The sequence below is a fragment of the Dendrobates tinctorius genome, unplaced genomic scaffold (assembly GCF_039654945.1).
Source record: "Dendrobates tinctorius isolate UK_male_01 unplaced genomic scaffold, ASM3965494v1 ptg000151l, whole genome shotgun sequence".
NCBI lineage: Eukaryota > Metazoa > Chordata > Amphibia > Anura > Dendrobatidae > Dendrobates > Dendrobates tinctorius.
Window position 1 is genome coordinate 24108621 of NW_027361818.1, and position 144179 is coordinate 24252799.

Sequence of the window (144179 nt, forward strand, 5' to 3'; positions counted from 1 at the left end):
GGGAGGGGGAAGGCCTCCTGTGTGTTTGGCTCCAGAACGAGCCTGAGCACATGAGTACAGGACACTGCCCCAGCCTGTGTGCCCACAGGCCTGACCGAGTAGAGCCCTGCTATGGACAATGTTACTTTATTTTGACTGATCTAAAGGCTGTTTATTTTTTGTTTGTACTTCTTGGTTTATGAAGCACTACAATGACAGGAACTTTTAAAGGAATGAGCCACCTGGTTTTCTTCCGGTCGCACCCAAGTGAGTAAAACCCTACAACGCATTGTCATTTGTGGCAGTTATGTGTACCTGGCTGCAGACGTAACGCAAATTTTTTTTTTTTCATTTTTTATGCTTCTAAATGTGAAAAAGCTTGCTATATTACATGTTGTCATTTTGTGTTGGTGATATGAACCTGTCTGCAGACCTAATGCGCTTTAAAAAAAATTATATTTTTTTTACTGTTACCAAATGTGAAACAGCATGTTGTATCCCACATTGTAATTTTTTGGCCGTGATATGAAACTGTCTGCAGAAGTAGTGCGCATTAAAAAAAATATAATGCCATATCCCATGATGTCATGGTGTGGTGGTGATATGAATTTGTCTGCAGACCTAATGTGCGTTATAAAATGATAATTATTTCGTTTTGCTGAATGTGATACACCCCACCATATCCCACATTGTCATTCTGTGGCTGCGATATGAACCTGTCTGCAGACCTAATGCGCTTTAAAAAAAATTATATTTTTTTTACTGTTACCAAATGTGAAACAGCATGTTGTATCCCACATTGTAATTTTTTGGCCGTGATATGAAACTGTCTGCAGAAGTAGTGCGCATTAAAAAAAATATAATGCCATATCCCATGATGTCATGGTGTGGTGGTGATATGAATTTGTCTGCAGACCTAATGTGCGTTATAAAATGATAATTATTTCGTTTTGCTGAATGTGATACACCCCACCATATCCCACATTGTCATTCTGTGGCTGCGATATGAACCTGTCTGCAGACCTATGGTGCTTTAAAAATATACTTATCTAATTTTTTCTTTTGCTGAATGTCATGCAGCCCAATGTATCCCACGTTGTCATTTTGTGGCGGTCATATGAACCTGTCTGCTAACCTAATGAGCATTAAAAAAAATATAATTTTTTCTGTTGCTGAATGTGATACAGTCCGCCATATCACACGTTGTAATTTTATAGCGGTGATATGACGCTGTCTGCAGATCTCAAAAACATTAACCCCTTCCCATCCTGTGACGCCATGTAGGCATCATGAAAGTCGGTGCCAAACCGACCTGCAATGCCTATGTGGCGTCATGGGGAGATTGGGTTCCTGCGGGTCAGGTGACCGGGGTCAATAAAAGGTCACCCGATCAGCAGGTACAGGAAGAATTGTACTTCACCCCAGGTGGGGTGGCTTTGCACACCCCATGGCTACGATCGCTCTGATTGGCTGCTGAAAGTGAAACAGCCAATCAGAGCAATTGTAATAATTCGCCAATGAAACTTGTTGAAATATTACAATCCAGCCATGGATGATGCTGTAATATCTTCGGCCATGGCTGGAGACTGAGATATGACCCTCCCACCAACTGACGGGGTGATCTGCCCCCGCCACCAACTGATGATGGCGGTCTGCTGCCATCAGTATTTGATCCTCTCCCCTCTTCTCCTCTCTGCTCCTCGCCTTCCGATTCCCCCTTCCCCCGGTACCTCCCGAGTCCCGTTACCTCCCAGTGGTGTCCATCCGTCTTTTCCCATGGCTGCTGCTATCTTCCAAAATGGCGGGCACATGCGCAGTGCACCGGCAGGCTCATTCATTCATTCCAGGTACATTTTGATCACTGTGATAGACCCTATCACAGTGATCAAAATAAAAAAAGGAAATAAACCCCCTCTATATCACCCCCATAGATAGGGAAAATATTGAAATAAAAACAATATATTCATTTTTATTTTTCTATTAGGGTTAGAGTTTGAATTAGGGTTAGGGTTGGGATTAGGGTTAGGGTTGGAATTAGGGTTAGGGATGGAATTAGGGTTGGGGTTGGAATTAGGGTTAGGGTTGGAATTAGAGTTAGGGTTGGAATTAGGGTTAAGATTAGGGATAGGGGTGTGTTGGGGTTAGTGTGGGGATTAGGGTTAGACTTGTGGTTAGGGTTATGGTTAAGGTTAGGGTTGTGTTGGGGTTAGTGTTGTGGTTAGGGTTAGGAGTGTGTTGGGGTTTGGGTTGAGTTAGAATTGTGGGGTTAGGCACATCAGGGGGTATACAAACGCGACTTGGCGCCACCATTGATTCCAGCCAATTTTGGGTTCAAAAAGTCAAACAGTGCTCCCTCCCTTCCGAGCCTTGACGTGTGCCCAAACAGTGGTTTACCCCAACATTTGGGGTGTCAGCATACTCAGGAAAAATAGCACAACAACTTTGAGGGTCTAATTTCTCCTGCTACCCTTGGGAAAATAAAAAATAGCGGGCTAATAAATGATTTTTGTGTAAAAAAAAATAATTTTTTATTTTCATGGCTCTACGTTATAAACTTCTGTAATGCACTTGGGGGATCAAAGTGCTGATTACACATCTAGATAAGTTCCTTGGGAGGTCTAGTTTCCAAAATGGGGTCACTTGTGGGAGGTTTCTACTGTTTAAGCACATCAGAGGCTCTGCAAACTTAACATGATGCCTACAGACCATTCCATCAAAGTCGACATTTCAAAATGTCACTACATCCTTTCTGAGCCCCAACGTATGCCCAAACAGTGCCCCCCCCACATATGGGGTACCAGCATACTCAGGGCAAACTGGACAACAACTTTTGGGGTCCAAAAATTATGGGCTAAAAAATTATTTTTTGACGGCTCTGCGTTATAAACTTCTGCGAAGCACTTGGGGGCTCAAAGTACTCACCACAAATCTAGATAAGCTCTTTGGGGGGTCTAGTTTCCAAAATGGGGTCACTTGTGGGGGAGCTCCATGGTTTAGGCACACAGGCTCTTCACACGCGACATGGCGTCCGCTAACGATTGTAGCTAATTTTCCATTCAAAAAGTCAAATGGCGCTCTTTCCCTTCCAAACCATGCCGTGCGCCCAAACCGTGGTTTATGACAACATATGAGGTATCGGTGTACTCAGGAGAAACTGCCCAACAAATTTTAGGATCCATTTTATCCTGTTGCCCATGTGAAATTGAAAAAGTTGAGGCTAAAACAAAATTTTTACTGATCAATTTATGAAGCACCTGGGGGTCCAAAGTGCTCATTATGTATCTAGATAAGTTCCTTAGGGGGTCTAGTTTCCAAAATGGGGTCATATGTGGGGCAGCTCCAAAGTTTAGGCACCCAGGGACTCTCCAAATGCAACATGGTGTCCGCTAACGATTGGAGCTAATTTTCCATTCAAAAAGTCAAATGGTGCTCCTTCCCTTTCGAGCCCTGCTGTACGTCCAAACAGTGATTCTCTCCAACATACAGTATGGGGTTTCAGCGTACTCAGGACAAATTGGACAACAACTTTTGGGGTCCACTTTCTCCTTTTGCCCTTGGGAAAATAAAAAAAAATTAGTTCTAAAATATCATTTTTGTGACTAAAAAGTGAAATGTTCATATTTTCCTTCCATGTTGCTTCTGTTGCTGTGAAACACCTGAAGGGTTAATAAACTTCTTGAATGTGGTTTTGATCAGCATGAGGGGTGCAGTTTTTAGACTGGTGTCACTTTTGGGTATTTTCAGCCATATAGGCCCTTCAAACTGACTTCAAATGTGAGGTGGTCCCTAAAAAAGATGGTTTTGTAAATTTTGTTGTAAAAATGAGAAATCGCTGGTCAACTTTTAACTCTTATAACTTCCTAACAAAAAAATTTGTTTCCAAAATTGTGCTGATGTAAAGTAGACATGTGGAAAATGATATTTACTAACTATTTTGTGTCACATAACTCTCTGGTTTAACAGAATAAAAATTCAAAATTTGAAAACTGCAAAATTTAAACTTTTTTTGCCAAATTTCCGATTTTTTTCACAAATAAACGCAAAAATTATGGACCTAAGTTTATCACTAACATGAAGCCCAAATTGTCACGAAAAAACAATCTCCGAATCCGTTGAAGCATTCCTGAGTTATAACCTCATAAAGGGACTGGTCAGAATTGCAAAAAATGGCCAGGTCATTAAGGTCGAAATAGGCTGGGACATGAAGGGGTTAAATATATTTTTTCTGTTGATAAACAACCTTTTCTTTCACTGGCATTAAAACTGTTCTGTGTGCAAAGCTGCACATTAAAATTAATATTTTTTTTTTTTTTTGCAAAAGTGATTCAGCAGCCCAGATTTGAGTTTGAAATTGTTTTTGACCTATCTATACATATATAAAACTGAATGTATGTATGTATGTATGTATCATCAACCAATCACGAAGCACCTTTCATTTCTTCAGAGCTGTTCAAAAGATGCTGAGCTGGGATTGGTTGCTATGAACAACAGTTTTCCTTGCAACCAATCATTAAGCATCTCTAATTTTACGAGAGCTGGTTAAAAGAAGCTGAGCTGTGATTTGTTGCTATGAGCAAGTTTTCCCACTTGACAACACCTCAGTAGACACTGACATGGTGGGAGAAATCTAGCATCCCTGGGAGCACAAGCTCCCAGCCATTGTCTGCCCCCCTGAAAGGAGCAAAGAGAACATGACAGAAATGAATCCCCCCTCCCCTGCCCATATGCCCATCACACATCCTCCATCCTATAGGCACATCTTCCTTCTAAAAGGGATCATTGGTCTGGAAGTCAGAGCAAATCCATCCAGGGCTTTGGTTTTGACCCCAGGCCTCTGATAAAGGGATCCCTGGTATGGAAGTTAGGGCCATTCCACTCAGCTTTGTGGTTCTGACCACAGGGTCTCTTAAAGGGATCATTGATATGGAAGTTAGGGCAAATCCACTCTGCGCTTTGGTCCTTACTCCAAGCTCTCTTAAAGGGATCTCCTGCAAGGAAATTAGAGCAAATCCCTCAGCGCTTTGATTCTGACCCCAGGGTTCTATTAAAGGGATCATTGGTATGCAAGTCAGGGAAAATCCACTCAGTGCTCTGGTTCTGACCCAAGGCCCCTCTTAAAGGGATCATTGGTATGGAAGTGAGGGCAAATCCACTCTGCACTTTGGTACTCACCCCAGGCCTCTCTTAAAGGGATCTCCGGTATGGAAGTGAGGGCAAATCCACTCTGTGCTTTGGTACTGACCTCAGGCCTCTCTTAAAGGGATCTCCATTATGGAAGTTAGGGTAAATCCTTCAACGCTCTGATTCTCACCTCAGGCTTCTATTAAAGGGATCATTGGTATGGAAGTCAGGGCAAATCCACTCAGCGCTCTGGTTCTGACGCCAGACCTCTCTTAAAGGGATCCCCGGTATGGAAGTTAGGACCATTCCACTCAGCGCTCTGGTTCTGACCCCAGGCTGGTGGGACGATGTGGGATATTAGGGGTAGTAGTCCGGTGGCTCTGGCTGATGGGATGATGTGGAATATTAAGGGTAGTAGTCCGGTGGCTCTGGCTGACGGGATGATGTGGGATATTAGTGGTAGTAGTCCGGTGGCTCTGGCTGATGGGATGATGTGGGATATTAGGGGTAGTAGTCCGGTGGCTCTGGCTGACGGGATGATGTGGGATATTAGTGGTAGTAGTCCGGTGGCTCTGGCTGATGGGATGATGTGGAATATTAAGTGTAGTAGTCCGGTGGCTCTGGCTGATGGGATGATGTGGGATATTAGGGGGAGTTGTCTGGTGGCTCTGGCTGACGGGATGATGTGGGATATTAGGGGTAGTAGTCCGGTGGCTCTGGCTGACGGGATGATGTGGGATATTAGGGGGAGTTGTCTGGTGGCTCTGGCTGACGGGATGATGTGGGATATTAGGGGTAGTAGTCCGGTGGCTCTGGCTGACGGGATGATGTGGGATATTAGGGGTAGTAGTCCGGTGGCTCTGGCTGATGGGATGATGTGGGATATTAGGTGGAGTTGTCCGGTGGCTCTGGCTGATGGGATGATGTGGGATATTATAGTGAATGTGACTATGCAGAGTGGGCGGGGCTCTTCACTCAGCTTTATATATATATATATATATAGATATAATCATTATAATTTGTTATAACTAACCGTAATTAGTTACTATGCCCAGGCAGCGCCGGGCTCTTCAGCTAGGCTTCTATATTAAAAAGATCTTTGGCATCCAATTTCTCATGGACATCTTTTATGCCGAGTTTGAGACGTGCATCTGTTATACCTATCTTCTGACGAGCATCAAACGCTTTCTGGTAATTGGTGTTGGGTAAATGAGCAATCGTCGTAGGATGGATCCTGGATCTCGTACCTCCCATAGCCACCCTATTATTGATCCTATTTACCGATCACATTCCTGCCGTTTATCACGGTCCTTTTCCTGTTCAGTTCATGCAATGAGATGTTGGCCATATTTCTTCAAGAAACTTGCATTTTGCCAGCAGCAACTGTAGGAAAGAGGGCGTTCTATTGCCACAGACAATCTTCTAGATTATACCCGTCTCATTCATGCTAAAAATATTTTTTTATGTTAATAATGTGATAAAGAAGGGGAGATCTCAGTCTGAAATTGTTTTCAGCCTATCTTCTAGATTATTTGCATTCTTGTCATCAAATTTCTCACTGCCATGTTTTATGCCTGGTTTCAGATGGACATCTGTTACACCTATCTTCTGATGAGCATCAAACGCACTCTGGTAGTTGGTGCTAGGTAAATGAGTAGTCGTTGCAGACTGGATACTGGATCTCGAACCTCCCTGTTATTGATCCTGTTGTCCGATCCCATTCCCGCCATTGTCATGGCCCTTTTCCTGATCAGTTTATGTATCGACACGTCTGTCATATTTCTGCAGCAAACCTGCAACTTTCCAGCAGCAAATGTAGGAAATTGGATGTTCAATTGCAGTGGACAATCTTCTAGATTATACAGGCCTCATCCACACTTAAAATATTTTTTTTTTGACATTACTAACATGAATCAGAAGGGGAGATCTCAGTTTGAAATTGTTTTGAGCATCTAGTGTATGTTATACAGGTCTCATCGACAGGCCAAAACAAATTCTTCTGCCACAAATGTAATACATCTCACTTTGAAATAGTTTGTAGCGTCTAGTTTATGTTATAGGCCTCATCAACAGGCCCGAAAATGTTTTCTGTTACTAACGTAATACAGTACTGAACATCTCCCGTACAAATTGTTTGGAACATGTAGTCAATATTATACAGGCCTCATCCACAGTAAAAGAGCACAAAAAAAAAACCTGGCTACTAATGTCACACAGTAGGGGACATTACACTTTGAAAATTTTTGGAGCAGATCTTCTTTGTCATACCGTCCTCATTCACACTGAAACAATTCTTTCTTATGTGTGTAACTTGATTCATCACCTTCTAATTTTGTGCTGCTGAAATTCAGCTGTGTGCAGAGGTTGTGCAGAGTAAAAAATCTAATTTTTAGTTGATGATAGTGTGTTCCTAGCACACTCTCTGAGCAACATGATGGAAGAAAGTGAGATCATGGTGGAAGGGGAATTAGGCGTGGTATTGAAATGTATGTGGAGTAGATGTTAATGTTTCTAGCAGTCGTGAATCGATAATGGGACGTCCTATCCAAAGACAACTTACAACTCCTGTTGCTGGATGTTGCAGTTTTTAATGTGCTGTATGGTTCTAGCATAAATGCCATTTCTGATATCTTTAGTGGGACTTATGTGCCTGCTGTTGCTGCTGCTGCTGGAGATGTTAACACTAATTTGTGGAAATAAGAACAGTCCTTGTTGGGTGTCCATCTGCTGGATTAGCTGTAGTGAAAGACGTGTGGGTCTCTTTTATAATATTTCTACTGTGATAAAATTGATGCCACTTTCTTGGTGTCTGCTACTAATTTTTTTTTGTAAATGTGAACACTCCGGGTTGGGTGTCCATCTGCTGGGTTGGGTGTAGTGAAAGGCCTGTCGGTCCCTACTAGACTATTTCTTCTGTGGTGAAATTGATGTCACTTTGTTGGTGTCTGCAAATAAGTTTTTTGTAAATGTGTAGATTCTGCATTGGGTTTCCTTCATGTGTGTTGCCAGTAACAGTAGACCTCCGATAGCGGCAGTCCTCTACTGTCCATATATTTTTCTGACAATTGTAATCTACAAAACTGATATGTGTGCAACCTGAGTGTGGCTAAGAATCACTTTCAAATTTTTTGGGGGCTTTATCACTTATAAAGCGCCAGTAATTCAACATTCGCTCTACAGACATTTACAGAAACTACTGGCACTGTCACCATTGGGACTCCCAATCTAAATTTACTATCTGTATGTCTTTGTACTAGGAGTAAACCCTCGCAAACACTGGTAGGACATACAAACCTCTGCAAGACTGCTAATGTTTTTGCATTGACAACTGAACTTTTCTGTGGTTGGAAGGTTATTACTGTGATGCAAACTATGTGCCTCAATACTGTGTTGGGAAAAACCACTATCAAGATTGTCTTTCAGCATGTTTTGATACTGCACAATGGGCGCGTTCCTTTCCAAGGTGGGAAACAACTGGCAAAATTTACTTTTGTATTGTGGATAGAACACACTGGCAACTCAGTAGTCAGCACCAGTGATGAGCGAGTTTACTTGTTGCTTGGGTTTTCCTGAGCATGCTCTGCTGTCCTCCAAGTATTTTGGCATGCTCAGAGATTTAATTTCTGTCAACGCAGCTGCTTAATTTGTGACTGCTGGGCAGCCTGAATATATGTGAGGATTCCCTAACAAACAGGCATTCCTCACATGTATTCAGCCTGTCCAGCAGGCACAGATCATGCAGCTGCATCGACCCCATTCCCAAAAATGAGAAAATCAGAAATGTAATCAATCTATCTTATCTATCTCCGGCTAATGTATAAGTTACATAACACTTTTACTTTACTTTATAAAGTTTAAGTGAACACAAAACCCCTAAATAATTTCTCTCTGGGTGTACTCTCGGTAGACTGTTGTGCTGCAGAGCGCTCTCTATAGACCTCCGGGGTCTGTACAATGAGAGCATAAATGATCCTGCTCTCTTCACACTGTACTTCTCAGGATATCACTTCACCTGATATGAACATGAACTTCTCTGTCAAAGAACATTCACAAAGTCTCCCGTCCACTCTCGGGGTGAGGTATTCCTCAGTTTTTCTGCTTTTCCCTTCTAGAAAATTCCAGTTATTTTTCCATCATCATACACTAAATAGGAAAGTTGAACTAATTCCACCGATCTCAATGACATATGATCTTCATGGCTTTTAATACAGCAACCAATCTTCTGTTAGCTATTTCTTCCTCTAAAATCATGCTGGAACATGAATATTTTTTATGTAAGCACATAAAAAAAGTTTTTTCTTTGTACATTTTTTTAAACTATTGAATTATTGTTAACCGTAGATGAATTGATAGATGTAACCGGTGAGGGAAGAATGTTCTTTTAGTAACATCACCTTATTGACCTTCAGAAGACTTTTCATTTGGCAACATGATTCTCCAGGTCAGTACCCAAAAAAAAAGCTGAACCTTGTAAAAAAAAGTAGGTTTCTTTGCTATTTTTCTGTTAATCGCGGTTTTGCATTTTGAGTTGTACTTTTTATTGGTATTTTGGAGAACATGTTGTTTTATCACTTTGTATTGCATTTTTGGAGTAGGTGAGGCAACACAAGGAACGTCAATTCCGCAATTTTAACTTTCTTTTTTCTTTACATTATTTACTGTTTTAAATCATAAATGTGTTAATTATTCTTTTCTTAGTGTTTCACTTTAGAGGTGAAATTGGGGGGTGGATTAAAGATTAAAACTTTTATGCACTTTTTTCATATTGCTTTCAATTTACTTTTAGTCTCTCTAAATACTGCAATACTTCAAATCTGCAGAAGAAAGCACAAATAATGATCTTCTGGAATTCCCGGCCACAAGTAGGTTCCCAGTAGCAGCATATTGGCAGCGAGTGTGGTCTTCAGTAAAGGCCCCGTCACACACAGCGAGATCGCTAGCGAGATCGCTGATGCTGTGATGCATCAGCGATCTCGCTGTGTGTGACACACATCAGTGACCGGCCCCCCCGCCGGGTATCGCTGACAATGCAGCAATGTCCTGGGTCGGTTTTTGATCATTAGTCTCTCACTGGCCAGCACGCATCGCTGCGGGTGGAAGCGGGAGCCAACGATCAGCGAGCTCCCAGCGCTGTAAGTAGATGCTGGGAGCTGGTGTCTAAGGCTAGTTTCACACTAGCGTTTTGGTGCGTAGCGACGGCCTGCGCACTGCCGCCGCTAAGCTCTGCCCCCTGCAACGCCCCGCCGGTAGCTCCGCCCATCGGCGCATGACGCTGCATGCGCCCTGCGTCCCCTATCTTTATCACAGGGGGCACAGGCCGTGCGCAGTATGCGTTTGGCGGCGCATGCGTCCTTTTGACGGTGCGCCGACCTGCGCCAAACGCAACCTGCTGCAATTTGGTTGCGTCGGCGCACCGTCAAAAAGGCGCATGCGCCGCCAAACGCATACTGTGCACGGCCTGCGTCCCCTGTGATAAAGATAGAGGACGCAGCGTCATGCGCCGGTGGGCGGAGCAACCGGAAGGGGTGCGGCAGGGGGCGGGGCTTAGCGGCGGCCGTGCGCAGGCCGTCGCTGCGCACCAAAACGCTAGTGTGAAACTAGCCTAAGGTAAATATCGATAACTAAGCACAAGCTGTCACTTAGTTACCCGTTGTGTACCTTTGATACCTGCGTGCTGGCGCTGGGAGCTGGTATTTTAGGTACACAGCGGGTAACTAAGCGTGCGCGTCACTTAGTTGCCCGCTGTGTACCTTAGATATCTGCGTGCTCGCGCAGGAAGCTGGTAACCAAGGTACACAGCGGGTAGCTAAGTGACACGCGCACTTAGTTACCCGCTGTGTACCTAAGGGCCCTGTCACACATAGCTATCTCGCTAGTGAGATCGCTGCTGAGTCACAAGTTTTGTGACACAACAGCGATCTCACCAGCAAGATCGCTGTGTGTGACAGCGATCAGCGACCGGCCGATCGATGCAAGAAACCTCTGGACATTTTTTTTGTCGCTGATCTCCCGCTGGCCAGCATGCATCGCTGTGTGTGACAGGCGGGAGACCAGCGATCAGCTGGTAACTAGTGTACACATCGGGTATCCAAGGGACGCGCATCCCTTGGATACCCAATGTGTACGTTAGTTACCAGCGAGTTACAGGTGCCACCGCCGCCTCACGCTGGGGACCAGGAGCCCGTGGAGTGTGTACCTTAAGTTTGCTGCCGCCGCACGCTGGGGACCAGAAGGCAGCAGGACGCTGCCAGGAGAGGAAGGGGATGCAGGCGCGCCCTCTGCTGGTGGAGGACTGGAACAGCAGGCACACTTGTCCTCTGCTCCCGGGCTCACTCCTCACCTCGCGTCGGCGTGCTGATTGCTGGTTATGCTGTCTGTGTGACAGCTCACCAGCGATCACATAGCGACTTACCAGCGATCCTGACACGTTGATATCGTTGTCGCGATCGCTGGTAAGTCGCTATGTGTGACTCCACCTTAAGATAACCAGCTCCCAGCACCAACATGCAGGTATCGAAGGTACACAGCGGGTAACTAAGTGACGCGCAAGCTTAGTTACCCGATCTTTACCTTGGATACCAGCGTCCTCGCTGGTCCTGATCACTGGTGAGTCTGCCTGTTTGGCAGCTCACCAGCGATCATGTAACAAGGCACCAGCGATCCTGACAAGGTCGTATCGTTGTCGGGATCGCTGGTGAATTGTTTAGTGTGACGGGGCCTTAAGAAATCCATGGACATCCAATGATCTTATCATGGGGGAGAGAGGTGGTAAACACTGGAATTAAAGACTCAGCACGATTTTTTGTTTTCAAAGATTGAGGGAGTCATTACGTGTTTAAACAGTTTCTTGTGATAGAGGCATACTGTATGTCAGCTGTATGACACAGCCAGCACTTGCACTGGTGAAGCTGCATACACTACACCCTTCATAGGACGTACTATTACATACCGGTTAATGTATTAATCATAGTAAAATAAGGGCAGAACAAGGCTTTGTGACACCTAAAATATGGGGAAAATTACTTTTATTTTTATTGACAAAGTTTCTTCAAAAATTCAATGTTGACCAAGAAGACCCTTAAAGTTCAAGCCTTCTGAAATTCAACCTGGCATGCTGCATATCAGCTGTTGGGTGAAATCCTGGCTGATGATCATACCTAATCAGTGCTTGTAGCTTATCATAATTTCTGGGAGGGTTTTCGTCTACTTTCTTTTTGAGAATTTACCATATATTAGGCTACTTTCACACATCAGGTTTTCGGCGTCATGCGCGATCCGGCGTCGTCCCGGAATGCCGGATCCGGCAAATGTTTTGTAAAACCTGATGTGCCGGATCCGGTTTTCTGCCGGATCCGTCTTGTTCTTGACAGACAAAACCGGATCCGTCTCATCCGGTTCATCCGTTTTTCTCTCCGTTTTTCGACGGATTTCGCCGGATCTGGTTTTTAAAATTGACCCTTGTGGCCTTCCGAACGGGATTGGCTACTGGAAAACTATATATAGCATGTTCCTACAGCCCTTCTTTGACAGGTTGTAGAGGAGAAAGTGCAGGTTGGAGAGAAGAGCAAGTTACTGGCGAAGATGGATGTTGTCATTGGAAATATTACCACTAGAAGTTCTGTGACGGTTTCAGTAATGAGGGACAATTTTGCACTATACTTTATGTCACCTCAAGGCAGAGTACACTGGCAGGATGACAGAGTGTGAAAGATTTGTGCCCTAACCAAACTTGTGTACCTTCTGGACCAACAGTATATACCTTTGCCAACCAAAGTTGGCTATCTTGTCATGGTCTTACTATTTTTAGCTTTAGGCCACAGGTGTGTACCTGGTTGTGTTTTATGCAAAGTATTTCACCTTTTAACAAAAGTTGTGTACATTGTTAGGAAATCACCAACAATAAACACAACTTTTCAGGTGAAATACTTTGCTTCAAACACAACCAGGAACACAACTGTGGCAAAAAGCTAAAATTTACCCACAGTTATACCTGGTTTTGAATACCTTTTTACCTTTTAAATACCCTGTATTTAACCTTTTTTTTAAACATATTTCGCCGCAGAAAGAAATGACAGACAACCAGTGTAAACAATAATTTAACTTTTATTTAAAATATTTTTTTTTGTGTAAACTGTTTTTAAAGTTAAAAAAACTTTTTTAATAAAGGTTTGAAACCAACCAAATGGGCATTTTTATTACAAAGAAAACATTATAACTCGGTGTAGTGTGGGGTGGAAATACTGCTGGAGGGGCTGCGGGACACTTCGACAATGGGAGTGTGGAGAGAGGACTGGGATCGTGGTGGGGAAGGAACAGTTAGAGGTGATGGTGTGGAAAAAGCTACAGAATGGGTGGACATGTGGGAGGCAGAAGAGGTGGTGGGCGGTGGAGTGGAGGGTTGGGCAGGGACTGTAGGAGCAGATGATGTTGATGGAAAGTTGTATGGGGAAGGAGTTTGGTACGGGGAAGGAGTTTGGTACGGGGAAGGAGTTTGGTACGGGGCAGGTTGCTGGAAGTGGGGAGATGTCTGGTACTGGGGAGGTTGCTGGTACTGGGAAGGTTGCTGGTACTGGTGAGGTTGCTGGTATGTAATAGGAGGGGGAGGATGGAAAGTGGCTGGAGGGGGTGCAGATGTAATAGGAGGGGGAGGATGGAAAGTGGCTGGAGGGGGTGCAGATGTAATAGGAGGGGGAGGATGGAAAGTGGCTGGAGGGGGTGCAGGTGGAGGAACTACAGTGGTGGGAGGTGGAGGTTGGGAGGTAACCTGCTGTAGAGCACCGTGGCACGAATGCATTACATGCATCTGCTGGGTAGGAGATAGTGTTGCCATGCGCTCCACAACAGACCTGAAAAAGGTGTGGTTTGGCGAAGATCTTGCTTCTGAATGCATGGTTTGCAGAAGTGTCTTCACCTCCAGAATGCTGGAGTTGATCTGCTGAAAGCCTGCGGAGATTTGCTCTGACAAGACTTTTAGACAGTTCTGGAAAGATGCATTCAGATGCAAGAACTCTGGCGCATAACTCTTTTCCTGACCCCTCTGCCGCTGCCGCCCAGTACCTGCAGGTGTACTAGAGGTGGCAGGGGCAGAAGGGTGGGGTAAAGGGAAAGCGATCTCCTCACCAGCAGCTTCATGTAATGTAGGCGGCCACGATGCTCCTGTGCTGGTGGATGGGACAGATGGGTCGAATGTGTGGGAAGGCTGGGAAGGTGCAGATGTACCGGGGCGGTCGAAGTGTCCCTCGGTGCCGGTCTCCTCAGGGATCGCCTCAGAAGGGTCCAATCGTGCAGGCTCCCGAGTGCTGCTCACCGTGCTGTGGAATAAAGAGAAAAAAAAACAATTAAAATACTGACATGGTATGGCCCTGGCTGAAAAAAAAAGTTACATCTAACATTTTTTTTCACATGTGGTGTGTAATATTTACCTTCTAGTGACCATTGTTTCCCGGAGGAACGACAGGGCTTGTGCGTACTTGTACTTGCTCCTGCGTCCTCCAGATCCACTCGGGGCCCGCATCTCTTTATTGAACTCCTTCTTGAAACGATCCCTCACAGACCGCCACCGATTCACAATTCTGTTCCCTGAAACGAGAAAGGAGTGGTTAGTATACAACATCAGTGTTTCCCAAACTCCAGTCCTCATGGTCCCCAGGGGTCATGTTTTCAGGATTTCCATAGTAAATAGAAATCCTGAACACATGATCCGTGGGGACCACGAGGACTGGAGTTCGGGAAACACTGGTTTACATCAAGCAACCGGTACTGTATATACTTACGCTCTTTAATCTGGGCCCGAACATCGAGGTCCTCCCAGCGGCCCACAAGGAGCGAACAGATTTCCTCCCAGAGTCGTCGGGTAACGATAAGGTCAGCGTGGCGGCGGTCAGCCATATTCCAGAGCGGCTCCCTTTCTCTGACGAGATCGATGAGGTGGTCCACATCGAGTCCTCCATCCTCACCGTCAGAGTCGGGAGCACGCTGTGAAGGCTGTTAAAGAAAAAGACAAAAATAACATAATTAGCCTCCACAAAAGAAATGAAATAAAAAGTGCAAAAAAACAAAGCAAAAATATTTATACTTACACGCTGGTGACCGCCGCGTTACTGTCGCCGACGACCCTGGGAGGCACTGCGAGGACCTCTTGGCCGAGCACCAGATTGGGAAGACTAGAGAAGAAAACAAAAAATGTTATGTCTTTGGATGTAGGCATTTGTTTGCTGTGTGTGGTCTGCAGAACATTGTTTTCTATGTGTTGTGTGTAGTGTGATGTTGTGTTTCTGCGTTTGATGCAAAAAACTTACCAATTGTGAGCCCACTCCAGGTGTCTGTCCACCCCTTCCTTCTTCTTCTGGGAGCTCCTCTTCATCTTGTGAATCCTGTTTTGAAATAAAAGGCAATGAATAGACATATATTACAGAGATGATGGATTTTGGAAATAAAAACTTACCGTCAAACGCTGACGATGCGAGGGAGGGCTCCCAGAAGATGATGTGCTGTCTTCCTGGTGGCCACACTCCATGCCTGTGGGTGGTGTTCCAGCTGCTGCCATTGCTGCTGCTGCTGCATCTATTGGGCGGCTGTTGAATAAAGAGAAACAAAGGGCAAATGAATATCTTGATATTCAATAGCCCTAGTTTGGAGGAATGGGGGATTTGATAATTACCGTCTCTCATCTGCTGCTGGCCTCCCCTCCTCAGCATGTTCCATTTGCTGCTCCATTTGGGGTGGTGGTGGTGCGGATGGTGCTGCAGTGGTCTCCTGCCTTCTCCTGCTGCGCTTGGTTGCTTTCTTGGGTGGCATGTTGGGTGTGGCTGTGGGTCCCACTGTCTTGCTTTTATATATGTCTTGTGGGCAGAGCTACTGAGCATGCTCAGACCAAAAAAAACGGATCCGGCCACCGGATCCGGCTTTCGCCGGATCAGGCGCATTGTGGCGCTCATAGGCTTTCATTGTGTGAAAAAGACGGACGCGCCGGATCCGGCGTGTCCGGCTTTTTCGCCGGAGACAAAAAACGTTACAGTAGCCGTTTTTTCCAGACGCCGGATCGCGACACATTGCCGGATCCGGCAAAAACCGGATGAAACGCAAGGCCATCCGGCGCCAACCGGCGCAAATGCAAGTCAATGGGGGGGAAACCGGATCCGGCATTGCATTTCGCCGGATCCGGTTTCTGTCAAAAGCGCCGGATCGCGCCTGACAGCGAAAACCTGATGTGTGAAAGAGGCCTTATAAAAGAAATTGTGATCTGGGAAATCTCCTGGTCATTGACTCAAAATTGCAATATTTTGTTCGCCGAAACATTTTATCACTTTTGTCGTTTGACATGGTCTCCATCATGCAGGAAAAATATTGTTCATCATTACGTTGCACCTGGACTATTGGGACAAGTTACTGTTGGAGGGTGTTTAGATATCATTCTTGATCCATGGCAGTGTTCTTAGGCAAAATTCTTGAGTGAGCCCCATTTCTTGGATGAAAAGCCATTACATATGAATGATCTCATGATGCTTTACTGATGACAAACACAGGACTTATGGTAGTGTTCATTTTATCTTCCATAGACTATAATTCTTCCAGATGTCCCAACCAGTCTGAAAAGGACTTCATCAGAAAAAATTAACTTTACCTCAGACTTCTGCAATTTTGCTCTCCGATCCCCATACTTCTTACAGAATGTCCGTCTTTCCTTGATGTCTTTTTCCAGAGAGAAGAGACTTCGTTGTTGCCCTTTCTGAAACTAGATCAGCTCTAAAATCCTTTGCTTCTCTGTGTGTAGATGCATTGACACCTGTCTGCTGCTTTCCTTGGCCCATTTCTTACTGATGTTGAACTGGTTCTGTAGCAGAGCCCAATTTAGGAGAAAGTTCTAGTACATATTGAACTTCTCGGGTGTCCTGAAGCCTTCTTCACAGCAATTGAACCACTCTCCTTGAAGTTCTTGATGTTCCGATAAATAGTTGGTTTAGGGACAATCTTACAAACAGCAATGCCTTTGCCTATAAAGCTCTTTTGATGAAAAGCTATAATGACTGCAAATATGTACTTGCAGTAACCATAGTCAACAGAAGAAGACATTGAATTCAAGCATTAGCTCCCTTTTAACCCCTTTCCGACATTGGGTGTAATAGAACGCTTTGTTGGACACTCTATCTTTGATGTGGGCTCCAGCGGTGAGCCCACATCTTTCCTGGCACGTCAGCTGTTTTGAACAGCTGACATGGGCCCAGAACAAGAGCGGCTGGAATCGCGATCCATCCGCTAATATTAACCTTTCAAGTGCCGCTGTCTAACTATGACAGCTGCATTTAACATGCGCTTCCGGCAATCACGTCAGAAATCTGCCCATCGGTGACCCCCATCAAGTGATTGCAGGTCACCGTTGGGTTGGCATGACAACTAAAGGTCTCCTGCAGACCTCTATAGTTGTCACTGCTGGCTTCCTATGAGCACCGCTTGGTGGTCAGTGCTCATAGCAAGTGAGTAAGTCTGCTACATACAGGCGATCCCTCGGAGACTATTGAAGAATGCCAAAATTTAAAAAAAAAAGTTTAAAAAATGAAAAAAAAAATATATATATAAAAGTTCAAATCACCCCCTTTACGCACCATTCAAAATAAAGCAATGAAAAGATCAAACATACACATATTTGGTATCACTGCATTCAGAATTGCCTGATCGATCCAATAAAAAGGATTACGCTTTTTTGATTGCCACGACATTGCAATAACGGGCGATTAAAGATCATATGTGCATTAAAATGATATGATCAAATAGTCAGCTCGGCACGCAAAAAAAAGCCCTCCCCCAACCCGAGATAACGAGAAATTGAGCCGTTATGAGTATTGGAAAATAGCGCTTTTATTTAAGTTTTGATTTCTTTTCACGACTCAAAAAAAAACCTAGACATGTTTGGTGTCTATGAACTTGTAATGACCTGGAGAATCATAATGGCAGGTCAGTTGTAGCAATTAGTGAACATAGTGAAAAATCAAAGTAAAAAGCAACTGTGAGATTGCACATTTTTTTGCAATTTCATCGCACTTTGAATTTTTTCCCATTTTCTAGTACATGATGTTTTAAAACATATCGTCACTTAAAAAACAAGCACTCATGTGGCTATATTGACTGAAAAATAAAAAAGTTATCGCTCTGGGAAGAAGGGGAAAAAAATGAAACCACATAAACGAAAATACCTCCAGTCAAGAAGGGGTTAAAGCAAGAAGTCTGCAATTCAATCAGCGTGTCAGAGCATTATCAGATGCCTTATCCTTGTTAAATGGGTTGTCCATTACTAGCACCCCCCCTTCTCACGCTGAATATTTTCCCCATTAATGTAAAAACACCTGTACGCACCTCGCTGCCGGTGCCGTTCCAGCAGTGTTGGCACTCGTGTTACCGGGGCTCACGTGAGATTATGAGCCCTGCGTACAATCAGCTCTTGATTTGCAGTCCTCACCTTCAGACATATAACTAACCAGCAGGAGGTGAGAGCTACGGATGGCCGCTCACTTCTGTTGATACATGTGAAAGCGGGACAGTGACAGCAGTGCCGATCGGGCCCAGGGTTCACATCTCATAACAACCTCACATGAGAAAATCGCTGACATTACTGTATGTCAGGGGGAATTTGTGGTAGGACTGAAAATCAATAAGTATTTTTTTTAAATGAAGCTTTCATTGCAAGGAATGACCAAACATTTTGTGTGCAATTTATTTCATTTTTTTTGTAATCCAGAGCCAATACAAATTGCCAATATAAAAGCTGAAGCAGCAAACTTTGTAAAAAAACTATTGCTTTGTTAGTGCAATATTTTGGGGGTCTTGACTGATTTATTGAGCTATTAGTTTTATTAGCTTTTTTTTATACACCTGATGAAGGCCCTTCTAAAGTAGAAACGTGCTCTGATTTTATAATAACTTTAATCCCTATTTAAACTTTTCATGCTTATTTAATTATCGCAAGCATGTACACATCTTTAGCACTCATGTTTTTTAAGTGAATTTAATTAGACAAATACAATGTGTCATCACCATTCTGGACATCACCCGAAGGAGTGGTTCACATTTGACATCAGTTTGGGGATTCATTCCACAAGATGGGAGCACTATTTAGATTCAGCACAAAATGTCTGCTGTGCTCACTGCCTCAGCTTTCATACAAGTTCCCATAGTTCCTTCTTATTTGCTGCAATATACCATGTAATGGAATAAACCTACAAATAAGCAGGAGGAACACAAAGAAAAAACACAGTATGACAAATGTGCAAAATTACTCGGCTATAAAAAATATATATAACAGTAGATAGCAAGTGCTAGCAAAAAGATGATAACAAATACAGGGTATTTAGCTGATATGTTTTTTGCAAAAAATGTATACTAAGCCACTCCTCCACGTCATGGTATACCCTTCAGAGCAGTCCTAACCAATGTATTTAAAACCTGATCATGTGAACAATACCTATATGAGCAGGATTCAGAAAGGCGCTGCCCGATGTGGGCACGCTGTGCAAGACGGCTCTTTTTAATCAAATAATCAGGAGGGTATAGGCCAAATAATCAAAAAAGGCAAATCTTTATCAAATAACATTCATAGTAAAAAAAATAGGGAAAAAGGTGAGCACAATGAATATACTCCACTAAGGCAGCCCACACATGACCCGATACTGTTAATTCTGTGACTGAAATAATCATACAAAATAGAGTAGTAATTTACCTCTAAAGCAAGTTAAATTGAAACACAAAGAGACGACACAAAGTCCATAAAGTGAAAAATGTGCTACTACCCCCTCCCACCAAAAAAATGTCAAGACTAGAGCCGGTCTAGTGGTCAATAAGAAACTGTTAGAGCTGTAACATGAAGAATGTCAGAAACTAATTAAATGGTCTCCTGCAAAGAACGGTCTGACAGACTGATACAGTAAGGTAAAGGTAAATCCAGGTATCGAGGGTAACCATCCTGGAATGTCTCCTTGTATTTCCACCCAAGTTTCTCCCTCACATGCTTACCCTTGATAAGTGACTCTGCAACAATTTACCTTTTTGTGTCCTGTCTATGAAAATTCCTTATAAGTTAAACAGAATTTGATTGGCATTATATTGATTTCCTCATCTCTAATATTTATACTGGTTCTATCAATTATGTTTCTTTTATATAGTTCTTCACATGGTTATCTTTAGGTTCTGTCGTGTCTATGGTTCTATCATGCTGATTTACGTCTGTGATATCCGTTTACTGAATGTCTCGTTATCACATTTTTGTGGTTCCAACCTCTTTGCATCAGTATCCGATGGTGCTAGTAATCTATTTACATACAGTGCTTTTCTTCATATTTTGACTGTATATCTGTGGAACGTTTTTCGACTCATGATTCCTCGATCTCTTCAGTACTTTAGACTTCTAGTATAGTATTCTGAATTTGTTGAGTTGACTGAAATTAAAGTAATTGTCGTCTTGTTTTCATAAATTTATTTTGTGTATTATTGTTCATTTATTATTATGTTCATTATTTTAGGAGAAGAACCAGACATGGGTAACCGAGGTTCTACTTTTGGGATTCCAGAAGCTTCAAGTTTTTCGATTAGTTTTTTTCCTCTTTCTGGTTTTGATCTACAGTTTGACAATATGTGGAAACCTCTTGATCATCACTCTTGTGTCCTTCTCCAAGATCCTTCAAACTCCCATGTATTTCTTTCTTATGCAGCTCTCCATATCAGACCTCCTGCTTACCACAACCATTGTCCCCAACATGTTATACATCATCCTCAATAAACAGCAAGTCATGAGCTTTGTAAACTGCTTAATCCAGTTTTATTTCTTTGGCGTCTCAGAATGCTCTGAATGTCTCCATCTAACTGTAATGTCCTATGACCGATACTTGGCCATTTGTTCTCCATTGCGTTACTCTACTGCAATGAACCCTGTTTTTTGTCTCAATCTTGTTTCATGTTCTTGGATTCTGAGCTTGTTTGTAATGTGGATGGAAGTGATAACCATCAGCATGTTGCGGTTTTGTGGATTTAACATTATTGGCCATTTTTTTTGTGATCTATTTCCTCTTCTAGAACTTTCTTGTTCAAATACTTTGATGGTTCAGGTAGAAATTATTTTGCTTAGTATCCCAGTACTTGTTTTACCATTTGCTTTCATTATAGCGACTTATATTTTCATTATTTCTTCTATCTTAAAGATTTCTCCTATCAATGATAGACAAAAAGTTTTCTCCACTTGTAGCTCCCACCTGACTGTGGTCTCTCTCTTTTATGGGACATTGTTCAGCTCTTACGTTCTCCCAACCAGAGGTCAATCAGTAAATGTGAATAAGGTCACCGCGCTGCTGTACACGGTGATTACTCCTTTAATTAATCCCATCATTTACAGCTTAAGGAATAAAGAGATGAAGGCTGCATTAGACAAGTTTTTGTCACAATTTATATGTTAGTTGAATTCTGGTATAAAGATAAAAAAATGATGGCATCTATGATGAACTTTATCCTTTTGATAATTCATTTATAATACACTAGAATATAAATTAATGATACAAGTTAATTTAATGAAATACAGAAAAAGGTAATAAAGCCTCAGTTTCTACTAGCTAAACACTGCAAAATAATAAACATTTCACTCTAAATAATAAAAAACTATGTGTTAAACTTTCTTGTCAAATTCAAATAAATGGTTAATATTGTGATTTTTAAGTTTCTTCTATACAGTACTGTTTCATTCAAAATTCTGGAAGACTGTCACATACAAAGGTGGCGCATGTGGTTCATAGACCCTCGGTGCCATGGGGTCGACCTTGCCTAGGAGGGGCACAGCTAAGTGGCTACCTGATGCTTGCTGGAGCTCTTGATTGTGGAGTGAGGCTTGACATGCAGGTTACCACCAGGTTACACCCGTAGGCAGTTTCCGTTACTGCTACTGCAGACCCCAGGGGTCAGGTTCACAGACACGAACTTGACTCGGGCTCTTTTCAGACTACTCCTCTGGCAGGATGTATACTAATAAAGAGTCACAAACAGGCTTGGATTTGGAGACTAACATAACAGTCCAAACAACATGAAGTACTGGGAAAGGTACATGTTCAGACACACAGGTCTGGGAATTGGTCTGGGAATTGGTTTAGGTTCCGCCAGAGTGGCTGCATAGTTGAGGGACTGGCCGCAAAAGGACCAGAGTTTAGGGCTCAGGACCTGGCCTCTCAAGGACCAGGGATTCAGTTTAAGGACTGGCCGCACAAGGTTCAGTGGTTTGGGTTCAGGACCTGGCCGCACATTGACCAGGGATTTAGGTTCAGGATAGGCCGCACAAGGTTCAGTTGTTCGGCTTCAGGACCTGGCCGCACATTGACCAGGGATTTAGGTTCAGGATAGGCCGCACAAAGTTCAGTGGTTCGGGTTCAGGACCTGGCCGCACATTGACAAGGGATTTAGGTTCAGGATAGGCCGCACAAGGTTCAGTGGTTCGGGTTCAGGACCTGGCAGCACATTGACCAGGGTTTTGGGTTCAGATCCTGGCTGCACATGGACTAGTGATTTTGATTCAGGATTGGCCACACAAAATTCAGTGGTTTGGGTTCAGGACCTGGCCGCACAGTGACCAGGGGTTGGGTTCAGGGCCTGGCCGCACAAGGACAAGGGGTTCAGGGAAAGACTGTATGGGAAATAACACAAAGGAACAAACTACCAAAATTGCACCAAAAACAGATTGGCAATTAATTCATAATGTCACAAAAGAGCCGAAAATAACTAAAGAACTGCAGGACTTGCCTCAATTAAGGTCAACTCATACGAATCTACAATCAAAATTTAATGGGCAATAATTGAACAGTTACAAGGCACAAACCACTGATGACCTAAAAGAACACAAAGATTCATTTCAAGAGATGATGGAATGCTTTGAAATTCCCATTTAACAGGTTACCTTTATTTTACATTAAATTCACAATGAATAAATTTGCGGTGAATCACAATCCTGCAAAGACGCCAACTTCTCTGAAAAGTTGTGTGTAAATTCTGAGGTCTCCTAGGACTATATCCAACTCCTTTTATGCTCTTTAACGCAAACACAAACTTCACAATGTCGTAATGTCAACATAGAAAAAAAATAGCAACCAGTAGTGTCCAAAATATTACGGGCTGGCGGAACGCACCAAATAATAATAAGATGGTAATAAGGTGCGTTCGCAGCCTGGGGTCTACTGTGCAGAGATGTTAACTACAGCTCGGTAATGGCGGACACTAAATGGCGGTATCACACTGAACACACGTGGGTTAAACGCCACCCAGTGTGTAGTAGCAGCGGGATCTGTTGCTTCACAGAGCCACGCCACCGCGTAACACAGATGCCGTACCCTGTTGACTGTTACAGGGCACGGCTGAGTCAGCGCTAGTGTTCGGTCACTAGACTCTGCCCCAAGGAAACAAGGAAGTCTCTAGACCCAGTAAGCGCACGGTGCTGCACCTGCGAAAGCCGCTAATAGACACTGGATACTGTAGAGTGCAGACCAAGTGCACAGTGATGTACAGGCAAAGTCACTACTTAGTGCTGAAGCTAGGCCCTGACTCCTACCTGCAATCAGCCTAGGCACTAACTGGCAAGGCTGATCAACACATGCGTACCAAGTGTAGGGATTTTATAATGAGTCAGTCACCAGAGACATTCATTCATACGTGCATACAACACTCACTCCACATGGTCTATATTAGTGCGCGGCTGTGCGATCCTTTTACAACCGAAGCCTTCCAGGACCTTGCTGATGGCCGAATCCGAGCTGCTTGAGGACCTGAGCATGTAACCTCCGACCTCCAATGAGAGGTCGTCTCACGGGCATGCTCAGATGAGGAAAAGCAGGACTTATTCCCAGGAGCGTCTGTTCGCCGCTGACTAATGCTGGATGCTGTAGTTGAACCTGGGGCATCAGCAGCAACCAGATGCATAGCATTAGCCTGACCAAGACGCTGGAACCGACATCTCTGCTGAGCAGGAACCTCTGCGGCTGAAGAAGAATGGGAGATTGCAGAAGACATGGCTTCAGATTCACACCTGTGCAGCGGCCGGAGCTTGACGCCCAACAACAGCCCAATTAGTAACACAGTTCATTGGAGATATTAATGTTTTTTAAAATAGAAAAATGATTTATAAATGATCCATGTTTTGATCAAGAAAACCGCACTTTGCTGAACAGTGCATGAACCTGGTGCGACTGAGATGTATGATGGTCCATATATTCCATTCGCTTACCAGAGGCAAATGATTCAAATTGTGGCCTGCATTTGATGATGGTTCTTCTGGAGTAAACAGATTTTCAGCCTTGATATGGGTATTTTATTCCTTTAAACTGCTGTTTCTTTTGTCATTGCCACGTTTTCTTTTACCATACATTTTATACAACAATATAAGTAACTTTTAACAATCTTTATAACCATAATTATGTAGTAAGAAATTCTAGGTACCTAGGTACATGTATCATCATTCTGCAGAATATGAGCTGCATTCAGTTGTTAAATTGGGCTAGTAGCCAAGTGTGTAAAAACAGACAAGAAATGTTAAATGTCTATATTATTTTTCGATTTTTAAGGAAAATAACCCCTCCCAAAAAATGACAAAATAAATAATGCCGTTCAGTGGAGTGTTGTATTGGTGTAGTGTTAGGATGTAAAATTTAAAAACAAGGAAAAACTTATCCAACACAAGACCATCAGGGAGATTGCATATGTGTTTGTCCATTATTAATGAATACAGTTTGTAGATTCAAATTGAGATAAAGAATGACTTATACAAAAAGTTGTACTTTGGTCTCATGTGACCAACAGTGCTACCACGGTTGCCACTGTGACTGGGATATATATAAACACCCTTCTCACCCCACTGGGGGTGGTCTTTGTTGTCCTTTCTCATTCTTGGGTACTCAACCAGAGGCCTGGGAGTTTGAGGGTTCTTCTCAGGTCCTTAGTTGTTCCCATTATTGCTCTTTTCTGGACAGAGAGCTCAGATGTTGCTTCTGGGATCTGTTGTAGCCATTCTTCCAACTTAGGGGTCACTGCTCCAAGTGCTTCTATCACCACTGGAATCACTGTTGCCTTCACCTTCCACATCTTCTCCAGTTCTCCTTTGAGGCCCTGGTATTTCTCCAGCTTCTCATATTCCTTCTTTCTGATGTTGCTGTTACTTGGCACTGCCAAATCTACTATTATTATTGCTGTCTTCTGATCCTTGTATTCTATGACAATGTCTAGCTGGTTAGCCAACACCTGCTTATACATCTGGATCTTTAAGTCCCACAGGATTTTAGCCCTTTCATTTTCCACCTCTTTTTCTGGGGTTTCCCACCTGGACTTAGGGGCACTTAGCCCATATGCTGCGCAGATGTTCCTGCATACAATTCCCGCTACTTGGTTGTGGCATTCAGTATACGCTGTTCCTGAACTATGTTGGATAGTTTCTGAGGTTTCTTTGCATAGTCTGCACTTTGGTTCTTGTCTTGTGTGGTTAGATTCCTGCTTCTATGGATCTGGTACTTAGTGCTTGCTCTTGTGCTGCTATGATTAGTGACTCTGTGCTGTCTCGGAGTCCAGCTTTCTCCAGCCATTGGTAGGATTCTTCCATGTCAGCCACCTCCATTATTGTCATGGGCAGCCTAGGTAACTTTAGGCTGAAACCCCGGGGCCCCTGCGGTGTCCCTCAGACTTGGGGAAACCCTGTCTGTCCCTCAACCCAGGGTTTACACTGAAGGTGTGCCTGCCTGGGCCTTCACCCTGTCCTTGTCTCCTGTCCAGCCCTAAGCTGAACCCACCCCCCTCCACCCAGTGAGGAGATCAAACACCAGACCCCACAAATGCGTATGGACAGGGATAAAGGAAATGCACCACACCGCGTACACACAGGGGAATACAATAATGTGCAAGGGCAACCAAATAATACAACACAGGGAGGCAAAATGGCAACAACGGAATATACTATACCAGAAACAGTATGCTCCTTAGACCACCACTCCAGACTGGTATCGCTAGCACAAGGCAAGAGCTATAGTCGGCGACGCCCATAGTCACGCAGGACAATTTAAAGACAGAGGGCATGGCTAAGACCTCAGCCAGAATGACAACCTGGTTAACCCAATCCAACCCGGATCAGAAGACAAACCAGCGCCACTGAGAACAAAGTGGTAGGATGGGGTATTACCGCTGTCTGCCGGACACCCTGGTGTGAACAGTGTCCGACATGACAATTATCTGTCAATGGTACATCCCATGCAGCGGCTTGTCTTGCCATGGTGCTTCATGTTCCTGTTCTTCCTTTCAGATCTGTTGTTGTTGCTGCCTTAAGCTTTCTCTCAGCATCTCATCTTTTGGTGCCATTCTTCTTATGTATTCCTGAATGCTCCTTGTTTCATCCATGATGGTGGCTGCTTATCAAGCCTCGACCACCCTCCTTTCTGTCGGTATGCAATCTTTGGGTGTTAGACTTAGGGTGGAGACCTCCATGCATTGTGAGGAGCTTTTGTGTCTTCACATCTGCAGCTTCCATCTCTTCTTTTGGCTAGCACACTATGCCAGCAGGGCATCTGATAACTGGCAGGGCATATGCATTGATGGCACAGATTTTATTCTTTCCATTGAGCTGGCTCTTCAGAACCTGTCTTACCCTTTGATGGTATTTGGATGTTGCTGCTTTCCTTGCCTCCTCATCATGGTTACAGTATCCCTGTGGGATGCCGAGGTACTTGTAACATGTCTGGACATCTGATATGTGCCCTGCTGGTAATTCCACTCAGTCGGTCTTTACTACCTTGCCTCTCTTTATTACCAACCGGCCACACTTCTCTAGTCCGAAGGACAGCCCGATGTCTTCACTGTAGATCTTTGTCAGGTGGATCAGTGAATCGATGTCTTGTTCGTTTTTTGCATACAGCTTGTTGTCATCCATGTAGAGGAGTTGTCTGATGGTGATTCCACTCTTGAACTTGTATCCATAGCCATACTCTGTAATTATCTGACTGAGGGGGTTGAAACCTATGCAGAACAGCAATGGGGATATTGCATCACCTTGGTATATTTCTCATTTAATGGCCACTTGTGCTAGTTGGACCAGATGGCCCAGGAGGTCCCTTCCAACTCTACGATTCTATGATTCTAGTTGTCTTGATTTGACTTCCAATGTTGTTCTCCATTGCCCCATTGAGTTTCTGAAGAAGGTTCTTAATTTCCTGCTGACATTGCAGAGAGCCAAGAATTCACAGATCCATGTATGTGGCATTGAGTCATAGGTTTTCCTGTAGTCAATCCAGGCTGTGCTGAGATTGGTCTGTCTGGATTTTGAGTCTTGAGCGACTGCTCTATCTACTAGGAGCTGGTGCTTAGACTCTCTGGTGTCGGTCCCAATGCCTTTCTGAGCTGGATTCATTTACTGGTTCATATGGTTCTGCTGATTGGTGGCTATGATGCCTGACAGGAGTTTCCATGTTGCTGTAAGGCAGGTTATTTAGCAGTAGTTGGATGGAACTGTTCCTTTATGAGGATCCTTCAAGATCAGCACTGTTCTACCTTGTGTTGGCCAAACTGGGTGGTGGCCTTCTTCTAGCAGTTGGTTCATCTGCTTTGCAATGCATTCATGTACCACTGTTAATTTCTTCAGCCAGTAGGTGAGGATCATGTCTGGGCCAGGTGCTGTCCAGCTCTTCATGTTCTTGACCTGCTGTTGGATGTCTGCTTCTGTAATGGTTACTGGTTCTTGCTCTAGGTGGTTGCTATGTTTCATTCTCAGATCTTGCAGCCACATTGCACTGGTTTTGTGTGCTTTTTTTCGTTTTCCCATATGTCCCTGCAGTATTGTTCATCTCTGCTATGGGTGGAGTTGCTGCCTTTGTGCTGTTACTCTGTAGTTGGGAGTAGACTTTGGATGGTTCTTTGGAGAACAGGGCATTTATCTTCTTGTCCTCAGCTTCTCTAGTTTATCTCCCTAGTCTTGCAGCGAGTGCTGTGAGCCTTTGTTTAGCAGTCTCTAGGGCTTCAGCTGGGGTAAGGTCTTATTCTTGATCTTTACACCCTTCTGTATTTCTGTTATTTACCTGACTTCTCTTTGTGTCACCTTGATTTTTGTCTCCAGCCTTCTTTTCCAAAGGGGGCACATGCTTCTGTTGCTCTTGCTGGTTGTATAGCCACGTATTTCCATGATTGTCGAGGCTGTAGCATAGATCTGTTTATTAGTTTGAGTTATGGTGGTGGTAGGTATTGATGCAAGTACTCTATTGGCATCTTCTAGCATACTGTCTGGTGGTGAATCTTTGCTGAGCCTTGGCAGTCGATCTCTGGTATTGATGGTATTTAGTTTATCTTACATCTTTTGTTTCAGACCAGCTGCAGTGCTCTCTAATTGCAGTATAGGATCAGGATCTTCAGGAGGTTCACATGTTTCTCTTCCAGGTCTTCATGTGGGTGAATCTGCGTGTGAAAATAGCTTTCTCTTTATGATATTGAAATGTTGGGTGACTAGTTGCTTCTCAGTCAGTGGACATGCAGGTCTTATACCCATCCACAGTTTCCTCATATGCTTCATATATCCTCTCTCATTTGGTCTGCTGTTATAGTAGCATTTCATCAGATCCAGGTTTTCTTGCCATGTCCATTGATTGGTTTGTTCCAGTAGCCCATTTATCATCAGATTGTCCTTGTTCCTCGACATCTGACGCGGACCTTGTTAATCCGGGCAACGTCCGAGCCGGCATGACTCTCTTTGTTCGTGACACTCTCATGTTAATGAGGTAGGCACTATAGTGTTAGTAGTCTTACCCAAGGACCACTACAGGTATATTATGTATGAATGCCACTCCCACGTTGGTGGATGTAGTATTATAGTGTCAGAAGCCATAGTATATAATTTAGGAGCCTTAATATATAGTTTATTTTTAATTTATTTTCACAGGTCAAAGCTGTACACTTAACGATTACTCATTTATACATATACATATATAAATACTGTTATAGTGTAATGGTGATATACAGCAACCAATCTGTGGGGTTCATATCCTGCCTCTGCCCTGCATAAGAGAATCTCGATCTGATGAAATGGAGATTTATTTTTTAAAGCAAAATTGTGTCAATAAGTAGGCTAAGACACAACAAAAAAATTCAGTGGAGCCCTGAAATGGCACAATTTTGAGCACAATGATAGGCGATCCGTGTGGAGGACAAAACACAGTGTAAAATATGTGCCCTGCAGGTAAATAATTTTTTTAAGAAAACTGTTGTCAAGAACTTGTATAAGACACTCCAAAAATATTTTACAGTACCACAAAAATGGCAGAATTTCATGCGCACTTAGATATGATCGCTGTGACAGCCAAACCCCTGTTTAAAAAAGCTGTATTTTAGCGCTGTACTGTGGAAAAGATCTGGCTGTATTCTGCACTGCGTGCAAGCAAATGGAGAAAAAAAATGTGTGCTCTTGATTGCTTTTAAGTAAAATAATCAGGATTAAGATGGAAAAAAAAATTATTCCTGGCCACTGATACCTGGGGCTTATGTATATACGGTAAATATCTGTAATAGGCAGCAGCAGACAGTAATGGAATGAAGACTGCCTGACTAGCAGTGAGATCTATATACACACATACACTGCCTGCATGCCTAGCACTGATACATATACTGTATGTATATATATATATATATATATATATATATATAGCCACATACACTGAATGCCTACCTATCACTGATATCTATATACCCTGTAATTAGTCCTTAGAAGGACTGTTGATTTATCTGGATTTGTGTATTCAATTATGGTATACCCACACTAACCACCCAAATCTGTTCCTATGTCAGCAGCAACTCTCCCTACACTGTTTGATTCCAGAGCTGAGTGTGACAAGCATGGCATCGCCAGGTCTGATATAGACCTGATGACACTCTGCGGCCAGCCAATCACTGCAACATCACAACCAACATGGCTGCGGCATTACAGTGCGGGGCAAACAATCCCTACATGTTGATTGGTGCTCTAAAGAGCAACAAACATGCAGGGCAGGGACCCTATCTCTCACCTAGCAGCCCCGGAAATGCTCGGCACTTGTCGAGCACCACAAGTACCGCGATGGTCAGGCTAGCACCGAGCATTACCGAGCATGCTCACTCATCACTAGCCCTGAACTATCCTTAGGACTAAAGCCCTAACTATCCCCACTCTCAAAGGTTCATCTAAAAATGTGGAGGTGTGGGTCATAAGCCTTAATGTTCTCCTGTCATTCTTTAAGTTGTCTCCTCCCCCCACCCCAGGAGGCCTGGGGCAGAAATCCTGGTGTATCAACATGTAAGAAATATGAGAATATCAGAATGCAACCGAAAGCAACAAACATACACAGTCACACAAGGTAAAGAGGTAAATAGAGAAGGATAGGAATGTATCATTCAAATGTCAATAGGAGAAAGAGAAAAGCATATACCCGAAAAGAGCATTCAATAATCCCCATAAGCAACAGCGATCTCCAATTCAGCAAAGCGTCTCCAAGGAGCTAGGAAGCAATGCTTTCACTTGCAAGGAAGAGAAAGTCAGACCAGATTTTATAGGGAGATGAAATGATCATGTCAGGAACAGCTGTAAGATGAAGCTGCAAGTTTCTAATCAGCTTAGAAAGGGTTGTTAACCTCTTCAGCACCAAAGGTAACAGAATCCATTTCATATGAAACACACAGGATGAATGGAAGATCTGCGATTCACAATATGTAGTGATTTTCTAACCTCAGATCTCCCTGGAGGATGTGACCCGTTTGTGACAATTCTTCATGGAAAAAAAATAAGACATCCACCGAAAATAATCTCTATCCCATCTATCAGAGCAAAAAAATATATAATACAATGTCTTAATTTCAGAGACACACTGTTTACTAGAGGTCTAAGATGTCTGGAGGAACAGGAGAGGATATAGGAAATAAAGGAGTCTTTAGTGGAGGACTGATGTATCCCAGGAGACCAAGGTGTCAATATTTCTATGGTCTGTTTATTACTACAGTCTTCCATATCCTGTCTATTTCATATTTCTAGCAGTTTTACTTTTCTTGACTTAAAAAGTAAACTATTTGATAATATTTTACTTTTTCACTGAAGAAACTTTTGTGATCTCTTGACAATTGCTAATCTTTAGAAGTTTCATCATTCATGAGCTAGATCACAGGAGACACATGAAGTCATGGAAAAAAATGCCATAGAGTTGTTAGCCACAATCTACAATTGGCTTTAGTGACTTGTCGTACAATATATAAATGCATTGTTACTCTATGGTTCACGGTATAAGTGGTGGATGTCTGACGGCAACACATGGGAACTTTACAGTGAAAAAAACGCAGCTTTTTTTAATTGGCAATATTTATCAACAGATTTACAAAAGAAAAAAAGATTATTTCCAAGGGAACGGTATAGCATTGTTTTGGCAGGAAAATGGAAATATTTAATGTAAGTAAATATTAATTGTATATAAATATATTTAATGTTGTCAGTTCTTGTAGCTTTATACAATATGAGGCCAAATGTATAATGCTGAAGAAAATAAAGGGAACACTAGACACCCTCACTGAGCAGACACACGGATTAGTGACCTATCATTTCTACCTGTTGTTTATTCCATTGGCTCAACAGCAGGAGACACTGAGTCACAACCAGCGTTGATTTCACAGAAGTGTGACTGACTTGGAGTTACATTTTGTTTTTTAAGTGTTCCCTTTATTTTTGAGCAGAATATAAAATCTTATAATGAGATATAAAAAATTAATAAAATCACAACAGCTAGATTATATTGTGAAAACTGTATATATTTTTCTGAATGGTTGTTAGAATGTTTATTATTGAATTTAAGGAAAATGTTAATTTTCTACATATTAGCAGATGAGAAAATATGAAAAATCTTGAGGAAGAGAAAAAGTAAGAAAATAAAAAAGGTCTTATGGAGGGTCAGAGGATGCTTTTGTGCAGTTGACCAGGGATGAGCCGACCTGTGAAAGTTTGGACTCAACCAGTTTGACCAAGCTTTATTCCAATGTTTGATTTGGGTACCAGAACTGTGCTTGAACTTCATCCATAACCTGAGCCCCTAATAAATAAATTGAAACTCTAGCTTTGGAGCTAGCTCTCTTTTTCTTTCTTCTTCTCTTTTCTCTTCTCTCTCTACAGTAAATTTTACTTCCAGCAGAAGTCATTGTTTCCAGTGTGGGGCTGGCCATTAGCTGTTCCATACAGATCCCAAATTTTACAGTTCGGATTCGTTGAGCTCTACTTAAACATATGGATATGAATATAAGAATATATCATCCTCAATAATCAGAACTTCCCACTCCCGTCTCCAAGACTATACACGCGCTGCGCCAATTCTTTGGAATGCACTTCCCAGGTCAATACGATTAGTCCCCAATCCCCACAATTTTAAGCGTGCCCTAAAAACGCATTTATTCAGACTGGCCTATCGCCTCAACACATTAACCTAATCTATCCCTGTGTGGCACAGCCAAAAGTTTTACCATAACCAGGTTCCCCGTATCATGTCCCCACATGCTTTATGAATCCATTAGCCCTCTGCGTCTGTACTGTTACACACTTAACATTATGGCTGGTCCATACAATCAGGGCAACTGTTACCACCCACCTTTCGTGTCTACCTCTTTCCTCATAGACTGTAAACTTGCGAGCAGGGCCCTCACTCCTCTTGGTATTTGTTATGATCTATGTGATTATTGTTATGCTGTAATGTCTATTGTCTGTACAAATCCCCTCTGAAATGTAAAGTGCTGCGGAATATGTCAGCGCTATAGAAATAAAATTTATTATTATTATTATTATGGAGCTAGTATGTAAAAAGACTTTTATGTGAAATACCTTATCTAATATTCTCTATCTATAATAATTTATAATTTAGCATATACTTGACAATCACTGTGCAGAGAAAGAAAGGAGGCAGTGGAGGAGTTTAACGAGAGGCAGGGGAGAAGTTGGGGGATATTGTGCTGGAGGAGCTGAAGGAGAAATGTTACAAAAGCTGGACTAAAGGTCGTAGAGGACATAGAGAAGAGAAGAAAGTGGATGAGTGCTAATGGAAGACATGGAGGAGAGGATATTGAAGAAGATCTGAAGAATCAGTTTTAAAAAAGACGAAGGAGAGGTAGTGGAGAAACATGTGGACGTGGTGGGCCAGAAGGATACAATGTGCTACAAGAGCTAAAGAGATAGAGAGGAAAATATTGAGGGGCAGAAGCTGAGTAGTGGGAGGAGAGATACTGAAAGAGCTGAAGAAGAGATAATAGAGGAGCTGAAAGACAGGTAGTGAAGGAGAGACAGGAATGGTAGTAAAGGAGCTAAAGAGAGGTAATTTAAGATTGTAAAGAAGCACTCCTATAAAAATGTTTATCCTCTTAAGTTATTGCAGTCAGCATAGTATATGGCACTGTGCAATTACAATTGCTCATTTTGACCTTCTGCCCAGTGAATTCTTCTCTTTTTCATTAGGACTATGGCATCATGTGATTTAAACCAGATTAGCTGAATCCTTCTAAGCTCTATGTAGAACCAGGAAGTCTCTTTGCACTGGCAGGAGGGAGGAGAGAGCAACTGAGTCAAGAGGTGAAAAAGGGAATGGCTCATGTAGGATAACAAAACTTCCTGTTTCTGCATCAAACAAAGAAGAGAGAAAAGAGAAGAATTAACTGGATAGAAATGCATTACGAGCAATTGTAAGTACACAGTTGATCTGATCGGGGGGGTGCTGAAGATGATAGAAAGGTGTTGGATGAGATCTTGGAAAAGTATGTGAAGAGCTGGAGGAAATATGGTGGAGAAGCTGAGGAAATCACAATAAATATCTGTAGGAATGTTGATCACAATATATAGATGGCCAAACCTACCCATTTTAAATTCAAAATATTAAAAGGACACCAACAATTTCATAGTGATGTAGGGAAAGAATTATCTCAGAATTTCCCCCCAAAATGGTTGTTACCTTGCTGACTTGTGCAATACATATACAGTAGGGGAAATAAGTATTTGATGTATTGCTGATTTTGTAAGTTTACCAACTGGCAAAGACATGAACAGTCTATAAATATAAATATAAGGGAAGGCTACTTTTAGCATTGAGAACGAGAATATCAAAAATAAAATCCAGAAAATCGCATTGTATAAATTATGTAAACGTATTTGCATTTTGCAGTGAGAAATAAGTTTTTGATCCCTCTGGCAAACAAGACTTAATCCTTGGTGGCAAAATCCTTGTTGGCAAGCCCAGCAGTCAGACATTTCTTGTAGTTGATGATGAGGTTTGCGCACATGTCAGGAGGAATTTTGATCCACTTATCTTTGCAGATCATCTCTAAATCATTAAGATTTTGAGGCTGTCGCTTGGCAACTCCGGCACTTTAACTCCCTCCTTAAGTTTTCTATGGGATTAAGGTCTGGAGACTGGCTAGGCCACTCCATGACCTTAATGTACTTCTTTTTGAGCCACTCCTTTGTTGCCTTGGCTGTTTGTTTGGGGTCTTTGCCGTGCTGGAAGACCCACCCATGACCTATTTTTAATATCCTGGCAGAGGTAAGGAAGTTGTCACTCGGGATTTTACAGTACATGGCTCCATCCATTCTCCCATTGATGTGGTAAAATAGTCCTGTGTCCTTATCAGAAATGCACCCTCAAAACATAATGTTTCCACCTCCATGCTTGACAGTGGGGAATGTGTTACTTTGGGTCATAGGCAACATTTCTCTTCCTCCAAACATGTCTAGTTGAGTTAATGCAAAAGAGCTCAATTTTTGTCTCATTTCACCTCAGCACCTTCTCGCAATCACTCTCAGAATCATCCAGATGTTCATTGGCAAACTTCATACGGGCCTGCACATGTGCCTTCTTGAGTAGGGGGACCTTGTGGTCACTGTAAGATTTTAAACCTTTACAGCTTAATGTGTTGCCAATGGTTTTCTTGGTGACTGTGGTCCCAGCTGCCTTAAGATCATTAACAAGTTCCCCCCGTGTAGTTTTAGGCTGATCTCTCACCTTCTTCATGATCAAGGATACCCCACAAGGTGAGACTTTCCATGGTGCACCAGATCGACGTGGATTGACAGTCACTTTGTATTTCTTCCATTTTCTTACTATTGCATGAACAGTTGTCTAATTCTCATCTAGCACCTTACTTATGGTTTTATAGCCCATTCCAGCTTTGTGCAAGTTTATGATCTTGTCCCTGAAATGCTTAGAAAGCTCTTTGGTCTTGGCCAGATTGTAGAGGTTGAAGTTTGGCTGATAAATTGATTTTGTGGACAGGAGTCTTTTGTAAAGGTGACTATGTAAGACAGCTGTCTTTAAAGCAGGTAATGAGTTGACTAGGAGCGTCTAACTGGTCTGTAGGAGCCAGAACTCGTAATGGTTGGTAGGGGATCAAATACTTATTTCTCACTGCAAAATAAAAATAAATTTGTATAATTTATTCAGTGTGATTTGTTGGATTTTATTTTTGATATTCTGTCTCTCAATGTTAAAATAAACCTACCCTTAAAATTATAGACTGTTCAGGTCTGTGTCAGTGGGAAAACTTACAAAATCAGCTAGGGATCAAATACTTATTTCCCCCACTGTAGGTTCAGGTCTATGTGGGGCTTGAAGTGTATACCCTCATTATAGTAGCTGCTCTTTCTGTAGGTCTGGAAATAAAATTGATAGCCATTTTTACACAGGTCCAGAAACCTAAAGACACTTTGACTGGCAACTGTGCTACACCCACACAAGTATTAGGTGCAAGTTCATTTACGAGCACAAAAGTTTTAAGATCAACTTTTGTTATTGTTCAATTAAACAAAATTCAGTACAATATCGAAATATGGTAGCAAATCATAGACTTCGATATAAATAAAAACAAGAGTAGCCACATACAATGGGGAAAAAATGTATTTCATACACTGACAATCCTGCAAGTTTTTCCCCCTGCAAAGAATGGAGAGGTCCGTAATTTTTATTGCAAGTACACTTCAACTGTGAGAGACAGAATATAAAAAGTCTAGAAAATTACATTGAAAGAGTCTTACAATAATTTGCATTTTATTGCATGAAATAAGTACCGTATATACTCGTGTATAAGCCGAGATTTTCAGCCCATTTTTTTGGGCTGAAAGTCCCCCTCTCAGCTTATATACGAGTCATATACCGGAGGGATCGGCGGGGGAGGGGTGAGCGGGGGTGTCAGATCACCTTTCTCTGCAGCTCCCCTGCTTGTTCCATGTTGTCAGCGCTGCTCTCTTCCTGATCAGCTGTCAAATGGTATCCGCTCATTAAATATGTGCATATTTAATGAACGGTACCACGTTACCACTGATCAGGAAGAGAGCAGCATTGACAACATGGAACAAGCAGGGGAGCTGCAGAGACAAGCACCAGGACCGGGTGAGTATGAACGGGGGGAGGCATATTCCCCTGTCCCTGCGCTCTGCTGTCATGCATCCTCTACAGTGACATTCAGGTCAGAGGGCGCGATCGTGCCCTCTGCCTGCACAGTCACTGCGGAGCCTGCAACGCTGATGAGCAGGGGGCAGCGACGGAGGTGAGTATACAGTTTTTTTTTGTAACGGAGGCAGCGGCAGCAGCAGCAATATGATGGGGCCACTCACTGTGCAGATAACTGAGGCCACTCACTGTGTAGCATTATCTGGGGCCACTCACTGTGCAGCATTATCTGGGGCCACTCACTGTGCAGCATTATCTGGGGCCACTTACTGTGCAGCATTATCTGGGGCCACTCACTGTGCAGCATTATCTGGGGCCACTCACTGTGCAGCATTATCTGGGGCCACTCACTCTGCAGCATTATCTGAGGGCACACGCTGTGCAGCATTATCTGGGGCCACTCACTGTGCAGCATTATCTGGGGCCACTCACTGTGCAGCGTTATCTGGGGCCACTCACTCTGCAGCATTATCTGAGGGCACACGCTGTGCAGCATTATCTGGGGCCACTCACTGTGCAGCATTATCTGGGGCCACTCATTGTGCAGCATTATCTGGGGCCACTCACTGTGCACCCTCGGCTTATACTCGTGTCAATAAGTTTTCCCAGTTTTTGTGACAAAATTAGGGTGTTCGGCTTATACACGGGCGGTATGCACGAGTATATACAGTAACTGATAAAGATAGAAAAGCAGAAATTAATATTTGGTGCAAAAACCTTTCTTTGCAATTACAGAGGTTAAACGTTTCCTGTATGTACATCTTAACCAAGTGTGCACACAGCAGGTTTTTAGACCCACTCCTGTTGTGAGTTCATTTTCCCCTTTACCACTGAGGCCCGATGAACTCCCTCTTCTAGTAAAGAAAGATAGTGAGCCTGATTATCAGGCATCTGGGTCTAATGATGATGATTTGTTGAGTGGAGTTTCTGACTGGATATAAGGCTGTCCACGCCCGTCTGCTCTGCGGGTGATTTCTCTGTGGATCCTTGGATACCAGTCTGAATTCCTGCTCTCCAAAAGCTAAGTTTTCTGCTCTTCCGTTTGCATTTGTACGTTGTTTTTGTTTTTGCTGGATTTCTGTCATTCCCTGCTGGGGTGATCTGAATTCCTTTAGCTCTGTCTTCAGAAAATACCTGAGTGCTGATATAGTTTTTGAAGCCTAGCTGCTTCAGGGCCTTTTTCCATATCAGCCTGTTGGCTTATGTCTTTTCAGGGTTTTTGCAGATTGCAGACAGCTCCTATCCTATCCTGTCCTATTTTAGTGAGTTTGGGCCCCAATGTTTGCTCAGCCTATCTTTCTATCTGTGTGTGTGTTTTTTCATCTTGCTTCACCGTCATTATATGTTGGGGGCTGCCTTTTACTTTGGGGTCTGCTCTGGGGCAGTTTAGTTTTCCTTTTCTGTCTTTAGGCTATTTAGTTTCTCCGGCTGTGATCGAGGGGTCTAGGGCACCGTAGGAACCCCCCACGGCTACTGCTAGTTGTGTTGTTAGGTTCAGGGGTCTGCAATCTGATAGTTGCCAACTTCTCCGGTTTTCTGGACTTAGCTGCTATTTTTGTGTCTGCCTCCTACGGTGACTCATTCATAACAGAATCACCTGCCGAACCGCAGATCCTAGGGTACTCAATAGCAGGAAAGAATTGTAAAAAAAAAAAAAAAGAAAAAACAGTGTGTATATTTTTTCCTCTTTATCTCTGAGGCCGTAGGGGGATTTTTTTTTCTCTCAATGGAGATAAAGCAATTGTCTGATCGTGTGGAGCAGCTCGCTGCGGAAGTGCGAGGAATTTCCGCCTACCTTGCTCATTCTCATACTGCTGAACCAAAGATTCCCACACCTGATGTATCTTTTGGGGATCGGTCTAAATTTTTGAATTTCAAAAATAATTGTAAATTATTTTTTGCCTTGAAGCCTAACTCATCGGGGAGCTCCGTGCAGCAGGTTAAAATTGTCATCTCTTTGCTGCGTGGCGATCCCCAGGATTGGGCGTTTTCTTTGAAACCTGATGATTCTATTCTGACAAGTGTGAACGCATTTTTTCAAGCCTTGGGGTTGTTGTATGACGAACCTAATGCCATTGATCAGGCTGAAAAGACCGTGCTGGCATTGAACCAGGGTCAAGATTCTGCAGAGTCGTACTGTCAAAAATTCCGAAAGTGGGCGGTACTTACTACCTGGAATGATAATGCCTTGGCTGCTCTCTTTCGGAAGGGTTTGTCAGAAGCCGTAAAAGATACTATGGTGGGATTTCCTGTTCCCTCTGGTCTTGACGATTCTGTGTCATTAGCCATTCAGATTGATCGGCGTTTGCGCGAACGCAAAACTGCACGAGTGGTGTTGCCACTTGTTGAACGAGTGTCTGAGTCTATGCAATGTGATAGAGTTTTGTCCAGAGAGCAGCGTCAGGAGTTCAGAAGGCGTAATAAGTTGTGTTTTTTCTGTGGAGATGCCTCGCATATTATTTCTGTCTGTCCTAAACGAGAGAAACGCTTTGCACACACGTTTTCTGTTGGTGGTGTTCAACCTAAGTTTCTTCTGGCTATTACTCTGATCTGGGAGCAGCTCTAAACCTAATGGACTTGGATTTTGCTAAACGTTGTGGATTTCCGATGACACCTCTGCAGACGCCTATTCCTTTGAGGGGGATTGATGCTACTCCTTTGGCAAAAAATAAACCTCAGTTTTGGACCCAGGTGGTAATGCGGGTCACCCCAGACCATCAAGAAAATTGCAGATTTTTGGTGTTGCATAATCTGCATGATACCATTGTTCTGGGGTTTCCCTGGTTGCAAATTCATAATCCAGTTTTGGATTGGAAATCTGTGTCTGTGGTGAGTTGGGGTTGTCGGTGTGCCTTTAGTGAGGCTCCGGTGTTTTCCACCTCTCCTCAGTCGCATGATGTTCCTGATTATTTGGCGGACTTTTATGATGTATTTAGTGAGAATGAGTCTGTGTCTCTGCCTCCTCATAGAAGTTATGACTGTGCAATTGAACTGAGCCCGGGGTGTAAATTTCCCAAGGGTCGGCTCTTCAATTTATCTGTACCCGAGCACGAGGCTATGCGGTCCTATATTAAGGAGGCATTGGAGAAGGGTCATATTAGACCATCCTCTTCACCCTTAGGTGCCGTTTTTTTTTTTGTAGCCAAAAAGGATGGATCATTAAGACCTTGTATTGATTATCGTGCCCTCAACAAAATTACTGTTAAATATCAGTATCCGTTACCCCTGATTTCGGATCTATTCTCTAGAGTTAAAGGTGCTTGTTGGTTTACCAAGCTTGACCTCAGGGGGGCATATAATCTTATTTGCATTAAGCATGGGGATGAATGGAAGACGGCGTTTAATACTCCGGAGGGACATTTTGAGTACCTGGTGATGCCTTTTGGGCTCACTAATGCCCCTTCTGTCTTCCAGTGCTTCATGAACGATATTTTCCGAGATTTTGTCGATAAATTTTTGATTATCTATCTGGATGATATTTTGATCTTCTCCAAGGATTGGGATTCTCATGTGGAACATATTCGGACTGTGTTCCGGATCTTGAGGGAGAATTCCCTGTATGTCAAAGGATCTAAATGCCTTTTTGGAGTACAGAGGATTTCTTTTTTGGGATTTATTTTGTCTCCGTCAACTATTGAAATGGACCCGGCCAAGGTACAGGCCATTCACGATTGGGTTCAGCCCACTTATTTGAAGGCCCTTCAGAAGTTTTTGGGTTTTGATAATTTTTATCGGAAATTTATAGCAAAATTTTCTAGTATTGCCAAGCCATTGACTGATTTGACTAAGAAGGGTGCTGATGTGTTGAATTGGTCTCCAGAGGCTGTTTCTTCCTTTCAGGAGCTGAAGCGAAGATTCACCTCCGCCCCGGTTTTGCGGCAACCTGATGTCTCACTTCCGTTCCAGGTAGAGGTGGATGCTTCTGAGATTGGTGCAGGAGCTGTTTTGTCCCAAAAGGATCCTGTAACATCTAAAATGAATCCCTGTGCTTTCTTTTCCCGAAAGTTCTCTCCATCTGAACGTAACTATGATGTGGGGAATCGGGAACTGTTGGCCATGAAATGGGCATTTGAGGAGTGGAGACATTGGTTGGAGGGAGCTAAGCATCAAGTCGTGGTCCTCACTGACCACAAGAATTTGATTTACCTAGAGTCGGCTAAGCGCTTGAACCTTAGACAGGCTAGGTGGGCCTTGTTTTTTACACGTTTTGATTTTGTGGTTTCTTTTCTTCCTGGAACTAAGAATGTCAAAGCAGACGCCCTCTCTAGGAGCTTCTTTGCTGATTCTCCTGTGGTGACCAAACCTGCTTCCATCTTAGGCGAAGGGGTAGTTCTTTCTGCCATCTCGCCCGATTTGAGACGTGCTCTGGAAGAGTTCCAGGAGGACAAACCTGAGCGTTGTCCCAGTGGAAAGTTGTATGTTCCTGACCAGTGGAAGAGGAGAGTGATGTCTGAAGTTCATTGCTCTGCTTTGGCTGGTCATCCAGGTATTTTTGGTACTAGAGATTTGGTGAGTCGGTCTTTTTGGTGGCCCTCCTTGTCTCGTGATGTCAGGAATTTTGTGCAGTCCTGTGGGACTTGCTCCCGGTCTAAATCGTGTTCTCGCTCTAGTGGGTTGTTGATGCCTTTGCCTGTCCCCAAGAGGCCATGGACCCATATTTCAATGGATTTTATCTCTGATATGCCTGTCTCTCAGAGAATGACTGTTATTTGGGTGATTTGTGATAGATTCTCTAAGATGGTCCATCTTGTACCATTCCCTAAGTTGCCGTCTTCCTCTGAGTTGGTACCCCTGTTTTTGCAACAGGTGATTCGCTTGCACGGGATTCCTGAGAACATTGTATCTGACAGAGGGGTTCAGTTTGTGTCTAGATTTTGGAGAACTTTCTGTTCCAAGCTGGGAATTCAGTTGTCCTTCTCCTCTGCTTTTCACCCTCAAACCAATGGGCAGAAAGAGAGAACAAACCAGACCTTGGAGTCATATTTGAGATGTTTTATTTCCGCTGATCAGGATGATTGGGTTTCATTTTTGCCCTTGGCCGAATTTGCTTTAAATAATAGAGCTAGTTCTGCCACTTTGATGTCACTTTTTTTTTGTAACTTTGGGTTTCATCCTCGATTTTCTTCAGGGCAGGTGGAGCCCTCTGCCTGCCCAGGTGTTGACACTGTGGTGGAGAGAATGCACCAGATCTAGGACCAAGTGGTGGATAAGTTATCTCTCTCCCAGGAAAAGGCCCAGCGGTTTTCCAACCGACATAGGACCATTGGTCCCCAGTTTAAGGTTGGTGATATGGTGTGGTTATCATCAAAAAATATTGCTATGAAGGTGGCTTCTCCTAAGTTTAAGCCTAGATTTATTGGACCTTACAAGATTTTGGAGATTATTAATAAAGTCTCTTTTCGTTTGGCTCTTCCTGTCACATTTAAAATCCATAATGTGTTCCATAAGTCTTTGTTGAAGAGGTTTGTTGAACCTGTTGTTCCTGGGGTGGCACCTCCAGACCCTGTATTGGTTGAAGGTAACATGGAATATGAGGTAGAGAAGGTACTGGATTCCCGTCTGGCTAGACGGAGACTCCAGTATTTGGTTAAATGGAAGGGTTATGGTCAGGAGGATAATTCCTGGGTCTCTGCCTCTGATATTCATGCCAAAAGATTGGTGCGTGCCTTTCATCGGGCTCACCCTGATCGCCCTGGTGGCGTGGTTGAGGGTTCAGTGACCCCTCCTCAAGGGGGAGGTACTGTTGTGAGTTCATTTTCCCCTTTACCACTGAGGCCCGATGAACTCCCTCTTCTAGTAAAGAAAGATAGTGAGCCTGATTATCAGGCATCTGGGTCTAATGATGATTACTGGCTGAGTGGAGTTTCTGACTGGATATAAGGCTGTCCACGCCCGTCTGCTCTGCGGGTGATTTCTCTGTGGATCCTTGGATACCAGTCTGAATTCCTGCTCTCCAAAAGCTAAGTTTTCTGCTCTTCCATTTGCATTTGTACGTTGTTTTTGTTTTTGCTGGATTTCTGTCATTCCCTGCTGGGGTGATCTGAATTCCTTTAGCTCTGTCTTCAGAAAATACCTGAGTGCTGATCTAGTTTTTGAAGCCTAGCTGCTTCAGGGCCTTTTTCCATATCAGCCTGTTGGCTTATGTCTTTTCAGGGTTTTTGCAGATTGCAGACAGCTCCTATCCTATCCTGTCCTATTTTAGTGAGTTTGGGCCCCATTGTTTGCTCAGCCTATCTTTCTATCTGTGTGTGTGTGTTTTCATCTTGCTTCACCGTCATTATATGTTGGGGGCTGCCTTTTACTTTGGGGTCTGCTCTGGGGAAGTTTAGTTTTCCTTTTCTGTCTTTAGGCTATTTAGTTTCTCCGGCTGTGATCGAGGGGTCTAGGGCACCGTAGGAACCCCCCACGGCTACTGCTAGTTGTGTTGTTAGGTTCAGGGGTCTGCAATCTGATAGTTGCCAACTTCTCCGGTTTTCTGGACTTAGCTGCTATTTTTGTGTCTGCCTCCTACGGTGACTCATTCATAACACACTCCTCCATAGAGATCTTCTGATCCTTCAGGTTTCGGGTCTGTCGCTGGGCGACATTGAGCTTCAGCTCCTTCAAAGGTTTTCTATTCTATTGGGTTCAGGTCTGAGAACAGGCTATGCCACTCTAGGACCTTGAAATGCTTCTTACGGAGCCACTTAGAGAAAGAAGAACAGAAACACAGCCAGGGCAGCTATTGGTTTTCTGGTCATTTGATGCTGAAATAAACAGCTATTATCCATCTTCAATACTCTAACTGAGAGAAAGAACTTGAGTGCCAAAATCTTGCAATACATGACCCTATCCATCCTATCTTCCATGCAGTGCAGTTGTCCTTTTTCCTTTGCAGAAAAGCACCCCCAAAGTATGATCTTTCCCCCACCATGCTTCATGGTTTGGACAGTGTTCTTGGGGTTGTACTAATACTTCTTCTTCCTTCAAACATGGCGACTGGAGTTGAAATCAAATAGTCCTTTTTGGTCTCATCTGACCACATGACATTCTCCAATGCGTCCTCTGGATTGGCGAACTTCAAACAGGCCTAGATGTGTGCTGATGTGAACAGAGGGACTTTGCATGCCCTGCAGTATTTTATTCCATGACAGCATAGTGTGTTATTAACGGTAATATTTTAGACAACAATTGTTGCCTTCTAACCAAGCTTCTTGTCTATTGTCCTGTAGCCCATCCCATCCTAGTGCAGGTCTACAATTTTTTCTCTGGAGTCCTTAGAAAGCTATTTGGTTTTGTCCATGGTGGAGAGATTAGAGTATGATCAAGTGTGTAGACATGTGTCTTTCATACAGTTTAAACAAGTTTAAACAGGTGCAATTAATACATTAAATAAGTGCTGAGTTGGCGGGTGTGTTAAAGAGAAATTAACAAATTGGAGAGAGCAAGAATTCTTGATGGTTGGTATCTGATCAAATACTTAACTCATGCAATAAAATGCAATGTGATTTTGTCAAAATCATTTAATGTGATTTTCTGTTTTTCCTTTTCAGATTCTGTCTATCACAGGTGAAGTGCACCTACGATATAAATTACAGACCTCTCCATTATTTGTAGGTGGGAACACTTGCAAAATCAGCAGTGTATGAAATATTTTTTCGCCACTATGTAAGCAAATATAGAAGAAAAAATATTGAAAATTTGCAGGGTTTATTTTAAAGCTGAGAACCTTTACACACATTTCAAAATGTGACTTTACTAGAGGAAATAAAATAAGAACAAATTTGCAGACTCCAAATAAATCATGTGCTATTAACTAACGAAAAGGTAAAGATAAAGACAGCCCTTTTACAATACCAAAATTCAAAAAAGCTAAAGAAAAGGCTAGAGATTCTGTGATTTAAATACCCCTAGGATCTACCATAGCTCAAGCAACAAATTTCCTGCTAACTATGCTCTACTTTATTATTCTTGCAGGCAAATCTGACTGTGGTCCAAGAGTTTTTCCTCTTAGGTTTTCAGTGCAGTCAACTTTTGAGTAATGTTTTATTCCTTCTGTTCCTTCTTGCTTTTGTTGCAACAATATGTGGAAACTGTGTGATAATATTATTAGTTTTTATGAAGAAGAGCCTCCACACTCCAATGTACTTCTTCATCTCGCAACTGTCCATCAGTGACATCTTGTTAACCATAGATATTCTGCCAAACTTTCTTCATATCCTACTGACAAATGGTAGAACCATCAGTTTTCTTAGCTGCATGACACAATTTTTTTTTTTTTGCATGTCAGAAATTTTTGAAAGTCTTCTTCTCGCATCAATGTCTTACGACAGATATGTGGCCATCTGTCATCCGCTTCGCTACTTTTCTATAGTGACAAATGTATTTTGTGTGAAAATGGCCACCATGTGTTGGTTCTTGGGCATTTTTGGTTCATTCATTGTCACCATGACGCCATCAAAGTTAAATTTTTGTAGATCTAATATTATCGACCATATGTTTTGTGATCTTCTTCCTTTACTAGAGCTTGCTTGTTCACGCACCTTTATTGTTCACTTGGAAATTTATGTAATAAGTGTTCCAATTGTTATAATCCCAACGACAATTGTTGTAGTGTCTTATATCTTTATTGTTGAAACAGTCTTAAGGATCCCATCTAATATCAGCAGGCATAAAGCCTTCTCCACCTGTAGCTCACACCTCACTGTGGTCTCCATATTCTACTGGTCCTTATTCAGTGTTTATGTGTTTCCCAAAACTGGACAAACATGGGCTGCTAAAAAAATCCTATCTCTTTCATATACTGTATTTACTCCTTTAATCAACCCCATTATATACAGCTTGAGAAATAAAGACATTCAGAAAGCCGTACAGGAAACAATAAATATTTACATGAATAAAAATTGAACAACATTAAAGGGGTAGCCTGGTCCAAGCTGATAAGTCTGCAGTCACTCTGTGTGACTGCAGACTTATGAATCCCCCCAGGGCACGCACTGTGCTGCAGGGATTCACCTGATTCTCAGCTGGGACCAGTATGTAAGCGTTAGGCCGGGATCACACATGTGAGAAGCTTGGACGAGTCTCGCATGTTAATACTCAGCACTGCCGCTGGCACTCGGGAGCAAAGTGTACAGCTGCATAGAAATACATGCAGCCGAACGCTCCTGTCCAAATGCCGGTGGCAGTGTCGGGTATTAACATGAGAGACGCATCCGAGTTTCTCACATGTGTGATTCGGCTTTATACATACACCCAGCCAGTAGGCGCGGCCTCGCTCCATACACTGGTATTCAGCCAGGGTCGCTCCGCGACTAGTGATGCTGCTCTTCAGTGGACATAGCTGACTAGAGGGCACCGCCTTTCTCCCTACAAACATATGGAGCCAGGCTGGTCCCACTGGCCGGGCTCTGGCTGGGAATATGCATATTGCATTACTAACCCTCCGGTCCCGGCTCAGGAAGCACTCAATCCCAGTTGGAGGAATTCATAAGTCTGCAGTCGCACAGAATGACTGTAGACTTTTCTGTCTGGACCAGACAATACCTTTCATATTTATATACATGTATTTACAATATATGAAAAATATGTGGCAAAATATGGTATGTATCATGGTCAAAAAAGGAACATTATGTCTCTGACAACAATGCATTAGGCATGAAATGTAAACCTAAAGGCATTCAAAATATATAAATTTTTAAAATTGCTGCTTAATTCAAATCTTCCAATTTTGCCTTGTTGCTCCTCAGTCTTCTATGCAATAAATTCTGCAGTTCTCACTTATCACAGAGATGCGATATTCGGCCAAGGTTCAAATTCCGCATATTTGTTCAAATGTATCTGAGAAATTTAAATAGCAGAAAATGTCTTTGATGTGAACTGAATGAGGCCCAATTGACTGAGACGAGATTAACCACTTAGTTATCAGGATATATTTTTCAAATTTCACATATGTCACTTTAAGTGGCAATAATTCTGGAATATTTCTACACTTTCCCAGTGATTTTGAGACTGGTTTTTCGTGATATAATATATTTTACGATAATGGTAAATTTAGGTCAATATGTTTTGTGTTTATTCATTAAAATATCAAACATTTTACAAAAAAATCTAAACATTTTCAATATTTAAATGATTAGCACTTTAATCCAACAAATAAAATAGCACTCTGTAGCGTTATACAATGCAAACATGAAATATATGACATTTGAGTTGCATTGCTGCTCTAGAAAATAGGAAAAATTGAGAACGCTTAGAGCATAAAATGGCCAATTCACGTGTACCCGACAGCCACGATTAGGCAATTCTCTCTGCTAGGAACCTGCCTGTGTGAATCCTCTCTTGGGCTAAAGTCTTCATTTATATGGGAATGTAGAACCCTGCTGTAATTAAAACTGCCATAAGCTGAGGAGTGGAGTGCTCAGTCAGAGAACCTGTGTATATGAATAGCAAATGACTGACCATCATTTCCAAAGAGAATCGCCTTATCGTGGCTGCTGGGTACACATGATTTGGCCATATTATGCACTAAATATTATAATTATTCTCAAATAGCTTATTTTCTAGAGCAGTAATGCAATTAAAATGTCATATATTTCATATTTGCATGCTAGACCGCTACAGAGTGCAACTTTATATGCTGGTTATATATAGAGATGGCTAACCTTAGTAAGCACCTGTTCACACCTGATTTCTGTTTGCATGTGATGGTCAGTCTTTTTATATTTGATCACTTTAATCCAGTCATACCACACAAAGTAGTTAATAAATAACATTTCTCTCATCTCTGCTTTACGCCAGCTCCATATGTGACTATGAGGGAATTTGGACGTCATGAGAAACATGGTCATTTGATCTGGACGTAATGTATAATTCTTAAAAGTATAATTTTCCATGTACACTTTTTCCTATAGTGTAGGTGTATACAGCAATGTGAACGCATATATCTGTTTACACACTGGTCCTTCACATGAAGTATGACAAATGTGATTGCCTTGACCTTCACCACGAATTGCTCACTCTATTTTATTGAGGTGATTGCAAATATTTCTTGGGACAGACTACATGTGAGATCATCATGTGCTAATCTTCTTGGTCACAAAGATTTGAATAAAAAATCAGTACAAAGGATACCATGTGTTACTTTCTTTTGTCAAGAGAGCAAATTGATTAACGTTATCATCAAGAGACACTGGTCGATGCTTGGCAAATGTCATCCGTAAATAGAAGAATTTAGGTCCCTTCTGTTAGTTTACTATGCGCCACGAGTATAAAAGAAAAATAGTACATTCCGATATCGGTGCACAAAGAAGATTCAAACTACTCTGACAGGTAGATTTAGGGTTCGTTGTTTTCCGTGTTTAAACTGCATAAATTGTACTTACATGTGATTGAAAAGGGTAATTTTTTTCAATATCCATATACCGAATTTTTTTTTAACCAAGGGTAGTTTGCATGTTAATGAACAGGCCAATTTTTACTATTATGACTAGTGATGGTCGAGCACTAAAATGCTCGGGTGCTCGTTGCTCAGGTTGAGCAAATTGGAATACTTGGGTACTCGGAGAGAACAACGAGCCCAATGTAAGTCTATGGGAGACCTGAGCATTTTTACCGCGATCCCCCCGGGGGTCCTTTTAAGGTCTGAAAATGATGGAATCATTGGTCAAATGACACGGCGACATCATGGGGATCGATCCTGGAAGCATTCCTAACTCCTAGTTCACAGCTTTAAACACTGTTGTCAGAGTTTCATGCCATTTTTCCCGGAACACCAAGAAACATACCAAAACTAAACCAAAACAGATTTTGCTGGGAAATATGTTAAGGTACATCCTTTCCAGGTTAATAGCTTATATAAAAGGCAAAATAATTAACCCCAGAATAAAATGTTCCTCCACCACTTGGGCTATGTTCAGATGCAGCATTTTTTAAGCATTTTTCAACTTTTTCATTGCTTTAAGCTAGTAATGGCTGAGCCCTAAAATACTCGGGTGCTCGTTGCTCGGGTCGAGCAAATTGGAATACTCGGGTACTCGGACAGAACAACGAGCCCAATCTAAGTCTATGAGAGACCGGCAATCCCCCCGGGGATCCTTTTAAGGTCTAAAAAAGTCTGAAAATGATGGAAACACTGCTCAAATGACATGGGGCCATCATGGGGATCGCCCCTGGAAGCATTTCTGACTCCTAGTTCACAGTTTTAGGCTATGTGCCCACGTAGCGATTTGAAACGCACAATGAAAACTGGACTCCTTCCCAGAAATCACGTGGTTTTTCCCCCCCCGCGCGAATTCACCGCGATTTTACCGCGATTTTACCGCGATTCTGTTCACGATTTTGCCGCGATTTTCGCGTGCGATAGTCAAGCACTTTCCAAGCGATTTGAAGCATCGCTTGGAAAGTGATTGACAGGTTGGTCACACTCATCAAACATAGTGTTTGTCAAGTGTGAGCAGCTTTTTACTATTGAGGCCGCCTATGCAGCCTCAATAGTAAAAGATAGAATGTTAAAACTGATAAAAAAATAAAAAATCGGGGTATATTTACCTTCCGACGTCCCGCGCTGCCATCCCGGGCCTCAGCGTTCCCAGTAATGCCTTGCGAGACCTGTGATAACGTTGGTCTCGCGTTACTATAGCGATCTCGCGAGACCACGTCATCACAGGACCTTGCCGCAAGGCATTACTGGGAACGCTGAGGCCGGGATGGCAGCGCGGGACGTCGGAAGGTAAATATACCCCGATTTTTTATTTTTTATTCTTTTACAGGGGTATGGTACCCAGGGCCTGGAGGACAGTCTCCTCTCCTCCACATCGTGGGTACCAACCGCACATGAGACGCTTAACTTCCCGCATGGTGGGCATAGCCACATGCGGGAAGTAAGCGATTCTCATGCATTCCTATGGTTGCGGAATCGCGGCAATTCTTTGCGATTCCACACAAAAGAATGATCATGCTGCAATTTTTTCCACGATGCGATTCCGCCGCGGAAAAAAGCGCAGCATTAGCACAGCATGTGCGGAATGCCATAGGAATGCATGGGGTGTGTCATGTACAAGATTTTTAAACATTTTTGCAGTGTTTTCGCGCCGAAAATCGCAGCAAAAACGCTTAAAAATCGCATCGTGGGCACACAGCCTTAAACACTGTTTTCACAGTTTCATGCCATTTTTACCAGTGCACCAAAAACATACCAAAATGAAACCAAAACAGATTTTGCTGGGAACTATGTTAAGGTACATCCTTTCCAGGTTAATGACTTGTATATAAGGTAAAATAATTAACCCCAGACCAGAATATTCCTCCCTCATTTGGGCTATGTTCAGAAGCAGCATTTTTGAAGCAAACTTCTACTTTAACATTGCTTTCAATCAAAACAAATGCATTCACTTGGAAATGTCATTGTAACATTTACCAACCCTAGCTGGCCATATGGTGTGTGACACATAAGCAGACACATCTTGTTTCATTTATGAAGGAGGGACTTTTAAAGTCACATAGCCTATTTTTAGAGGGGCATCAGGCAGCATTAATCCTATTAAAGGGCCATTGTTAAACAGTGGGTCTCCTAAACTGTTATAGCCTATGCAGTGAGTGGATGTGCTGCCAAGAATTACAACACACCCAATACCCCTTTCACAAGATGTCCAGGAGGGCTTTCCTAAAAAATGTTGCATTGAATGCAAGGACTGCCCCGCTACCAAGTCATATGCACCCCAATAAGCCTTTGATCCCACATACTGGATGGACACAGAAAATCCACTTCACATTATTCACTTTGCACTCCCATTCTGTTTTCTTATGGATAGACGGACAGCCTGCCCTGCTACCAAGTCATGTGCACCCCAATTACCCCAATCCCTCCTTGGAAGAAACATGTAGGAGGGCCTCTTAAAAAAAATGTCCCATTAAAAGGAGCCGGTCTCCTAGACTCGTAATGCCCATACACTAAGAGCATGGGCTGACAAACATTTCCCCACAGGGGTACATTTTTTAAAAATATACTATGGGCATCATAGACACACTTGACAAACATTGGACTGCCTGTAGCAGCACAGAACATGTTAACCCTGGTCATCTAGTGGCAGAGAAGGAGGAGACATTGATGAAGGCCTCATTAAAATCTAGGCCCAATGTAAAGGAGCAGGTCTCCTAGACTTGTAATGCCCATACACACAGTGTATGCGCTCACTTCTTCTGGCTCCATGGGAGTGATTCAGTCATGTTTCAGGTACAAATTGCATTCAATATGGTCTTGCTTTTAATGCATTTAGGAGACCGTAATGGTTCAGCGAATATAGAAAATGTAAGAGTAGGACTGCCCCATATGAGATTGCCTTGGCACAGTGGGGTGGCTCAAATGATTGATCAATTTTTTGCCAAATATCTCATTTTCAATACAGTTAGAAGTTAATATGTGCATATGCACCTCATGCTATGCGTTCTGACCATAAGCAGCGCTGGCTTCTCCCCTTTTTTGCTTGATGTTGGTTTGTGGCTGACCACCACTGTTGCTGTGCGCGCTGGGTTATGTTCGCCATTTTTTCTGTGTTCACTGTGATGGATCTAGGCTGCTGTGCACACACAGCAGCCCTGCCCTGCCCCAAGCTCTACTTAATTGTGCACCTGTGTCTGCACGTGTGTCACCCTTCATCTGTGTTTGCTGGTCAGGTGAGTGTGGAAGTTAAACCTGAGATGTCTATATCCAGACCTGGTTGGCCTTTAACTGCGCTCACTTCTTCTGGCTCCATGGGAGTGATTCAGTCATGTTTCAGGTACAGATTGCATTCAATATGGTCTTGCTTTTAATGCATTTAGGAGACCGTAATGGTTCAGCGAATATAAAAAACGTAGAGTAGGACTGCGCCATATGAGATTGCCTTGGCACAGCGGGGTGGCTCAATTGATTGATCAATTTTTTGCCAAACATCTCATTTTGAATACAGTTAGAAATTAATATGTGCATATGCACTGTGTATTGCATTCTGACCATAAGCAGCGCTAGCTTCTCCCCTTTTTTGCCTCATAAAAACAGCCTTGCCAAAAATTGAGTGACTTTTGTATCATTTAATACATTCACCCTGGAGTTCTACTGATTGTGGATGATGAGGATGAGGATAAGGAAGAGGAAAACACCAAACAGACCAAATCAAGAAGCAGACACAAAAGTGTGATTGTGAAGAGGTGCATGAGAATACTCATCCACAAAAAAGACAATGTATTTGAGGTTATGTTTCGCTGTTTTCATTCGGTGGTGTACAGAAGTCTTGCCAAATCTAGCCCTTGTTCATTTTTATATGAGTCAGCCTGTCAGCATTGTGAGTTGACAGGCAGATGCGCGTATCTGTTATAATTCCACCAGCGGCACTAAAACCTGCTCTGACAGAATGCTAGCAAAAGGGCAGGCCAGAACCTCCAAGGCGTAGAGAGCTAGTTCATACCATGTGTCCAGCTTTTATAACCAATAATTAAAAAGCATACAGGAATCACGCAGGACGTTTGTATGATCTGCAAGGTACTCCCTCACCATTTTCCCAAATATTGCACTTCTTGTGACAGCACCCATTGCCTCTGTGGCGGCACGATGGGAGAGTCTGAGAAAACTCCAAGAACTTTACCATTGTTCCCCTGCTTGAGCTGGATTGTATTTATGTCTCTCTCGCTTGGACTCCTTGACTGTACAACCAACTCTGACATCTGCTACTAGCATTCGCAATTTTTTCAGTAATTCCTCTACAAGGGCCCTTGGTACAGCAACATTTTTATACACCTCACTGTCTCTGGAAGAAGAGATTGAAAGTTTTCCTTGTAATGTTGGTCTAGAAGTGTCACCAACCAGTAATGAGTGTCCCCAAAAATTTTTATAATGCGAGGGTCACGGGAAATGCAGCGAAACATAAAGGTAGCCATGCGTGCCAGACTGCTAACAGGCAAGACTTTCGCATCCTCACCAACAGGACGACTGACCATGCTGTCCTCATCCTCCTCCTCCCTGTCTTCAGGCCATCCCCTCTGAACAGACGGTATGACAGCTGTGCTTGTTGTACCATCTATAGCACATGAAAGTAGCTCCTGTTCTTCTTCCTGCTCCTCATTGTCTAGCCATCCACGTTGCGATGACATGAGGCTGGGCTGAGTGTTATCACCCTGTATGGTTCCTTGCTTCATGCCCTTGTGCTCTACCTGCAATACATCATCTTTAATTGTGAGCAGAGAAGTTCTCAGAATGCTGAGAAGCGGGATGGTGATGCTAATTATGGTGTCATCACCGCTCACCATCTTGGTGCAGTCCTCAAAGTTCTGGAGGATGGTACATAGGTCTGATATCTGTATCCACTACTGAGGGCTTATTTGTGGAGTAGCAGCTGAATATCAATGATCTGGTTGATGCTGTTAGTCAACAACTGCCCACTTCTGCTCACAAATCCTTTCCAACATACAGTATGTAGTGTAGAGTTCCAACACGTGGGGACATCACACACCAGTCGGTGAGCCGGAAGCTGCAAACGCTGCTGAAACCCGGCAAGTGTGGCAGAAGCTGTAGCTGACTTTCTAAAATTGGCAGACATACGGAGCACTTTCACTAGCAGATCCGGCATCTCCGGGTCACTTTTGAGAAAACGTTGAACCCCGAGGTTAAGCACATAGGCCAAGCAAGATACGTGTGTGCGCTAACCTTGCCTCAGAGTCGCCACTGGTTCCGGCCATTGTCACACACGACCATGCCTGGCTGTAGGTTCACCATTGTCAAACAAATATCAGACTGCTCTTTCAGTGCTGTCCACAACTCTTCTGCATTGTGCGGTTTGTCACCTATGCAGATTTGCTTCAGCACAGCCTGTTGCCGCTTGGCTGAGGCAGTGCTGCAGTGCTTCCAGCTTCTGACTGTGTTGATTTCAGAGATGGAGGCTGAAGAAGAGGTGGAGGAGGAGGTGCAGGAGCTGTAGTCTGTGGGGGCAACCCTGATTGATGCAGCGCGTGGGGAGGATGTGTTCCATCCCAAGGTCCGACAGGGTCCCAGGTTCAACTATATTAACCCAGTGTGCCATCAGTGAGATGTAATGTCCCTGCCCACAGGCACTTGTCCACGTATCCACTGTTATGTGGACTTTCCCAGTAACAGCATTGTTGAGGGTATGGGTAATGTGCCGGTACGGCACAATGGGATAAATAATTGTGACTAGGGACGGAGTACCTTGGGACAGCCGCCACCATCAGGTTGTGGAAAGCTTCCATCTCAATGAGCCTAAAAGACTACATTTCGAGCGCAAGCAGATGAGAAATGTGCGAATTAAGTACTGTGGCATGTGTGGCTTTGGCTGCGTATTTCTACTTGCATTCCAATGACTGGGGTATAGACAACTGAAGGCTGGGCTGGGCCAAGGACGTGGACAGGCTTGATGATGGTGCTGGCTGACTGTGGGAAACAACTTGTGCAGAGCCCGAGGCATCCTCACAGCCACAGAGAACTGGGGATTGCTTTGGACGCAAAACAGTGGAAGAAGCAGTGTTGTCACCTGCAGACAGTTTTTTCCTGGAGCTGGGGGTTCGGCCCACAAAGTTGGGTGCTTTGCTGCCATGTGCCTAATCATGCTGGTGGTGGTCTGGCTGGTAGTTTTGCTACCCCTGCTGATGCGGGCATGGCAAGTACTGCAAATGGCCTGTTTGGGGTTCTCGGCAGAGTCTTTAAAAAATAACCAGATGTAATGGAAACTTCCATCCTGTTGCTGTTATGGGGAATGGATGTACGCCTTCTGTCTGTGGCCGCCACACTGGTTCTTCCTGACTGTTTGGGTGATATGCCTCCTTCCCCATGTTTGCTGCTGTCCTGGCTCTGTATGTCCTCCTGCCAGGTTGGGTCACTATGTCATCCACCACCTCATCTTCCACATCTGCACCCTGCTCCTCCTCCTGACTTTCCGGCAATTGTGTCATATCATCGTCCACCTTTTGTGACCTTGGCTGCTCAAAGATTTGTGCATCACTACATGGAATATCATCTTGCCCCACATCAAGTGGAACAGGCGTGGGGCATGAATCTCCAAATGTAAAACCGAACAGCTCCTCAGAGTGTCCAAGTGTGGAATAAGTTGGCTCAGTGCACTCGGTATGGTGGGAGTAAGGAGGATCAGGGTAAGTAATATCTGGTCCACACTCACGGCTGCTCAGACTTGACCATGTGGAAGACATGGTGGTGTTGGTGGTTAATTGACTGGAAGCATTATCCGCTATCCAACCAACAATCATTTCACACTGCTCTGGATTCAATAGTGGTGTGCTGTGGTCCCCTAGAAACTGGGACATGAAGGTCGAGCGCGAAGATGTGGGTCTTTCCTGTGGCCCACTTTCAGCTTGGTCATGGCCTTGTCCTCTGCCTGCACCATCAGCATCATATCCACTTCCCCATCCCTTGCCTTGACCTTTTTAAATGGACTACTGAAATATTTGAAAAGCTCAATACAAATGGATTAACACAAGAATGCATACCTGGGGCTTTGCAGGCCTGCTAGGTTAATTGTTTCCTATTTTCTGCAAGATTACTTTAGTTCGAATTCTGAAACTCTAGGTATTCCTCAGGCATGTAGTTGTTAATAATTTCCTATTGTTCATATATTTTTATGTTACAGGCATTTCGGTATAACAATTCTTTTTTGAGAATACCCCATATTCACATATCTGGGGCCTTTTAGGCATGTACTAGGTTTACATGTGTTCCTCAGTCTTTTTGTCTTTACTGTTGCTGGGGAAGACTTTGTCTTTATGACTCTGTCTTTATGACTCTGCTGTTGCTGTGAAGAGTGTGGATTCTGCCTGACTACATGGTCTTGTGATCTTGGGAAGGAGGCTCCCTCACAAAGTCATGCGTCTCTGACATCATCACAGGTTCTGAATACACAGGACCAGGAGGACAGACAACATCCTGTTCATTTTGTGCTACTTGCTGAAGAGGCTTTGGAGAAAGGAGTCAGCTTTCTTGTTTCTGGAAAAATAAACTTTCTGAGATACAAAAATCCAGAGGCTTCTACTGCACCTAAAAGAAAGTGGTGACCTGCTGAAGGTGAGAGGAGGGGTCTGCACGTTACCCTTAGCACACACACTAACAAAGAGTGTACAACCCTGATTGTAATCATTTTTTTTTCTTTTCAGTTTTCTGACATCTAAGGTTACAATGGCACAGTCTACATCCAGGGGTTTGACTGACCAAGAAATTGAAGCAATCATTTTTGATAGTGATGAAGACAGTGAACTTTCTTTGTCTGATGAAGAGTACATGCCCCCAGCTAACGTCTCTACTTCATCTTCTAGTGATTCTTCAGATGATGATGAAGTAGTGGATCCAGCAGAACGTATAAATAGAACATCCAAAACTAATGTTTTTCAGAACAGTACTGCTGAGGTTCTTGGATGCACCCCATCACATAATATTGTAAGAGTTGCTCAAGGAACTGTAGGAATTCCACAATTCTTGTCCAAAAGAGATATGTTCTGTAAATTTTTTTCAGATGATATTGTAGATGAGGTAGTTTTGTATAATAACTTAGAAGGAAAACGTATCGCTTCAGGAAGAAAAAAAACATGGAAAAATATAACAAAAGAGGAACTGTATGCTTATATTGCCCTTACACTTCTGGCAGGGTGTACAAAATTGAACGATGTTCCAATCAGAGAATTATTTCTGAACCCTTTTTCAGATCCACACTACAAAGCTACAATGTCAGTCCATAGATTTGAGAATATTCGGAGAAGCCTTCGTTTTGATGATAAGAGAACTCATCCTGTGAGGTTGGAAACAGATAAATTAGCCCCCATTAGCTACATCTGGAATCTTTGTAACAAGAACTGTACAAAGCCTTACCATTCTAGTGACAATGTGACAGTGGATGAGCAACTTCTTGCCTTTAGTGGACGTTGCAAATTGATTCAGTATATGCCCAGTAAACCAGCCAAGTATGAGTTATCTTCTGGATGTGTGTGTCACGTGTACCCGTCCTGTGTGACACGACCCGCAGGCCGGTATAACAAAGGGGAAGGGAAAACAGTTACAATGGTGGGCCCTGCAATAGGGAACGGGGACGTGGAGACCTCCTGCACTCCCCTGAGGCAGTGTCCCTGAACACTCCTAACGTTCCCTATACAGGCTCCTCACCTGTCGCCCGAGCAGGATACCTGTGTCCCTCACTCACCCTGCACCTATCCCTTTCTAGGGAACTGGGTGATGCGGACACTGGTCCCACCGCTGCACTAATACACACCAAGGAAAATATACAAACAGGGAAAAACACCAAAAACACTTATCTTGCTCTGCTGCAGTCATCAGGCAGCAGAGTGCATCACCAGATTAACTTTTTGCAGTGGCTCGACACCTCAGCTAGCTGCCACCTTCACCATTTCACTCTGCTGCGGACATCGGGCAGACAGAGTTCAACATCAACACCAGTTTCAGCAGTTGCTCTACACCTCAGAGCCAGCTGCTCCCTTCACTGTGGTTGGAATCCAACTAAGGAAAAGCTGCTATCACCAACCCCTGCTGATAGACCAACTGACCTCATATAGCAAAGGAGGAGCGGTCACATGAGCAGGGACCAAAAACATGTAATAACCCCAGTGACCACCGGGGTCAAAGGGTAACCAATAGAACCTATCAGGTTGTAATGACACTTGTGGCCACCGGGGGCAAAAACCCGTATTAAGCCCCAAATGCCTGAAAGGAAAGAAAAAGGTTTCACTGAGGATTTAAATGAGGGAATCCCGAATCTGACACAGATCCAAGAATTGGACTGTGACAGTACCCCTCCCTCAATGAGGGGCCTCTGGACCCTCAACACCATACTACACTGCATACCACCTACAGTGCAGATGCCTTGTTTCACCAGAGTTCACTTCAGTCATCTGACACTTCGGGTTATGGCAGATGGAGGCGACAACTCATACTCCGGAGGCACCACGAATCTCCAGAGCGCCGACCCAGGGAATGAGCTAGGTCTGGTTATAACAAGGGGTAACTCAGACACCCATACAAACACATACACACCCAGGTCTGTACCTGCATGTTTATTGCCATTCACTCTCTTGCCACTAGAAGGTGAACTCCTAATAGAACCAACAACAGAGGCGTCCCTCCGTGTCGTAACACTCACCCCCCCCACAAGGCTCAGAGGTAACCACTCCTCTCTGCCCCCTCCTAAGAGGAATCTGAATCTGAGGGGCAGCTTGTGGTGAGAGTTGCGACTTACCCCTACTCCCTGGCAGCACCCCTGCTGCCACTACTGGAGGAGAAGGGGACGTGAACATGGAGGAAATATACACTCCATGGTCATTTTCCACCACACGACCAGGAGGGGGCAGCTTCTTCGATGGTGTAGAAGTTATGGCGTGAGCCCCACGGACCAAATCACCAGTCTGCTCACTACAGGGACTTACCCCTTCACTTTGGGGAACGCCAGGCAGCACCATGGGAACACCAACTCCTCCCACCTGCCTGGGTGCATCTGCGTGTATGAGCAAGTCCCGCTCCCCAGCAGCGACTCCAGGGGGCATATTCGCCAAAGCCGCACATTGGAATTTTGGTTGAGCCAAAGGGGAGGCCCCAGACCCTGATAACTGTTGCTGCTGTTCCAACACACCGTGCAGCTCCTCACTCTCAGTGAGGATCAGAAACAATTCACCACAGGTCTGTACTAGGCCCATGACTCACCAGAGAAAATGTATAGGTTGGTGATAAACTGTCACGTGTACCCGTCCTGTGTGACACGACCCGCAGGTTGGTAATTAAAACAACAAAACAGGCACGTGTAACTGTCCTGTGTGACATGACCCGCAGGCCGGTATAACAAAGGGAAAGGGAAAACAGTTACAATGGTGGGCCCTGCAATAGGGAACGGGGACGTGGAGACCTCCTGCACTCCCCTGAGGCAGTGTCCCTGAACACTCCTAACGTTCCCTATACAGGCTCCTCACCTGTCGCCGAGCAGGATACCTGTGTCCCTCACTCACCCTACACCTATCCCTTTCTAGGGAACTGGGTGATGAGATACTGGTCCCACCGCTGTACTAATACACACCAAGGAAAATATACAAACAGGGCAAAACACCAAAAACACTTATCTTGCTCTGCTGCAGCACCGGGCAGCAGAGTGCATCACCGGATTAACTTTTCGCAGAGGTTCGACACCTCAGCCAGCTGCCACCTTCACCATCTCACTCTGCTGCGGACATCGGGCAGACAGAGTTCAACACCAGTTTCAGCAGTGGCTCTACACCTCAGAGCCAGCTGCTCCCTTCACCGTGGTTGGAATCCAACTAAGGAAAAGCTGCTATCACCAACTCCTGCTGATATACCAGCTGACCTCATATAGCAAAGGAGGAGCGGTCACATGAGCAGGGACCAAAAACATGTAATAGCCCCAGTGACCACCGGGGGCAAAAGGTAACCAATGAACCTATCAGGCTGTAATGACACTTGTGGCCACCGGAGGCAAAACACATTAAGCCCCAAATGCCTGAAAGGAAAAAAAAAGGTTTAACTGACGATTTAAATGAGGGAATCCCGAATCTGACACAGATCCAAGAATTGGACTGTGACAGTGTGATTCTGCAAGCTATTATAGGATGAATGGTCTGATTTACTGTGGCAAAGAAGTTGATGCTCCAGTCCAGAAAGACCTATGTTCTGACACAGTAAAAACACTTGCTGTACTAATTTTCAATTCTGGAAAAAATATAACAATGGACAACTACTTTACCAATCTTGAACTGGGCAAAATTTTGCTTCAGAAACAACTTACACTTGTTGGTACTATGAAGCTAAACTGCTGAGAAATTCCTCCAATCATGAAGCACAATCCACAGCAAACACTTTATGAGAGTTTCTTTGGTTTCTGCAATCGAGCAACAATGGTGTCTTCTAAAGCGAAGAAAGAAAAATCCGTGATAAGTACCATGCATCATGATGGAAGTATTGACACCAATGACAGGAAACAGAAATCAGAAATCATCTTGCATTATAATAAAACTAAAGGAGGTGTGGACAAGATGGATGAAATGATTGGAGAGTATTCGTGCAGAGGCAGACAAAACGTTGGCCTGTAGTCATTTTTTCTAATATGCTTGATGTGTCAGCTCTCAATACCTATATTGTTTATAGTGAAACTCATCCAGAATTCCATGCCAACAGGAAGGACAAGAGACGTCTATTCTTGACGGAACTTTGCTATGAACTTTTAATGCCTGCCATGATGGAGCAAATCAACACGAAATGCTTACCAAGGCAAACCAGGGAAGCTATGATCCAATGTGGTATACATTTTCAGGAACATCCAGAGCCAAGAGAAAAAAAGAAAGCGTCATTTTTGTCCAGCAAAGAAGGAAAGGAAATCTGAGCGTATCTGTACTACTTGTGGACAGAATGTCTGAAAGGAACATTCGTCCAAACAGATAACATGTGAAAATTGTTGGAGTCATCAGTAAAGTTGAAAAGGAAAGTTTGAAAAGAAATATTCCTGTACTTTGTTTACTACTACTTTTAAATAAAAATGTTTAGACAAAAAAAAATCGTTATTATAAAGAATTATATAGAATGCATATATTGGGCATTTAAAGCCCGTGTATTTACTTTTTTGTTGTTTTTTGCACATAATTATAATGTTTTGAAATATTCACATCTTAGGCTGCGTTTCCACTGGCGCTGGGGTCCACCAGGAGGGGATCCGTAATAGATCTGATCACCTGGTAACTCCAGTTAAGGCTGCCGGAATGACGGGATTCCGCCAGCCTTAGCTGGGGTTACCAGGAGGTCAGATCCATTACGGATCCCCTCCTGGCGGACCCCAGCGCTAGTGGCAATGCATCCTTACTTTGCAATTATCAAATAAACTTTTAAAAGTTTTTTATTTGAGTTATTCCATGTTATTGGCACACAGGCCTAAAAGGCCTCAGGTATGTGAAAGTGTAGATTTCTATGGTTATGCGTTCTAGGGTTAATTTGTAGAAAAATTATACATAGGGATGTGCAAGCATACTCGATAGGATTCGGTACTCGGTGAGTAATGAGGTACTTGCGGTACTCGAATCCTAGTGAGTAAATTTCACTACTCGCCTCGCAGTATTCGGATCTCCCGCCCGGCATGTGTTAGCCATAGTGTTGAGCATTCCGATACTGCAATATCGGGTATCGGCCAATATTCGCGGTATCGGAATTCTGATAATGAGTTACGATACTTTTAGTATTTTGAATACCGGAATCGGAAGTTCCCATAATGCAATGAGCTTGTATGATTTTATTCCGCCAATGAGGATCCTAAGAAGTGTGGGCACATCCTGTTAGAACATGTTAGGCATGAAACTACTGGCATGGCTGTGATTGGCTGCTGAAATGATGTCATGATGCACCATAAAAGCCGCCGCCATTTTGGGTTCACTCTGCTGTGAATTCCGTTAGGGATAGGACGCTGCTATTCTGAGGGACAGTGTGACCTAGTGATTTGCTATTTTGTGCTTTACCCAGGCTACATTATCAACCACTGTAGCTTTCTTTTGCCTTCCAGCACTGTTCACTGCTGTCTGCGAGGACTCTGTGTGGGAGTGCAGCTCACGCTGTAGTGTGTTCTGCAGCCACCTCCGGTTGTAGTCCGCTCAGCGTGTGTCACTGCCTCATACATTGTCCTTTTTTGCATTAGTGCTGCTCATTTTTACAGATTTCGCCTATTAGTGTGGTTCCATCCGTACCTTGCTAGAATATTTGCAAACACTATATAGGAGTAGATAGAGGAGCCTTTTTGCTGGCTTGTGCCCTGCAGCCCCAGCCAGATTAGTATTAGCCTATTTTTTGGAGCCTCATCTATTGCATTGTAGGTTACCTTCCTGCATTGTAATAGCTACAAAAAGTTTGTGATACTATCGGTTTTACATCTTTGGGCACATCCACTGTCTTTTTGTGAAAAGAAAAAAGTTAATAAAGTTCACCAAACACTCCACTTTACAGTTGTGTAGGCCATATTAGATCATATTAAATTCTAGTCCACACTTTATAAAATTCTTGTTTCTTATACCTGTTTGCAGCTGTTCAGGAATAAGCACACTAAGCCCTTAGTACTTTTCTGCCTATCTTTATCAGTCTACCAAGATGAAGAAGGCAGAGAGTAAGGCACGTGGTCGTGGGCGTGGAGTTTCTGCAGGGAGAGGACCTGGGGATTCTGTGCCTGCTGCGGGCACCAGTGACTCAGCATCTCCCAGTTTTGCCAGGGAACAGTCCTTAATGCGCAGCTTTGTAGGAGCTCGCCGTACCCCACTGCTGCGGGACGAACACATTGAAGCCGTTGTCGGATGGATGACAGCTAACGCATCGACATCAATTAGTTCCAGATCCTCTCAGGTCCAGAGCACTGAAGAGCACCCATCTGTCTCTTCACCACCTGCCAAATTGCCCAGGCAGTCAGCGAGCCATGGACAGGAGCCATCTCTCCTTCTGTTCTCCAAATCTGTTGGCTTGGATAGAGGGGGGCCAGCCAAGCAGCATTTGAGAATTTGAAGAAGAGATAGTATGCAGTGATGCGCAACAGCTTTGTCTCTCTGAATCTGAAGAGGCGGGTGGGCCAGTGCCTATGGTCAGCACACCTCAGTACGCATCTGATGATGAGACTCAGGTGCCACTTTCTGGTGCGTACTGTGCTGTCGAGACTACCCAAGAGAAGCAGTCGTTTGAAGAGGGTAGTGTAGATGATGAGGTCCTTGACCATCATGGAGTGAGGTACAGGAAGGTGGTGGGAGCAGCTCTGAGGAAGAGATTCCCTGAATGACTAAAAAAGGAGAGATAGGGAGGGGGATGACTCGGTTGCCTGTAGCTTCCACTTCTGCAACCATTAGGAGCATGCCTCTTCCAAAACCCAAAACCGGCGCTCCCAAGACTTGCAGTGCCTGGTCCTTTTTTGACACAGTTGCAGATGACATTTGCTTTGTCAAATGCAAGCTGTGTAATCACAAATTGAAAAGAGGGAAAAGTGTCAGCAACCTCAATACCACAAATATGTGGAAACATGTGCGGTGTGCGGACCAAGCACGTGGTGGCGTTACAAAGACACACTGAAGACCTAGGCCAACCTACAGCGCCACCTACCACCTCTTCAGCTCATGTTGTAGCCTCTTCCTCCAGCTCACACACAGTTGGTTCGGCTTCCTCACAGGATCGCCAAGGAAGAACATCTGGCACTGTTGTACAGAGACACAGTGTCATTCCACCCACAGCAACACGTTCCCTGTCATCCTCACACTCCCAGGCCAGCCTACAGCCATCGGTAGCACAGGCATGGGAGAAAAGGCGCCCATACTCGGCAAACCACCCCCGACCACAGGCTCTGAATGCTGGCATTGCAAAACTACTGTCCCTTGAAATGCTCTCATTCAGGCTGGTGGAGACTGACACCTTCCGTAACTTCATGGCATTGGCAGTCCCACAATACAATGTGCCCAGCCGCTTTTATTTCAGCAGGCAAGTCGTCCCTGCCCTGCAAAAGCATGTGGAGGGAAAAATTAAACATGCGCTACTAAACACCGTCAGTAGCAAGGTCCACTTGACCACCGATGCGTGGACCAGTAACCATGGACAGGGACGATATCTTTCCCTGACTGCCCATTGGATAAATGTTGTGGAGCCGGGTACAGATCTTGAGAGTGGCGCTGTACGTGTTCTGCCAACTCCAAGGATTGCAGGAATCCAGTCTGTATACATTGACTCCTCCTCATACTCCAGTTCCTCTGAATCAGCGCTGCAGGAGCCGTCACAGTCTACCTCCACATGGACCCGTGAATGCTTACCTGTTACGACCGATATGAGCACAGCCGTGGCAAAATGTCAACAGGCCGCATTGAAATTAATTTCTTTGGGGAATTGAAGCCACAAAGCGCAGGAGCTCTGGAATGCCATCAAGCAGGAGAGCGACGTGTGGTTTGTGCCAGCGAATCTCCAGCCAGGCATGGCAGTGTGTGACAATGGCCGAAATCTGGTGGCAGCTCTGGGCCTAGGCAACCTCACTCACATCCCATGTCTGGCGCAGGTGCTCAACTTGGTCATGCAGTGTTTTTTGAGGGACTATCCAGATCTTGATGCACTGCTGCACAAGGTCCGCATAGATTGCGCTCACTTGCGGCATTCCAGCATGGCAAGATCGCGCATTGCAGCTCTGCAGCGCCGATTCCGCTTTCCGGAACATCGCATCATATGTGACCTACCCACCAGGTGGAATTCAACGTTACATATGTTGGAGAGGTTGTGTGAGCAGCAGGCAGCAGTAATGGAGTACCAGCTGCATCAGGTGCAAACAAGTCACACTGCGCGCCATTCACACTTCACCCCCACTGAGCGGGCCTCTATGAAGGACATCTGCCACGTTTTGCGTGCCTTCGATGATTCCACGCGGATGGCGAGTGCAGATGATGCGCTAGTCAGCATGACTATCCCTCTTATCTGCCTGCTTGAAAAACACTGCAAGCACTAAGGGAGGAGGTTGTCAAAGAGGTGGAGGATGAGGAGTAACAAATGCCATCTGCTTCTGGACAGTCTGCGCAATGTGGTTCCTCACAAAGGCCTAGGCTGGGGGCACTTTGTGAGGAGGATGAGGAGGAGTCAATGGAGGAGAAAGACATCTGTCCAGAGGAGGGAGGTACACAGTTCTCTAGTAGTCAGTATGTAGAGCGAGGGTGGGGTGATGCAGAGCAGGCAGAGATGACGCCTCAAGCAGGGGACAGCGTTTCTTGGCCAGTTGGCAGTCTGCAGCACATGGTTGATTTCATGCTGCAGTGCCTGAAAAACGATCGCCGCATCGCCCACATTCTCAACATGGCTGATAATTGGGCGTACACAACTTACAAAGCCTCATAACACCGTTGAACTGGGAACCTAAAATGCTGGAGTACCCAGACACACTGGTGCATTCCATCATGTTCTCCATTCCACCCAAGAGCAGTGCTGCTAGTGCTTTACAAAGCAGCTCAGTGCGTCGAGGCAGTGGAGGAAGCTCTGCGCAAAGAGGGAGCAGAAGCAGCGCCTCAGCACAAGGCAAGACCAGTATGGACCAAATGTGGCAAAGCTTTATGTCACCGCCAGAAATGTCTACACCCTCACATACGGCTCCATTCAGCAGGAGGCAACGTTTCTGTCACATGGTGACAGACTACATGTCTTGCCCTCTCAGTGTTCTCCCACACAGCTCTTCCCCCTTCAAGTTTTGGGTCTCTAAGCTGGACACATGACTAGAGCTTAGCCAGTATGCATTGGAGGTGCTGGCTTGCTCTGCTGCTAGTGTATTATCGGAACGCGTCTTTAGTGCTGCAGGTGGTGTACTAACAGACCGTCGCATGCGACTATCCTCCGATAACGTCGACCGGCTTACTTTTCTGAAAATGAACAAGGCCTGAATCTCACAGGAATTTGCCAGTCCTCTTCCAAATTAAATAATTGGTTGGCAACAGTATCCAGGTCTTCTATTGTGTTCATGTTTCTACCACCTGAACTGTAATCCCTGGGCTCCAACACCGCCAGTTGCTGCTCAGAAGTGCCATCTGCACAGTCAACACATGCTCCAGTGTTATTGGGGTTCAGTAACGTCAGCTGATCCCCTGCTGTGTGTCCGGCAATTTCTCCTGCTCTGTCCACATTCACACTACTACAGATATTAAACTTGCTCCAATTAGGCCTCTGGCTACACTCTGTTTCTACTGTAATCCCTGGGCTCCAACACCGCTAGTTGCTGCTCAGAAGTGTCTTTGGCACGGGTACTCCCTCCTGCCCAACCTGGTTCCAGCACGCCAGCTGTTTCCGGGTAGTGTCAACGTCACTTTGCCTCCAATACGTTGTACTGTCGTGTTGCGGTCGGCTTAGTCGACTCTATGGTGCCTGCAGTTTAGCTGCTTCCTATGTGGGCTGTGGGATCTGGCAATGAAGGCTGGTTCCGGAGTGCCAATAGGACAAGCTCCCCTGTAAGACTGTGGGTTTCGGTAACTCCGGCCGGCTCGCGGCCTTGCAACTTTTTTTTTCATGTGTACCTTCTGCTGCCTATCTGAGTTCCAGTACCATTAGCTGGTCCTTTGGAAGTCAATCTTGAATATGTCCCCCTGGGTTCCAGTAACGTCAGTTGGTTCCTGGCAGAGCCTTTGGCTTAGGTGCCTCCTTCTCGGTATCCGAGTTCCACCAACATCTGCTGGTCCTTGGTAGTGCTTTCTGACACAGGTACCTCCTGCTTAGTAACCGGGTTCCAGTACCATCAGCTGGTCCTCGGTAGTTCCATTGGCTCTTGTACCTTCGGCTACCCATCCAGGTTCCAGTACCGTCAGCGGGTTCTCAGCATTTCCTCAGCCTTCTTGTACCTTCTGCTACATTTCCAAGTTCAAGCTTTTTGAAATGGTTTTTGGTAATCACTCTGGATCTCCCTGACGACGACCCTGGAGACGACGACCCTGAAGACCACCCCGAAGAAGACGACGACCCCGAAGACGACGACCCTGAAGACCACCCCGAAGAAGACCAAGAAGATGACCCTGAAGAGGATGATAAAGGAGAAAGTATGGGAGAAGTAGAAAAGAAGGTGAAGAGCATGGAAGTAGTGAAACATAAATATCTGACAAAATATAAAAAAGCTTAACATAGTCAATATCTTTGTAACTCCGAACGTCTTAAAAAAAAATTAATTCCTGCTATTCCTTTTGATTGGGCTAAACCTCTGTGCCTTTAATGTCTCTTTCACCTCCCCTAATACATTCTACATTATTCTTAGTTGTTTTCCTTCATGTAGAATTAACCTACAAGGAAAGTAAGGGTTTATTTTCATTCCGATATTTGTGTCCCATTGACTTGCATTGGTTTCCAGTATCGGAATTGGCGATATCCGATATTTTTGGGGTATCGGTCCGATCCAATCCGATCCGATATTTCCTGATATCAGAAGGTATCGCTCAACACTAGTTAGCCAATCACAGTAAAGCTGCTGCCTTATTTGAGAGGAATGGGAGGAATAGGGCTAAGCAACAGCACATGTGAAAAAGACTTGGGTATACTAATAGATCACAGACTGAATATGAGTCAACAGTGTGATGCAGCAGCAAAAAAGGCAAATGCAATTCTAGGATGTATTAACAGAAGCATACAGTCTAGATCACGTGAAGTCATTATTGCCCTCTTCTCCTCTTTGGTCAGACCTCATCTGGAATATTGTGTCCAGTTTTGGGCACCACATTTTAAAAAAGACATCAACAAACTGGAGCAAGTTCAGAAAAGAGCAACCAGAATGGTGACCGGTCTGCAAACCCTGTCTTATGAGGAAAGGTTGCAGGATTTGGGAATGTTTAGTTTGCAAAAGAGAAGACTGAGAGGAGACTTAATAGCTGTCTACAAATATCTAAAGGGCTGTCACATTGTAGAAGGATCAACTTTATTCTCATTTGCACAAGGAAAGACTAGAAGCAATGGGATGAAACTGAATGGGAGGAGACACAGATTAGATATTAGAAAAAACTTTTTGACAGTTAGAGTGATCAATGAGTGGAACAGGCTGCCACGAGAAGTGGTGAGTTCTTCTTCAATGGATGTCTTCAAACAGAGGCTGGACAGACATCTGACTGGGATGATTTAGCGAATCCTGGTTTGAGCAGGGGGTTGGACCAGATGGCCCAGGAGGTCCCTTCCAACTCTGCGATTCTATGATTCTATGATTGGCTGGCCGTGCAGCATCACTGTATCGCTGGAGCCCCTGGAGAGCAGTCGCATCAGCTGATGCAGCAGCTCTCCATGGGAGATCGACATGGGACCCTCGTTATTAATGGGATTACGGAGAAAAGGTGAGTATAGGTTGCTTTATTATTTTAATTTTTTTTAAAGGTGATGAATGGCTTCAGGGAATTAGGTGTGTGCAGTGAGTATGTACTCTATATGTGTTGTATGTTGTGTTTGCACTGTATGTTATATGTTGTATGTTCTGCATATTTTTTTTTTTTTTACATTCACCACATTAGCCCGATGATGGGAATACTACTTTCCCTTCATCCGCTAATGCTGTCACTGTAGCGGGCATAGCCAGATGGGATAAGTAGTCTCATCGGACGATGCCTGCACAGCCACCGCACAGGCCCCACACACACACACAGCCCCACAGACCCCCACACACATTCTCCACGCACACATAGTATCCGCCCACACACATTTTCTACCCATTACTCGCATTTCCCATAGACTTACATTGGACTCGCCACTCGTTATGAGTACCCGAGTATTAGGACCTACTCTTAATGAGTACAGCAAGTCCAAGTATTTCACTACTCCCTCATCCCTAATTATGTGTGATCAGTATGCCTGCTAAGCAAAGATTTTTCCACCACATATACACTAGGCCTCAGCCTGAGATAACAGACTGTATTAACTTTTTTAGGTTTTGTGTTAATTTTTGAAAACCCAAAATAATGAGTAGAACAATGCTAGCAGACAGAAATATGCAATGTATGCCTGTGAAGCAAAGATTTTTCCACCACAGACACACCAGGCCTCAGCCTGAGATCACTGACTGTATTAATTTTACTTTAGTTTTTGGATATAAAAGACTGCTGGATATAATGAGAGTGACAGACTGCCCAAAAAAGGGAAGTTAGGCCTAAAATGCCTCAATTTTTGGCACACGGATGTATGAGGCGTGTCACAGATAGACCCCACTGTAAACTGTGGCCTGTTTTATTTTTGGGCTAACTAGTGCTGTATGTAAGTATAGTTTCACCCAGGACAAAAAAAGAAAACCGACGTAAATTGGCAAAATATTGAGCACACACAGATATGAGCTGACTTGGTGATACCACACCAAAAAATGTGTGGCCTGTATTCAAAATACACCTGGGGCTAGCTATATACAGCTAATATATCCCACAGGTAGCAGCACCAGAACACAGGAAGGGAATGGACCCTCTTGATGTATGCAATGATCTATATACACACATACAGTGCCTGCAGGCCTTGCACTGATGTGTATAGAGGGACGTACACTACCCTGCCTGCCTAACACTGGAACCTACAACCCCTGGCAAAAATTATGGAATCACCGGCCTTGGAGGATGATCATTCAGTTGTTTAATTTTGTAGAAAAAAGCAGATCACAGAAATGGCGCAAAACTAAAGCAATTTCAAATGGCAACTTTCTGGCTTTAGGAAGCACTAAAAGAAATCGAAATAAAAAAATGTGGTTACTTTTTTAGACCAAGCAGAGGGGAAAAATTATGGAATCACTCAATTCTGTGGGAAAAATTATGGAATCACCCTGTAAATTTTCCTTCCCAAAACTAACACCTGTATCAAATTAGATCTGCTCGTTAGTCTGCATCTAAAAAGGAGTGATCATACCTTGGAGATCTGTTGCACCAAGTGGACTGAATGAATTTTGGCTCCAACACGAGAGATGTCAATTGAAGCAAAGTAGAGGATCAAACTCTTAAAAGAGGGTAAATCATCAAGCAATGTTGCAAAAAATGTTGGTTGTTCACAGTCAGCTGTGTCTAAAATCTGGACCAAATACACACAACATGGGAAAGTTGTTAAAGGCAAACATACTGGTAGACCAAGGAAGACATCAAAGTGTCAAGACAAGAAACTTAAAGCAATATGTCTACAAAACAGGAAATGCACAACAAAACAAATGAGGAATGAATGGGAGGAAACTGGAGACAACGTCTTTGACTGAACTGTAAGAAACCGCCTAAAAGAAATGGGATTTACATACAGAAAAGCTAAGCAAAGGCCATCATTAACACCTAAACAGAAAAAAGGATCCACAAGTATTTTTTGAGAATAAAACCAATGCATTTTATTAATCTAAGATTAAAATACAATAATAAGACTGAGCAACTCACTATGCAGGCAAAAATATACGGGGGTTAGATAAATCAATAATAAAGGCCCAATATCTCTATCATATAATGAGGGGCAAAAAAGAACAAAATAAAAAAAGAAAGAACTTATACTGTACATTCAATATATATACACTAATCATACCAGTTAATAATAAACATTGTGCACCCAAAACAAGGATTCCAATTCACCCAAACTGCCTGATCAGGCCCTATATACATCAATAATAAAGTGCCTACTAGTGCACAATCAGTGCAAAAATGCCCATATAAAGATTGCGACCAATAACTTACATGACAGTGTATAAGTCCTGAAGAAGAAGCGGTGAAACGAGCGTTGAGGTGGCAGGCCCGGGGGATTTACTTATACACTAAATAACGGCAACTATTAAAAAAAGGCAGATTTACCATTTATTTCTCTCTCCTCTTATTTGATCTAGCACATCAAATGAAAGAGAAATGAGGTCAACCAAGCTTCCCGGTACCACTGGCACCTCCAGCATCCCCTGGCCCTGTCCCCTGGCCCTCTACATCTTCCATGAGCAGTGTGTCTGCCATGATCTGCCATATGGCACCCAGCAACAATAGGAGATTTTTCCTATTGGTTCATTTTGATCAATGTGATAGACCCTATCACATTGATCAAAATATAAAAAATGGAAAATCAAACCCCCCCTTTATCACCGTCTTAGTTAGGTACAAATAATAGAAACATTTTTTATTTTTTTCCGGTAGGGTTGGGGCTAGGGTTAAGGTTAGGGTTGGGGTTAGAGCCAGAGTAAGAAATGGGGCTAGGGTTAGGGCTGGGTTTAAATCTAGGGTTAGGGTTGGACTAGGGCTAGGGATAGGGATAGGGTTAGAGCTAGGATTAGGGTTGGGCTAGAGTTAGGGTTGGGGCTAGGGTTAGCATTGAGCTAAGGTTAGGGTTTGGGCTAGGGTTAGGGTGGGTGTAAGAGCTAAGGTTAGGGTTGGGCTAGGGTTAGGGTTGAGGCTAAGGTTTGGGTTGGGGCTCGGGTTAGGGTTGAGGTAGGGGTTGTGGTTAAGGTTGTGTTGGGGTTAAGGTTGTGGTGCTGAGGTTAAGGTTGGGATTAGGGCTGTGCTTGGGTTGGAGTTAGAATTGGGGAGTTTCCACTGTTTAGGTACATCAGGGCGTCTCCAAACGTGACATGGCGCACGCCATTGATTCCAGCCAATTTTGCGTTCAAAAAGTCAAACAGTGCTCTCTCACTTCTGATCCCTGTCATGCACATAACAGTGGATTTCATCCACATATGGGATATCGGCTTACTCAGGTGAAATAGCACATTTTATGGTCCATTTTCTCCTGATACCTTTGAGAAAATAAAAAAAGTTTGCTAATAATTTTGTGAAAAAAGTAAAACGTTCATGTTTTCCTTCCACATTGATTCACTTCTCGTTAAGCACCTGTAGGGTTAATAAACTTTTTGAATGTGGTTTTGCGCATCTTGAGGTTTTAGAAAGATGTCACTTTTGCATTTTTTGTGTTATATTGACTCCCAAACTCACTTCAAATGTGAGGTGGTCCCTAAAATAAATGGTTTTGTAAATTTTGTTGGAAAAAAAATTGTTGGTCAAATTATATCGTCCTAACAAAAAAAAGTTTAAAAATTGCTACATTTTCAAAATTTTTGCCAAATTTCCATTTTTTTCATGAATAAAGGCAAGTACTATCAAATCAATTTTTGCCACAAACATTAAGTACAATACGTCATGAAAAAACGTTCTCAAAATCAGCGTGGTCCGTTGAAGAGTTCCAGAGCTATAACCTCAAAAATTGACGGTGGTAAAAATTGTAAAAATTTATCTTAGTCATAAAGGCATAAAGTACAAAATTGGCTCTATCACTTAGTGGTTAAACCAATACGAAATTATGATTTTTTTGTTCAATCATCTTGCTGACACATTCCAAATGTGGAGTAATGAAGATTATTGCCCCTGCTAAATTGTTACGTACGATTGTCTTTACACAGATTAAAACAGTTGCACAACTGATCGACAAATATTGGGCATATTAAGTGGGAAAGGCATGTACTTGCAATTATGAGAGCACCCAGGTGTCTGCCTGTCATTCACTCGCCCTCCTATTAAATCTCTCCCTACTAAATCCCCACATAGCAAACAACTAATCTTGACAATCTTCAGTTCTTAAACATGCTTTTCGGAATAATTAACACTCACTAAAACTTTCTTTCATAGTCCCTACACTCCTTTCACTGTCCCAGTGCTGAAACTACTCTCTCCCTACGCTGTTTCCGGCTGCAATGTGTGCGAGATGTCGCCAGCAGGACTTAAATATCCCCCTATGACGCTGGTAGGCCAGCCAATCAAAGCAATGCAATACCAAAGATGGCGCCAGCATTACTGTGATTGGCAAGTCAGTCTCAGCATGTTCATTGGCTGCAAATAAAGCGCCAAACCGGCTGGGTGGGTCACTCGAATATACCGAGGGGAATACCGAATTACTCGCCGAGTATCAAATAGCCAGAATAGAATACTACTCGTGCAAGTAACGAATAGTGCCAAATGTATCACTCATCACTAGTTGCTACATGTTTGGACTCCAATAAAGATGATATTGTTTAAGATGATAGTCAACTATACGCTTCTTTTTCAAATATATGATTTATTTGTTCTCAGATACCGTATATACTCGCGTATAAGTCGAGTTTTTCGGCCCCCTTTTGGGGCTGAAAAAGACCCCCCTCGACTTATATTCGGGTCACGGTGCCAACTTACCTGGTCCCCATCATCTCAGAGGTCCCAGTCGTCTCCGCGGTCCCCGGTGTTCGTCTGCGGTCCCCTGCAGTGTCCTGGCGGCGGCGGCGGGTGATGATAGGGCCGCGGCGGCGTTCAAAATCTCTGCGCGCCGCTCTCTCCCGGCCTCCGGCAGTGACGTGCAGGGGGCGTGATGACGTGGAAAGCACGCGCCCTCTGCCTGAGTCACTGAAGAGCCGGCGACGCTCAGGAGCAGCTGTCATCAACGTAGGTGAGTATATAGTGGTTTTTTTTTTCTTTTAAATTCCAGCAGGGGCAGCAGCAGCGGCAGTAACATAGAATCATAGAATCATAGAATCATAGAATTATGATAGTAATCCTATCACTTTGGGGGCAGCATTACGGTATTTGGGCCACCGTTCACTGTGTAGCATTTATGGGGGCATACTGTATGTTGTGCAGCATTATTTGGGCCAGCATTCACTGTGCAGCATTTATGGGGGCATACTGTATGTTGTGCAGCATTAAATTTACCAGTATCTTTGGCAATTCCTACCCTAGACTTATACTCGAGTTTAGAGTTGAGCGAAACGGGTCGAAAAAATTCAAAAGTCACCGACTTTTGGCAAAGTCGGGTTTCATGAAACGAAACCCGACCCTAGGATGAGGTCGGCCACGAGGTCGGCGACTTACGCGCCAAAGTCGCGTTTCAAAAGTTTGTTTTGCGCTCTTTTTCAGCCAATCAGGATCCACGGACACTGTGGGCAACGTGATGACCTAGGCACGGGTCACCACCATCTTTCAGAAGGGCATGCAAGTGATTGGCTTGCTTTGGTGGGCGTCACAGGGGGTATAAAAGGGCGTGCACGCCGACCGCCATCTTACTTCTGCCGATCTTAGTATAGGGAGAGGTTGCTGCTGATTCTGTAGGGAGAGCGTTAGGCAGGGAAGAAGACAAAAAAACTGCTTCTGCTGCTAGCGATTTGGCCTGCACAACACACAAGTCACTGTGTGTGCAGTGCAAGGGGAGGCTATATTGTGGTGTATCAGTGGTGTTGGTTGTTGGGCTGCCTTTTAAGGCTTCCTGACACGCTGGCATTGCTGTTTACCCACTGCTCCGCAAACTGCTTTTTTAAAAGCAATCCAATCTCCCTTATCCTCTAGTCACTTTTGTCACAGCTGTGCCATCGAGCGTGTTACATAGCGCTCAGATATCAGTGGGCCTCACACAATCCACAAGTGTCCAGTGTCCAAAAGTGTGCGCAGAGATTCAAAATCTCCATTATCCTCTCGTCACTTTGGTCACAGGCAGCTGTGCCATCGAGTGTGTCACATAGCGCTCAGATATCAGTGGGCCTCACACAATCCACAAGTGTCCAGTGTCCAAAAGTGTGCGCAGAGATTCAAAATCTCCATTATCCTCTCGTCACTTTGGTCACAGGCAGCTGTGCCATCGAGCGTGTCACATAGCGCTCAGATATCAGTGGGCCTCACACAATCCACAAGTGTCCAGTGTCCAAAAGTGTGCGCAGAGATTCAAAATCTCCATTATCCTCTCGTCACTTTGGTCACAGGCAGCTGTGCCATCGAGCGTGTCACATAGCGCTCAGATATCAGTGGGCCTCACACAATCCACAAGTGTCCAGTGTCCAAAAGTGTGCGCAGAGATTCAAAATCTCCATTATCCTCTCGTCACTTTGGTCACAGGCAGCTGTGCCATCGAGCGTGTCACATAGCGCTCAGATATCAGTGGGCCTCACACAATCCACAAGTGTCCAGTGTCCAAAAGTGTGCGCAGAGATTCAAAATCTCCATTATCCTCTCGTCACTTTGGTCACAGGCAGCTGTGACATCGAGCGTGTCACATAGCGCTCAGATATCAGTGGGCCTCACACAATCCACAAGTGTCCAGTGTCCAAAAGTGTGCGCAGAGATTCAAAATCTCCATTATCCTCTCGTCACTTTGGTCACAGCTGTGCCATCGAGCGTGTCACATAGCGCTCAGATATCAGTGGGCCTCACACAATCCACAAGTGTCCAATGTCCAAAAGTGTGCGCAGAGATTCAAAATCTCCATTATCCTCTCGTCACTTTGGTCACAGGCAGCTGTGCCATCGAGCCTGTCACATAGCGCTCAGATATCAGTGGGCCTCACACAATCCACAAGTGTCCAGTGTCCAAAAGTGTGCGCAGAGATTCAAAATCTCCATTATCCTCTCGTCACTTTGGTCACAGGCAGCTGTGCCATCGAGCGTGTCACATAGTGCTCAGATATCAGTGGGCCTCACACAATCCACTTGTGTCCATTGTTCAAAAGTGTGCGCAGAGATTCAAAATCTCCATTATCCTATCGTCACTTTGGTCACAGGCAGCTGTGACATCGAGCGTGTCACATAGTGCTCAGATATCAGTGGGCCTCACACAATCCACAAGTGTCCAGTGTCCAAAAGTGTGCGCAGAGATTCAAAATCTCCATTATCCTCTCGTCACTTTTGTCACAGGCAGCTGTGCCATCGAGCCTGTCACATAGCGCTCAGATATTAGTGGGCCTCACACAATCCACAAGTGTCCAGTGTCCAAAAGTGTGCGCAGAGATTCAAAATCTCCATTATCCTCTCGTCACTTTGGTCACAGGCAGCTGTGCCATCGAGCGTGTCACATAGCGCTCAGATATCAGTGGGCCTCACACAATCCACAAGTGTCCAGTGTCCAAAAGTGTGCGCAGAGATTCAAAATCTCCATTATCCTCTCGTCACTTTGGTCACAGCTGTGCCATCGAGCCTGTCACATAGCGCTCAGATATCAGTGGGCCTCACACAATCCACAAGTGTCCAGTGTCCAAAAGTGTGCGCAGAGATTCAAAATCTCCATTATCCTCTCGTCACTTTGGTCACAGGCAGCTGTGCCATCGAGCGTGTCACATAGCGCTCAGATATCAGTGGGCCTCACACAATCCACAAGTGTCCAGTGTACAAAAGTGTGTGCAGAGATTCAAAATCTCCATTATCCTCTCGTCACTTTGGTCACAGGCAGCTGTGCCATCGAGCCTGTCACATAGCGCTCAGATATCAGTGGGCCTCACACAATCCACAAGTGTCCAGTGTCCAAAAGTGTGCGCAGAGATGCAAAATCTCCATTATCCTCTCGTCACTTTGGTCACAGGCAGCTGTGCCATCGAGCGTGTCACATAGTGCTCAGATATCAGTGGGCCTCACACAATCCACTTGTGTCCATTGTTCAAAAGTGTGCGCAGAGATTCAAAATCTCCATTATCCTCTCGTCACTTTGGTCACAGGCAGCTGTGACATCGAGCGTGTCACATAGTGCTCAGATATCAGTGGGCCTCACACAATCCACAAGTGTCCAGTGTCCAAAAGTGTGCGCAGAGATTCAAAATCTCCATTATCCTCTCGTCACTTTTGTCACAGGCAGCTGTGCCATCGAGCCTGTCACATAGCGCTCAGATATTAGTGGGCCTCACACAATCCACAAGTGTCCAGTGTCCAAAAGTGTGCGCAGAGATTCAAAATCTCCATTATCCTCTCGTCACTTTGGTCACAGGCAGCTGTGCCATCGAGCGTGTCACATAGCGCTCAGATATCAGTGGGCCTCACACAATCCACAAGTGTCCAGTGTCCAAAAGTGTGCGCAGAGATTCAAAATCTCCATTATCCTCTCATCACTTTGGTCACAGCTGTGCCATCGAGCGTGTCACATAGCGCTCAGATATCAGTGGGCCTCACACAATCCACAAGTGTCCAGTGTCCAAAAGTGTGCGCAGAGATTCAAAATCTCCATTATCCTCTCGTCACTTTGGTCACAGCTGTGCCATCGAGCCTGTCACATAGCGCTCAGATATCAGTGGGCCTCACACAATCCACAAGTGTCCAGTGTCCAAAAGTGTGCGCAGAGATTCAAAATCTCCATTATCCTCTCGTCACTTTGGTCACAGGCAGCTGTGCCATCGAGCGTGTCACATAGCGCTCAGATATCAGTGGGCCTCACACAATCCACAAGTGTCCAGTGTACAAAAGTGTGTGCAGAGATTCAAAATCTCCATTATCCTCTCGTCACTTTGGTCACAGGCAGCTGTGCCATCGAGCCTGTCACATAGCGCTCAGATATCAGTGGGCCTCACACAATCCAAAAGTGTCCACTGTCCACAAGTGTGTGCAGAAATTCTAAATCTCCCCTGTCCTATAGACACCTTGTACCTTGTTTTACATTACTATATAGTTTGTTGGATTTTGTCTACATTTCTACCAAAAATGAGGAAGGCTGGTGGAAGAGGCCGTGGAATTGGGCGGGGGTTGGCAGCTGGTAATGATGGTGTTGGTGGTGGATCTGATGGTAGTGGCAAGAGCAAAATAGGACCGAATGCAGGAGGTGCTGACCCTGCGTCATCGTCTGGCTACATAAGGCCTCGAACGCTTAGTTTTCTAGGAGTTGGCAAACCGCTTTTAAAGGCAGAGCATCAGGAAAAAGTTTTGTCTTACATTGCTGACTCAGCCTCCAGCTCCATCGCCTCCTCTTCTTCAGTTGTAAAAAGTAAAAGCACTGAGTCGTCATTGGAGGCTCATGTTCATGAACCACACCTTTCCTTGTGTCCTTCACCCCAACCAAGATTGAAGGATGACGCAGGCCATACTACTGATTACTCCATGGAGCTGTTTTCACATACCATGCCTGGATTATCAAGTGAAATGGTGAATTACCCAGGCCAAGATGAATCTGACATGGAGTGCACTGATGCACAGCCGCTGATGGATGATTCTGCTGGTACATTCACTCAGAGCACTACAGTGTCCTCGCAGTGTACAGAGCCAGATTCTGACCCTGATGAGACTCAGGTGCCCCTTCCCGCACACTATACCACCATACACGGTGACACAGAGGAAGGTGCACATGACATAGAAGAGGAGGTGATGGATGACCCAGTTGTTGACCCAGATTGGCATCCATTGGGGGAAGAGGGTGCTGCTTCCAATAGCTCAGATGAGGAGCATCCACAGCAGACATCGACATCACAACAGCTGTTATCTGGCAGGCCCGGAGCACTCCAAAGACAGGTTCCAAACATCAAAAGAGTTGCTGGACAGCTTGTCCAGAGGGTCAAAAGATCACAGCGTGCTAGGCCGCAAAATGTCTGCCAAAGTAGGAAGAGTGCAGTGTGGCACTTTTTTGAACAAAATCCTCATGATCAGGCCAAGGTTATCTGTAAGAAGTGCGCAAAGACCTTTAGCCGAGGGAAAAATCTGAAAAATTTGAATACCAGTTGCATGCTTAGACATTTAACCAGCATGCACTTGCAAGCGTGGACACAACACCAAACCTCAAGTGCCACATGTGCAACTGATCACAACGAAGGTAGTCAGCAACGCTACATTGTTTCCCCCACTGTAAGCCCACTGGTTAGCACAGCAGCAAATGTTGAGGTGTCGTTGCAAGACCACAGCAGTCAGGGAATCCCACTGTTACATCAACGAAAGACTGATTCTAGGCCATCAGAAAGAACACCAACTCCATCACCATCATCAACCCTCTCTCAGTCCGCCCTGTCCACCGCTACTTCCACCATATGCAGCTCTCAAGTCCAGCTCACCCTCCCAGACACTATGAGTAGGTCAAGAAAGTACTCAGTCTCTCATCCGCGTACACTGGGTTTGAACGCCCACATTGCCAAACTAATCTCGTTTGAGATGATGCCCTTTCGGTTGGTGGAAAGCACAGCTTTCCGCGAACTCATGGCCTATGCAGTACCACGCTATGACCTACCCAGTCGCCACTTCTTCTCTCGCAAAGCCATCCCAGCCCTCCACCATCATGTGAAAGACCGCATTGTCCATGCACTCAAGCAGTCAGTGAGCGGAAAGGTGCACCTCACAACTGATGCATGGTCCAGTCGGCATGGCCAGGGCCGTTACGTGTCCATCAATGTGCACTGGGTTAATGTGGTGGATGCAGGGTCCACAGGGGACAGTGGTGGTGGGACAGTGCTGCCTAGCCCACGGTATAGGAAACAGTTGGCTGTAGGCGTTCGACCCTCCTCCTCCTCCTCCTCCTCCAGAAGCGAAAGCTCGTCCACAGAGCGCAGTCGTACGAGCACTCCATCTGCAGCTGCCACTGTTGCACACGATGTGTCCCCCTATCGAGCAGCTAGTGGAAAGCGTCAGCAGGCTGTGTTGCAGATGATGTGTTTGGGCGACAGACACACCGCCGAGGTGCTGGCCGAGTACTTGAAGCGACAAACTGAGTCATGGCTGGGCAGTGTACATCTTGAGGCAGGCAAGGTAGTTAGTGATAACGGCCGTAATTTTGTGGCAGCCATAGCCCTTTCAAAACTCAGCCACATACCTTGCTTGGCTCACACCTTGAACCTGGTGGTGCAGTGCTTCCTCAAAAATTATCCGGAGTTAACAGCCCTGCTCCAGAAGGTGCGAAGACTGTGCGCGCACATCCGCCGGTCGCCTGTACACTCCGTTCGTATGCAGAAGCTGCAGCGATTGCTCCACCTTCCCAACCACCGCCTCATTATCGACATTGCAACAAGGTGGAACTCCACCCTGCACATGGTGGAGCGGCTGTGCGAGCAGAGGCAGGCCATAATGCATTTGTGGGAGGATACACGGTCAGGCACTTTGAGAGCAGACATGGAGTTGACAGGCGTGCAGTGGTCGAAGCTGAAAGACCTTTGTAAAGTCCTTCAGTGTTTTGAGGAATGCACACGGCTGGTAAGCGCAGACGACGCCATCCTAAGCATGAGCATCCCACTTAAGCGTCTGCTCATGCAAACTTTGACGCACCTTAAGGAGCAGGCGTCTGCAGCCAATGTTGATGAGGAGGAAGAGGAGGAGGGAATCCTTGATGACATTCAGCCATTGTCTGCTCAGGGACCTCTCCTGGACGAGGTGGAGGAAGAAGAGGAGGAGGAGGAGGATGATGGGGATGATTACTTAGGGGAGGAGGATGCATCTCGTGGGGCAAGTGAAAATGTTGGCGTGGCAAGGTCTGGTACAGGGTTTGTGCGTGACTGGAGGGATGTGGATTTGCCAGAAAGTGCTCCTCCACCCAGCACTCGCAGTGCATCATTGACACCGGGAACATTGGCCCACATGTCAGATTATGCCTTGCGGATCCTAAAAAGGGACCCCCGCATTGCCAAAATGATGAACGATGACGACTACTGGTTGGCCAGCATCCTGGATCCACGCTATAAAGGCAAATTACATAACATCATGCCACAGGAGAACCTTGACCTAATATTGGCTAATAAACAAGCAACTCTGGTAAATCGGTTGCTTGAGGCATTCCCAGCACACAGCAGCGGTGATGGTTCTCACACGAGCCGTACGGGCCGGGGGCAGCTTGGCAGAGGTGTTCGTGGTTCACACAGCAGAAGTGGCGTTGGAGACAGGGGTTTCATGACAATGTTGTGGACTGATTTTTCAAATACCGCTCACACAACTGGTAATACTGCATCGATGGAAAGTGACAGGAGACAGCAGTTGTCAACTATGGTTACAAACTACTTTTCCTCCCATATCGATGTTCTCCCACACAGGTCATTCCCCTTTGACTATTGGGCCGCTAAACTGGACACCTGGCCTGAATTGGCCCAATATGCCTTACAGGAGCTCGCTTGCCCAGCTGCAAGTGTGCTATCGGAAAGAGTCTTCAGTGCAGCTGGATCAATCCTGACAGAAAAAAAGACCCGTCTGTCAACCCAAAATGTGGATGATCTAACCTTCATTAAAATGAACCACGCATGGGTTTCCAAGGATTTTGTCCCACCTTCCCCTGATGACACATAGGGTGACAGAAAAATGGCTTGCTTTGGTCCACCTCTTCCTGGTACTTCACCTATTTCGCCTTTTGCATCAGCTGAATGTCCAACATCAACATATGCCACTTTCTAAAACTCCCTAACTGTGCTGCCTCCCCCCCATGGCCGGGGTCACCACCTACCGCACAACACCGTGCGAGTGCCGTTGCCCTGGACAGGTGGGTAGGCCGACTCTTGGGCGCGGGCACTGGCACAGGGTCCCTCATAGTGCAATCAAGTGTCTCTGACGGTGGTGGTGCACACCCGCCGGCAGACACACCACTGTACTATGAGGGGCCCAGTGCCAGTACCGACGCCCACGAGTGGGCCCCCCTTGCTTGGGCAGGGCCCCAGCATTTGCAATCTTTACCTCTCCCTGCTCCTTCGCTGTGTAATCTGGGCCGTCAAATCCATACTGTGCCTGACACCGTCTGAGCCTGCCTCCTGAGACATATATTTTGAATGTGTACGCTATCCATACATGTTATCCAGGGATACGGTACCCTTTCTAACCTTTGTGCAATCACGTGCAATCCATACTGGGCCTAACACCGTCTGAGCCTGCCTCATGCTGTATAGACATATATTTTGAATGTGTACGCTATCCATACATGTTATCCAGGGATACGGTACCCTTTCTAACCTTTGTGCAATCACGTGCAATCCATACTGGGCCTAACACCGTCTGAGCCTGCCTCATGCTGTATAGACATATATTTTGAATGTGTACGCTATCCATACATGTTATCCGGGGATATGGTACCCTTTCTAACCTTTGTGCAATCACGTGCAATCCATACTGGGCCTAACACCGTCTGAGCCTGCCTCATGCTGTATAGACATATATTTTGAATGTGTACGTTATCCATACATGTTATCCGGGGATACGGTACCCTTTCTAACCTTTGTGCAATCACGTGCAATCCATACTGGGCCTAACACCGTCTGAGCCTGCCTCATGCTGTATAGACATATATTTTGAATGTGTACGCTATCCATACATGTTATCCAGGGATACGGTACCCTTTCTAACCTTTGTGCAATCACATGCAATCCATACTGGGCCTAACACCGTCTGAGCCTGCCTCATGCTGTATAGACATATATTTTGAATGTGTACGCTATCCATACATGTTATCCAGGGATACGGTACCCTTTCTAACCTTTGTGCAATCACGTGCAATCCATACTGGGCCTGACACCATCTGAGCCTGCCTCCTGAGACATATATTTTGAATGTGTACGCTATCCATACATGTTATCCAGGGATACGGTACCCTTTCTAACCTTTGTGCAATCACGTGCAATCCATACTGGGCCTGACACTGTCTGAGCCTGCCTCCTGAGACATATATTTTGAATGTGTACGCTATCCATACATGTTATCTAGGGATACGGTACCCTTTCTAACCTTTGTGCAATCACGTGCAATCCGTACTGTGCCTAACACCGTCTGAGCCTGCCTCATGCTGTATAGACATATATTTTGAATGTGTACGCTATCCATACATGTTATCCGGGGATACGGTACCCTTTCTAACCTTTGTGCAATGACGTGCAATCCATACTGGGCCTAACACCGTCTGAGCCTGCCTCATGCTGTATAGACATATATTTTGAATGTGTACGCTATCCATACATGTTATCCGGGGATACGGTACCCTTTCTAACCTTTGTGCAATCACGTGCAATCCATACTGGGCCTAACACCGTCTGAGCCTGCCTCCTGAGACATATATTTTGAATGTGTACGCTATCCATACATGTTATCCAGGGATACGGTACCCTTTCTAACCTTTGTGCAATCACGTGCAATCCATACTGGGCCTGACACCGTCTGAGCCTGCCTCCTGAGACATATATTTTGAATGTGTACGCTATCCATACATGTTATCCAGGGATACGGTACCCTTTCTAACCTTTGTGCAATCACGTGCAATCCATACTGGGCGTGAGAACGGCTGGCGAGCTATTAAGCAAGCTACAGCACCTGTCCAGACAAGTACAGGGATTCCCTAGCGAGGAGACTTATTTGATTGTTTTCAATGTTGGGACAGCAATTTTTGGGGAGCACTATACTCTGGAGAATGATAGATGGGGCCCACCATACACTGGAACATTCCAAAGGTGGACATCAGACACTGGAGCAGCATTTACAGTGCCCATTATACACTAGAGCATTAGAAATGGGGCCCATTATGTTTGGAGCATTATTTGGGCCCATAAGACAGTGGAGCTTCATCCATGGGGACCAACATATACTGTAGCATTATGTGGAGCTCATCATATACTGTTTCAAACATTATATGGGACCAATGATTCTGTATGGAGAAATAGATGGGCCTCGTCATGAGATGTAAAAAGTGAGGTATTTTTCATTGTACTATACCGCTATTTCTCTGCCGTATCGGAGCATGATGAGTTGTGGTATGTGTTAAAGGGGCGCTCTTTCGCCCAGGGCACATGAAAACCTGCAGCCAGCCCTCCCTCCCACAACTTCAGCCAAATAACCCCCATTTTTCAGTGCGTAACTTGTATTATGAAGTTAATTAAGGTTGACAAGCTTAAGTAAGAAGAATTGATGCTTTTGGCATTCAAATGGGCACTGTAGGTGTGTTTCCTGTCCTCCTCTCACTGCCGACTTTTATTCCCCATTGACTTACATTGGGTTTCGTGTTTCGGGACGACCCCGACTTTTCCCTATAATCGGACGATCTTGCTTTTCTTTTGGAAAAGTCGGGTTTCACGAAACGAAACGCGACCCTAAAAAAACAAAAGTCGCTCAACTCTACTCGAGTCAATAAGTTTTCCCAGGTTTTTGAGGCAAATTTAGGGGGGTCGACTTATACTCGGATCGACTTATACTCGAGTATATACGGTACTTTTCAAAGGCCCAGGAAACACTAATAACATAAAAAGGAAAGAATGTTGAGACATCATTGTAGAAAGCTGTTTTAAATAGTAGGAGTAGTTTAGCTATGTATTCCTACCGCAAAATATAATAATCGAAGATACAAAAAAAAGTCAGAAAAAGGGAAACATGCTGGTCTAATGATAAAAGGAATGGAGGGTTATCAATAATAATATATTCAATGATGATTCTTGAATAGTTTATGTAACAAAAGGTGACATTTCAGCTAGGGATGAGCAGATCAGGCAAAATTAACATTTTCCAATTTGCACAGATTTTACTGGGAAATTTTTTTCACATTCAGATAACTTATTCTCTGTGAATTGATTGTCCCTTATTATTCTATGGAATGCCTTCTGGCCCCAAAGGAATATAAAGATAAGATGTAAAAATTATAAAGGAAACCAATCACATCAGATAGCACTATAAACCTTCAGTTTCATGGTTAATTCTCAAGTTATTAGCGTTAGAAAGGAAGACGGACGTTATACTAGAAGTTACTGGGAAACAAATGAAAGTTATTTCTCCTGGGAGCCACCAGCTTTCAGTCATATGTGGTTTCCAGCAAGACGACAGTCATCGCTCACAACATTGAAAGCGGTGTCTGTAAGCACGCCCCGACAGTTTGACATTCACCCAGCTCTGCAATGCATCAGCTTGTCTTACAAGTAGGGGACAGGAGTAAGGCTAGTTTCACACTTGCGTTTTTTGCGCTGCGCATCGTGCACGTACATGCACATGCGCAATGCACCCCTATGTTTAACATGGGTGCGCATGGTCTAGCATTTGTAAACGATTTTGTGCGCATGAGTTTTTTTGTAGTGTGCGCCCATGCGCTCCGGACATACCCTGTTGCATTTTTTGTGCGCTCAACCTGCCTAAAAAAAAACGCATGCGCACAAAAGCGCACAGAATGCGCAAAAAAAAAATCTCATTACAGTCTATGGGAACGCTGATGTGCGCATGGACATGCGCACGTCAGCGTTTAAAAACGCATGTGTTTTAACAGTTCACATGGCTACAAACTGGTCAAACCGCATGCGCATAAAATAAGCAAATGCATGCAAAATGCTTAATGCATTTTTTGTATGCGTTTGGACTGCGCACGCAGCGCAGCGCAAAAAAAACGCAAGTGTGAAAGTAGCCTAAGACTTCTAGTTTAAAGTACGCCACAGTTCGTCATGAACTAGATGAGCTTTGCCATCTTGCCCTGGTCACACCCCTATCCTGCCCCAGCTGTGCCCAATTTAGTAGAGGTGAAAGAAACTCGTGGGAACATGCCAAAGGTGTCAACATTTTTTCACATCTCCAAAGTGATCAAACATTTTGAAAAGTTTAAAATCAATTTACACCCGAATTCTGACAAAATTGCTTTGATGAATCAAGGTATTTGTCTTTTATTTTTGTGGATATTCTGTATATAGTATTGTGGACTATTTCAGATGACACATATATTATGTATTTTTTGTACAGCTTTTATAATGTCTTTATTTCTCAGACTGTATATAATGGGGTTTACCAAAGGAGTAAACATTGTGTATAACAGTGATAGGATCTTACTCGTCAAGAGTGTTTGGCCTTTAGTAGGAACAACATAGACACTGAACATTGTCCAGTAGAATATGGAGACCACAGTGAGGTGGGAGCTACAGGTGGAGAAGGCTTTCTGTCTACCGGTACTGGATGGGATCCTTAAGACTGTTTGCACAATATATGTATAAGAAATTACAATAATGGTGGTTGGAATTAAAACATTTGGAATACTCAATAAATAAACCTCTAAATCAATAATGAAGGTGTCAGAACAGGCAAGTCCCAATAGAGGAACAAGGTCACAGAATAAATGGTCAATCACATTGGATCCACAAAAGTTTATTTTTGCTGTTGTTATGACGTAAATTGAAAGAATGGAAAATCCAAACAACCAACAGATAATGGTCAATATCAAACAATATCCACTTGTCATGATAGAATTATAATGAAGAGGCTTACAGATGGCCACATATCTGTCATAGGACATCACCGTGAGGAGAAGACATTCAAATGTTTCTGATACGCAGAAGAAATAAAACTGAGTCATACAGCCAATAAAAGTAACGGTCGCCCCATTATTCAGTAGGATATGGAGCATGTTGGGGACAATATCTGTGGTCAACAAGATGTCACTGATGGACAGTTGTGAGATGAAGAAGTACATGGGAGTGTGGAGGTTCTTGCTGGTGGACACCAGGGTGATGATCAGGAGATTCCCACAGATTATCAAACAATAAACTACAATGAATAAACAGAACAGGAAAATCCTTAATCCTTGACAGGCTTGAAATCCTAAGATGAAAAACTCTGTGACCATGGTGCTGTTTTTCTCCTGCATGTAGAACAGATAAGCATTATTGGTCTGTAGACAGCAGCCTGAATAGGAAACTTTGAAAAAATGTTAAAAATATTCTGCATGAGATTAGCCAAACTAAATTGTTCCAGATTAAATTTTCTCAAAAAACTATCATGACTTACCCCTTTCTTATTTTGTGTTTGTGCGCGATCTTTGACAAGGGGGCATGGTATGGTTTAAGAGAAAGCGGCATGGTCTACTGTGCGAAACCTTTGGCACACATTTCTGCCACAAAGTAATCCAGCTCATGGTTAGTATACAGCACCCAGCATAAAGTTAGGCCAGATTTAGAAAGCTGAATGGTTCACTGTTAACAAACTGGCACTTTTTAAGATTGGGTGGTGAAAGTTGGCACATCTGAGAATTAGACTCCAAAGATAAATTGTCACAATGTGTGTTATATTGTAGCTTTATATTATAACTAGCGATGAGCGAGTGTACTCATTATTCAAGATTTTCCCAGCATGCTCAGGTGATCTTCGAGTATTTTGGCGTGCTCGGAGACTTAGTTTCTGTCGCCGTAGGTGCATGATTTGCAGCTGCTAGACAGCCTGAATACATGTGTGGAATGCCTGTTTGTTAGGGAATCTCCACATGTATTCAGGCTGTCTAGCAGCCGCAAATCATACACCTACGACGACAGAAACGAAGTCTCCGAGCACATCTAAATACTCGGAGATCACCCAAGTATACTCGCTCATCACTAATTATTACATTATTCCAAAATTATGTAATCACTTCTTCAACACTCTGGAATGCATTAGTGCCATATAAATAAGGGCAAGAAAACATTTAAAAGGATGTCACCTGTTCTGACAATGTTATTTTAGTAAATTATTGTATTCTTCATGAAATAGCTCTTCTGGATCACCTTTTATCAATCTGTATGGTGTTTTTCCTCTATTAGTTCTTACAGGCAACCTTTAATTAAATTAATGCTGCCTGAATCATGGGCAGCATGTGTCAGAGCCTGGATGCATGGCTGTATGGGCTAGAAAGGCAGCAGCGCAATAGGGTCTCATCCGTGTAGCGGGATATCAATGATTGAGAGAACTGCTCACCTGGCAGGGATGTGTGACCACAACCACACATAACAAATAAAAGAAGACTGCTGTAGAGCCACCGAGATTTCAGGATAACCAATAGCGGAGAAGAATAGGTTAATTCCTGTGCTGTCTGGACAGAGGAGACCATTGGTGGATGGACTCAGAGACCTATTGTAGTTCTCCTGAAGAAGAAACGTGCAATTTTGAAACTCGTTGACAAACCACATTTTGGTCTACATGTGTCTCGAATCATCCATTAATGGTCTCCTCTGTCCAGACAGTGCAATAATTACCCAGCTTACTCCACTATTGGTGATTACGTTTTTACATTGAGAGAGATCTGTCAATCATCTGGAGTGGGGCAGGGAGAAGCGAGCCGTGGACTGCACAGGACAAGCCAGCCAAGACCTGATGAACACATCCAGCTTTTGTAGGTGAGTTTACTTGCACCATTTCAGAGAAAGACATAGTTGACTGCAATCAATATGCAAGGCTTATCTTCATGCTACTTCTGGTTTTAGTAGCATCTGATGACCGGTTCCCCTTAATAAAAATGTGTGAATTGTACAGAAATTTTTATGTGTTTAGGAAAAAAATGATAGATTTTGTAAAGTATAAATTGCTGATATTATTAAGGCTCAGTTTATATATGTATGTACTAATCTAGAGTAATTATTCATGATATTAATATGAAATATCGTCACGGATGAGCTTATCAAGAAAGAGTAAAATAATAAAAATCCAACTATGTCGAGTGCACAATGGGGAGAATATAAAGGTTGATGTTTCATGAGCAATTATTGGACCGAAACCCCAAAGTAGCGAGAGGCACTAAACCCATTCAGAAGCCCATGCTCTGCCACATCTTGTGGTGTAGATGCCAGCTGCACCTTGTTTCAGATTTCTGGCATATATCATTATAAATATTGTGTGTGGCAGAATTATTCGTTTTATTAGAGTCTGGTAAGAATAGATCTGCTCTATAATTGTGACTAAACTAATATCTAACATATGTGATTAATCGCAACGTCTTATAATAGTCTGGTAATAATCTTACAGTAGTTTTTCTTCGGCATCGCTACAGTAACATTACTCACATCAGATGTTTCGGGGCGCTCATTCATTTTCAGAGTGATCTTTCTGGTCGCTGCTCTCAGCTCTCTGGTTGATGATCCAGGCTGTCATCACAGTGATCCATTTCCATAACCTGGTGAGATCATAGGAGGCAACAGATTTATATAGAGTATAAAGGCAAGGTGCGAGGTAGAAGAACTCCCCGGAGAATCCTCTGAATTTGTCCTCTAAGTCTCCAGTGTTGTGATTAATGGAGAAATGCAGAAATAAAGTATTTACACCTTAATCCCAGAGTCATTTCTATAATTTATAAGAATCTAAACATTTGCATTGTATTGTTGTACAGATAAAAATAGATTTACCAATGAGAACAAATGGTGATGGTGTTCACTAGAGATGTATGAATCTTTTCAAATTCGAGTTTGCCATTCATCTGGAATTTTCACCCAAAGTTTTAATCCCAATTCTGTGGAACCTTTAAGTGTTCCTGCCGTTAGGTTTTCTACACATAAAGTACGGCCAGCATCTTTGAGCCTTCTTTTACAACAGGCTTGCATGCTGCATGTACAGTACGTCCCAATCCCCTCTGCAAGGCACTAAAAAAGCTTCAGTTATGCTCCCAGACAAGGGGGTCAGTTCCGTTTGGCATCCCTGGTCTTGATCCATAGCCTCCTCTCATATTATTGTCTCCATCTTCTTTCCCTGCTTCTTGTGGATGACGCATCCTAAGACATCCACCCGATGTTCTCCATCGCGCTGCTGCGCAGGTGCGCTTCTATCTACCCTGCCGAGAGCAGAGCATTGCAGTGCACATGCGCTGGTCCTTCCTATGAGTTTTCAGAGATATTTTGCTTTTCCCGGTGCATGCACACTACATGTTCCCTTTAATTGTCATGAAAAGATGTGTAAAAAATAAAAAGAGGGGGAGCGCACTAAGGCGGTAAATGAGGGACACCAGCGTGTTTAACAAAGGTAATCCACTCACCAGATGTGGTTGTGAAGGGTCACAACCACCTAAGGAAGTTTTGGCAGCTGCAGATCCCGGGATGCAGGCAAAACAATAGAAAAGAGATAAGCCGGGGTTTGTCCGCGCTAGACCACAAGGAACCAGCCGAAGATGCAAGCAAACCTTTATTCACATTCAAGCCAACGTGTTTCATGGCCTCCTGGCCACTTCATCAGGGCAGCAATGTTCAATTGTCAATTTGCCCTTACCAGGGTGCAGGAAACATCCACAATGTCCTGACTCAACGGCTTGTGTCTGTCATGCACCGTGTATCTGCAGAGCTCATGCAGTTTAAAAAGAACAATTTTTGTCTGTTACAAATGTGATACAGTATGCCATATCCCACCTTGTTATTTTCTGGTGGTGAAAATGTTCTGTGTGCAGAGCTGATGCACAGTGTAAAAAATGAAAAGTTGCAAACGTGAATCAGCAAGCCATATCCCACTTTGTCCTTTAGTGACGGTGAAATTCAGCTGTCTTGCAGAGCTCATGCTGATTACAAGAAAACATTTTTTTTTCTGCTGCAAGTATGACAAAGCACGCCATTTCCCAACTTTTCATTTAGTGGCGGTGAAATTGTTCTGTGATTTGACATGTTGCACAGTAAAAAATAAAATGGCAGTTGCTAACGTGATTCAGCACTCCGTATCCCACTTTGTTACTTACCGCCTACATGGCAAGTGTGAATAGCTGGGCTAAGCACCAGAATGGGCACATCTAATAGATGCACCTTTACTGGGCTGTTGAGGGCTGCAGTTTTTAGGCTAGGGGTGGCCAATATCCATGGCCCCTTACCAGCCTTAGAATACTAGCCCACACCAATCTGCTTTAGCAAGGCTGGTTGTTAACCATGGGGGAACTCAATGTCATTTTTTAAAATTAATTATTTATTTAATTAATTAATTAAAAAAAAAAACAACAGTGTGGGGACCACTCTATTCTTCATAATTAACCTTGCTAACGATGACAGCTGAAGGTTGCAGCCCCCAGCTGTCATTTTTGCCTGGCTGGTTATCAAAAATAAAGGGATACCCAAGCCTTTTTTTCTTTATCATTTATTTAGAGCACAGATGTCGGCTGATAAATACTCCCATCAACTGATCCTGCTCTCTATTATTAGCGGCCACAGACGTAGGCTGATGGGTGAACCGACTAGACCTGAACATCCAGGGCTCTGCCCATCTCTAGCAGTGAGGAATCAAAAGGCCCCATTTCCTCTTAAAAATCATTAGTTCACAATCAGAATTGTTTAGGATATAATTCTGGTGCAGGCACAAGGCCTCATTTTCATAATACAAATTGTTTGGCCTAAAGCTGTGTTGCAGGCACAAGACCTCATTTGATGATTGAAATCAATTTGGTGTATACTCTGCTGCAGGCACCAGATCTCATTTTATAATCTAAATTGTTTGGGATAATAATCTGGTGCAGGCATGAGACTTCATTTTGTAATTATAATCGTTTGGAATAATACTGTGGTGCAGGCGCCAGGTCTCATTTTATAATCCAAATTGTTAGGCCTGATGCTCAGGTGCAGGCACCAGACCTCATTTCATAATCCAAATCATTTTGGATAATAGTTTGGTGCAGGCACACAACTTCATTTCATGATATAAATCCTTTCAGCTAATAGTGTGTTGCAGGCATCTGGCCTCATTTTATAATCCAAATAGTTTGGCCTAATACTCAGATGCAGACACCAGACCTCATTTCATAATTCAAATCATTTGGGATAATAGTCTAGTGCAGACTCAAGACCTCATTTCATAATAAAAATAGCTTGGGATAATACTGTGGGGCAGGCACCATGCTTCATTTCATTTTTAAATTACACATATGTAGATGAATCCATCTGGCTTTGGAATTAGCACAATGGAGCTGTTAGGCGTCGGGTTCACGCAGCTGTACAGCGGGAATCCAGAGCCTTGCATCTGGTGGTCTCCCACTCTCCTCCAACCGCTCAGGAGCCTGCACAGCTATTTCAGCATCTCAAACGCTCTGCTCAGACCAGCTCTGTGGGACTGGTTGTTGCTGCCACCTCGGGGTCAGCAATAGCAGAGCAGGCTGTCCTGCAACAAGCCACCCAAGTGGCTAAGTCCTCTCATCGCGCTACTGGGCATGCTCACGAGATGATCTCCCTTTGGAGATCGGGAGTCACGTGCTCAGGTCCTTCTCCTGATCCGATTGGTCCATCTCAGAGATCTGGAAGGTCCCGGCTATAAAAGATCTCCATGGCCATTCGTCCATGCACTAGTATAGACTCTAATTGCTACTGTGTGAATGGTGATGGATGTATGGACTTCAAATGACTCATTATGATTGCCCTTCCTCTGATATTACAAGTGCGTTAGGGATCTAATTATAGAGTCAGCGCCAGTCAGTGGCAAGTTACTGGCCACACGGCACATCCTCCACAGTGCTAGCGTCCGACAGTGCGCCCCTCTAGGACACTGTTGCATTGCAGCTGGGTCAGTCGCCTCGCTGCTGTTGCAGCACTAGTTGGCGTCCACGGTAGCGATGCCGCACGCATGGTAGGTCTAGACGGACATCGCCCTGAGTCTTGGGTTAGTCCTGTGACCACATACCGTGCGTGCACTTCGCTGAGTCCTGTGAGTTCAACAGGCTCGGCATTTACGTTCATGCCTTAAGGCGACTCTGTGAATCAACAGGGTATGCTCAGTGCACATCGAGTGACGTTTAACCTGCGAGTGCTATAGTGCCATATAGCGTGTCTGCCATTGTCTAGCAGCGGTTTTAACACCTACTGCACGGTGGACCCCGGGCGGCGAACGCACATACTATTATTTAATATTTAGTGCTTTCTGCTGTCCCTAACAGGAGCTAGCCCACTCACTCTGGGATTCCTAAATGACTCCCAACTGAAGCATTTGCTTTATATCGTCCACAATGGCTTGCTTTCAGGCTTCTAGTACTCTGTATGGTTTCATCTGCACCCTTACCCAGGGCTCGGTGACAATGCCATGCTGGATCGATGAGGTCTGCCATGGCATCTCTGAGAATATAAGGACCCTCTATACCACAAAGGGGGACCCGGGGATACATGAACTAGGGAAGGGCAGTGACCGGGATACTGTGGCAGCTGAGCATGTGGACAAGGATATGTAGGACTTGATGACACCGCACAACTTCAGGTATAAATAAAGTAAAGTTTACTTAAAGTAAAGTCACAGTACATAGGCAAAACCAGGACACACGAGGTCATTAAGACATCAGGACACACGAGGTCATCAGGACATCAGGACACACGAGGTCATCAGGACACACGAGGTCATCTGGACATCAGGGTCACCCACAGGACATCAGAGTCACCGGCAGACATCAGATAGGAGTCGTTTGGTTCCGGACATCCAACACAACCTACAGGCACCATTGCAGTCATCAAGCTCCAGGCTCCAGGCAGCGGTCATCAGGTTTCCAAACTGCGGTCGTCAGGATCCAGGCATCGGACCTAGGAAGGAACTCAAGCGTGATGGTGCTAACACCGCAGGGTTGCTGGGCCTACATGGAGCTAGCATCGCATGGTAGTCAGAGCACAGCATAGTGGATGCTCAGCAAGAACACCGGTTACAAAAGTCTCAGAGTCACTGGGTGCAGGGCTCCAAACACAGAGGGATTAGAGGAACACAACCTGCAGACAGTTTAGACATGGTCAGGTACGGGATAGGTACGGGATCAAGGATTCAAGCCTGGATACACCGCCTCTCGTCCAGGGCGAATTTAGACAGGGTCAGGTACAGGACAGGTACAGGAGCTTGGATTCAGGCCCGGATATACCGCCTCTGGGGCAGGGCGAGGGAACAGGTCAAAGCAGGAATCAAGGCAGGGACTTTGGTACCATAACCGAGACAGACGAGGTCCACAGACACGAGACACACATGGCGAAATCCAGGAGTTTTGTGAGTTGTGAATAGCTCTGGCCCCGCCCATAGGGCAGAGTTAGTTTATAAAGGAGCTGCCCCTCAGCAATAGGCTGAGGACAGCATTTCAAGTACACACACTAAGACCGGAGTCACACTACAGCGAGATACGGCCGAGTCTCGCAGGTTAAAACCAAGCTCTGGCACCGGCACTCCAGAGCGGAGCGTGCAGCTCCATGTATTGCTGCTGGGCTGCACGCTCCGCTCCGGAGTGCCTGACGAAGGAGTCTTTCCGAAACGAGCATCGGGGCGCGTTCATTTGGCAATTCGCTGTCTTCTGGCTCAAATGGTAATCTACCACGCTGCACCATGTTGCATGTTTTTCTTGCTGTATATGCGCCAGACACTCTGTTCATTGCATAGCGCTATATATGATACTCCTGTGTTTAATGTGGCCTACATGATTCATTTATATATCATTATTCAGCATGCGGGTAGTTTCATCCTTGTTTTGGCCCATTTTCACTACATAGCGCTTTACATGGTTTGTTTAAGTGGCTCTTTATATAGCATGTTGCATGTTTCTCTTGCTGTATATGCGCCAGACACCTTGTCTATTGCATAGCGCTGTATATGATACTCCTGTGTTTAATGTGGCCTATATGATTTATTTCTATATCATTATTCAGCATGCGGGTAGTTTGATCCCTGTTTTGGTCCATTTTCACTACATAGCACTTTGCATGGCTTGTTTTAGTGGCACTTTATATAGCAAGTATATGGTGCACATTGATTATTAATCACATATTAGTATTTATTAGTTTTTACCCTATTTTTTAGCAGCCCTTTTTTCACATATTTGGGTGATTTCACTCTAGCTTTCATCATTATATTTTACATATAAAAAATTTTTACACAGTTTTTTGTATTTTTCTTACACACTTGTGTTATTAATGGTTTTTAGTGCAGTGATTTGTACCTGATTATTTTATTATTATTCATTATTTATTTTTCATTATTTTTTATTCACTTCACTATTTTTGCACTCACAAATCCACATTCTTTTGCTGCTTTATTAGGGTATTATTATTATATATGTTCTATTTGTACAATTTCTTGTATGGTGGTTAAATTATCATAAGTATGATACCAGAGTATTAATATAATATGCGTTTCTTTGCCAAATAATATTACATTATATGTTTTTATTTTTCCAACTGATGTTGTTGTGTGTCGTCTGGCCAAAATTCATAATAAAGGCTTATTTTTATTATAAATATATTGGGTCTTTTTTAAGCTTTTTAGATACACATATTCAGCAATTCTGATTTTATTTTTCATCACGAGTTAGTATCCTTTTTATTGATACCGGATGGTCTGCCATCCAATTTTTAAGGAACACATTGGTTGCTTATTATATTTTGTTATATATTATTGATTGATTATATATTGCTGCAGTGTCCCTTTTCTTTTTCTCCTGGTTTTCAAACAGTTTAGTATATTTGCTGTTTGATTACATTCAAAACTATAGAGAGACAGCGTGTGTCAGTCTGTATGCAAAAACACAGAGCTTGACAATTTTACATACACCAGACAGCGGTGTACGTGCACGCTCCTCTCTCAGTACCGTGTAACGGCTGTTATCACGGCCAAATTGAAGCTAAGTGTGTGACTCTGTAAGGAAAAGTCGAGTAGTTGTTCCGTTCTTACAGACCTACACTCTAGGGAGATTCCAGTTCTGCCCAATTCTATATAAACCTTGTAGTTTGTCATACACTAGGCAATTTCTGCCAGTCACATTGCGGTGTTAAATTAACAGGGCCTGACTGAATCCCACAGTGTCCTGAAGTGTAGAGACATTCCAATTCTCCACTGTCCTCTATACACCTTTCTAACAGCATAGAGAATTTGCGTGTCACATTGTGGTGTTAAATAAACAGGGCCTGACTGAATCCCACAGTGTCCTGAAGTGTAGAGACATTTCAATTCTCCACAGTCCTCTATACACCTTTCTAACAGCATAGAGAATTTGCGTGTCACATTGTGGTGTTAAATAAACAGGGCCTGACTGAATCCCACAGTGTCCTGAAGTGTAGAGACATTCCAATTCTCCACAGTCCTCTATACACCCTTCTAACAGCATAGAGAATCTGCCTGTCATACTGCGGTGTTAAATAAACAGGGCCTGACTGAATCCCACAGTGTCCTGGAGTGTAGAGACATTCCAATTCTCCACAGTCCTCTATGCACCCTTCTAACAGCATAGAGAATCTGCCTGTCATATTGCGGTGTTAAATAAACAGGGCCTGACTGAATCCCACAGTGTCCTGAAGTGTAGAGAAATTCCAATTCTCCCCAGTACTATATACACCTTGTACCTTGTTTTACAGTACCAGAGAGTTGGTGGAAATTTGGGTACATTTTTCCAAAAAATGAGGAAGTGTGGTGGATGAGTCCGTGGAAGTGGGCGGGGGTTGGCAGCTGGTAATGATGGTGTTGGTGTTGGTGGTGAATCTGCTGGTAGTGGCAAAAGCAAAATAGCACCTAATACAGGAGGTGTTGAGGCTGCATCATCGTCTGGCTCCACAAGGCCTCGAAGGCTCACTTTTCTGGGAGTAGGTAAACCGCTTCTAAAGCCGGAGCTTCAAGAACAAGTTTTGGCTTACATTGCTGACTCAGCCTCCAGCTCTATCTCCTCCTCTTCTGAAGTTTTAAAAAATAAAAGCACTGAGTCGTCATTGGAGGCTCATGGTCATGAACCACACCTTTCCTTGTGTTCTTCACCCCTACCAAAATTGAAGGATGCGGTAGACCACACTACAGATTACTCCATGGAGCTGTTTTCACATACCATGCCTGGGTTATCAAGTCAAATGTGAAATACCCAGGCAAAGATGAATCTGACATGGAGTGCACTGATGCACAGCCACTGATAGATGATTCTGCTGGTACATTGACCCAGACCACTACATTCCCCTTGCACTCAACACAGCCTGAATGTGACCCAGATGAAACTCAGGTTACCCTTCCCATATACTGTACCACCTTACATGGTGACAAAAAGGAAGGTGCAGCTGAAAGTGCAGGTTCGGCCCACCCACCGTCAGACACACCGCCGTGCTATGAGGGGCCCTGTGCCAGTGCCGTCGCCAACGAGTGCCCCCCCCTGCTTGCTCTGGATCACAGCAATTGCAAAGTTGAAATACTTACCTCTCCCTGCTCCACCGCCATGACGTCTTCCGCGTTTCCTGACAGTGATATTCTGATCAGAGAGCGCAATGACATCACGTCTGTACGCCCAGACTAGTACAGGGATTCCCTAGCGAGGAGACTTATTTGAGGAGACTTATTTAATTGTTTTCAATGTTCGGACAGCTATTTTTGGGGAGCACTATACTCGGGAGAATGATATATGGGGCCCACCATACACTGGAGCATTCCAAAGGTGGACATGAGACACTGGAGCAGCATTTACAGGGCCCATTATACACTAGAGCATTAGAAATGGGGCCCATTATATATGGAGCATTATTTGGGCCCATAAGACAGTGGAGCTTCATCCATGGGGACCAACATATACTGTAACATTATGTGGAGCTCATCATATACTGTTTCAAACATTATATGGGACCAATGATTCTGTATGGTGAAATATATGGGCCTCATTACTCTGTATAGCGCACTATGCGGTGGCCATAATACTGTATGGAGTAAGATACTGTCGGTTTTTGGAGTTATTGGAGAATTTAAAATGGATATCAGTCATGAGATGTAAAAAGTGAAGTATTTTTCATTGTACTATACCGCTATTTCTCTGTCGTATCGGAGCATCATGAGTTGTGGTATGTGTTAAATGGGCGCTCTTTGGCCCAGGGCACATGAAAACCTGCAGCCAGCTCTACCCCCCCCCACAAATTTAGCCAAATAACCCCCATTTTTCAGTGCGTAACTAGTATTATGAAGTAAATTAAGGTTGAAAAGCTTCAGTAATAAGATTTGATGTTTTTGGCATTCAAAACGGCACTGTAGGTGTGTTTCCTGGCCTCCACTCCTTGCCGACTTTGCTTCCCCATTGACTTGCATTGGGTTTCGTGTTTCAGTCGGCCTTCGACTTTTCACAAAAATCGGCCGATTTCGCTCGACCCGACTTTTGCGAAAGTCGGGTTTCATGAAACCCGACTCGACCCAAAAAAAGGCAAAGTCGCTAATCTCTAGTGAGCAGGCATGAGCTGTGGCATTGCAGGCTTAAATACTGACATTCAGCATGATTTTTCAGCATGCCTCAATTCACACTGCTCGCATTTCTGACCGCACATTCAGCGTTTACCACTCCCACACTACCTCCTCATCCCGCCCACTCTCTGTTGGAGTCCCCCAAGGCTCTGCTCTGTCCTGGGGCCCCTACTTTTTTCCATCTATACTCTTGGCCTAGGACAACTCATAAAGTCCCATGGCTTCCAGTACCACCTGTATGCAAATGACACTCATATCTACCTCTCTGGCCCAGATGTCACCGCTCTGCTGTCCAGAATCCCGGAGTGTCTATCAGCCATATCCTCCTTTTTCTCCTCTTGCTTCCTAAAACTCAACGTAGACAAAACTGAACTCATTATCTTTCCTCCATCTCACGTATCTTCCCTACCCGATCTATCTATTGTGGTAAATGGCATCACGCCCTCTCCAGTACCTGAAATCCGCTGCCTCAGAATAATTCTCGACTCTGCCCTGTCCTTCAAACCACACGTCCAAACTCTTGCCACCTCCTGTTGCCTCCAACTCAAAAATAGTTTCAGAATCCGTCCCTTCCTCAGTCTACTAACACTCTTGTACATGCCCTCATCATCTCCCGCCTTGACTACTGCAACACTCTCCTCTGTGGCTTCCCTGCCAACTCTCTTGCACCACTCCAGTCTGTCCTCAATTCTGCTGCCAGACTAATCCACCTCTCTCCTCGCTACTCCCATGTCTCTCCCCTCTGCAAATCCCTCCATTGGCTCCCAAATTCCCCAATGAATCCAATTCAAACTACTAACACTGACCTACAAAGCCATCCACAACCTTTCCCCTCCCTATATCTCTGAACTAATTTCCCAATATCTTCCCTCACATAATCTTTGATCCTCCCAAGACCTCCTACTCTCCTCCACACTTATTCGTTCCTCACACAACCGCCTCCAAGATTTCTCCTGAATATACTCTATCCTGTGGAATACCATGCCTCAACACGTCCGATTATCCACCACCCTTGAATCCTTCAAACGGAACCTGAAAGCCCATCTTTTCAGGAAAGCTTACAGCCTGCAATAACAATTCTGCCGCCTCACCACCGCCTGAGCTGCTGCACCCCCGACCTTCTGTCTCTTTCCCACTATCCCGTAGAATGTAAGTCCGCAAGGACAGGGTCCTCACCCCTCTGTACCAGTCCGTCATTGTAAATTTGTTTACTGTTAATGATATCTATAACTTTGTATGTAACGATATCTATAACTTTGTATGTAACCCCCATTCCCATGTACAGCACCATGGAATTAATGGTGCTATATAAATAAGTAATAATAATAATAATAACTTCACACCACATGCAGTGCAGAAGCATCCACTATGTGTAGTGATGAGGCAGCAACTCAGCAAAGTCCAAAACAAAATGTGTTTTATTGTCCAACTCACAGAAATACACAGCGTGCGATATCTGTTATGAGCTCATTTTCTCCTTCACCTCTGATGTCTGATGAACTCCATCTGCTGGTGAAGGGGGGTGGTGAAGCTGATCTGAATGGGAGAGACTTGTCATCAGATCAGGTGGAGTGTGATTGGCCACCCGGAATCTCTGAGTGGATATAAGGCTACCTACGCCCTGCTGGGTTGCTGGTGATACTTCTCTGCTCAGAGCTCTGGCCTCCAGTTTATTCCAGTCTGCTAAAGCTAAGTTTGCTCTTCTGTTGTTTCATGAGATTTTGTCTGGTTTACTTAGTGTCTGTGTTCAGCCAGCCTGGCTATGACTGGCTGGACTCCATTTTTGGTCTCTGATCAATTTTTTTTTTGCTCTGTTTGCAGAATATACCTGAGGGCTGATATAGGTATTTAGAAGTCTAGTGACTTCAGGGCCTTTTTTCCTATCAGACGGTTGGCAATATTTTTGGTAGGGTTTTTGCGTGATTGCTGACAGCAGCTTTTCTGTCCTGTCCTATCTAGTTAGCAAGGGCCCCATCGTTTGCTCAACCTGTCTTTCCATCTGTGTTTGTGTTTTCTCCTGTTTTCACCGTCAATACATGTTGGGGGCTGCCTATTGCTTTGGGGTCTGCTCTGGGGCAGTTTAGATTTCCCCTTTCCTTCTTTAGGTTTATTTAGATCTCCGGCTGTGATCGAGGGGTCTAGGACCACCGTAGGAACCCCCCACGGCTACTGTTAGTTGTGGTGTATAGGATCAGGGGTCTGCAATCCGCTAGTTACCATCCTCTCGGTTTTCTGGACTTAGCTTGGATTTTTTGTTTTCCTCCACCGGTGACTCAATCATAACAGATATCCTTCTGATTGCAGCTGGGAAACAAAACAGTCCACATCTGAGACCGGTTGCCGTGGGCAACTGCACTGCCGTGTACACTGAGGGGTGCCAGGCCTTTTGGCCACCCTTGGCCCTGAGTTGCCTCACACATGTGGAGCTCTGCATAGCCTTCTGCTGTGCACACTTGCAAAATCAAACTGATACCACCAACTCTTTGCTGCATTGGCCTTTGCAAGGACCAGGCCAGGAAGGAAACAAACCACCCCACTACCATCCTGTAGTCCATTTAAAAAATAAAAGCCCATGGCATGTTTTCTTAAATCAGCCTTGGAAAAATAGCTTGCCCAAGACCAACTTACTTTTATTTTGCCTTCAATCACAGCTATACCTGTGACTGCAATGCACTCCCGTGGCCTCAATGCGTATCCTGGGAGACACATAGCTACCCTTGCATATGACACTAAATACTGCCTCACAAACCTCTACATCCTTCTGCACAATTTTGGCTGCTAAGATGGTTAGCACTGACGATGTCAACATCAGCATCACTATTCCAGTCACCAACATACTAGAGGACACTTTAAATAGTCTGCATGAGGAGGTGGTGTTCTGAGAGGAATAGAGGAAGCAGAGGAGGATGCAGAATGCTAACAATATCTCCAAGCTCTAGACTGTCATTGCACAGGTGGGTGCCTGGGAGGGTAGATTACAATGATTGAGGGGGTCTCGTAGTACTAGACAAACTGCTCTACCCTCGCCTACTGTATTCTCACCCATCCCTTGTAGATTGTGAACCCTCGCGGGCAGGGTCCTCTCTCATCCTGTACCAGTCGTGACTTGTATTGTTTAAGATTACTGTACTTGTATGTATTATGTATACCCCTCCTCACATGTGAAGCGCCATGGAATAAATGGCGCTATAATAATAAATAATAATAATAATAATAATAATAATAATAATAATAATAATAATAAACTGCTAATGAAGTGTATGGCCGAGGAAAAAATTGTGGAGGATGAGCAGGAGATGAAGAGGATAATGATCCCCTCCCTGTTGTCAGTGGTTTGCAGAAGGGGACAGAGGAAGCAAACTTGAGTATTACCCTGCCACCGACACACCATGAACTTGGACCTCATGGAAGAGCGTGACATATGAGTGCCTTCTTGCTGCACTATCTTAGACATGATGCCCGTATACTTAGAGTTACAAATATTGCTCACAACTGGATTGCAACATTATTTGATTGTCGTAGCTGCTTTTTGTTCTGACCAAGAGTCAGGTATGCCAGATAACCAGTGAGGCCGGATTAGGAGTTTTCGCCCTTAATTCACAAGCGCTTGGAGACAAAGAGACTCTACACACACGAGCCATGATTAAATCACTTTATCTGACGTAATGAAATGCAAGGCAATCTTTTATACCATTTACAACAATATGTAATTCTATGGAGCTCATGTGGCCTCCACCATCACCTTCAGGGTCATACCATGTTTACAATGTACCCAGAACACGTTGTGGCTCACTATTGAGAACATATATGATAAGAAGCATTTTTCCCTTGAAGAGGAGACAGGCAAAACTGCAGCGTCATAAGAATAAATGAAAGGCAAAAGGCAAATGGAGAATTAAAGGCAGTTAGGCATTTAAAGGCAAATCATTAACCCTTCTATATCAATTTCCCCCTTTGTAAATGGTATAACCTTTGCCACAGGGTCAGCTGATTTCCACAAAGGAGCTACTGTCTCATGGGTCTAGTACCCATAAGGGGGCTTCCTACCTGCTTTGCCCATCCACCCTCAGTGTGGACACTCACCTTCCCCATCAGCAATGGCTACCTGGGGTCTATGGTACACTACAGAAGGTTCAGCCTTAGATTTTTTTTCGCACATACATTATTCAGTAGCTTAAGTAATACATATATTAGCACATTTATGGTGATAGGGAATTCTATATGTCCTTCTAGTATTAATGTATTTCTGTGGTCTCACATGCATACTCTGTATATGAAAATGCTGTCTCACGATGATAATCACCTATAACCTTATTCTTCATTAGAAATTGTACATGATGGATAAACAGCTTACTGCACCCAGTTGGACATTGAAACTACACGTCCACATGCTAGCGATGTAGCACTTAGTAACCCTCAATAACACAGATAACGGAGCTATAACCGTCATGAGGATAGATTAATGAGATTGATATTGGGGTCTTGTGTAACTTACACAAGACCTACTAAAGTTTCCATCACGTCTGCACAAATACTAATAATTAACAGCCGAGTACAATCTGATTGGTTAACGAATATGAATATGATTGGTTGAAACCATTTATGCATACTGTTGAATAATCAATTGACCAACGAAATACGATGATGTAATGTTACCGCCTACTCAAATGAGCATATAAGCTACCTAATTAAATCAGGAAATTGTGACATCCTACAGATACATACCCTGTCTCTGTGTGTGTTTGTTCACCACTACTCGAATAGGCCTCTGACCAAAATCTGGCAACCCTTCAGCATATCGATCTCCCATTGAGAGATAAAGATCAAATCATAAACTCTTCAGTTGGCGTCCCATTGGGGTGGCCTGGTCACAACAGAAGACCCCAGTATCCTGAGATCCGGCACCTGCAGACTGAGGCCTAGAGGACACACAGACCAAAATCACCGGTGAAGGTAAGAGCCATTGTCTCTTACAAAGTTCTGTGTCTCCCCTTTGCTACATGTTCTGAAGCCGGCTGTTGGGGTACAGTATAGTCTGTCTTCTTACATACCAGCGCTAAGAACCGTAGAATATCCTTGTGATACACAAAACGTATACTGGAGGGAGAAACCTAAAAGCTGCTACGTATGATTGCAACATGAATGAATGATCCAACCTTGAGGGTACTAAGAATTCTTTACTGTGTTTTTTGCCCCTTGGGAGCGTCTCTCCATGATAACTGGCTTGCCAGGATTCATGTGAGGACACGTTTCTGGCGGCATATGCATGAAGAAGGCTGCGTACGTCCTCTTGGGGAGCGCTAGAGGTACTATTATGGTGTTGCAACGCCGGTTGAAGACAGGATAGGTCTATCTACCTTCTATCCTGTCTGATACGCACAAACTGCCCCCTAATGGTGCTAAAGAACTTTGAGGTAGTAGGGATTACATTAGCCTGCATATTAATGATAGCTCTAGTCTTCTGGTTGATAAATAAGATCTCTGAGTACACAAGGTCTAGCTGAGGGAAAAGATTCTTACTGGGCTAATGAGAAAATTTGGGTCATATTAGTCTGCCTATAGTTAATTGAATTTGCTCTCTGGTATATATATAGGTTTATTATAACTGCAGAGAAGTGCCATCTCATACTGAGCACGTAGAGATTTAGTGTGTTATATGACCGGGTGGGTCGTGTTGGCCAGCCACTAAATAATTAATAGTTAAACTTCTTATCAGGGTTCCTATGGGTTTTGATGCCTACTAACTGACGTCACGTCAGTTTTAGGACGTAAGTTCGGACACTGAGCAGGAACCCCTTATAACAACGGCACGCAAGCCTATGCATCGAATTAGCGAAGTGCAGTCGGGATAGGTATATTGCTAGCAAAGTGATAATGAAGTAGGGAGGTGGGCACAAAATAACAGCGTAAATTAAGAGAATAGTGAATAGCAACCAGAGAAAGAGGCAGACAGAGAGGAAAAGAGATAGAGAGATACGGTCTAGGTGCGGCCTGTACATTGAGTTAGTGAAGTGCAGTCAGTACGGGTCCGCAAGCCATAGACATTTAGGCATTTTAGGACAGGCCTGGAGAATTTTTAGCCCCCAATACAGTCAAGTATAAACCAGAAAACAAAGATAGGATTTTAAGCAAGCACCAGGAGATAGAAAGTAGGGACTGCAGTGATTAGAAGCAGAGGACAGAGATAACAAGCTTAATGAGTTATCAGTTTACTGAATCTGTGTGAAGGAATGTGATTGACCTTTGTGACTCTCTGCTGATAAGTGGAAGTGCATGATCTCATGTGTAAAAGAAATTCTGTGTGAATGAGAGGACACTGCAGGTCTGCAGACTGCTATTTTCAAAAGAAAATCTGATGCGAATCATGTTTTGTATGACAGATGGATATTTGGTGGGACAGTCCCAGGCACGAATGTGAAGAAATTTCACTATATACAGTGAGGAGATGATTGGTGGGCGCTGTTAGCATTAAACGCGCATATCCCTTTAAGTAATGCACTGAAGGGACACACTTTACAAGACCTGAGGTTTAGCGAACAGTTTATATTGCAAAGCCCAGACGGACAAGTTTTGCACTATAGGTGTTTCCGTGTCAGGAATAGAGCCCCCCGTTGAGTGGTGTATATTGCGGGTTGCGTTATATAGGAAAGTTATGTTTGCTGGTCTGAGCTTGCCTTGTGTGTGTGTGCCAAGTACTCCATGAGAAAATGTCGTGCCTTAATTGCACATTTAGATTAATGATGATTATATCTCCTGAAGGTTGGAGAACTGTCAAAATTATACCAGGAGGGTATATCCAACAGCTCACTGGTTTTGGATTCCTGTCAGACAGATTTCCAGAGTATAAAGTATTCCGGCTTAATGTACATGGAATTCCTGCAATTCCCTGGGTCGATGGAATTTTGCTAAGTGACATAGGGAATTATAATCTTGTCAGATGTCCGTTAAATAATGGAGAGCAAGAAACTTACCTGGTGGAAGCGCAGCTCGCAGCTCTCCTCACTGGGTTCACACTGTAGCATAATACGTATTTGTAAGAGGAATACAGCTAGATTTTTCTCAATGTTAAGTTAAGTGTTTAGAGTGTATAATGCATGATAAGGAAGGGAGAGGCAGATGGTTCAAAGTACAACTTTGCCTTTGACTTGAAGCAGTGTCAGATATCCATGGAAGGCAATTGTCAGGTAGCAAAGATAAGGAATGCTTTTAGTATGTTTGAAAAAAAAAAGTGTTTAATTGTAAGGGAAAAAAAAAAAAAGAGGAAAAAAAAAATCCCGTTATATGTGTAATGGAAATCCACCACTCTGCCCCCTATTCGGTACTAGCATGGTGATTTCCAAAGGGGGGGGAGAAGAGAGGAGAATCCGCTATTTTTAATATTTTTAAAATATATGCTAATCCATAAGGGTATCTCTCACTAATCTGGATGTTGAGTTTTTCTTTCCGGAAGGTCCAAGAACCTGGTTGTATGGTGATCACACAGCATGAGATAGTAGAAAACAGAACCACTCCTCCCTCATAACTCTACAGGGGAGGTGGAGTTGATGGCACTCATTGATGCGTTTAGGGGGCTTTAAGGTAAGCAAGACACTACATATACAAGTTATTGTTTTCAGGTGAACCCACAACTACGGCCCCATATGGGGAGGAAAAGGTCTTTTCTTACACCAACAGGCCCTGAAAGAAGTTGCCATAGTGAAGGTGAGGGTACACATGAGAAAGGAACCCGTGGAGCACGAAGCAAACAAAGTGGCTGGGAATCAGCCAGAAGACCAAGGTACTGGGAGACCCCTGAGGCGCCTCCACTGGTCATGGTGAGCATTAAAAATAACCTGTTAGACTTAAGTATCTTACAGGCTCTGACTCGGTCACCAACCGGGGAAGAGACTGAAGTCTGGTCGGAAGCTGGAGCTCAGAACCGTGGATGGCGGGACAGCGGGTATGTTTGCCAAATTCCTTGCACCATGTGATGGCTCATGACTCAACGCACGTGAGTGAAGACAAAAACTATGTGCTCTAAAGAGAGATGTTGGGTCCACCTGTTTAGCTTTACATTAACATAGATTAGATGCGCACAACACAGATAGACTAGAAAGATGCCATAAATACACGCGTGCGCCTGGGCCCTCCTATCCGTTTCAATGACTGCAGATTGACTTCATACAGGCTGCCCAAGGTAAGATGTATGAACTATGTGCTCGTGTGTGTTGATCTCTTTTCAGGGGACTGGAAGCCTTCCTAATGTCAGAAACTACCACAACTGAGGTACTCTTTTGTCCACACAGATGTTGTAACTATTTGACAACCCCTGCAGCATGTCCGGAGTCCAAAAGGGACTCCCATTTGTGTATAAAATAGTTTTTGATTCTATTCTAGTTAATCCAGACATTGGTTGCAGACCAAAAGACACGAAGACCACTGGAGTCACTGGTTGATGGTCCCCGCTAAGCCACGTCCGTAGAGCTAAACGGAAGACCGGTCCATACAAGCTACTATGAGATCCTGGAGCGGAAGAATGAGGGTCCTGTCCCTGATGATGTTGGCAGCTTTACTGCAAGAAGGACAAATGGACGAGACACTTCAGAATAGCACATCAGTAACCTTGTGGTTTGACACCAAGGCAGCAACAGCTACATTTAGGGTGGACTTGTGTCAGATATAGAGTTGAGCGAAACGGGTCGAAAAAATTCAAAAGTCGCCGACTTTTGGCAAAGTCGGGTTTCATGAAACGAAACCCGACCCTAGGATGAGGTCGGCCACGAGGTCGGCGACTTACGCGCCAAAGTCGCGTTTCAAAAGTTTGTTTTGCGCTCTTTTTCAGCCAATCAGGATCCACGGACACTGTGGGCAACGTGATGACCTAGGCACGGGTCACCACCATCTTTCAGAAGGGCATGCAAGTGATTGGCTTGCTTTGGTGGGCGTCACAGGGGGTATAAAAGGGCGTGCATCTTACTTCTGCCGATCTTAGTATAGGGAGAGGTTGCTGCTGATTCTGTAGGGAGAGCGTTAGGCAGGGAAGAAGACAAAAAAACTGCTTCTGCTGCTAGCGATTTGGCCTGCACAACACACAAGTCACTGTGTGTGCAGTGCAAGGGGAGGCTATATTGTGGTGTATCAGTGGTGTTGGTTGTTGGGCTGCCTTTTAAGGCTTCCTGACACGCTGGCATTGCTGTTTACCCACTGCTCCGCAAACTGCTTTTTTGAAAGCAATCCAATCTCCCTTATCCTCTAGTCACTTTTGTCACAGCTGTGCCATCGAGCGTGTCACATAGCGCTCAGATATCAGTGGGCCTCACACAATCCACAAGTGTCCAGTGTCCAAAAGTGTGCGCAGAGATTCAAAATCTCCATTATCCTCTCGTCACTTTGGTCACAGGCAGCTGTGCCATCGAGCGTGTCACATAGCGCTCAGATATCAGTGGGCCTCACACAATCCACAAGTGTCCAGTGTCCAAAAGTGTGCGCAGAGATTCAAAATCTCCATTATCCTCTCGTCACTTTGGTCACAGGCAGCTGTGCCATCGAGCGTGTCACATAGCGCTCAGATATCAGTGGGCCTCACACAATCCACAAGTGTCCAGTGTCCAAAAGTATGCGCAGAGATTCAATATCTCCATTATCCTCTCGTCACTTTGGTCACAGCTGTGGCATCGAGCCTGTCACATAGCGCTCAGATATCAGTGGGCCTCACACAATCCACAAGTGTCCAGTGTCTAAAAGTGTGCGCAGAGATTCAAAATCTCCATTATCCTCTCGTCACTTTTGTCACAGGCAGCTGTGCCATCGAGCCTGTCACATAGCGCTCAGATATCATTGGGCCTCACACAATCCACAAGTGTCCAGTGTCCAAAAGTGTGCGCAGAGATTCAAAATCTCCATTATCCTCTCGTCACTTTTGTCACAGGCAGCTGTGCCATCGAGCCTGTCACATAGCGCTCAGATATCAGTGGGCCTCACACAATCCACAAGTGTCCAGTGTTCAAAAGTGTGTGCAGAGATTCAAAATCTCCATTATCCTCTCGTCACTTTGGTCACAGGCAGCTGTGCCATCGAGCGTGTCACATAGCGCTCAGATATCAGTGGGCCTCACACAATCCACAAGTGTCCAGTGTCCAAAAGTGTGCGCAGAGATTCAAAATCTACATTATCCTCTCGTCACTTTGGTCACAGGCAGCTGTGCCATCGAGCGTGTCACATAGCGCTCAGATATCAGTGAGCCTCACACAATCCACAAGTGTCCAGTGTCCAAAAGTGCGCGCAGAGATTCAAAATCTCCATTATCCTCTCGTCACTTTGGTCACAGGCAGCTGTGCCATCGAGCGTGTCACATAGCGCTCAGATATCAGTGGGCCTCACACAATCCACAAGTGTCCAGTGTCCAAAAGTGTGCGCAGAGATTCAAAATCTCCATTATCCTCTCGTCACTTTGGTCACAGGCAGCTGTGCCATCGAGCGTGTCACATAGCACTCAGATATCAGTGGGCCTCACACAATCCACAAGTGTCCAGTGTCCAAAAGTGTGCGCAGAGATTCAAAATCTCCATTATCTTCTCGTCACTTTGGTCACAGGCAGCTGTGCCATCGAGCGTGTCACATAGCGCTCAGATATCAGTGGGCCTCACACAATCCACAAGTGTCCAGTGTCCAAAAGTGTGCGCAGAGATTCAAAATCTCCATTATCCTCTCGTCACTTTGGTCACAGGCAGCTGTGCCATCGAGCGTGTCACATAGCGCTCAGATATCAGTGGGCCTCACACAATCCACAAGTGTCCAGTGTCCAAAAGTGTGCGCAGAGATTCAAAATCTCCATTATCCTCTCGTCACTTTGGTCACAGGCAGCTGTGCCATCGAGCGTGTCACATAGCGCTCAGATATCAGTGGGCCTCACACAATCCACAAGTGTCCAGTGTCCAAAAGTGTGCGCAGAGATTCAAAATCTCCATTATCCTCTCGTCACTTTGGTCACAGGCAGCTGTGCCATCGAGCCTGTCACATAGCACTCAGATATCAGTGGGCCTCACACAATCCAAAAGTGTCCACTGTCCACAAGTGTGTGCAGAAATTCTAAATCTCCCCTGTCCTATAGACACCTTGTACCTTGTTTTACATTACTATATAGTTTGTTGGATTTTGTCTACATTTCTACCAAAAATGAGGAAGGCTGGTGGAAGAGGCCGTGGAATTGGGCGGGGGTTGGCAGCTGGTAATGATGGTGTTGGTGGTGGATCTGATGGTAGTGGCAAGAGCAAAATAGGACCGAATGCAGGAGGTGCTGACCCTGCGTCATCGTTTGGCTACATAAGGCCTCGAACGCATAGTTTTCTAGGAGTTGGCAAACCGCTTTTAAAGGCAGAGCATCAGGAAAAAGTTTTGTCTTACATTGCTGACTCAGCCTCCAGCTCTATCGCCTCCTCTTCTTCAGTTGTAAAAAGTAAAAGCACTGAGTCGTCATTGGAGGCTCATGTTCATGAACCACACCTTTCCTTGTGTCCTTCACCCCAACCAAGATTGAAGGATGACGCAGGCCATACTACTGATTACTCCATGGAGCTGTTTTCACATACCATGCCTGGATTATCAAGTGAAATGGTGAATTACCCAGGCCAAGATGAATCTGACATGGAGTGCACTGATGCACAGCCGCTGATGGATGATTCTGCTGGTACATTCACTCAGAGCACTACATTGTCCTTGCAGTGTACAGAGCCAGATTTTGACCCTGATGAGACTCAGGTGCCCCTTCCCGCACACTATACCACCATACACGGTGACACAGAGAAAGGTGCACATGACATAGAAGAGGAGGTGATGGATGACCCAGTTGTTGACCCAGATTGGCATCCATTGGGGGAAGAGGGTGCTGCTTCCAATAGCTCAGATGAGGAGCATCCACAGCAGACATCGACATCGCAACAGCTGTTATCTGGCAGGCCCGGAGCACTCCAAAGACAGGTTCCAAACATCAAAAGAGTTGCTGGACAGCTTGTCCAGAGGGTCAAAAGATCACAGCGCGCTAGGCCGCAAAATGTCTGCCAAAGAAGGAAGAGTGCAGTGTGGCACTTTTTTGAACAAAATCCTCATGATCAGGCCAAGGTTATCTGTAAGAAGTGCGCAAAGACCTTTAGCCGAGGGAAAAATCTGAAAAATTTGAATACCAGTTGCATGCTTAGACATTTAACCAGCATGCACTTGCAAGCGTGGACACAACACCAAACCTCAAGTGCCACATGTGCAACTGATCACAACGAAGGTAGTCAGCAATGCTACATTGTTTCCCCCACTTTAAGCCCACCGGTTAGCACAGCAGCAAATGTTGAGGTGTCGTTGCAAGACCACAGCAGTCAGGGAATCCCACTGTTACATTAACGAAAGACTGATTCTAGGCCATCAGAAAGAACACCAACTCCATCACCATCATCAACCCTCTCTCAGTCCGCCCTGTCCACCGCTACTTCCACCATATGCAGCTCTCAAGTCCAGCTCACCCTCCCAGACACTATGAGTAGGTCAAGAAAGTACTCAGTCTCTCATCCGCGTACACTGGGTTTCAACGCCCACATTGCCAAACTAATCTCGTTTGAGATGATGCCCTTTCGGTTGGTGGAAAGCACAGCTTTCCGCGAACTCATGGCCTATGCAGTACCACGCTATGACCTACCCAGTCGCCACTTCTTCTCTCGCAAAGCCATCCCAGCCCTCCACCATCATGTGAAAGACCGCATTGTCCATGCACTCAAGCAGTCAGTGAGCGGAAAGGTGCACCTCACAACTGATGCATGGTCCAGTCAGCATGGCCAGGGCCGTTACGTGTCCATCACTGCGCACTGGGTTAATGTGGTGGATGCAGGGTCCACAGGGGACAGCGGTGGTGGGACAGTGCTGCCTAGCCCACGGTATAGGAAACAGTTGGCTGTAGGCTTTCGACCCTCCTCCTCCTCCTCCTCCTCCAGGAGCGAAAGCTCGTCCACAGAGCGCAGTCGTACGAGCACTCCATCTGCAGCTGCCACTGTTGCACACGATGTGTCCCCCTATCGAGCAGCTGGTGGAAAGCATCAGCAGGCTGTGTTGCAGATGATGTGTTTGGGCGACAGACACACCGCCGAGGTGCTGGCCGAGTACTTGAAGCGACAAACTGAGTCATGGCTGGGCAGTGTACATCTTGAGGCAGGCAAGGTAGTTAGTGATAACGGCCGTAATTTTGTGGCAGCCATAGCCCTTTCAAAACTCAGCCACATACCTTGCTTGGCTCACACCTTGAACCTGGTGGTGCAGTGCTTCCTCAAAAATTATCCGGAGTTAACAGCCCTGCTCCAGAAGGTGCGAAGACTGTGCGCGCACATCCGCCGGTCGCCTGTACACTCCGTTCGTATGCAGAAGCTGCAGCGATTGCTCCACCTTCCCAACCACCGCCTCATTATCGACATTGCAACAAGGTGGAACTCCACCCTGCACATGGTGGAGCGGCTGTGCGAGCAGAGGCAGGCCATAATGCATTTGTGGGAGGATACACGGCCAGGCACTTTGAGAGCAGACATGGAGTTGACAGGCGTGCAGTGGTCGAAGCTGAAAGACCTTTGTAAAGTCCTTCAGTGTTTTGAGGAATGCACACGGCTGGTAAGCGCAGACGACGCCATCCTAAGCATGACCATCCCACTTATGCGTCTGCTCATGCAAACTTTGAGGCACCTTAAGGAGCAGGCGTCTGCAGCCAATGTTGATGAGGAGGAAGAGGAGGAGGGAATCCTTGATGACATTCAGCCATTGTCTGCTCAGGGACCTCTCCTGGACGAGGTGGAGGAAGAAGAGGAGGAGGAGGAGGATGATGGGGATGATTACTTAGGGGAGGAGGATGCATCTCGTGGGGCAAGTGAAAATGTTGGCGTGGCAAGGTCTGGTACAGGGTTTGTGCATGACTGGAGGGATGTGGATTTGCCAGAAAGTGCTCCTCCACCCAGCACTCGCAGTGCATCATTGACACCGGGAACATTGGCCCACATGTCAGATTATGCCTTGCGGATCCTAAAAAGGGACCCCCGCATTGCCAAAATGATGAACGATGACGACTACTGGTTGGCCAGCATCCTGGATCCACGCTATAAAGGCAAATTACAAAACATCATGCCACAGGAGAACCTTGACCTAATATTGGCTAATAAACAAGCAACTCTGGTAAATCGGTTGCTTGAGGCATTCCCAGCACACAGCAGCGGTGATGGTTCTCACACGAGCCATACGGGCCGGTGGCAGCTTGGCAGAGGTGTTCGTGGTGCACACAGCAGAAGTGGCGTTGGAGACAGGGGTTTCATGACAATGTTGTGGACTGATTTTTCAAATACCGCTCACACAAATGGTAATACTGCATCGATGGAAAGTGACAGGAGACAGCAGTTGTCAACTATGGTTACAAACTACTTTTCCTCCCATATCAATGTTCTCCCACACAGGTCATTCCCCTTTGACTATTGGGCCGCTAAACTGGACACCTGGCCTGAATTGGCCCAATATGCCTTACAGGAGCTCGCTTGCCCAGCTGCAAGTGTGCTATCGGAAAGAGTCTTCAGTGCAGCTGGATCAATCCTGACAGAAAAAAGGACCCGTCTGTCAACCCAAAATATGGATGATCTAACCTTCATTAAAATGAACCACGCATGGGTTTCCAAGGATTTTGTCCCACCTTCCCCTGATGACACATAGGGTGACAGAAAAATGGCTTGCTTTGGTCCACCTCTTCCTGGTACTTCACCTATTTCGCCTTTTGCATCAGCTGAATGTCCAACATCAACATATGCCACTTTCTAAAACTCCCTAACTGTGCTGCCTCCCCCCCCATGGCCGGGGTCACCACCTACCGCACGACACCGTGCGAGTGCCGTTGCCCTGGACAGGTGGGTAGGCCGACTCTTGGGCGCGGGCACTGGCACAGGGTCCCTCATAGTGCAATCAAGTGTCTCTGACGGTGGTGGTGCACACCCGCTGTCAGACACACCGTTGTACTATGAGGGGCCGAGTGCCAGTACCGACGCCCACGAGTGGGCCCCCCTTGCTTGGGCAGGGCCCAAGCATTTGCAATCTTTACCTCTCCCTGCTCCTCCGCTGTGTAATCTGGGCCGTCAAATCCATACTGTGCCTGACACCGTCTGAGCCTGCCTCCTGAGACATATATTTTGAATGTGTACGCTATCCATACATGTCATCCGGGGATACGGTACCCTTTCTAACCTTTGTGCAATCACGTGCAATCCATACTGGGCCTAACACCGTCTGAGCTTGCCTCATGCTGTATAGACATATATTTTGAATGTGTACGCTATCCATACATGTTATCCAGGGATACGGTACCCTTTCTAACCTTTGTGCAATCACGTGCAATCCATACTGGGCCTAACACCGTCTGAGCCTGCCTCCTGAGACATATATTTTGAATGTGTACGCTATCCATACATGTTATCCAGGGATACGGTACCCTTTCTAACCTTTGTGCAATCACGTGCAATCCATACTGGGCCTAACACCGTCTGAGCCTGCCTCATGCTGTATAGACATATATTTTGAATGTGTACGCTATCCATACATGTTATCCAGGGATACGGTACCCTTTCTAACCTTTGTGCAATCACGTGCAATCCATACTGGGCCTAACACCGTCTGAGCCTGCCTCATGCTGTATAGACATATATTTTGAATGTGTACGCTATCCATACATGTTATCCGGGGATACAGTACCCTTTCTAACCTTTGTGCAATCACGTGCAATCCATACTGGGCCTAACACCATCTGAGCCTGCCTCATGCTGTATAGACATATATTTTGAATGTGTACGCTATCCAAACATGTTATCCAGGGATACGGTACCCTTTCTAACCTTTGTGCAATCACGTGCAATCCATACTGGGCCTAACACCGTCTGAGCCTGCCTCATGCTGTATAGACATATATTTTGAATGTGTACGCTATCCATACATGTTATCCAGGGATACGGTACCCTTTCTAACCTTTGTGCAATCACGTGCAATCCATACTGGGCCTAACACCGTCTGAGCCTGCCTCATGCTGTATAGACATATATTTTGAATGTGTACGCTATCCATACATGTTATCCAGGGATACGGTACCCTTTCTAACCTTTGTGCAATCACGTGCAATCCATACTGGGCCTAACACCGTCTGAGCCTGCCTCATGCTGTATAGACATATATTTTGAATGTGTACGCTATCCATACATGTTATCCGGGGATACGGTACCCTTTCTAACCTTTGTGCAATCACGTGCAATCCATACTGGGCCTAACACCGTCTGAGCCTGCCTCATGCTGTATAGACATATATTTTGAATGTGTACGCTATCCATACATGTTATCCAGGGATACGGTACCCTTTCTAACCTTTGTGCAATCACGTGCAATCCATACTGGGCCTAACACCGTCTGAGCCTGCCTCATGCTGTATAGACATATATTTTGAATGTGTACGCTATCCATACATGTTATCCAGGGATACGGTACCCTTTCTAACCTTTGTGCAATCACGGGCAATCCATACTGGGCCTAACACCGTCTGAGCCTACCTCATGCTGTATAGACATATATTTTGAATGTGTACGCTATCCATACATGTTATCCAGGGATACGGTACCCTTTCTAACCTTTGTGCAATCACGTGCAATCCATACTGGGCCTAACACCGTCTGAGCCTGCCTCTTGCTGTATAGACATTTATTTTGAATGTGTACGCTATCCATACATGTTATCCAGGGATACGGTACCCTTTCTAACCTTTGTGCAATCACGTGCAATCCATACTGGGCCTGACACCGTCTGAGCCTGCCTCCTGAGACATAGATTTTGAATGTGTACGCTATCCATACATGTTATCCAGGGATACGGTACCCTTTCTAACCTTTGTGCAATCACGTGCAATCCATACTGGGCCTGACACCGTCTGAGCCTGCCTCCTGAGACATATATTTTGAATGTGTACGCTATCCATACATGTTATCCAGGGATACGGCACCCTTTCTAACCTTTGTGCAATCACGTGCAATCCATACTGGGCGTGAGAACGGCTGGCGAGCTGTTAAGCAAGCTATAGCACCTGTCCAGACAAGTACAGGGATTCCCTAGCGAGGAGACTTATTTGATTGTTTTCAATGTTGGGACAGCAATTTTTGGGGAGCACTATACTCTGGAGAATGATAGATACCATACACTGGAACATTCCAAAGGTGGACATCAGACACTGGAGCAGCATTTACAGGGCCCATTATACACTAGAGCATTAGAAATGGGGCCCATTATGTTTGGAGCATTATTTGGGCCCATAAGACAGTGGAGCTTCATCCATGGGGACCAACATATACTGTAGCATTATGTGGAGCTCATCATATACTGTTTCAAACATTATATGGGACCAATGATTCTGTATGGAGAAATAGATGGGCCTCGTCATGAGATGTAAAAAGTGAGGTATTTTTCATTGTACTATACCACTATTTATCTGCCGTATCGGAGCATGATGAGTTGTGGTATGTGTTAAAGGGGCGCTCTTTCGCCCAGGGCACATGAAAACCTGCAGCCAGCCCTCCCCCCCCACAACTTTAGCCAAATAACCCCCATTTTTCAGTGCGTAACTTGTATTATGAAGTTAATTAAGGTTGACAAGCTTAAGTAAGAAGAATTGATGCTTTTGGCATTCATATGGGCACTGTAGGTGTGTTTCCTGTCCTCCTCTCACTGCCGACTTTTATTCCCCATTGACTTACATTGGGTTTCGTGTTTCGGGACGACCCCGACTTTTCCCTATTATCGGACGATCTTGCTCGACCCGACTTTTGGAAAAGTCGGGTTTCACGAAACGAAACGTGACCCTAAAAAACCAAAAGTCGCTCAACGCTAGTCAGATAGTGAAGTGTCAATGGAATCTTAAATTTGGGAAAAAGAGTAGCAACCCCAATTATAAATATCTAACAGGAGCTGAAGGGGCGGTGGTATATATCTGTGTAACTAGACCTGGAAATGAGAACTGTAATTCTTGGTCAGATGCAGTTTGGAACACGGGAACTTCATGGGGGACAATACTTCGCCAGATGGCAGTATCACAAAGGCGTTGGAGGGTCTTACATCCCTGTCCGAAGAATTGGCAGAAAATTCGGGTATCAACAATCCCTTCATGGACTGGTTGGAATCCTGGTTCGGTAGATGGAGTCATCTTGTGTCCAGCCTTCTCATCTCTCTCGCAGTAGTAGCAGCAGTACTTGTGACCTGTGGATGCTGCTGCATACCATGTATCAGAGGACTACTTCAAAGATTGATTGATGCGTCTATTGCCAAAACTATGTATATTACATTGAAACCCAATAGTGATGAATATGAGCAAATGGTGTGAGGTTGAGAATTAGATATGATCTCCCTTTCCATCTGGGGAATTCGGCAGAAGAAGGGTTAGGAAGTCCGACACTGGCATTAGGCCTTTGAATGTACCTATATGTGAATGGTAGAGTCATATCTGTTCTCAAAAGGGGGGATTGATAGGGAATTCTATATGTCCTTCTAGTATTAATGTATTTCTGGGGTCTCACATGCATACTCTGTATATGAAAATGCTATCTCACGATGATAATCACCTATAACCTTATTCTTCATAAGAAATTGTACATGATGGATAAACAGCTTAACACAGATAACGGAGCTATAACCGTCATGAGGATAGATTAATGAGATTGATATTGGGGTCTTGTGTAACTTACACAAGACCTACTAAAGTTTCTATCACGTCTGCACAAATACTAATAATTAACAGCCGAGTACAATCTGATTGGTTAACGAATATGAATATGATTGGTTGAAACCATTTATGCATACTGTTGAATAATCAATTGACCAATGAAATACGATGATGTAATGTTACCGCCTACTCAAATGAGCATATAGGCTACCTAATTAAATCAGGAAATTGTGACATCCTACAGATACATACCCTGTCTCTGTGTGTGTTTGTTCACCACTACTCGAGTAGGCCTCTGACCAAAATCTGGCAACCCTCCAGCATATCGATCTCCCATTGAGAGATAAAAATCAAATCATAAACTCTTCAATGGCTACATAAAACAATAAGCAAAACAACAAAATTTGCATACAAGTCTGTACAATGCCAAAAATCCATCCTGCTAGGCCATTAAACCAATTTGCTCTATTTAAAAAAAGAGAATGTGTTACCCACCAGGGGTCTCTGCTTGCACTGTGTTGTTTTAACCATTGGTCTCTAAGTTCACCTATTTTGTCTATACTGGCCCTGATATGGAGAGCCAGCAGGGTCGATATAATTACAACCGGTGGGACCAATTATCTGACACATTCCTCCTTCTTTTGCTGTCAGGTAATCTAGTACTATAGTATGTTGGTTAGTAACTATGATTAATTGTCTCTGTATTGTATTAGTTTCATTAAGAACTTCAAGAATCTGGAAAATCTGATCGTCCAGGTAGTCGGTAGATTCCACTAATTTATCCCACATTTGTGTTATGAAGGGGTATATTAGCATACTACTGAATATTTTATTTGTTATCCCCATTTCTACTAGATGCGGCCTACCATTTGGCCGGGGCTTATTGTCTGCAGCCCTTCTATACAAAGTACGAATTGGGACTGCTGCTGTGTCTATTTTACTATGAGGAACTATGAAAGTGGCTGGTGTTAGTTTGGCAAGAGTGCTAACCCCTCTTATGTCTGGGCTCACCCACCTGTAGGCACGATGTCCGCAAACCAAGAATACTCCGTCAGGTAGAACACAAACTTGACCAGGGGACCTGTATACATTGGTATAAACTCAAAAGTCCTGACATAGGCTTATGGGCACACCACGTATTATTCATTTGTTTTCCTCTTATACCAGATGTACTTGCACCCCTTTCTTTCCTTATTATTTTACCTGTAGATGCTTTACAGCCTTCAACACCATCCTGGTACACCGTCTCATTAACCTGTGTTTGATCGCGAGTGTATATACGGAAACAATTATTGTCCTAATCACAGGTATTTGCTGCAGTGTGTTGAAGACTGAACTACAGTCCATCATTGGGAATAGGGTCTGAGTGAGGGATTTCAGTCCTCCTCCTGGCGACCATATTTCCGATGTCTGAGTCATATTCCCACCACCACATTTGTATCTTAGGCCGCGTTAAATTAAACTGAAACCAGGGATTAATGGCCCATCTGATTACAGCCAATGAGGCAGATATATCACGGGGCACATCTTTTCCCCAAAACCTAGATTGAGTCCAAGTCTCATGGTGTATGCAGTGTGGGGTTAATACCTCCCATGGCTCCAGAGGTAAGGCTAAGTACGGCATAGTCCTCGCAGATACTGGGCTGTGTGTACAGATACAACAGTCTTTCGGTTTCTGTCCTTCCATGTCCGCTATAAGAAGAGCATGATGCCGAATAAGTTTGTTGTCCCAGTCAGCATTTAAGAGTTTGTCCTGTGTCACTGTAGAGTGTAGTAACCCTGCCACTGCCAGCAAGGTGATGAGTAGAACAGTCATTCTGCTGGTGACAGGACCTTCTTGCAGTGACTGGCGTGGATCCAGGTGGGCTTTCCCTCAAGTTTTACTGAGGTGGATGTGGTCAGCTGGACTTGGAAGGGGCCGTCAAATCGTGGGTCCCGGATCTTTCTCACGTGTCTGCGTATAACCACCCAATCACCTGGATTCAGCTGATGCACATCTGCACTGGCATTAGGATCTGGGATGGATGAGAACACATGTTTATGCACCACATTAAGTCTTTCCTGCAAGGCCTGGATGTAGGCTGTCATAGAACCGTGTTGCATTTGTAGCACCTGTGGGAAGCACAGACCAGTCTTTGGTGCACTACCAAACAGGACTTCAAAAGGGAGACAAGCCTGTCTTTCTATTTGGAGTGTGTCTGACTGAAAAGAGTGCAAGAGGCAAGCACTCTACCCAGCTCTTTCCTGTGTCTGCCATGGCCTTTTGAATTTTCAGTTTAAGTGTCCCATTTAGTCTTTCCACCTTCCCACTACTTTGTGGCCTATATGGTGTATGAAATGCTTGCTGTACACCCAGGGCCTGCATGACTTCCCTCATTATTTCTCCCGTGAAGTGTGTACCCCTATCTGTTTCTGGGGTTTCTGGGACACCATACCTGCAGATCAGTTCTTTCATCAGTTTGTCTGCAGTCGTTTTATCAGTTGCACATTTTACCGGATAGTCTTCCGACCAACCAGAGAAGAGATCTACACATACTAGGACATTTGCATACACTCTTACCTTGGGTAGCTGTATGTAGTCAATCTGCAGTCTCTGAAACGGGTAGAGGCCTAGGGGTCGCTTTCTTAGGGACTTTTACTGGTTTACCTGGGTTGTGCTGTGCACAGATGAGGCATGATTGTACAAGTTTTGCGGCTGCGTAACTGAAACCAGGAGCGATCCAGAAGGCATCTACCATGGCACACATGTGACTTTTTGAGGCGTGAGTGGGGCCATGTGTTGCTTGTGCCATGATCGGGAACAGGGACTTCAGTAGGCACAACTTATCCTTATTCTCCCATGCTCCGTTTGAGTTCAGCTCAGCTCACAGTCTCCCCTGGTGTACCTTCTCTGCTTGGGCAGCCTGTTGCTGGAGAGATTTCAGGACAGTGTGGCTAAAATACGTTGACTCCCCGCCACCGTCCACTGCTCCCTAGGCCGCCTTGCTGCTACTTTAGCAGTCTCATCCGCCCTTCTGTTGCCCTCTACCTCCACGGAGTCACCTTTTGTGTGTGCTTTTACCTTGACCATGCCAACCTGGACTGTTAACATCAATGCCTCCATCAATTGCTTCACCAGCTCTGCATTCTTAATGGGCTTACCGGCTGATGTAAGAAACGCTCTGCTTCTCCAGATAGGGCCACAATCATGGGCTATTCCCCATGCAGAATTCAAACCTGTGTAAATATTAGCGACTTTACCTGCAGCGGCTCTACATGCCTCAGTGAGTGCCTTCAACTCTGCCTCCTGTGCCGACATGTGAGGAGAGAGTGGTTCCGCTCGGATTACCTCATGTGAGGATACTACTTCATATCCAGTGTAGAATCGTCCATCCTGGTGGTATCTGGAGCCATCTACAAAAAAGAAACTCAAAGTCTGCATTAGGAAGAGGTTTTTTTTCATGAACGTGTGCAAAACCAACTGTCTCCTGACTCATCAGTTCTATGCAGTCATGTTCATGCGTCATGTCAAAGTATTCTTCCTCACTCGCTAATACGGTCACCGATTCCCCCTTTTCTGAATCCACAGGCAGGAAGATGGCTGGATTCAGAACGTTACATCTTTTGAGGGTGACATACTCAGGAATTAGTAGAGCACATTCTAGTCGGAGCTGTCTGGCCATAGACAGATGTTTTGGTTGAACTTGTACGAGTATGGCATGGATGTCATGTGGGGAATAAATTGTCAAAGGAAACGTCAGTGTAATCTCACATACCTTTCCTAGTAGTAGTGCAGCTGCTCCTACCGCACGGACACACGTAGGTGACCCTCGGATCACTGGGTCTAATTGTGCAGAGTAGTAAGCTATTGGTCTCTGTTTCCCTCCATGTTGTGTCAGTACTGCGGTAGCATGTCCTCCCTGCTCTGTGCAAAACAAGGAAAATGGCTGGTCATGGTTTAGAATGCCTAAGGCCGGGGCTCGCACAATGAGCAGTTTGAGAGAATGGAAGGAATCAATTGCTTCTTGAGTGAGATCATAGGGGTCTGTGTGAGGTCCAGGGTCTGATGACAACCAGTCATTAAGTGGATTTATGAAGCAGATCTTATCCAAGGCCTACAGTAGGTCACGAAGCCTAGGAAGTGAGTAGATGCTGATGTGACCTGTGTAGAGGGAGATTTTGAATTGCCTGTTTCCTGTCTTCAGTCAGGAGTCTCGTACCTTCGGCAATACAATTTCCCAAAAATGTCACCTTTTGTTTGCAATACTGTACTTTGTCACGTGAGACCTTGCAGCCCTTTTCTGCCAAAAAAACATAGCAAGGAAACCTGTAGTTTCCCTGCAGGACCTATGGTCCAGGCAGAACAGCAAAAGGTCATCCACGTACTGTAATAGTACAATCTGCGGATGAGGTGATGGCCACTACTCAAGGATCCCTGCCATCTCTGCAAAGTAGATGGTAGGGGAGTTCTTTCCTCCTTGTGAGAGGACTGTCCAACAATATTGTTTATCTTTATGAGTAAAGGAAAAAGATACTGACAGTCAGGGTGCAGGGGTACAGAGAAAAATGCATTTGCCTAATCAATGACTGTGAAACGTGTTGACGTTGCTGGGATCTGTGACAGTATTGTGTGTGGATCAGGGACGACTGAGGTCACACTCTCTGTAACATCATTAATAGCCCTTAAGTCATGAATCATTCTATAAGTGTCAGGGGAACCCCTCGGTCCTTTTTGCTTAATGGGATACAAAGGGTGTTGCAGGGGGAAGATCTTTGCACCAGAACCCCTGCCTTAACATACTCTTTAATATTCCTGCTCAGGGCCATTGATTTGGCTAGGCTCAAGGGGTATTGCTTTAAACAAGGAGGAGTGGTTCCTTTTTTCAATTTAATCATGACAGGGGGAATGGGCAGCCAACCCACGTCAGTTTTTCCCCTTGCCCAAACAGTGTCTGGCACCTGTCCCATTTCCTCATCCTCAGGCATTTTGGTGTCAGGTGTTAGCTTCACTGCTTTTGTCATATACACCATTGCTGCAATCTTACACAAGTGTTTATCTGAGAGGGGAATTGTGACTGTAATACCCTCAGGAGAGTACTGTATGGTGGCCGGGATCGCACTCAGCACATCTGCTCCCAGTAAATTCATAGGGGTATTGTCACTAACAATAAGTTTTGTAAGTACCACAATTCCAGCACCTCACTGTTTCTAGGTCCCTTGGTCCCCCATTACGTCTCCACTGTTTTCCTTGTGCTCCAGCATACATGACAGGTTGTCTTATCGTCCTTGTTTGCTCAACTTCTTTAGCTACCTTAAGGAGGTCTTTTCGGATCTACATATCTCCATTTAGGTCTGGCTGTCTGTACTGCGTCTCGTAAGTCTTTGTTCATACCGTCAATGAATGCATTCACCAGTATTCTAACATCAAGTGGGTTTATGTGACTGTACCCCATGTCTGCCCATTTCAGCTGTAACCGTCCAAAGTACATCTCTATACTCTCTCCTCTTTGCTGTGTCACATTAGTCAGGAGTATGGACTGCTATGATTGTTCTACTGTAGCCCACTGTTTTAGTGACTCACAGTACGTCTCCCCAGACCGTGCAGATTTATCATCCATGCCCCAAGCCGGATTCTTTGCGACATCTGCGTGTGTCTTAATTATATGTCCTAGTGCATCACCTGCCTAAACTTAAACTGACCAACCTCTCTAGGTCTGCCCAGGTTCACTTATATGTCTGCTGTACTTCCTTTATGTGTCTGTAAAACGGGAATGGTTGGTTTTCAGGGTCAGGCAGCTGCTTTGGCATAGCCAACTGGTCAAAGGGACTCCAGGGATAATACACCTGCATCTTTCTTATTCTAGTCGCCCTTCTAGGTCCTGATGTGGTTGGTCGTCTGATGTCTACTTTCAGCTTACTCCTCAAAGGTCAATGTCCCCACTATCCACTATTATGTCAGCTTCTTATGTCACTACATGTGATCTTGTCCGGACAGGATTTAGTGCAATTTGCAATTTATGTCAGTAGCACAGGTCACACAAGTAGCAGTTCAGTCTGGGTTTGTCTGAGTAAGACCACAGTGTTTACAAGTCCATCTGTTCTGTCTGGGTCTCTTCTTAAACTTTGTCAATCAAAACATTCATAATACACCTTCCATACTGCTGCAAATTCTCAAACATCATTTATTCACTTGCTATTTTCTTCCCTTGTCTGTGCCTTTTTGTACATCCAAACATTCACACTCTGGTATTTTTGCCTTTTCCAATGTTGGTCCCACTTGTTTTACTGCTTCCTTTCTTCTCTGTCTTTTACAATTTGCATAGCTGTCTTGGATCCCATTGGGGGCACCGACTGTACGCAGAAAAAGGTTGCCCATGGCTTCAACCTTTCTCTGCCGACAGCTCACCTTACTTCTGAAATGCCCCTCTAGTGTGCCTAACCTTATCTACGGGTGGCCACACGTAGCAAGTCGGAGCGAGCCTGCCAAGGTGTAGTGGGAAGGCTCCTTGCCTCTCACCTGGTAGACCTACAGGATGTAACGAGAGGGCTCTCTGCCTCTCACCCATTAGATCAGCTGGCTAGAATAGGAATAGGCGTTTTTCCCTCCAGCCCAGCTCCATGGAACGTGGGAAGGCTGCTTCAACTTAGACAATTCATCTTTCTTCTGAAATGCCCTTCTGTGTGTCTGGACTTTAGTCTTACAGTCCACACATAGCAAGTCAGAGTGAGCCTGCCAAGGTATATCCAGAGGGCTCCTTGCCCTTGCCTCTCACCCACAACAAAAAACCCGCTGACTAAAGTAAGAAGGCCCAGGTGTGATAGTCCTCTGACCTACTTTATCAGCCGTAAAGTCGGCTACCTCCTTTGTTGATCCACAATTTGCTATACAAATCAATCACACAACTAGAAGCAGTTTCAAACACATTAATGACCAAACAATCCCTTGCAAAATTTCATTCCACTTCAATTAAGTACTGTTGCTTTAAAATGCACAAATCTAATAGCGAGCATTACACCAAGGACAACCACAGAGAATCTTGAGCGCAGCTCTGTGCCCCCTCCCATTTGACACTCAGCAGAGATAAGACGAGAGGAGCGAGAGGAGAGGAGAAGAGAAACCGCGCAGCGGCATCATTCCCCCTCCCATCAGAATCTAGTGTCCTTCATAAAGTAACAGAATGCCGTAGCTCTTTAGACTTAATCAAAATCAATTTCTACAAGAAAAACTCAAAATCACGGGATTTCACTGTAAGGGCAGATAACTGTATAATGTGAGTAACCGAGTCTTACCCTTTTAAGGCCAAATGCTTCAAGAAAACTTTCCAATGTCATACCACATATAACACGAGCTATATCATGACGTCTCAGATGTAGATTTGAAATATCTATAACGCATCTGTCCGGGATCTCCCACAAAAACTAGAAAGGTAACAATCTCTTGACACAAAATGATGTGTGATGATTCATTCATACGTGCTCATTCAGGGATTTTTTTTTTTCTTTCACTTTTCAGTGGTCATTTGATTTTACAAAGAGAAGATAACAAAAATCCCTTATACTCAATTACTCCTCTCTCATCTCATTCAGAGGTTCTCATAGACATACAAGGATTCACACAGCCTGCCTATCTTGCACTTTGGATTTGACACCTTAACCTACAGCAGTGTCCACTGACGCTCTGAAAACATCAAGGCCAACTTCTTAAATAACAAGAATCAACAAAAACAAAAGCAACCAAAAACCCCAGCCCTATACAAAATACAGCCTCATATGATTTACTGCCAATCCAAAATCACACTGCACGGAGTCTATCCCAGACTCTGTGCTACACAGTACACCAGTACACAACCAGTTAGTATATTAGTATATTGCCAGAACAGATTAACAGATAATACAGATGAAAATTATTATCTTATTACTCTATTAATCAACTCTCATACGGACATACTCACCGCTCACTGGTGATGTGGGTTCTTTTGAACCATGTTGTACAGCCTTACCCAGAGATATGTAGACATCCTTAGAGAGGTTGCAAACGCAAAATCAGTGTCAGAATAAATGTTCTACGGTGGAAGAGTAAATTTTAACAGATTCTATCCCCCCCTGGAAAGGGATGTGTGCATGCTGGAGTATTGATACACGCTTGTAGACAATCTTAACAGTGGCTTTCTCCAAGACAACAGTGAGGGACACTGTGTGCATTGCAGTTCTAGACTCTCAACCCCGAGAACGTCCATGCGTCATCACAAAACCATTAGCAGCAGGAGTTTAAGTGGCATAATGAATTTCTGTGAGTCATTTCACTATTTTTTAGACCATTCCATGCACTAGCAGAAAATAGTGCAAGTCTTACATACTGTGTACAACTGGAGAGGGTGGTGTAGGAAATTCTTAAGCTCAATTTAAGTGCCAATAGTGGGAATTTGGACAATTTTGCATTTTGGTTTAGAAAAATAGAAGAGTGGCCTGAGCTCGCCTTTCACGCCTTTGAGGATTTGTCATGCCCGGCAGCCAGCATTCACTCAGAAGGTGTCTTCAGTGATGCTGGTGGTGTCGTGACGGAAATATGCATCTGGATGTCTCCTGAAAGTGTAGACCGCCTGGGCTGACTAGGCGATAGTGTTGTTTGTCATTCTTTGATCTCACATTATTGCAGTCTGTGCCACCTTTGTCATGGCTTCTGTACCTGCTGTTGATGCTGCTGATGTTACAAACAATTTTTTTAAATCTGTAGACTCCAAGTTAGGTCTCCATCTGGTGGGTTGCCTGTAGTTTAACTTGTGTCAGAGGCCTAATATTCTGTTTCTACTCTATGGAAATTGATGTCACTTTAGGGATGTGTGACAATAATTTTTTTAAATGTGGAGACTCCAAGATGTGTCTCCTTCATGTCTGTTGCCTGTAGAAGTAGGGCTCCCAGACAGGCAGGTCGGCACTTACTTTCACGCAAGTAGCTGTGTTATTATCCTTACATTTTCTTCAAATCGTCCTCTATGAAACTTTTGTTTGTGCCATTTGAGTGTAGCTGGGGAAAAAAAGGTTGCATGTGGTATGAAAGGAAAGAAGACTTACACTGCTGCCTTAATCACCAGGTCTTCATGTAACCTTCAATTCAAAGCTGTAAATGCTGAGACAGACCCTGATACCTCATACATGGCATATGGTGGACTGCTTCTGTTGCAATATAAAATGTTCTACAGTGGGTCAGTTCATCAGTCAATTATCTGTGTTACTTTCCTTACATTTGCATACCAATAGTACTGTATAAAACTAATGTTTGTGCCATCTGAGCGAGGCTGGAAAAAAAATTGGATTTGTTGCAAGAGATATATATATGGGCTCCCAACAAAGAAGGCTTACACCGGTTCCTTAGCCATCATGTCCTCATTGAAACTTCAATTCATAGCTGTAAATGCTGGTCCAGACCCTGATACCTCATGCATGGCCCATGGCTGACTGCTTCTGTGCCATTATAAAATGTTCTGCTGTATGTCAGTTGACCTGTGAACAACGTGTGTTACTTTCCTTACATTTTTCTACCAATAGTAGTTTATGAAATGGATGTTTGTGCCTTCTTAGTGCAGCTGGAAAAAAAAATGGAGATGTTGCATGGGGTATCAGGTTTCCCAGCTAAGTAGACTTACACTGCTCTTTTAACCGCCAGATCCTCATTGAAACTTCAATTACAAACTGTAAAAGCTGGCCCAGATCTGGTACCTCATGAATGGCCCATAGCTGTCTGCTTCTGTGCCATTATAAAATTGGAGCACCCCACAGGGCTGTGGGGTACTTGGTAGAGGGCTGGTTCTTCAAGGGAATGTCGTAGCGGCAATGACCCGGTCCGTGGGCCTGGGCATCCATTACAATCAATGAGGAGACAAGTTTGTAGGGTATTAATTTGTCACACCACCCTCTGTGGTGGTTTTTTTCGGCAATAAGGGGATGGCCGACGCTGCCTAAGGAGACTGCTGGGGCTGTTGCTGATGCAGTAGAGTTGTTACAGCTCTCCACGGGTAGAGCTAGGCCACAGGGCAATTATAGTTCTTGTAAGGGATAGTGACATTGGGGTGCAGGACTGAGGGAATAATGAATAACTGCAGATACATGAACTGTAGTTTCCTTTATCTTTACTTGATGGTTTGGAATGCAGACTGAAGCACTGCTAACAGATGGAAATGGAGTTCCGGACAGCCTGGAAGCAATCTAGGGTACCCTAAGCCATACAGAGTTGGAGGCCTCCTTGCTGCACTGTTCTCTGAGGTCCTTGCTGCACAAGGCTATGCTCGAGCCTCTGTTCCTTATGGTCCCTGGTTCTGACAGATTCACAGCAAGCAGGGGGCAGATTTCTGCGTTCCACAGCAGATGTGGCTGCTGTTACTGGAGTCAACAGGTCTAGAGTCTCGGCTGCTTCAGGTGCAGTAGGCTGGGAAAACGTCAGGACAGGTACTACAATGGCTTAATTCACCTGCATCCAAGACTGGGGAAAATCTCCACGAATGGTATGGATTTTCTCTTCCTTGGGCTTAGGAATGTCTGGGTCTTCAATCCTTTCCTTTAGTCAGGGCACAGTTTTAGATGATCTCTTAATACTACCATTGAGGTTTCTCCTCCATCTTTACTGATGAGGCACACCTTAGTGTTATCAAAGTCTGAAGGCAAAATGGTGTATGGCTCAGCCTCCCACTGGAATTGTAGTTTGTGAACTCATCTCTTCCTTTTGAGTTCCTGTCCTCCAGGTAACAAGAGAAATGCCGGGGCTTGCTGATTATAATTTCTTTCCTGCCTCTGTCTTGCCTTGGACAAACTTTTCTCTACACATTCTTGCACTTTGCGATTTTGTTGCTGCCACTCCGTATCCCAGTCTGCATCTGGTGCTGTCGTCTCTGGTGTTCAAACTCCCATATACACAAGTAGAGGGAAGTTCTGTCACCAGCAAAATGGAGTATTGGATATAGGAAAATTAGGCTATGATATTAAAAACATTTATCCTTTATTGTAATTTCATAAAAGCATCTTCCTTACGCCGTTTCAGACCACACCTGGTCCTTAGTCATAGCACCCGGTGTGGTGCTATGACTTAGGACCCGGTGTGGTCTGAAAAGGCGTAAGCAAGATGTTTTTATGAAATTACAATAAAGGTTTTTAATATCATAGCCTAATTTTCCTCTATTCAATACTCCATTTTGCTGGTGACTGAACTTCCCTCTGATTGTGTATATGGTTCATTCAGCTGGGAGTTGGCTCAGGATCTCCATGTCCATGCACCTCACTTCACTTACTCCGGAGTGACCTCAATTGGATGAATGTCTGGTGAGCTGAAACACTTTTTTCTCTGTTTTTGGTTAAAACTCCCATGTCCAAATCATTGGGTAACTTTCCAGGTCTTGCCCTCAGGTAGGTCGGGGTGCAATTGGTGGAGTTTACCGGGATATGATTGTATAGATCTACTAGATCTGGCAACTTCTCTGGCCATAGATTTCGCTCTTCTAGGGGCAAGGTCTTCAATAGGTCAGTTACTGTCTGGTTCATTTTCTCGCACATGCAATTTGTCTGTGGATGGTACCGTGTCATCCTTATTTTCTTGCAGGCGTACAGGTTACAGAACTCCTGGAACACTTCTGCCTCAAAGGCTGGACCTTGGTCGGTGAGCACTTGTTCTGGGTAACCATGCGGTCGACAAAAGTATTCTTGAAACGCTTTGGCCGCTATCTTCGCTGTTTGGTCTTTGACAGGCACGACTACCAAGAACCTCGAGTAATGGTTAACGATGGTCAGAGCATAGATGTAGCCATTCCTACTTGGAGTCAACTTCACATGATCCAAAGCTACCAGTTCAAGTGGCTGTTTGGTGATGATTGGCTGAAATGGGGCTCACTGGCTGTTACAGTTTTTCCGGCGCAGGTAGCATGGACCACATTCTCGGCACCACTTCTCAATGGCTTTACTCATACCAATCCAGTAGATTCACAAAGTAGGACCTCTAACTTCTTCCACACAAAATGTCCTGCTCCATCGTGGTATGCCTCCAAGGCCGTTGGCGCATCGCGCTTTGGGACTACCACCTGCCAGACAAGTTCGTGTGTGCGCGAGTTGATGTTCCTCTGACACAGCTTACCCTCATAGATAAACAGCTTGCCCTTCTCCTTCCACAACTGCTGTTCTTCCTGTGGAGCATCTAGACCAGGGTGTGAGTCAGCTTGTGTCAGCAAATCCTTTACTAGGCGGACTGCCGAGTCACTATCCTGCGACTCTGCCCACACATGATGGGGCAATGGGTTAAACCTGGCATCTTGCATGATGTAGCGCCTGGTCCTCACCCCTTGGGAGCGCTGGGCCGCAACTTGGCGGTGAAAGGCTGGTAACTCTACTTCTTCGAATTCTTCTGCATCCTCTCCCCATCTGGTGAATTGAGCATCCTGGAGAGTGCATCAGCATTAGTGTTCTTATGTCCCGCTTGGTACTTGATGGTAAACTCGTAGTTGGACAGCTGGGCAATCCATCGCTGCTCCAGTGAACCCAGCTTTTCTTTTTCTAGGTGGGTTAGCGGATGGTAAACTTCACTGAAGAGAGGTAGTGCTTGAACCGCTCCATTACCGCCTAGACTATGGCGAGGAGCTCCAGTTTAAAAGAAGTGTAGTTGTCGGGGTTCCTTTCAGTGGAACGAAGCTTCCTGCTGGCATAGGCAATCACTCTCTCTCTGTCTTTCTGCATTTGTGACAGCACTGCTCCTAATCCCACGTTGCTTGCATCGGTGTAAAGTACAAATGGTTGATCGTAGTCAGGATAGGCCAGGACTTCATCTCCTGTGAGAGCCAGTGTTAGGGCTGGAGGAATGCAGCAAATAATAAAATGATAGTGAGGTCCGTTTGCAGCCCGGGGTCCACCGTGCAGAGGTGGTAAACTGCTGCTTGGTAATGGCGGATGTATATAGCGGTATACAGGAGGTCACGCGCGGGTTAACATCACCTGGTGTGAATGGGAGTGGACTCTGTTACGTCATAGAGCCGCACTACCGCTGAACATAAATGCCGGAGCCTGTTAAACTCACAGCACTCGGCAAGAGAGTAATCATTATGTGGTCACAGAACTCAGCCCCAAGGACATGAGGTCTGAGTCCCTCTAGACCTACTGAGTGTGCGGGGTCGCACCTGCGGATGCCCCTGACCACCGATGAGTGCAGACCATGTGCACCGTGGCATACAGACAAATCCACTGGTGGATGTTGATGTCAGTCTCTGACTCTGCCTCTACCTGGACCTCAGACAGGGCGCTAGCAGGCTAGGTGACACAACACATGCGTATGAAGGGTAGGGGTTTCCAATGAGTCCTTCACCAGAGACATTCATACATGCATACAACACTCACTCCACATTGTCTAACTCTTTCTATATTAGCGCATGGCTGGGCAGCCATGCTAAGCTTTTATAGTTGCAGGCTTCCGGGACCTTCCTTGTGGTCCAATCAGAGCAGCAACAGGACCTGAGCATGTGGCCTCCGACCTTCAATGAGAGGTCATCCCACGGGCATGCGCAGTAGGAGAAAAGCAGGATTTAGTCCCAGGACAGTCTGCTTTCCACTGACTCATGCATGGTAGAATAGCTGAGCCTGGAGGAGCAACCAGATGCCTAGCATTAGCCTGGGCAAGATGCTGGGACTGACATTTCTGCTGAGCAGGAGCCTCTGCAGCTGCAAAAGAATGGGAGACCACAGAGGACATGGCTCGAGACTCCCCTTGTGCAGTGGGAGAAACTCGGCGCCTAACAGCCAGCTTCATCTGAATGAAGGGTTCTTCTAGCCTATTGTTCCACTCGAACGGAGGACTCTTGTTCTTGGCCTTTTTGAATTGTGCCACAAGAAAGTCTTGAAGGGGTGTGGCTTTTTTGGTGAAGCCCATGATGAATCTCCTGTTGTAGCCCACCAACCCAAGAAGCTGCCATACATGAATGGTGCAGGGTCTTTGCCAGTCCCAAATAACAGCGACTTTGTCAGGATCTGGTGCCACTCCTTCCGTGATTACCAAGTGGCCTAGGTACTGCACCTTGGGCTTCAAAAGATGACATTTGGATGGCTTCACTTTCAAGCCAAAGTTGGACAGGGCTTGGAATACATTGGCCAAGTGCTTCAAGTGGACTTCATAGGTTTTGGAGAAAATGATGATGTCATCCAGGTACAGCAGATCAGTCTCAAAGTTTTTATGCCCTAGGCAGCATTCCATTAAAGGCTTAAATGTCCCTGGTGCACTGCAAAGTCCGAACGGCATGTAGTTAAACTCGCAGAGGCCCATTGGTTTCGTAAATGCTGTCTTCTCTTTATCTGCCTCAGCCACAGGAATCTGCCAGTACCCACTGGTGAGATTCAAGGTAGAAAAATAGTTAGTGGATCTCAGTGCAGTTAATGATTCCTCAATTCCAGGCAATGGGTAGGCATCTTTATGTAATGCGCTTAATTTGCCTGTAGTCAACACACATTCTCATGGTACCATACCTGGGCAGATAGACCTCTTTTTTCCCACAATTCAGGATGCATATCGGTATCCTTCTCTTGTGTACATCAACTACTCCTCTGGCTGTCAGTATGGTAGGCCTACTATCAGAGTACACTGGTTCTACCAGGGCCTGGTAATCTTGACCCCTGAGGCCTATTGCTGCCTAACACCAAATTAACATTTCACTCCTGGAGGGCACTGCAAAGGGGAGCGGATCACTCACTCTGATACTGCCCACTTCCACCAGACAGCTCTACCTGTTGTCTCTGCATCAGGGCTCTGATCTCTTTTTGCAGGACAAAAAGCTTGGCAATGATCTGCTTGACAGTTCCTTTATCAGTGTCCAGACAGGACTTTACTTCTCTCTGGGCCACACCAGTTATCTGACTAATGAGAATGCTGATTTTTTGACTCTCATACTGTACAGGGGGTACACTTCAAAGTACATAGTCTCTCCTTGAAATTGCTCAGAGTGTGCGACTCCCCTTAGTACTGTGCTAACCAGGCCGCTACCGGTATGTACGGCATTGATAGAGACAACATGGAGGCTGTGGCCACTGCTGGAATTGGCAGCGCCACCATGGTTACGGCTGTGGCCGCCGCAGGATCTCCACCCGGGTTGGATATTTCCTTCCCCCCTTGTGAACCTCAGCCAGGCCCTGTTTTTCCCCCAGTTCACCTCAGAGCATGGCTCCAGCTTCACTTCATGCTTTATCCTCTGGTTTCGCCCACGACGACACACCCCTCTCTTCCTGCGTGCCCTGTGATTCTTTAATGGTGGCGATGTTATAATTCAACAAAGTCTTTGGCACACAGTACCCGGTAATGCCGGGCCACAAAATCCTGTTTGTGACACCGAAATGGCATGCCCCACAAGGCCGTGGGGTACTCGGTACCTGGCCGGTCCTTCAGGGAATGTTGCGGCAGCAATGATCTGGTCTGTGGCTCTGGGCGTCCATTAAAGTGAGGAGAAAAATTTGTAGGGCATTAATTTGTGATGCCACCCATGGTGTTTGGCAAAAGGAGATGGGCGACACTACCTAAGGTGACCCTTAGTGCCATTGGTGATGCAGCAGAGTTGTTATAGCTCTCCACAGGTAGAGTTAGACCCCAGGGCAGTTATAATTCTTATAAGGGATAGGGATGTTGGCGTGCAGGACTGAGGGAATAATGAATAACTGCAGACATATGAACTGTAGTTTCCTTTACCTTTACTTAATGGTTTGGAATGCAGACCGGAGCACTGCTAACAGATGGAAATGGAGTTTCGGACAACCTGGAAGCAATCTAGGGTCCCCTAAGCCATATGGAGTTGGAGGTCTCCTTGTTGTGCTGTTCTCTGAGGTCCTTGCTGCTTAAAGCTATGCCTGAGCATCTGCTCCTTATGGTTCCTGTACTGTACTTGCCCATATGGCAGGCAGCTTGAGCCTGTTGCACATGTCGCTCCTTGGTGGCAGCTCCAGGCTCTGATATGCTGCTGTGCCCTGAGTGTCAGATGGGCCAGGTGACCTGCAGTTCCCTGCCCTCCTGATCCAGCTGCTGGGACTGTTGTACCCGTGCAGCCACAGACTTCGACATCCGATTCTAGCTCTCTGTTCTGGGGTGACCTTGGTCACAACTCCCCCCACAGCTTTTGTTAGACTTCTTTCTTCCTCTATAACTCTTCTCTGGCTCAGACTGAAAATCTCATCTGGGGACGAGCTCCTCACTCTCGAATTCCCCACACTGAATTTCCAACCCCGCCTCCAGGCCAGAACTAATAGGGAAGCCCCCCTAAGACCAGGTTTTGAGCTCCCCCTTCTGGTCTGGAGCCAGTAAGAGTGTTGAATGCTGATGTTACCTGACCACTGAACTCCTCCTTGCTTACAGGCATGACATCACCCCCTGTGAGGGAGGCAATGCCACAGTGGCAACCGGACTCCTGGGGTGCCACAAAATGTTTCATTGTGTGTTAGTTGATCTGTAAACAACATGTGTTCCTTTCCTTACATTTTTCTACCAATAGTACTATATGAAATGGATGCTTGTGCCTTCTGAGTGTAACTGGGACAAAAAAATTGGAGGTGTTGCATGAGGTATCTGTGCATCCAGCAAAGAAGGCAAGGGGGAGGAAGAAAAAGAACTTCCTGACAACAAACAGGTCAATAGATAAAATTGCTTTATTAAGGATACAGGGCAAGGAACTATACCATTAAAATTTGTATAAGTTGGTAACTTGTCATAAGAAAAAGATACAATAAGTCCTCACATGTCAAACAAACATAACCCAAATGGGAAGGACATAGAAAACACATACAAAGAGATGTAATATCATCCACATGAAATGTAATGTGGGAATATAACCCACTCAGTATAGCAGTAATACCATCATGAATTATGGCACAGAGTCATAGCACAAAACAATGATGTGGGAAAAACAGCCCACCATATATGGCGATAATACCGTCCAAGTGGATTACATCAGATCATAATACAAAAAAATGTCTGTCCTACATTACCTATAGATTGTCCGTGCAAGACGACAAGTGAAGGGACCAGGTACCCGCCCCGATGCGCGTTTCGGGAACCTTCGTCAGGGGGCGATGTAATCCACTTGGACGGTATTATCGCCATATATGGTGGGCTGTTTTTCCCACATCATTGTTTTGTGCTATGACTCTTTGCCATAATTCATGATGGTATTACTGCTATACTGAGTGGGTTATATTCCCACATTACATTTCATGTGGATGATATTACATCTCTTTGTATGTGTTTTCTATGTCCTTCCCATTTGGGTTATGTTTGTTTGACATGTGAGGACCTATGGTATCTTTTTCTTATGACAAGTTACCAACTTATACAAATTTTAATGGTATAGTTCCTTGCCCTGTATCCTTAATAAAGAAACTTTATCTATTGACCTGTTTGTTGTCAGGAAGTTCTTTTTCTTCCTCCCCCTTGCATTATTTGGTTAAACAAATGGTCTTTACCTAGTCCACAACATTATGTACTCTATGGGGTTATTAGTATTTTCCTTGGTGGTAATATATATTATACTCTATACCCTATTACATTAGTTATGTTGCTATGTGCCATCTATATCCTTTATCCAGCAAAGAAGACTTACTCTACTCCCTTAACCACCACATCCTCATTGAAACTTCAATTTTCAATTCCAAACTGTAAGTGCTAGCCCATACCCTGATATCTCATGCATGGGCCATGGTTGACTGCTGCTGTTCCATTACCAAATTTCTACTGTGGGTCAGATGATGCCACTGTTCACGGTGTCTGCCCTTACATTTATCTGTTTGGAAAGCTTTTGTAACTAATTAAAATGTTGTGTATATGTTTGGTTTGGCCTCACATTGAATCTAATGGGGTTCGGGTACGTTCGTCGAACCGTTCGGCAAACATTGGACCATTTGCGAACCAAACCGAACCTTGAAAGATTCGCTCATCTTTTATCTTGGGCATTAGCCAATTTTGGATACCAATCTTAATTTTCTATTCCATAAAGACAAGAAACAAAGATGTCACTGGAGAAAAGCTCCCCAAAGATTTATTTCATACAATTTTTCATCTTCAGATTGAGTATATATAGTATATATACTGTATGTGTGCTTTACCAATGTAAGTTCTGTGTGTATTAGCCATGTCTAAGTCTGCGGCATGTCTTATTTGATTATCCTGGAAAGCTTTATCCCATGCTGCAAAATTTTACTGAGCTTGAGACTTAAAGATTTTGAAAATCTAATCATGAAACATGGAAATTACTGAGGTAATTACTAGAAAAAAAAACATTACTTTACAGTTTAATGTTGTAATCAAAGTTTCACATTTTTCGAATATTGGGGTTATTTCTAAGTTAAAATATGCCAGATTTTGATGCAATTTGTCTCAAAGGAGTTTTGTGACGAAATCCTATGCTGGTAATTTATTGAAGATTTCAATTCAAGATGTGTTTGTATCCTGAAGAAGTGTTTGAACCGCATTAAAAAAAACCCTGCAAATTTATTAAAGAACACCCTTGGACTGACGTCTTCAATACACCTGCAGCACGAAAGTTATCCACAAAACTCTTCTGACAGAGATATTAATCGGTTATCTTATAACCCGTGAATCTGCAGCAGCTGAACATTGCAACCTAAAACCGCATACTTCTATGCATCAGGTTAGCAGAATCTGATGTAAATATCTTAGTTTTCGGTGGATAAGACAGTAGTTTGCTCTATTTTCTCCCCAGTTTTTTATCTTAGTTTTTGCTGCAAAGCATGTAAAAAATGTCTATGAAAGTATTTCTTTTCATGTGTGGATTGGATGGGTTGTTACCGGCATTTGGTGTTAATATCATGTCAATAGCGCATTTAGAAAAAGATTTACTTAGAAAATTGGTCATGTGGTCAGCATTTATTTCACCCACTGTGTGTATGTATACTGTACATATATGAATGCACAAAACAAGTTTAAATATTAGACAAAATAACATAACTAAACACAAAATGCTGCTTTTAAATGAAGATCTTTATTATTAAGGGAAAAATCCTGTGCAAAACAATTGATTGCCACCCCCCCTTAAAAAACAAATTAGCTGTGATAGCTGACAACTGCCACACCTATTCTCGATCAAGAAATAACTTAAACAGGACCTGCCTGATAGCATGAAGTAGACCAAAAGATTCTCAAAAGTAAGTCATCATGCTGCAATTCAAAGAAATTCAGGAACAAATGAGAGAAAAAGAATTTGACATCTATCAGTCAGGATAAGGATATAAAGCCATTTGTAAAGCTTTGGATAATAAGTGAACCACAGTGAGAGCCATTATCCTCAAATGGTGAAAACTAGAGTTGAGCGACTTTTGTTTTTTTAGGGTCGAGTTTCGTTTCGTGAAACCCGACTTTTCCAAAAGTCGGGTCGAGCAAGATCGGCCGACTATAGGGAAAAGTCGGGGTCGTCCCGAAACACGAAACCCAATGTAAGTCAATGGGGAATAAAAGTCGGCAGTGAGAGGAGGACAGGAAACACACCTACAGTGCCCATTTGAATGCCAAAAGCATCAATTCTTCTTACTTAAGCTTGTCAACCTTAATTAACTTCATAATACAAGTTACGCACTGAAAAATGGGGGTTTTTTGGCTAAAGTTGTGGGGGGGTAGGGCTGGCTCCAAGTTTTCATGTGCCCTGGGCGAAAGAGCGCCCCTTTAACACATACCACAACTCATCATGCTCCGATACGGCAGAGAAATAGCGGTATAGTACAATGAAAAATACTTCACTTTTTACATCTCATGACAAGGCCCATCTATTTCTCCATACAGAATCATTGGTCCCATATAATGTTTGAAACAGTATATGATGAGCTCCACATAATGCTACAGTATATGTTGGTCCCCATGGATGAAGCTCCACTGTCTTATGGGCCCAAATAATGCTCCAAACATAATGGGCCCCATTTCTAATGCTCTAGTGTATAATGGGCCCTGTAAATGCTGCTCAAGTGTCTGATGTCCACCTTTGGAATGTTCCAGTGTATGGTGGGCCCCATCTATCATTCTCCAGAGTATAGTGCTCCCCAAAAATTGCTGTCCCAACATTGAAAACAATGAAATAAGTCTCCTCGCTAGGGAATCCCTGTACTAGTCTGGACTCCTCGACGTTCCCATCTTCCATCTAACTGCACAGTATTTCAACCTTGCAAGTGCTGTGATCCTGAGCAAGCAGAGGGGGCCCACTCGTTGGCGACGGCACTGGCACAGGGCCCCTGATAGTACGGTGGTGTGTCTGATGGCGGGTGGGCCGAACCTGCACTTTCATCTGCAGCTTCCTCTTTGTCACCGTGTAAGATGGAACTGTATATGGGAAGGGTAACCTGAGTTTCATCAGGGTCAGATTCAGGCCGTGTAGCGTGCGAGGGGAATGTAGTGGTCTGGGTCAATGTACCAGCAGATTCATCGAGCAGTGGCTGGCATCAGTGCACTTGTGTCGCCCCCAGGAGTACGGTCGCCACAGTGGCATTACCTTCCTCCTAGGGAGTGTGATGTCATGCTTGGGAGCAACGAAGGATCTCTCTAGAAGGATAACTGATTGGGCGGCATTATTCCCACGAGTCATGACCCTCCAAACAGCGTTCATGAAGGCAAAGTGTTTGTTTTACGTGGGTATGGTTGCAAAGCTGAACCTTAAAGGAATGTCCAGAAGGGCACCACCAGGAGTGGAGCCTACGGTTTAATTCGACTCCACCTGGGAAACCTCAACCATGCAAGCTACAGAAAAGATGCACACATTGCAAGCTTAATTCCGTTAACGAACGAGACTCTGTCATGCCCCGCGGTCCGAGTCCGGCTTACTAGAGGGACACATGAGGCTCTGGCACATGAGATTGGCCAATAACTGGTGTGTCATGCCCTTACATGTCCGTGGCTGCATGTGCGCTACACTGAAAAGGCCAGCGTTTGTCGCTTACAGGTGAAGATAACCCGCTGAACAACGTTAGTGATGGGGATCTGTGATTAAAATTATTACCCGCGAACGATGATTTCCCAGTAAGTGCAGGTCAACCGCAGTTCCGGAATTAGGCCTAACCGTCATTCCTGAAAAAATGAAAAACTTACGTGTGCAAACCACAGGTGCTGTAGCTTGCTTAACAGCTCGCCAGCCATTCTCAGGCCTAGTATGGATTACACGTGATTGCACAAAGGTTAGAAAGGGTACCGTATCCCCGGATAACATGTATGGATAGTGTACACATTCAAAATATATGTCTATACATCAGGAGGCAGGCTCAGACGGTGTTAGGCCCAGTATGGATTGCACGTGATTGCACAAAGGTGAGAAAGGGTACCGTATCCCTGGATAACATGTATGGATAGCATAGTGTACACATTCAAAATATATGTCTATACATCAGGAGGCAGGCTCAGACGGTGTTAGGCCCAGTATGGATTGCACGTGATTGCACAAAGGTGAGAAAGGGTACCGTATCTCTGGATAACATGTATGGATAGCATAGTGTACACATTCAAAATATATGTCTATACATCAGGAGGCAAGCTCAGATGGTGTCAGGCACAGTATGGATTTGACGGCCCAGATTACACAGCGGAGGAGCAGGGAGAGGTAAAGATTGCAAATGCTGGAGCCCTGCCCAAGCAAGGGGGGCCCACTCATGGGCGTCGGTACTGGCACTGGGCCCCTCATAGTATGGCAGTGTGTCTGACGGCGGGTGTGCACCACCACCGTCAGAGACACTTGATTGCACTATGAGGGACCCTGTGCCAGTGCCCGCGCCCAAGAGTCGGCCTACCCACCTGTCCAGTGCAACGGCACTTGCACGGTGTCGTGCGCTAGGTGGTGACCCCGGCCATGGGGGGAAGGCAGCACAGTTATGGAGTTTTAGAAAGTGGCATATGTTGATGTTGGACATTCAGCTGATGCAAAAGACGAAATAGGTCAAGTCCCAGGAAGAGGTGGACCAAAGCAAGCCATTTTTCTGTCACCCTATGTGTCATCAGGGGAAGGTGGGACAAAATCCTTGGAAACCCATGCATGGTTCATTTTAATGAAGGTTAGATCATCCACATTTTGGGCTGACAGACGGGTCCTTTTTTCTGTCAGGATTGATCCAGCTGCACTGAAGACTCTTTCCGATAGCACACTTGCAGCTGGGCAAGCGAGCTCCTGTAAGGCATATTGTGCCAATTCAGGCCAGGTGTCCAGTTTAGCGGCCCAACAGTCAAAGGGGAATGACCTGTGTGCGAGAACATCGATATGGGAGGAAAAGTAGTTTGTAACCATAGTTGACAACTGCTGTCTCCTGTCACTTTCCATCGATGCAGTATTACCAGTTGTGTGAGCGGTACTTGAAAAATCAGTCCACAACATTGTCATGAAACCCCTGTCTCCAACGCCACTTCTGCTGTGTGCACCACGAACACCTCTGCCAAGCTGCCCCCCGCCCCTACGGCTCGTGTGAGAACCATCACCGCTGCTGTGTGCTGGGAATGCCTCAAGCAATCGATTTATCAGAGTTGCTTGTTTATTAGCCAATATTAGGTCAAGGTTCTCCTGTGGCATGATGTTTTGTAATTTGTCTTTATAGCGTGGATCCAGGATGCTGGCCAACCAGTAGTCGTCATCGTTCATCATTTTGGCAATGCGGGGGTCCCTTTTTAGGATCTGCAAGGCATAATCTGACATGTGGGCCAATGTGCCCGGTGTCAATGATGCACTGCGAGTGCTGGTTGGAGGAGCACTTTCTGGCAAATCCACATCCCTCCAGTCACGCACAAACCCTGTACCAGACCTTGCCACGCCAACATTTTCACTTGCCCCATGAGATGCATCCTCCTCCCCTAAGTAATCATCCCCATCATCCTCCTCCTCCTCCTCCTCTTCTTCCTCCACCTCGTCCAGGAGAGGTCCCTGAGCAGACAATGGCTGAATGTCATCAAGGATTCCCTCCTCGTCAACATTGGCTGCAGACGCCTGCTCCTTAAGGTGCATCAAAGTTTGCATGAGCAGACGCATAAGTGGGATGCTCAAGCTTAGGATGGCGTCGTCTGCGCTTACCAGCCCTGTGCATTCCTCAAAACACTGAAGGACTTTACAGAGGTCTTTCAGTTTCGACCACTGCACACCTGTCAACTCCATGTCTGCACTCAAAGTGCTTGGCCGTGTATCCTCCCACAAATGCATTATGGCCTGCCTCTGCTCGCACAGCCGCTCAACCATGTGCAGGGTGGAGTTCCACCTTGTTGCAATGTCGATAATGAGGCGGTGGTTGGGAAGGTGGAGCAATCGCTGCAGCTTCTGCATACGAATGGAGTGTACAGGCGACCGGCGGATGTGCGCGCACAGTCTTCGCACCTTCTGGAGCAGGGCTGTTAACTCCGGATAATTTTTGAGGAAGCACTGCACCACCAGGTTCAAGGTGTGAGCCAAGCAAGGTATGTGGCTGAGTTTTGAAAGGGCTATGGATGCCACAAAATTACGGCCGTTATCACTAACTACCTTGCCTGCCTCAAGATGTACACTGCCCAGCCATGACTCAGTTTGTCGCTGAAAGTACTCGGCCAGCACCTCGGCGGTGTGTCTGTCGCCCAAACACATCATCTGCAACACAGCCTGCTGACGCTTTCCACTAGCTGCTCGATAGGGGGACATCTCGTATGCAACAGTGGCAGCTGCAGATGGAGTGCTCGTACGACTGCGCTCTGTGGACGAGCTTTCGCTTCTGCAGGAGGAGGAGGGTTGAACGCCTACAGCCAACTGTTTCCTATACCGTGGGCTAGGCAGCACTGTCCCAGCACCGCTGTCCCCTGTGGACCCTGCTTCCACCACATTAACCCAGTGCGCAGTGATGGACACGTAACGGCCCTGGCCATGCCGACTGGACCATGCATCAGTTGTGAGGTGCACCTTTCCACTCACTGACTGCTTGAGTGCATGGACAATGCGGTCTTTCACATGATGGTGGAGAGCTGGGATGGCTTTGCGAGAGAAGAATTGGCGACTGGGTAGGTCATAGCGTGGTACTGCATAGGCCATGAGTTCGCGGAAAGCTGCGCTTTCCACCAACCGATAGGGCATCATTTCAAACGAGATTAGTTTGGTAATGTGGGCGTTCAAACCCAGTGTACGCGGATGAGTGACTGAGTACTTTCTTGACCTACTCATAGCGTCTGGGAGGGTGAGCTGGACTTTAGAGCTGCATATGGTGGAAGTAGCGGTGGACAGGGCGGACTGAGAGAGGGTTGATGATGGTGATGGACTTGGTGTTCTTTCTGATGGCCTAGATTCAGTATTTCGTTGATATAACAGTGGGATTCCCTGACTGCTGTGGCCTTGCAACGACACCTCAACATTTGCTGCTGTGCTGACCGGTGGGCTTACAGTGGGGGAAACAATGTAGCATTGCTGACTACCTTCTTTGTGATTAGTTGCACATGTGGTACTTGAGGCTTGGTGTTGTGTCCACGCTTGCAAGTGCATGGTCGTTAAATGTCTAAGCATGCAACTGGTATTCAAATTTTTCAGATTTTTTCCTCGGCTAAAGGTCTTTGCGCACTTCTTACAGATAACCTTGGCCTGATCATGAGGATTTTGTTCAAAAAAGTGCCACACTGCACTCTTCCTACTTTGGCAGACATTTTGCGGCCTAGCACGCTGTGGTATTTTGACCCTCTGGACAAGCTGTCCAGCAACTCTTTTGATTTTTGGAACCTGTCTTTGGAGTGCTCCATGCCTGCCAGATAACAGCTGTTGCGATGTCGATGTCTGCTGTGGATGCTCCTCATCTGAGCTATTGGAAGCAGCACCCTCTTCCCCCAATGGATGCCAATCTGGGTCAACAACTGGGTCATCCATCACCTCCTCTTCAATGTCATGTGCACCTTCCTCTGTGTCACCGTGTATGGTGGTATAGTGTGCGGGAAGTGGCACCTGAGTCTCATCAGGGTCAGAATCTGGCTCTGTACACTGCGAGGACAATGTAGTGCTCTGAGTGAATGTACCAGCAGAATCATCTATCAGTGGCAGTGCATCAGTGCAGTCCATGTCAGATTCATCTTGGCCTGGGTAATTCACCATTTCACTTGATAATCCAGGCATGGTATGTGAAAACAGCTCCATGGAGTAATCAGTAGTATGGCCTGCGTCATCCTTCAATCTTGGTTGGGGTGAAGGACACAAGGAAAGGTGTGGTTCATGAATATGAGCCTCCAATGACGACTCAGTGCTTTTACTTTTTACAACTTCAGAAGAGGAGGTGATAGAGCTGGAGGCTGATTCAGCAATGTAAGCCAAAACTTTTTCCTGCACCTCTGGCTTTAAAAGCGGTTTGCCAACTCCTAGAAAAGTAAGCCTTCGAGGCCTTGTGGAGCCAGACGATGACGCAGGCTCAACACCTCCTGCATTCGGTCCTATTTTGCTTTTGCCACTACCATCAGATCCACCACCAACACCATCATTACCAGCTGCCAACTCCCGCCCAATTCCATGGCCTCTTCCACCAGCCTTCCTCATTTTTGATAGAAATGTAGACAAAATCCAACAAACTATATAGTAATGTAAAACAAGGTACAAGGTGTCTGTAGGACAGGGGAGATTTTGAATTTCTGCACACACTTGTGGACACTGGACACTTATGGATTGTGTGAGGCCCACTGAATATCAGAGCGCTCTGTCACAGGCTCGATGGCACAGGTGTGAAAAAAGTGACTACAGGATCACGGAGATTTTGAATTTCTGCACACACTTGTGGACACTGGACACTTATGGATTGTGTGAGGCCCACTGAATATCAGAGCGCTCTGTCACAGGCTCGATGGCACAGGTGTGAAAAAAGTGACTACAGGATCACGGAGATTTTGAATTTCTGCACACACTTGTGGACACTGGACACTTATGGATTGTGTGAGGCCCACTGAATATCAGAGCGCTATGTCACAGGCTCGATGGCACAGGTGTGAAAAAAGTGACTACAGGATAAGGGAGATTTTGAATTTCTGCACACACTAGTGGACACTGGACACTTATGTATTGTGTGAGGCCCACTGAATATCAGAGCGCTCTGTCACAGGCTCGATGGCACAGGTGTGAAAAAAGTGACTAAAGGATCACGGAGATTTTGAATTTCTGCACACACTTGTGGACACTGGACACTTATGGATTGTGTGAGGCCCACTGATTATCAGAGCGCTCTGTCACAGGCTTGATGGCACAGGTGTGAAAAAAGTGACTACAGGATCACGGAGATTTTGAATTTCTGCACACACTTGTGGACACTGGACACTTTTGGATTGTGTGAGGCCCACTGAATATCACAGCGCTATGTCACAGGCAGAAATTGGCTAGTGTATCACAAACTACAAGGTGTATATAGAATTGGGCAGAATAAGAATCTCCCTAGAGTGTAGGTCTGTAAGAACGGAACAAGTCCTCCACTTATCCTTCCACAGTGACACACAGATAGCTTCACTGTGGCCGTCATAACAGCCTTTACACGGTACTGAGAGGAGCGTGCACGTACACGGCTGTCCGGTGTATGTTAAATTGTCAAGCTCCGTGTTTTTTAAGTATACGGACTGACACACGCTGTCTCTCTATAATTTTGAATAGGATCAAACAGCAAATATATTTAACTGTTTGAAAGCTAGACAAAACTAGAAGGTGCAGGTCTGTAAGAACGGAACATGTCCTCGACTTATTCTCACAGAGTGACACACAGATAGCTTCACTGTGGCTGTGATAACAGCCGTTACACGGTACTGTGTGAGGAGTGTGCACCGCTGTATGGTGTGAAAAAATGCACACTCAGTACCTCAGCAGGACAAAAAAAAACAAAAATTGCGATTGCTTTTAAAAAAGCAGTTTGCAGAGCAGTGGGTAAACAGCAATGCAGCCGTCAGGAAGTCTTAGAAGGCAGCCTAACAACCAACACAGCTGATCCAGCAAAATATAGCCTCCCCTTGCACTGCACACACAGTGACTGGTGTGTTGTACAGGCAAAATCGCTAGCAGCAGAAGCAGTTTTTGTTTCTTCTTCCCTGCCTAACGCTCTCCCTACAGAATCAGCAGCAACCTCTCCCTATACTAAGATTGGCAGAAGTAAGATGGCGGTCGGCGTGCATGCCCTTTTATACCCCCTGTGACGCCCACCAAAGCAAGCCAATCACTTGAAATTTTTCGACCCGTTTCGCTCAACTCTAGTGAAAGCATGTAACAGTGATGAACTTTCCCAGGAGTGGCTGGCCGATGATAGTTTCCCCAAGAATGCAGAAATAACTCTTTTAAGAGGTCACAAAACACCTCACAACAATTTCCAAAGAATTGCAGGCCTCACTTGCCTCAGTAAAGGTCAGTGTTGATTACTCCACCATAAGAAAAGGCCTGGGCAACAATGGCCTGCATGGCTGAGTTCAGAGAAGAAAGCCACTGCTAAGCAAAAAGAACATAAAGGCTCATCTCAGTTTTGTTGGAAAACATCTTGATGATCCCCAAGACTTTTGGGAGAATATTCCATGGACTGACAAGACAATAGTTAAACTTTTTGGAAGGTGTATGTCCCATTACATCTGATGTAGAATTAACACAGCACTGCAGAAAAAGAACAACATACCAACAGTAAAATATGGTGGTGATGGTATGATGTCTGGGGCTGTTATGCTGTTTAAAGAGTCCTTAATTCTGCTGTCTACCAAAATATCCTTAAGGTCAATGTCCAGCCATATGTTTGTGACATTGAGCTGAAGCGCACTTGGGTTATGCAGGAGGACAATAATCTAAAACACATCAGCAAGACTACCTCTGAATGGCTTAAGAAAAACAAAATTGAGACATTAGAGTGGACAAGTCAACGTTCTGACCTTAATCTAATTGAGATGCTGTAACATAACATTAAAAAGGTTGTTCATGCTCAGAAACCCTCTAATGTGACTGAACTAGAAAAAATTTAACAAGTATAAGTGGGCCAAAATTTCAGCAGTCAGATTTTTTTTGTAGTTGCTGAGGTTTGCGCACATTTCAGAAGGAATTTTGGTCCACTCCTCTTTGCAGATCATCTCGAAATCATTAAGATTTTGAGGATGTTGTTTGGCAACTCAGAGCTTAAACTCCCTCCATAAGTTTTCTATGGGATTAACGTCTGGAGACTGGCTAGGCCACTCCATCTTAATGTGCTTCTTTTTGAGACACTCCTTTGTTTCCTTGGCTGTATGTTTTGGGTCATTGTCTTGCTGGAAGACCCAGCCACGACCCATTTTTAATGTCCTGGATGAGGGAAGGAGGTTGTCACTCAGTAGTGATGCAGTAAAGTAGTCCTGTGCCCTTAGCAGAGAAACTCCCCAAAACATAATGTTTATAATTCCATGCTTGACAGTGTGGATGGTGTTCTTTGTGTCATAGGCAGCATTTCTCTTCCTCAAACCATGGTGAATTGAGTTAATGCCAAAGACCTCAATTTTTGTCTGATATGCCCACAACACCTTCTCCCAATCACTCACATAATCATCCATATGTTCATTAGCAAACTTCAGATTGGCCTGTAAATATGTCTTCTTTAGCAGGGGGACCTTGTGGGCACTGCAGGAATTTAAACTTTTACGGTGTAATGTGTTACCAATTGTTTTCTTTGTGACTGTGGTTCCAGCTGCCTTAAGTTCATTAACAAGTTCCCCTGTGTAGTTTTAGGCTGATCTCTCACCTTCCTCATGATCAAGGATACCCCACTAGGTAAGATTTTGCATGGTGTCCAGGAACAATGTCAATTGACAGTCAATTTGTATTTCTTCCATTTTCTTACTATTGCACCAACAGTTCTCTCCTCACCTAGCTTCTTACATATGGTTTTGTACCCCATTCCAGCTCTGTGCAGGTCTAAGATCTTGTGCCTGACATCCTTATAAAGCTATTTGGTCTTCCCCTTGTTCTAGAGGTTACAACATGGTACATGTACACTGCTCAAAAAATAAAGGGAACACTCAAATACCACATCCTAGATATCACT

The 144179-nt window shown here is 44.7% G+C and overlaps 2 protein-coding genes across 2 annotated transcripts; one reads left to right on the forward strand and one right to left on the reverse strand.

The window, feature by feature from the left end:
* Positions 1–20615: 20615 nt before the first annotated feature.
* On the forward strand, positions 20616–21536 carry LOC141050082 (olfactory receptor 11L1-like). The gene has a single exon (XM_073546910.1). It carries the CDS (start codon positions 20778–20780, stop codon positions 21534–21536), a length of 759 nt encoding a protein of 252 aa, XP_073403011.1. The 5' UTR covers positions 20616–20777.
* A 1366-nt stretch (positions 21537–22902) lies between these two features.
* Positions 22903–85250, reverse strand: LOC141050083 (olfactory receptor 6N1-like). Its single transcript, XM_073546911.1, has 3 exons — positions 84338–85250; positions 76643–76684; positions 22903–22949 (listed from the first exon to the last, which is right to left on the reverse strand). Exons 1-3 carry the CDS (start codon positions 85248–85250, stop codon positions 22903–22905), a joined length of 1002 nt encoding a protein of 333 aa, XP_073403012.1.
* Positions 85251–144179: the final 58929 nt, after the last annotated feature.

Coding starts and splice junctions, on each gene's coding strand:
- LOC141050082 (XM_073546910.1), top strand. CDS start 20,778: ATGTATTTCTTTCTTATGCAGCTCTCCATATCAGACCTCCTGCTTACC.
- LOC141050083 (XM_073546911.1), bottom strand. CDS start 85,250: ATGCAGGAGAAAAACAGCACCATGGTCACAGAGTTTTTCATCTTAGGA. Junction 76,685..84,337: donor AAAAGCTGTACAAAAAATAC/ATAATATATGTG, acceptor ACTTTTTACAAC/TGAAGAAGAGGAGGCGATGG. Junction 22,950..76,642: donor CTGGAGGCTGAGTCAGCAAT/GTAAGACAAAAC, acceptor GTGTTCTTTTAG/GTCATCAGTGGTTTGTGCCT.